This window comes from Zea mays, chromosome 4, assembly GCF_902167145.1.
Source record: "Zea mays cultivar B73 chromosome 4, Zm-B73-REFERENCE-NAM-5.0, whole genome shotgun sequence".
Lineage (NCBI taxonomy): Eukaryota > Viridiplantae > Streptophyta > Magnoliopsida > Poales > Poaceae > Zea > Zea mays.
This window is the reverse complement of record NC_050099.1, coordinates 130032659-130176837: the sequence shown is the minus strand read 5'-3', so window position 1 is coordinate 130176837 and position 144179 is coordinate 130032659.

Below are 144179 nucleotides of genomic sequence, written 5' to 3'. Positions count from 1 at the left end.
GATAAACACCTGGGGTGTTACACTGATCTGGTCTTAAGAACCCCGTTGGCGAGTTGACATATGCAAGGGTTAAGTGCTACATATGTCGTGTGATTGGAGATCCTCAGCTGAGTATTAATCGATTCGGATCGCCGTAACTTCGCGGACATGAAGACTTAGTCACTGACTCACACGTAGCATTCTAGTGAACATGAAGTGTTGATAAGAAAGTGGTTAGTATAAGTCAAGTGCTTGAACTAGGGTAGAAAGAACTCTAGAACTCAGGTAATGACTTAACCTACTAATAAAATTGAATTTTTAAGGATCCACTATTAGTAAGCATTTCTGCAAACAGAGTCTTTGATTATTGATAAGCCATACCTTGACTCCCAAAGGCCAGCATATCCTTGAGAGTCTTTTTATTTTGACAGGTAAGACTTGTGAAAGTACACTTCGTACTCAGGGCTTTATCCCATGTTGTTTTAGGTGAGGAAGCAGCAAATTTTTGTTGCTTTTGTTCCAAGGTGGTGCCAAAGGAAGAAAACCAAGACTGAAGCCTCGGGAGGAGGTGTCCTCCTTTAAGAAAAACTTTTTACTGTTTATCGGGAGGGGTTTTTGCCTCCCAAGTTATGTAATAATATTACTCCAGCACTCCTATATTTGCTCTGGTCTGTAATAGTACTACTCTTTCTATACTTTAATCTAAAATAAAGTTGTTGCAACTGCTTCCGCATTCTCGTACCTCCGATGCGTTGTAATATCTGCGTGACGGGCGAAACGCTCTTGGGCAAGTTAAAGAATTCAGATACCGAACTTGTCAAGTGATCAGGCGCACCTGCAGGGTTGTCCGAGGTCCGATGGAGAAGGACAACTGTAGGTGGGCCTAATGACTTGGGAGGTTCCGTCATAGCTGGTATCAGAGCAAAGCCCATCTCTGCAGATGTTATGAGGCATTTTCAAAAGGAATTTTCAAAGACTTACCTAAGAAAATTTCTTTCCTTCTTATCTAACTACCTTCTGAAGTACTCATTTTAAAGACCAGATAGTAGAGTGCCATGTATAGAAGGTTGTGAATCAACTAAGGTTGATTCTGTAATTATGCATGCATCATGTTAAAAACTATACTAATAAGATTTTCCCCCTTATGGAGATATGCCGCCGCGCACAAGGAAAACTGCACGCAAGTCCACCGGACCGATTAGCGTGACTCGCCATCAACTAGCTCCAAGGCATGAGGATAGTAGCAGCGGCAACAATGATCCCATCGGAGATCTGGAAGCTCAGGTGGAGCAGCTTCGAACGGAATTGCGTCATAGAAACAGTGTGTGGGTCGAGGATGGTCAGCGCATAAGTGAGTTAAGAACTGACATCCGGCATCTGCAAGACGAGCTTGCCAAACGAGATTTGGCACTCGATTGGGCCATCAACTCGCGTTTCATTGCTTGGGACCGAGAGGCCAAAGCTCGAGCCTGTGTGGAGGAACTTAGCACGACCATGGATAACTTGCAGGTGTACTGCAATACATTGCATGAAAAAGTTCATGTATTATATTCACGATTACACCCTGACGTACCTGCAGATCCTGTCGGAATGGGAGCTAGACCTTCTGGAACAGCAGGTGAAGCATTTGGCGGGGAACTGGATCTTTTCAAGCCCCCTCCTTCAATGAACTGACTGATGAATGGACTCCTAAACCCGACAACGAAGCTGCTAAGGATAATAAGTACTAGTAGTAGTATAGTTTAGAAATAATGATAATGTAAAATAGGTAATGGTGTCATGTTGTACATTGAGTTTGTAACATTACCTTTTAAGTAATGTAAAATGATGGTATGTACCAGCATGTGATATTTTTCCAAATATTTCTTTGCTTCAGATGCCATCTCGAACTCATTCACATGACGGCGCGGGAACATCCTGTGACCAAGAAGATACACCAAATCCACCGCCGGTTCCACCTACGCTGGCCGAGGCTATCGCCGCCTTGGTCACCGCGACCACTGACAACACTCGCTTTCTTCGTGAAATGGCGGGATAGCAACTTCAACAGCAAGGCGGGAGAGCTTATCCGCATGGACCCCGCGAAACTTCATATTTGGATTTCTCGGAAACACGTCCCCCACTATTCATCAAGGCTGAAGATCCCCTCGAAGCAGACGAATGGATTCGGGTTATTGAGCAAAAGTTTGGACTCCTCGGATGCACGGAGACTCAGAAGCCATTATTTGCGGCGCAGCAGTTAAGAGGCCCTGCCAGCACCTAGTGGGGAAATTATGTGGCCATTCAACTTGCCGGCCATCAAGTCACCTGGGACGAATTCAAGTTGGCATTTCAGGAGCACTACATTCCAGAAGGAGTGCTCCATATGAAGCAAGAAGAATTCATGAAGCTTAAGCAAGGTGGAGATACTATTACACAATATCTCAACAAGTTCAATCATTTGTCCCAGTACGCCATTGACTAGGTCAATACTGACCTGAAGAAGAGAAATTGTTTTATGAGAGGCCTCAATGACCGGCTACAACGGAAGATGGCCAGCTGCCTTGACCTCTCCTATAGCAGGGCTGTCAGCACAACGCTAGCAGTTGAAGCCAAATATGCAGGCCAAGGCAAGTCAAAGGGCTTTGGAGGTGACAGGTCCAACCAGGGCCTGAAAAGCGACAAAGGTTGGTGATCCGACCTTTCAATCAAAATCGTTCTTCACCTCGTCCACCCTCCTACCCCTTTAAACAACCCGTATTCATCCGCGCTGCCACTGCCCCCACTTCAACAACTCAACCGAGTGCCCCTGGTACTCGTTTCCCTGCACTCCCGAGTTCATCTACTAGCTGCTTCAATTGTGGGAAGTCTGGACACTTCATCAAAGACTGCCCATATCCGAAGCGGAACAACTCCAATAATTAGCAAAACCCGGGGAGTTCCAGCCAAGGCAAGGGAAACACGACAAAATAATGCAGTAGGCAAGAATATGAAGAAAACTGGGCGAATCTATTATACACAAGTGGCCACGACACCGGAGGGAGAACCGGTCATGATGGGTATGTTTCTCGTGGCCAATCACTCTGCAGTCATTCTCTTTGATTCTAGTGCTTCACATACATTCATAAGCAAGAAGTTTGTGGAGAAATATTGCATTCCATGCATTGAATCAAGGGAAGGGTTCATTGTTCATTCGCTTGGGGGACAAATATTCACTAAAGAAGTGGCTTTCCATGTGCCCGTAACATTGGCTGAATGGGACTTTCCCACAAATATGATTGTTCTAAAAGACCAAGATATAGATGTAATTCTGGGCATGAATTGGTTAGCCCAGCATAAAGCTATCCTCAACACTGATCTGAGAACCATCAGGTTGAGCTATGGCCAGGAAGAGGTTCTCTTGTCCATCCCTGTAACTATTCCAGCTAAACCATTGGGCAGAGTTTATGAAGCCATTATACCAGAGATCCAAGATATTCCGGTAGTATGTGAATTCCCGGACATCTTTCTGGAAGATCTGCCTGGATTGCCTCCAGAGAGAGATGTAGAATTTGTGATTGAATTGAAGCCTGGTACGACTCCTATTTCTAGAAGGTCGTACCGAATGCCTCCGAATGAATTGGCCGAACTCAAGACACAATTACAAGATCTGCTAGAAAAGGGATTCATCCGACCAAGATCGTCGCCATGGGGTTGTCCAGCCATCTTTGTCAAGAAGAAGGACCAAACGCTTCGGATGTGCGTGGATTACTGACCCCTTAATGAGGTCACAATCAAGAATAAGTACACTCTTCCCCGGATTGATATCTTGTTTGATCAGCTTACCGGAGCTCGGGTATTTTCTAAGATTGACCTCAGGTCGGGTTACCATCAGATCCGTATCCGACCCGAAGATGTACCCAAGACCGCATTCACTACGCGGTATGGATTATTTGAATATCTGGTTATGTCTTTCGGATTAACAAATGCTCCTGCCCACTTCACATATCTTATGAACTCAGTATTCATGCCCGAGTTGGATAAATTCGTGGTGGTGTTCATTGATGATATTTTGATATATTCCAAGAATGAAGAGGAGTATGCTCGACATTTACGGATCGTATTAACGCGCTTAAGGGAGCATCAATTATATGCTAAATTCAGTAAATGCGCGTTTTGGCTGGAGGAAATTCAATTTTTGGGAGACGTATTGTCTGCCAAGGGGATTGCGGTTGATCCCAGCAAAGTCAAGGATATTTTGGAATGGAAACCACCAACCACTGTACATCAAGTTCGAAGTTTCCTTGGACTGGCTGGTTATTACCGTCGATTTATTCCAGATTTTTCCAAGCTTGTGAAGCCAATCACAAGTTTATTGAAGAATGATACCAAATTTAATTGGTCTTCAAGATGCAATGAAGCCTTCGAGCAGCTGAAGGTGTTATTGACCACTGCTCCGGTATTAGCTCAACCGGACATTGAAAAGCCATTTGATGTGTATTGTGACGCATCAGACAGTGGTTTAGGTTATGTTTTGATGCAAGAAGGCCGAGTTGTAGCATACGCCTCAAGATAGTTGCGCCGGCATGAGGAGCATTATCCAACTCATGACCAGGAATTAGCTGCTGTGGTTCATGCCCTGAAAATATGGTGTCATTATCTGTTGGGGAATATCTGTCATTTCTATACAGATCATAAAAGCTTGAAGTACATCTTTACCCAGTCAGAGCTTAATATGAGGCAGAGGAGATGGCTTGAGCTGATTAAAGATTATGAATTGGAAATTCATTATCACCTAGGCAAGGCCAATGTAGTGGCAGATGCACTAAGTCGCAAGGCTTCTTGTCATTGTCTTACGATGAAGACTTCTGACATTACATTATGCCAAGAAATGGAGAAGTTGAACCTGGGAATGATTCAACATGGAACTTTCAATCACCTGAAGCTTGAGTCGGTTCTTCTGCAAAGTGTAACACCCCAGGTGTTACTCAGGGTGTCCACCCAGGGCTACCCCCTTTTAACCTATTATCACATGAGGATTGATTTGGGCAGAGTACATCAAACTTGGAATTCAAGGTCCTAAGCAAGTGCCAACCATATTGGATATCATGCCCTAGCTTGTTATGCACATCTAAGTGGGGAATTTCCCCAAAACCCTAAGGCAAACCCCTCTTGGGCAATAGGAACCCTAATTGAAGCTAGGATCAAAAGATCATGTAAATCTTGTGATCATGGCTTGGGCCAAATATAAAAGTTGTAATATACTTCATAACCTACAATTAATAGTAAGGAAGTACCCCCAAAAAGTTTTTAGAAAAGTCCTAAAAAGTTCACCTAAGGTTCAGCACAAGGAAGGATTCAGATTTTTCCTAAGTATAAAAACTAACCCTTGAATAAAGATTCCACATGTTCACCTTAATCCAAATTTCAAAACCCTTCGACCCAATTGACAAAGTGGCGCCAAATTAACCCTAGAATACCCTGGAAAGAGGTGACACCTATCCTAGGGCGCTAGACACGACTTGACACCATTTTTGTCTCGGCTTGGACCTAGCTGACACATCCAACTTCTTCCCCCTCTATCTCCCTACCCCGACCATATCTTGACTTGGAACTCACAGCAAAAAGGTAGGATATGGAGCAGGGAAGCGACCGTACACAGTGCCTTTGCCAAGATACGCACGCTATGGTGCTCAAATCCGCCGTTGAACCATGGCAGAAGCGAGCTTCCACGTGTTCGACGCGAGCTGACATCCGGGGGCGCGCTCAGAGCACGCCCGTGCGCGAACCCCCGCGCGCCCGCGGTCGCCCGTGACCACGCTCGTGCCACGGCTATAAAGCCCGCCCCAGTGCTCAGCTGCCTTCCCCGTTGCCTCCTCCGTACCTCGCCTGATCTTCCCGAGCCGGCCCTTAGCTCCGGCGGCCTCCCCGCGACCCGCCAGTGCCGCCCGAGAGCAACCACCGTGGCCAGCCCCTTTCCCGTCCTCCTCCGTTCGATCCAAGCCCTCAGATAGCTTCCTGGTGAGGCCGTGAAGCTTTCTCAAGCTTGAACCGAGGACCCGCATCACCGGAATAGCACAATCGTGCTCGCCGGAGTTCAAAAACCCGCCGGCGCACGTGGACCGGGTAAGCCTCTGCACCATTTTCCAATTCGTTGCGCGCATGGCCTCTACATCACCCCGTGGAGCTCCTCGTGCACCTTAATTGAACTATACCGTCGTGGTTTGGCCGGAACAGGAGCCGCCGACGACCCCCGCCGCCTGTGTTTGTGGCCAGGGTAGCTCCGACCACCTCCGACGCCGACCCGCACACCGACGTGACCGTCGTGACCTCCCGGACGTCACTGACCACCCCGCCGGAGCTCTTCTGCCGCCGGTAAGCCTCGCCGCCGTAATCTATGCCGCGGATACTGTTTAAGTCAGCCAGGGAGCGCGGGTTAGATTTCGGTTAGGCCCGGGGGGTTTTGTGCGATGTCAGTGACCCACGCCAATAGTAGACCGAGGACTACTTTGCGAGAGAAGAGGGGGATAAAACCCAGGGGCCTCAGCGCAAACCTGTTTTCTTTTCCATTTTCGAATTTAGTTTCTTTTAATATGGCAGATAACTTAATAAATGCATAACTTAAAGAATAATCATCCAAAATTTGTGAAACCAATTTTGCTAGACTCTGGGAAATATGAACTATCAGATAAAAATAGTAAAACCCATGGTTCTTGTATTCTTTTTTGAAGTTTTGAATTAATTAAGAAAACTGCTAAAAACTTAATATTAGAAGGAAAAATAGAAATATTGTTTGACTAGGGTTAGCAAAATTTGGAGAAGTTTATATCTACCTACTGACCTAATTAAAAATGCTAAACCTCTCTGTCCACCCCATTAAGTTAGTTTTTGCCCCTTGTTTTACAATAGACTTAAGGTTAAGAAAAATAGAAAATGTGATTTAAATAATGAACCAGAGGGTACCCCTATTTTTGTTAGGATACATATTCAATGTAGTTCACTGGAAAAATCTATCATACCCTGTTTTAGTATAAAATAAGTAAGATACCTTTTATTTTAATAAAACAAGGAAAACTTAGAAAAACCCTACAAAAATAACCCCAAGGTGAAAACACCTCAACCCTTGGGATAACTAATGTTTTGTTAATAAGAACTTAGGAAAATTATAAAATCTGCTTTTTGACATTTTTCAAATAATAATGTAGTAGAAAGTGCCTTTTTGCCATTTAACTTTAGAAAATCATAACTAAATAACCACCCCTTAGCTTTCTGTGATTTTTGACACAGCAGCCTATTATTACTGTTGGATGCCAACAAAAATAACCCTTAGGACAGACCCCACCTCTAATTAAGAGTTGTAGTACAAAGTGGCCCATTTACCCAATTTTTATTCTTTTTGTCTTAAGCATAGCCTTTATATGTTGAGCCTCAAATTCTTAAAACAGGCTAGAATAGCAAATGGCAACCCACTGAAATTTTTACAGAATTTTTGGAAAATATTAGACCCCTGTCGTAGTTCAAACCTACACTAGAAACCACAAGGAGAAATTAAAGAAAGGAAAAGAAATAATGGTAATTAGTGTCATCCTAAAACCCTTGTAATTTGTCCACTGAAATGTATAAAGACAATACAAATCCACTATGTTATCCTCAATGAAAACCTAAGCCTAAAAAGTAATAAGCATAACCCACTGAAAGCCCCGCATGACTAAGAAACCCTAAGTTACTTCTTGACTTAGTTTCTTTTAGCATAATGTCATTAAATCCTGCATAATCATGACATACATGTTCATTGCATTTCGATAGACTGTAATCTTGCTGACGGAGAGTACGTCCTCGTGCCGGAGCAAGGAGCTGCTCAGGAGGTAGCCCCGGATCCAGCCCCAGAGCCTGCACCAGAGGACCTGCCTGCCACTGCTTTGGAAGGCAAGCCCCGGTTTATGCATAACCTGTTATTTATGCTATTTTACTTCACTTAATGATTGTAGGATTGATTGTGCACCTAGGTGTAGGAGTTGTTTGAAACCCTAGTTGCATGATCTCAGGAATCCTGTTGAGATGAATACTAGTATGCTAGGTCGAGTAGCTGCTTGATTAATTAGGATCTCGGTAGAAGTCGAGTGATTTTTCTAGCACTCGCGCGAGACCAGGAAATTGGTTGTATCCACTTTCTATCATAACGGTGCTGGTTTGTGGACAACAATCCATGGGGATTGGTTGTCCACGGGATAAAAATTGGAATAAGGATTAAGGTGTGGTACCGTGAGTCAAGCCTTTGAACGTACTAAGCACATGCCGAGAAATATGGTAAATCGGTAAGCCTAGTACCTGAGTGAACCCGGCAGTGGACATATCCCCTCACGTTTCTTGAGACGAGGTGTCCCGTTCCGGTTATGGTGGGTACAAGTGCGGTCACTGCACGACGGCAGTCGGGGTCAGTGAGGCATTGTACGCCAAGGCGGTGAGCCCTGATCTGCTGACGGGGAATCGATGGGGACGGTTGATGTGTGTGGGGACGGAGTGCCCCTACATGTCGTGTGTTTAGGTTTACCTTGCAAGGATAAAAACTCGATTCGAATCGTCTGCTTCTCGCAGCTAATGAGACTGCTTGATCCATGCTGCTACATTGAGTAACAAGTGGAATTGTGTTGAGATGATACAAGATGTTGATTGCTAATAATGCTTGCTACCATGTATGAATAGATAGTCCACTTTTAGCCTTAAGAGAGTCACACTTAAATTGACAAAGTTAAAACTTGACTTAGAAACCCAGCTAGTGCTTTTGGCAACCAAACCCCACAGCCAAACAGCTGCATGTCTAGAGGTAGAGGAGTAGACTCCTCACACCGGGTAAGTCTAGCTGAGTATTAGTATACTCAGCCTTGCTTGTGGCATAATTTTTACAGGTTCTCTGGAGGACATGGTTGCTGGAGTGACTTGGCCGTCCATCTTGCCACCGGGTTGGACTGTCGAGTGGGACCCTACCTCGGCTGAGGAGGAGCATGAGGAGTGATGGGACAGGCTTCCCCATCTCTCTGTTTAATTACCGTTAGTTTATTTCCGCTGCACTTCGAACAATGAAGACTACTTTTGAAAAACTCCGATGATGATGTAATAATTTAATACTCTTTCATGCATGGTTCTATGCTTTATTGTATTTGCTCTGTGACTCACCATCGAGTGAGATTGTGGTACTTGATCCTGTCAGTGGCCGTGTCGGACTAGATCCGAGGGATTGACGGGTTATTCCCATTTAAGTGTGGTCTAGCCTCTGAGGCGGGACTTAGGCACTTAAGTTGGAATAATTCGGGCAGTTCCACCACACCTGGTATCGGAGCTTGTACCACCACAGAGGAATCAATAAAATATAAATACCATCTTTTTCCAAAGTAAAACTTGATAGAAACAATGTTGGATAGATAGTAGGACGAGCAGGATAGACCTAGGACGCGAAGCCTTAGGATGATAGAAGGGTAGCTAGGTGGCTAAGTGATTAGGCCCTACAGGCCACCTTAAGGGATGGGAGTTCTCCCCTATCCCCTTATATTGGTGAGGTCGTTCAGGACGAGCATGCATGCATTACTAAATTAAACAAATGGATATTTGAGTAAAAGACTTAAAAGCAAGATGATAACCAACTAAGTCCTCAGTATCATTTTATTTAACTAGAGAAAGGCTGAGTTTATTTTTCTTGTTCTTTTTATAATTCTTTTTCTTTTACTTACGCTTAACCGTACACAGATGACTTCCCACGGATCCTCAGAGGACGGAAATGCACTATCCCACACTGACGGGCTTGCACGAGAGGGCTTTCCCCGCATTTTGTGGGAGGTACTTCAGGGGGCCGGATACACGACACCCCCTCAGCACGCGGTGCAGCAGTTCGAGAAGCACCGAGTGCCCCGCTGTAGGGTGAGGATGACCTTGGAGCCTCATCCCCTGCAGCCAGGCTGGCGCTCTTTGGACTCCGAGTCTTTTGGATACCGAGCTGAGGATACGATCGAGGCGATCGCTCTGCATGGATTGACCACTTTCTGCGGATTCCATCCTTTGGAGCTGGCTACCCACCCCATTGGCTTGTTCCCCGCCGAAAGGGAGGACGACCCAATGTGGAAGGATCGGGTGGAGCATGCCAAGGATATCTGGGCCATCTACCCAGGGCAGACTGCGCACCTGACCGTACGGTGCATGAATGCTCTGTACCGTCTACAAGTGATGCGCGGCGAGGCGATGTCCCATCTGATGGCACTATTGGAGGCGACAAAGATTACGTTGGATAACAGAGAGGAGCTCGTGGTTGATTTGTCCACTGAAATGGTGGAAAAGGACTTGCAGGTGGAGCAGCTATCCACTGATATCCAAGAGTTGGAGGAACTAGTGGGCACCAGGGAGAACACCATTGAGGTTCTCGAGGATCAGCTCATTAACACTCAGCAGCAGCTTGCTGAGGCTAACGAGCACCTGGATATGCATCACCAAGAGATCCAGGACCTGGAGGCCAACGAGGACGTCGACATCGAGGGAGGAGATGAGCCTGCCTCCAGTGTGGACACGACGGGCTCGGGGAGACCACCTTCCCCCGAGTCGAGTGTTGCCTCGTTCGCTCACTAGGTGTTCAGGTTAGGGTTAGAAGTTGGATGGTAGGACTCCTCGCAGCTAGCTTAGTTTTTGCACCCTTGGGGTACTAGGCTAGATAGAGTTGAGTCTTCTTGGGACAAATGATGTAACCGTGATAAACTCTTTTGGGAACATGTTTGATGGATGCTGTTATCAGTTTTAAATTTGGAAGGAGAAATTTATGCCTTTTTAAATCCTTTTGTTGAAGTTGGAGTCTATTATTTTGCTTTTGGCTCTTTCCGCCGCGATTAAATCTTGAACTTGGGGATATGGTGTTAAGTATGTATGTGGTTTTTCAGATGGCCGGGAGGAAGCGTCGTGGCCAGAATGAGCGCGTTCCTCCACCGCCGCCACCACCTCCCACTCTGCAGGAGCTCATGGCTCAGCAGAATGAGATCTTGAGACAGCTGGCCCAGCGTCAGCCACCACCTCAGCATTATGGTGGTGGGGACCATCAGCATCACCCCGCGGCAGCTACCTACCTGGAGTTCCTTAGTACCCAGCCTCCATTGTTCACCAGGGCAGAGGACCCACTTGATGCAGATGTGTGGTTGCGAGTGGTGGAATCCAAATTCCCACTACTCCATGGAGCTTGCTTAGAAGTCACCAAAGTCAGGTTCGCCACCCAGCAGCTTCGCAGACCTGCAAGGACTTGGTGGGACCATTTTCTTGCCATGCAGCCAGAGGACCGAGAGGTGGAGTGGAGAGAGTTCAAGGCAGCTTTCAGGGGACACCATATACCAGCCGGGATTATGGACTGGAAGCTCAATGAGTTTCTGGCACTCACTCAGGGCAACAGGATAGTGTTGCAGTATGCCCAGGCTTTTAATGACTTGTGCCAGTATGCTGGGTATCACGCAGACACGGATGAGAAGAAGAGGGACAGGTTCAGGAGGGGGCTCAGCACTAAGCTCCGTGACCGTCTCAACACCGTCAGGGCCAACAGCTACAATGAGTTGGTCAACATGGCTATCTCCCAGGAGGACTGCATTACAGCTCAACAGGCAGAGAAGAAGAGGAAGACTCCTGTGGCAGGACCCTCAGCTCAGCCACAGCGCTTTAGGATTGTGTCCGACACTCAGAACAGGGGACCCCAGCAGCAGCAAGGAAGATGGGTGATCCGACCACAGCAGCAGCAGCAGGCACCCAACCGCACCCAGTTTCCAGCTCAGAGGAACAATCAGCAGCAGCAGTACTGCCAGGCAAATGACAACAGGTGTTTCACCTGTGGCAACACCGGGCATTATGCCAAAAATTGCCCCAGGAACCAGCAGGGGCAGAATGTCAATCAGAACCAGGGCAAGAGACAAAAGGTGCAAGTGAGGCAGGGCAGGCTAAACTTCACCACCATGGCTGATATTCCAGAGGGAGCACCCGTCATGACTGGTATCTTTACAGTTTTGAATTATCCTGCTATTATTCTTCTTGATTCTGGTGCATCGCATAGTTTTATCAGTGCCAAATTTAGTGCCAAGTGCCAATTACCTTTTCACCACACCAATGGGGGTATCACAATTTCGACACCAGGAGGCAGGGTTGCCACTTACCAAATTAACAAGAATGTGCCTATAAAGTTTGGTAGTCTGATAATTAAAACCAACCTCCTCATTTTAGGATTGGATAGTGTGGATATCATATTGGGAACTGACTGGTTGACCAGAAATCAGGCTGTGATGGATATTGCAGCTAGAGCCATTGAGGTGCACTCACCAACTTGTGGTGAAACCACACTATACCTACCTAACCAGGGATGCACCCGTTCTTGTGCCGTTGTTATGATAGAATCCCTAGTGGAAAAGATCCCAGTGGTCTGTGACTACCCAGATGTGTTTCCGGACGAATTGCCAGGAATGCCACCTGACCGAGACATTGAGTTCGCAATCGAATTGCAACCCAGGACTGCTCCTATCTCCAAGAGACCCTATAGGATGCCTCCCGCGGAATTGGCAGAATTGAAGAAGCAATTGCAAGAGTTGTTGGACAAGGGGTTTATTCGCCCAAGTACTTCACCATGGGGATGTCCTGCCTTATTCGTGAAGAAAAAGGATGAGAGTTTGAGAATGTGTGTTGACTACCGCCCTCTCAATGCGGTGACTATCAAGAACAAATACCCACTGCCCCGTATTGATGTTCTGTTTGATCAGTTGGAAGGAGCCAAGGTATTCTCCAAGATAGACCTTCGCTCAGGTTACCATCAAATCAAGATCCGTGCCAGTGATATTCCCAAGACGGCTTTCTCTACCAGATATGGGTTGTACGAGTTTTTGGTGATGTCATTCGGGCTGACCAATGCCCCGGCTTATTTCATGTACCTGATGAACTCAGTGTTTATGCCAGAGTTGGATAAGTTCGTGGTCGTTTTCATTGATGATATCCTAGTCTATTCCAAGAATGAAGACGAACATACTGAGCACCTGCACATCGTGCTTCAGCGACTGCGCGATCATCATCTTTATGCTAAGTTGTCTAAATGTGAGTTCTGGCTGAAGGAGATTAAATTCTTGGGTCACACAATTTCTCAGGATGGGATATCAGTTGATCCTGAGAAGGTGCAAGAGGTGATGAATTGGAAACCCCCGACTACAGTGAGGCAGATTCGGAGTTTTCTAGGGTTGGCAGGGTATTATCGACGATTTATTCCGGATTTCTCTAGGATTGCCAAACCAATGACTGAACTGTTGAAGAAAGGAGTCAAGTATGTTTGGAGCCAAAAGTGTGAAGATGCCTTTCATACCTTGAGGCAGCATTTGACAACAGCCCCAGTGCTGGCTCAACCTGACAACACCAAGCCATTTGAAGTTTATTGTGATGCTTCGGGTACAGGATTGGGATGTGTCTTGATGCAAGAGAACAGAGTCATTGCTTATGCTTCCCGAGCACTCAGGCCCCATGAGCAGAACTACCCTACACATGACCTGGAATTGGCAGCTGTGGTTCATGCTCTTAAAATCTGGAGACACTACTTGATGGGAGCTCACTGTAACATCTACACTGATCACAAGAGTCTCAAATACATTTTCACTCAGGCAGATCTGAACATGAGGCAGAGGAGATGGTTGGAATTAATCAAGGACTATGATTTGGAAGTGCATTACCATCCTGGCAAAGCTAATGTTGTGGCTGATGCCTTGAGCAGAAAGGCCCAGTGCAATTGTATGAGCATGGATGCAAGAGTTACCACCCTGTGTGATGAACTGTGCAAGCTGAGCATGGAAGTTATTCCTTCCGGTGAGTTAAATTATATCTCGGTGGAACCCACATTGCAAGAGCAAATAGTCAGGGCACAGGTTGAGGATAAGGGTGTTCAGGTTATTAAAGATATGATCAAGCAAAAGACAGAGAAATACAAGTGCTTCCGTCAGGATAGCAAGGGAATTTTATGGTTTGGAGATCGATTGGTTGTTCCCAAGGACCCTGAACTCAGAAAGAAGATACTGGATGAAGCTCACCTTTCCAAATTCTCCATGCACCCTGGTAGCAACAAGATGTACCATGATCTCAGAACTTTATACTGGTGGACCAGGATGAAGAGGGAAATTGCCAAGTACATATCTGAGTGTGACACTTGCCAGAGGGTAAAAGCAAGTCACTTGAAGGCAGCAGGCCCTTTGCAACCCCTTCCCATACCATCTTGGAAATGGGAGGACATTTGCATGGACTTTATAGTGGGATTGCCCAATACATTCAGGCACCATGATTCTATTTGGGTTATTGTGGACAGATTGACTAAGACTGCTCATTTCTTACCAGTGCACACCACCCACAGGACAGAGAAGTATGCAGAGATCTACATTGATCAGATAGTTCGTCTGCATGGGATACCACGGACTATAGTCTCGGACAGAGGAGCACCATTTGTGGCACGATTTTGGGAGCAATTGTAGGAATCACTTGGGACCCAGGTCATACGAAGCTCAGCCTATCATCCCCAAACGGATGGTCAAACAGAAAGGGTAAACCAGATTTTGGAAGACATGTTGCGGGCATGTGCACTACACTACGGCAAAGATTGGGACAAGTGTCTTTCCTTGGTAGAGTTTTCTTACAATAACAGCTATCAGTCCAGTCTGAAGATGACACCCTTTGAGGCATTATACGGGAGAAGGTGTAGGACCCCACTGAATTGGTCTCAAGCAGGAGAGAGGGAAATTTTTGGGCCAGATTTGGTACTTGAAGCAGAGGCAAAGGTCAGGATCATCAAGAAGAACCTAGAAGCTGCTCAGGCCAGACAAAAGAGCTATCATGATAAGAGGCGGAAGCCTCTACAGTTTGTGGTGGGAGATCATGTTTATCTTAAGGTGTCACCCACCAAGGGTGTCCAGAGATTTGGGATCAAGGGCAAGTTAGCTCCTCGTTACATTGGACCTTACGAGATCAAGGAAGCTTGTGGACCCGTAGCCTATCAACTGGAATTGCCACCCCGCATGTCAGCAGTTCACAATGTGTTCCATGTATCTCAGCTGCGGAAATGTGTTCGCCTACCCACTGAAGTACTGCCAGAACCAGACATTGAGATAGAACCAGACTTGTCCTACTATGAGTACCCCGTCAAGGTATTAGATCAAAAGGAGAGATTAACTCGGGCAAGGTCAATCAGAATGTACAAGGTTCAGTGGAGTCACCATTCAACAGAGGAAGCTACCTGGGAGACTGAGGATTTTCTACGCTCTCGCTTCCCCGACTTTCTGCCCAAAGGAGTCGGTATGTAACCCCAAAACCCCACCCCCACCTGCCCTTTGAATTCAATTATAAGAAAAACTTAGATAACAAGGATAGTCTAAGTTGTGGATTTAACTTAAGAAGGGCTTCCTTCTGAAGTTGCAAAGAGAATGACATTCGAAGAGCAGTTAATAAGAGAAACTTGAGTATAAAGAAAAGGTAGCACACCCGCACACCTTCAAGCACCCCTCCAAGGAACTCTACCTAAAATCTCGGGGCGAGATTCCTTTAAGGGGGGAGGGCTGTAACACCCCAGGTGTTACTCAGGGTGTCCACCCAGGGCTACCCCCTTTTAACCTATTATCACATGAGGATTGATTTGGGAAGAGTACATCAAACTTGGAATTCAAGGTCCAAAGCAAGTGCCAACCATATTGGATATCATGCCCTAGCTTGTTATGCACATCTAAGTGGGGAATTTCCCCAAAACCCTAAGGCAAACCCCTCTTGGGCAATAGGAACCCTAATTGAAGCTAGGATCAAAAGGTCATGTAAATCTTGTGATCATGGCTTGGGCCAAATATAAAAGTTGTAATATACTTCATAACCTACAATTAATAGTAAGGAAGTACCCCCAAAAAGTTTTCAGAAAAGTCCTAAAAACTTCACCTAAGGTTCAGCACAAGGGAGGATTCAGATTTTTCCTAAGTATAAAAACTAACCCTTGAATAAATATTCCACATGTTCACCTTAATCCAAATTTCAAAACCCTTCGACCCAATTGACAAAGTGGCGCCAAATTAACCCTAGAATACCCTAGAAAGAGGTGACACCTATCCTAGGGCGCTAGACACGACTTGACACCGTTTTTGTCTCGGCTTGGACCTCGCTGACACAGCCAACTTCTTCCCCCTCTATCTCCCTACCCCGACCATATCTTGACTTGGAACTCACAGCAAAAAGGTAGGATATGGAGCAGGCAAGCGACCGTACACAGTGACTTTGCCAAGATACGCACGCTATGGTGCTCAAATCCGCCGTTGAACCATGGCAGAAGCGAGCTTCCACGTGTTCGACGCGAGCTGACATCCGGGGGCGCGCTCAGAGCACGCCCGTGCGTGAACCCCCGCGCGCCCGGGGCCGCCCGTGACCACGCCCGCGCCACGGCTATAAAGCCCGCCCCAGTGCTCAGCTGCCTTCCCCGTTGCCTCCTCCGTACCTCGCCTGATCTTCCCGAGCCGGCCCTTAGCTCCGGCGGCCTCCCCGCGACTCGCCAGTGCCGCCCGAGAGCAACCACCGTGGCCAGCCCCTTTCCCGTCCTCCTCCGTTCGATCCAAGCCCTCAGATAGCTTCCTGGTGAGGCCGTGAAGCTTGCTCAAGCTTGAACCGAGGACCCGCATCACCGGAATAGCACAATCGTGCTCGCCGGAGTTCAAAAACCCGCCGGCGCACGTGGACCGGGTAAGCCTCTGCACCATTTTCCAATTCGTTGCGCGCATGGCCTCTACATCACCCCGTGGAGCTCCTCGTGCACCTTAATTGAACTATACCGTCGTGGTTTGGCCGGAACAGGAGCCGCCGACGACCCCCGCCGCCTGTGTTTGTGGCCAGGGTAGCTCCGACCACCTCCGACGCCGACCCGCACACCGACGTGACCGTCGTGACCTCCCGGACGTCACTGACCACCCCGCCGGAGCTCTTCTGCCGCCGGTAAGCCTCGCCGCCGTAATCTATGCCGCGGATACTGTTTAAGTCAGCCAGGGAGCGCGGGTTAGATTTCGGTTAGGCCCGGGGGGTTTTGTGCGATGTCAGTGACCCACGCCAATAGTAGACCGAGGACTACTTTGCGAGAGAAGAGGGGGATAAAACCCAGGGGCCTCAGCGCAAACCTGTTTTCTTTTCCATTTTCGAATTTAGTTTCTTTTAATATGGCAGATAACTTAATAAATGCATAACTTAAAGAATAATCATCCAAAATTTGTGAAACCAATTTTGCTAGACTCTGGGAAATATGAACTATCAGATAAAAATAGTAAAACCCATGGTTCCTGTATTCTTTTCTGAAGTTTTGAATTAATTAAGAAAACTGCTAAAAACTTAATATTAGAAGGAAAAATAGAAATATTGTTTGACTAGGGTTAGCGAAATTTGGAGAAGTTTATATCTACCTACTGACCCAATTAAAAATGCTAAACCTCTCTGTCCACCCCATTAAGTTAGTTTTTGCCCCTTGTTTTACAATAGACTTAAGGTTAAGAAAAATAGAAAATGTGATTTAAATAATGAACCAGAGGGTACCCCTATTTTTGTTAGGATACTTATTCAATATAGTTCACTGGAAAAATCTATCATACCCTGTTTTAGTATAAAATAAGTAAGATACCTTTTATTTTAATAAAACAAGGAAAACTTAGAAAAACCCTACAAAAATAACCCCAAGGTGAAAACACCTCAACCCTTGGGATAACTAATGTTTTGTTAATAAGAACTTAGGAAAATTATAAAATCTGCTTTTGACATTTTTCAAATAATAATGTAGTAGAAAGTGCCTTTTTGCCATTTAACTTTAGAAAATCATAACTAAATAACCACCCCTTAGCTTTCTGTGATTTTTGACACAGCAGCCTATTATTACTGTTGGATGCCAACAAAAATAACCCTTAGGACAAACCCCACCTCTAATTAAGAGTTGTAGTACAAAGTGGCCCATTTACCCAATTTTTATTCTTTTTGTCTTAAGCATAGCCTTTATATGTTGAGCCTCAAATTCTTAAAACAGGCTAGAATAGCAAATGGCAACCCACTGAAATTTTTACAGAATTTTTGGAAAATATTAGACCCCTGTCGTAGTTCAAACCTACACTAGAAACCACAAGGAGAAATTAAAGAAAGGAAAAGGAATAATGGTAATTAGTGTCATCCTAAAACCCTTGTAATTTGTCCACTGAAATGTATAAAGACAATACAAATCCACTATGTTATCCTCAATGAAAACCTAAGCCTAAAAAGTAATAAGCATAACCCACTGGAAGCCCCGCATGACTAAGAAACCCTAAGTTACTTCTTGACTTAGTTTCTTTTAGCATAATGTCATTAAATCCTGCATAATCATGACATACATGTTCATTGCATTTCGATAGACTGTAATCTTGCTGACGGAGAGTACGTCCTCGTGCCGGAGCAAGGAGCTGCTCAGGAGGTAGCCCCGGATCCAGCCCCAGAGCCTGCACCAGAGGACCTGCCTGCCACTGCTTTGGAAGGCAAGCCCCGGTTTATGCATAACCTGTTATTTATGCTATTTTACTTCACTTAATGATTGTAGGATTGATTGTGCACCTAGGTGTAGGAGTTGTTTGAAACCCTAGTTGCATGATCTCAGGAATCCTGTTGAGATGAATACTAGTATGCTAGGTCGAGTAGCTGCTTGATTAATTAGGATCTCGGTAGAAGTCGAGTGATTTTTCTAGCACCCGCGCGAGGCCAGGAAATTGGTTGTATCCACTTTCTATCATAACGGTGCTGGTTTGTGGACAACAATCCATGGGGATTGGTTGTCCACGGGATAAAAATTGGAATAAGGATTAAGGTGTGGTACCGTGAGTCAAGCGTTTGAACGTACTAAGCACATGCCGAGAAATATGGTAAATCGGTAAGCCTAGTACCTGAGTGAACCCGGCAGTGGACATATCCCCTCACGCGACCTGAGACGAGGTCTCCCATTCCGGTTATGGTGGGTACAAGTGCGGTCACTGCACGACGGCAGTCGGGGTCAGTGAGGCATTGTACGCCAAGGCGGTGAGCCCTAATCTGCTGACGGGGAATCGATGGGGACGGTTGATGTGTGTGGGGACGGAGTGCCCCTACATGTCGTGTGTTTAGGTTTACCTTGCAAGGATAAAAACTCGATTCGAATTGTCTGCTTCTCGCAGCTAATGAGACTGCTTGATCCATGCTGCTACATTGAGTAACAAGTGGAATTGTGTTGAGATGATACAAGATGTTGATTGCTAATAATGCTTGCTACCATGTATGAATAGATAGTCCACTTTTAGCCTTAAGAGAGTCACACTTAAATTGACAAAGTTAAAACTTGACTTAGAAACTCAGCTAGTGCTTTTGGCAACCAAACCCCACAGCCAAACAGCTGCATGTCTAGAGGTAGAGGAGTAGAATCCTCACACCGGGTAAGTCTAGCTGAGTATTAGTATACTCAGCCTTGCTTGTGGCATAATTTTTACAGGTTCTCTGGAGGACATGGTTGCTGGAGTGACTTGGCCGTCCATCTTGCCACCGGGTTGGACTGTCGAGTGGGACCCTACCTCGGCTGAGGAGGAGCATGAGGAGTGATGGGACAGGCTTCCCCATCTCTCTGTTTAATTATCGTTAGTTTATTTCCGCTGCACTTCGAACAATGAAGACTACTTTTGAAAAACTCCGATGATGATGTAATAATTTAATACTCTTTCATGCATGGTTCTATGCTTTATTGTATTTGCTCTGTGACTCACCATCGAGTGAGATTGTGGTACTTGATCCTGTCTGTGGCCGTGTCGGACTAGATCCGAGGGATTGACGGGTTATTCCCATTTAAGTGTGGTCTAGCCTCTGAGGCGGGACTTAGGCACTTAAGTTGGAATAATTCGGGCAGTTCCGCCACACAAAGGATAATTGATGTACAAAGAAATGATGAGGGTATGAAATACATTCATGAGAAAATGGAGGCCGGTAAAGCCAACTGCTTCAGAAAAGATGATCAAGGCGTTGTATGGTTTAATAACCGCATAGTTGTGCCCAAGAATGATGAGATCCGCCAACAAATTCTAGATGAAGCACATCTTAGTCGCTATTCTATTCATCCCGGAAGCACTAAGATGTATCATGATCTAAAATAGCATTATTGGTGGACGAAGATGAAGATTGAAATTGCACGCTATGTGGCGAGATGTGACACTTGCAGACGTGTCAAGGCCATACATATGAAAACTGCTGGTCCATTGCAATCGTTACCTATCCCAACTTGGAAATGGGAGGATATAAGGATGGACTTTATTGTGGGATTACCCAGGACAACAAAAGGATATGATTCTATTTGAGTTATAATTGATCGGCTTACAAAAATCGCCCATTTTCTGCCAGTCAAGACATATTACCCGGTCATCACTTATGCCCAGATGTATATTGCTCGCATCCTCAGTTTGCATGGTGTTCCGAAGACAATAGTATCGGATCGTGTACCTCAATTTGTATCTAAATTCCGGGAAGAACTTCACAAATTCTTGGGTACTAAGTTGCTCCACAGTTCGGCCTATCATCCTCAAACTAGTGGGCAAACTGAGAGAGTAAATCAGATACTTAAAGATATGTTGCGAGCATGTGTTTTGGAATTCCCACAGAAATGGGATGACTGTTTATCATTAGCGGAGTTCTCATACAATAATAGCTATCAAGAGAGCATCAAGATGACACCCTTTGAAGTTTTGTATGGACGACGGTGTCATACTCCGTTAAACTAGTCTGAACCAGGAGAAAGATGGTTTTTCAGGCCTGATATGGCAAAGGAAACGGAAGAGAAGGTTCAATGAGTAATACATAATTTGAAAGAAGCCCAAGCTCGCCAAAAGAGTTATGCAGACAAGCGACGCAAACCCTTGTACTTTCAAGTTGAAGATTATGTCTACCTGAAAGTCTCACCAATGAAGGGTGTATCACGTTTCAGGGTAAAAGGGAAGCTTGCACTCCGGTACATTGGTCCTTTTCCAGTTCTTGAACAATGTGGACCAGTAGCATACCGACTCCAGTTACCCGAAATATTGTCTACGGTGCACAATGTGTTCCACATATCTCAATTGAAGAAGTGTCTTCGAGTTCCAGATCGAACCGTTGAAGTGACAGATGTTGCCTTAGAACCAGACTTGACGTATTGAGAACATCCTGTTCGAGTCTTGGATCAAAAGAACAGGATTACTCGAAGGAGAACTCTCAAATTCTATAAGATACAATGGAACCAACATACGTAAGATGAAGCTACTTGGGAAACTCAAGACTTTTTAGAAAATAATTTCCCAGGCTTTTTAGCTTCATGTAAATTGTAAGATATGTACACTTGTTGTAATAGAGGAATGAACCCCATACCACCCCTGCCTTGTACCAAAAATAAGGAAATAAAAATATGACATGTTTCCTTTTCCATTACTTGCCCTAGGACTTTTAATCTCGGGACGAGATTCTTTTATGGGGGAAAGGATGTAACACCCCTGGTGTTACTGCCACTAAAATTTGAGCATAACATCATGAGCATTAGCATATCATGTGATTGATACATTTAGAGTGCATTCACTAGGCAAAAAGTTCAAACAAGTTGTACTAATGTGACATGTTATGGGTAAAACCCTAGAGTAGGGTACTTAACCCTAAACTGGGCCTAAAAGAGTAAATAAAGCCTAAATAAGAGAAAACTTCAAAACTTATTAGTAATGATCATAAAATGTCACCATTAATAGACTTAAGTGGCATCCAAACCCTAGAAGTACCAAAAACCCTAAATAGACCCCCGGAAAACCCTGGACTGAAACCCTAGGGGGTTATATGCAAATGTTGCCCACTTTTGGACCCAAGTGCAAAAATCATGGAAATAGGGTACCTCATGTCATATTGTTCACATGTTTGAAGATTTACATGTCAAAAGATGTGAATTGGGCTTATTTGCAAAAAGCCATTCAAGTTTAAAAACAGTTGGACAGAGTTGACTTTAGAGCTCTGTGGATCTAAAAATATTAGGAATTTACCTAGGGTCAACAATACAAAAGTCTAGATCTAATATAGGAGTACAACTTTGCTTAAGGGATTAAGCATTGTGTCATACAAAAAGATGGAGATAATTGGCCCTAAAGTTTAGCTGTCAGACAATTCAGAAACTGAACATGGACTGTCAGTGAGTTTTGCAGAACTTTAGGCTGGATTCATGCTCCAAGGAATAAGTAACTGAGTATGATCTCTGCAACAGAATTGTAGTTTGTATATAGGACTACAAGTTTGCTACAAACCAATTAGCAAGTTGTCATGCAAAAATTCAAGACAAATGCTTCTAAAGATCCTTTGTCAGGCCAACTGATGAAGCCTCGTGATGGTACAATAACCGGATTAGGACGCCAGCACACAGAAGCTCACCGCCGGTGACCGTGCGCCTGGATTCACGCTGCCGTTATGATTCATGCTCACCGGTGACCGAATAACGCTTCTGGGTAAAAGATCTTCGCCTCGGGATAACATCGGCGGCTGGCCGCCGTATCCCTTTGTTCTGCGGCCGGCTCAGATAAGTTCATAGGGATTGGCCGCCCGTCGATCGGATGCCACGTGCCTTGAGGCTTCACCACGTTGCCGTAAGCTACTCTATAGCCCTGGCTCGTCGCCGGTGAGTCCGCCACGGTGAAAGCCACTAATTGTTTGCGCCAGTGCCCCTCTTCCTCTCCGACCGCCAGCGCGCCAATCCAAAATTGGAGGCCACCACTCTTGAACACTATAAATTAAGCACACCACTAGCTCCGTTAGATAATCACGAAGCCAGAGCACCCGCTCCTGCCTCTGATTAGCCACCATAGCTCTCCAATTTAACTTTCTCCCCAAATCTGTTTTCCGCCACAATGAAAGAGCCCTCGCCGTGGCTAGCTTGTTCTAGGTCTGTTCGTGCTCCCTGCTCTCCTGTTTTAGCATCATTAGATTCTCCTGATGCTCCTTGACCAGTTCGATTGAGCTAGACTGCCCTAGATCACCGGGAACATGTTTGTTCATCTGTTGTCTGCGCTGTCTCCATGGACTGGACGATTTAGAGCTCCACTAGTGAAATTGATTGAGGGGAAACAGTTGATAGGTGTTGAATTACGTCTTAGCTAAACTAGAACACCAGTCTGTAAGTATCGTGGCCGGTATGAGCTCGTCGGAGCTCGATTCTCCACCGTGCGACATCGTGGACCTCAGGATGTGAAGGAATAGAAGCGCGGGGGTGTATTTGCAAGTGTCAGTGAGACAAACAAATAGTGTGCGGGTTCCTTACTAGATTTTCAAACTGCCGTGGTCTTCTGTGTAAAACCGCCAGCGCGGGCGCGCGCGCGCGACGCGTTTCGCCTGGGCATGGGCCAGATTGGGCCAGATTTAGCCCAAAACTGTAGCACCTTTCTCTTTTTTTTTGCCAAGACTAGAGAATTCCTAGAAAATTGTAGAAAAATGCTAAAAATGCAAGACCAATTTTGCTAGGTTCCTAATTTTCTATAGTATTTAATAAAAATAGTTTCATGATTTTTAGTTCAAAAGGGTATTATGGGGTATTTAAAATAGCCAAAACTCATACCCCTAGAATTTTAGAAATTAATTAATAATTTCAAAAATCACCAAACTTTTAAGATAAGCTTTAAATATTATTTAGAAGCCTTGGGTAAAGTTTGGCATGATTTGGACCATGTTTGGTACCTAGAACCCAAAACCCTAGTCTCCTGCCCTATGGACTTCACTATAGACTCCAAAAACCCTAGTTTCCCGGAGATCCATGAAGGAAAATTATATTCAATACCTTAGATAATATACTTTTACTATCTTTGCATTCTCATAAGCATTACATGAGCATTCATGATTATATATGGCTATATATAGAAAACGAAGAAGAGATAGAAGTTGAAGAAGCAAAGACTACACCACCACCACCTGAAGAACCTCAGGTAGGAAACTGCTTTTATTTTGACATCTGTGGAGCAGAGCCTGACTCACCTATAACACAAGGCAAGCCCCGGTGCATTTGCCACCTCCTTGTTATTTTGAAATCTTTCTCACTTGCTTGATGCATTAGGTGACAGGAGTTGTGTGCTAAACCAGTTGCTGCATTTCCTTCCTTGGATTTGATTACTTCTCCTTAATCCCCTATTTTACAAAAGGTTTTTCTTATGCTTAGCTTTGCTCTAGAAAAACAAAATGTTTTGTTTTGACAAAAGATGATGCTTCAAAGTGGATGGGATGTTTTCAAAAATAAAACTTGATGGTGGATCCATCATGGCCATGATGTGTTCAACATCGAAAAAGATGTACCTCTGTCAGGTACCAAACTTTGGGTTTAAAATGATAAAGCTGAGACCGGGCGGGTGACTTGCACGAGAAGAGAGTCTCGGTGTAGTGTCTCCGTCTGAGTCGATTAAGGACCTTATCGATGTAGGCTTGATGATTGAGGACCCTTTAACTGGTCACATGCCTCATCATGGGTAAGCTTTGCCTTGGGCAGACTAATACCAGAATAAGATAACACGCAATGGGAGTGGAGAGATGGTGAGAGTAGTGTGTACCCTCCGTGGCAAGAGGCTGGACGGTGGTGTATCTGTGCTCTCGGTTGGCGTGAACCTGATCTGGTCTTAAGAACTCCGTTGGCGAGTTGACATATGCAAGGGTTAAGTGCTACATATGTCATGTGATTGGAGATCCTCAGCTAAGTATTAGTCGATTTAGATTGCCGTAACTTCACGGACATGAAGACTTGGTCACTGACTTACACGTAGCATTCCAGTGAACATGAAGGGTTGATAAGAAAGTGGTTAGTATAAGTCAAGTGCTTGAACTAGGGTAGAAAGAACTCTAGAACTCAGGTAATGACTTAATCTGCTAATAAAATTGGATTTTTAAGGATCCACTATTAGTAAGCATTTCTGCAAACAGAGTCTTTGATTATTGATAAGCCATACCTTAACTCCCAAAGGTCATCATATCCTTGAGAGTCTTTTTATTTTGATGGGTAAGACTTGTGAAAGTACACTTCATACTCAGGGCTTTGTCCCATGTTGTTTTAGGTGAGGAAGCAACAAATTTTTGTTGCTTTTGTTCCAAGGTGGTGCCAAAGGAAGAAAACAAAGACTGAAGCCTCGAGAGGAGGTGTCCTCCTTTAAGAAAAACTTTTTACTGTTTATCGGGAGGGGTTTTTGCCTCCCAAATTATGTAATAATATTACTCCAGCACTCATATATTTGCTCTGGTCTATAATAATACTACTCTTTCTATACTTTAATCTAAAATAAAGTTGTTGTAACTGCTTCCGCATTCTCGTACCTCCGATGTGTTGTAATATCTGCGTGACGGGTGAAACGCTCTTGGGCAAGTTAAAGAATTCAGATACCGAACTTGTCAAGTGATTAGGCGCACCTGCAGGGTTGTCCGAGGTGCGATGGACAAGGACAACTGTAGGTGGGCCTAATGACTTGGGAGGTTCCGTCACAGTACCAAACTTTGGGTTTAAATAATAAAGCTGAGACCGGGCGGTTGACTTCCACGAGAAGGGAGTCTCGGTGTAGTGTCTCCGTCTAAGTCGATTAAGGACCATCTTGATGTAGGCTTGATGATTGAGGACCTTTTAACTGGCACATGCCTCATCATGGGTAAGCTTTGCCTTGGGCAGACTAATACCAGAAAGGCCAACACACAATGGGAGTGGAGAGATGGCGAGAGTAGCGTGTACCCTCCATGGCAAGAGGCTGGACGGTGGTGTATCTATGCTCTCGGTTGGCGTGAACCCGGTCTGGTCTTAAGAACCCCGGTGGCGAGTTGACATATGCAAGGGTTATGTGCTACATATGTCGTGTGATTGGAGATCCCTAGCTGGGTATTAATCGATTCGGATCGCCGTTACTTCTCGGACATGAAGACTTGGTCACTGCCCTACACGTAGCAATCTAGTGAACTGAAGGGATGATAAAAGACAGCTAGTATAGGCCAAGTGCTTAAACTAGGATAGAAAGAACTCTAGATGCAGGTAACTTTACTTAACCTGACAAGTAAAAATGGATTTTTAAGGATCCAGTCATAGTAGGCTTTTCTGCAAACAGAGTCCTTGATTCTTGATAAGCCATACCTTGAACCCTTTTAAAACCAGCATACCCTTGAGAGTCTTTTCTTTAGTCGGGTAAGTCTTGTTGAGTACTTGCGTACTTAGGGTTTTATTCCCATTGTTGCTGCAGGTTACGAGTCACTTGATTGTGATTGGTGTTAAGCGCCAGTGGGCACGACCTTCTTATAAGTCTAAGTAACTCTTATATACTTCTTATTGAGGATGGTCACTTAAGCTAGCATATATTTCAGAACTATAAATAATTTATAGCAGTTCAAAGTTATTTCTTTGAATCACTTTTGTAATCACTCCGATCATGTACAATGTAAATTTGTTGTAACTTGTAAAATTTGGTAATAAGATTTCCACTGCAAAATTGTTGGTGTGTGATTTGTGTTTACTTAATCCTGCGGTCCTGGTTGTAAGTGGTTTATCTGAGGTCCTTGGGGCACTCGGACAGATCCTGTTAAGTTATCTGGTGCACATGCATAGCCATTTGAGGTATTTGAGACAAGGGCAGGTGCATGTGGGCCCAATAACTTGGGAGGTTCTGCCACAGATACAACGCCATCATCGGTAGGCCAGGATGTGGCGGAACTGTCCGAATTATTCCAACTTAAGTACCTAAGCCCCGCCGTAGAGGCTAGACCACACTTAAATGGGAATAACCCGTCAATCCCTCGGATCTAGTCCGACACGGCCACTGACAGGATCAAGTACCACAGTCTCACTCGATGGTGAGTCACAGAGCAAATACAATAAAGCATAAAACCATGCATTAAAGAGTATTAAATTATTACATCATCATCGGAGTTTTGCAAAAGTAGTCATCATTGTTCGAAGTGCAGCGGAATAAAACTAACGGTAAATAAACAGAGAGATGGGGAAGCCTGTCCCATCACTCCTCATGCTCCTCCTCAGCCGAGGTAGGGTCCCACTCGACAGTCCAACCCGGTGGTAAGGTGGACGACCAAGTCACTCCAGCAACCATGTCCTCCAGAGAACCTGTAAAATTGTGCCACAAGCAAGGCTGAGTATACTAATACTCAGCTAGACTTACCCGGTGTGAGGAGTCTACTCCTCTACCTCTAGACATGCAGCTGTTTGGCTGTGGGGTTTGGTTGCCAAAAGCACGAGCTGAGTTTCTAAGTCAAGTTTTAACTTTGCCAATTTAAGTGTGACTCTCTTAAGGCTAAATGTGTATTATCTACTCATACATAGTAGCAAACATTTTTAGCAATCAACATCTTGTATCATCTCAACACAATTCCAATTGTTACTCAATGTAGCAGCATGGATCAAGTAGTCTCATTAGCTGCGAGAAGCAGACGATTCAAATCGAGTTTTTATCCTTGCAAGGTAAACCTAAACACACGACGTGGCGAGGCACTCCGTCCCCACACACATCAACCGTCCCCATCGATTCCCTGGCAACAGATCAGGGCTCACCGCCTTGGCGTACAATGCCTCACTGACCCCGACTGCCGTCGTGCAGTGACCGCACTTGTACCCACCATAACCGGAATGGGAGACCACGTCTCAGGTCGCGTGAGGGGATATGTCTGCGGGCAGGTTCACTCAGGTACTAGGCTTACCGATTTACGATATTTCTCGGTATGTGTTTAGTACGTTCAAACGCTTGACACACGGTACCACACCTTAATCCTTATTCCAATTTTTATCCCGTAGACAAACAATCCCCATGGATTGTTGCCCACAAACCAACATCAATATGATAAGAAAGTGGATACAGTCAATTCCTGGCCTCACGCGAGTGCTAGAAAAATCACTCGACTTCTACCGAGATCCTAATTAATAAAGCAGCTACTCGACTTAGCATACTAGTATTCATCTCGATGGGGTTCCTGAGATCATGCAACTAGGGTTTCAAACAACTCCTACACTTAAGTGCACATTCAACCCTACAATCAATAAGTGTAGTAAAATAGCATAAATAACAGGTTATGCATAAAACCGGGGCTTGCCTTCCAAAGCAGTGGCAGGCAGATTCTCTGATGCAGACTCTGGGGCTGGATCCGGGGCTACCTCCTGAGCAGCTCCTTGCTCCGGCACGAGGACGTACTCTCCGTCAGCAAGGTTACAGTCTATCGAATGCAATGAACATGTATGTCATGATTATGCAGGATTTAATAACATTATGCTAAAAAGAAACTAAGTCAAGAAGTAACTTAGGGTTTCTTGGTCATGCGGGGCTTTTAGTGGGTTATGCTTATCACTTTTAGGTTTAAGTTTTTATTTAGGATAAACATAGGGAATTGGTATTGCCTTTACACATTTCAGTGGACAAGTTAAAAAGAGTTTTAGGATGACAATAATTTCCTATTATTCATTTTTCCCTTTCTTTATCCTCTACTTATGGTTTCTAGTGTAGGTTTGAACTACGACAGTGGTTTAATAATTTCCAAGAATTTTGTAAAAATTACAGTGGGTTGCCATTTGCTATTTGAGCCTGTTTTAAGAATTTGAGGCTCAACATATAAAGGCTATGTTTTAGACAAAAATAATAAAAGTTGGGTAAATGGGCCACTTTGTACTACAACTCTTAATTAGAGGTGGGTTCTGTCCTAAAGGTTATTTTTGTTGGCATCTAACAGCAAAAATAGGCTTCTGTGCCAAAAATCAAAGAAAGCTAAGGGGTGGTTTTTTTGTTATGATTTTCTAAAGTTTAATGCCTAAAAGGCACTTTCTACTACATGATTATTTGAAAAATGTCAAACAGCAGATTTCATATTTTTCCTAAGTTCTTAATAACAAAACATTAACTATCCCAAGGATGGAGGTGTTTTCACCTTGGGGTTATTTTTGTAGGGTTTTTCTAAGTTTTCCTTGTTTTATTCAAATAAAAGATATCCCACTTATTTTATACTAAACCAGGGTATGATAGATTTTTCCACTGAACTATTTTGAATAGGTACCCTAACAAAAATAGGGGTGCCCTCTGGTTCATTATTTAAATCACATTTTCTATTTTTCTTAACCTTGAGCATATTGTAAAATAAGGGGCAAAAACTAACCTAATGGGGTGGACAGAGAGGTTTAACATTTTTAAACAGATCAGTAGGTAGATATAAACTTCTCCAAATTTTTCTAACCCTAGTCAAATAGTGCAACTAATTTTTGCCCTATTATTTAGCTTATGGCCAAAACAATAATTAAATTAGAACCCTAAAGTTTTCTGTAGTACATAGGGGTTTTTATATTTTTCTTAAGTAGTTTACATTATTTAAAGTCTGGCAAAATTGGTTTGACCAAATTTGGATGAACTACAAAGAAGTTATGAATTTTTAAAGTTTCTGTTCAATTTAAAAACAGATTTAATAAGAGTTTCCTGGAAAAACGGTTTACATCGAGGTCCCTGGGTTTAAACTAAATCAACCCGCACAAATCTACCCCTGCGCCACTATTCCCCTGGGTCGCTGACACTTCAAAAAGCCCCCTGACCTTTCCTTCTTCTTCCCCGAAGTCCTTCCCCCAATGTAAACAGTACCCGTGGGAAAGAAAAGGGTGGCGCGGCTTACCGGCGGCGAGATGGGTCCGGCGAAGGGCAGGGTTGGCTCGGGGAGGCTTTGGCGGTCACAGCGAGGTGCGGTTCGACGGCGGGGATGGCCGGAATCGCTCGGTCCACGTGCGCAGGCGGGTGTTCTCGTCAGCGGTGAGTGTACCGGCCAAACCACGGCGATCTGGTTCAATCCAAGGGCACGGTGAGCTTCACGGGGTAACGTAGAGATCGTGTGTACAAGGAATCGGAAAATGGTTGAGTGTATTACCCGGTCCACGTACTCCGGCGGGGTTGTGAACTCCGGCGACCGTGGACTGGCCTCTCCGGCGAGGCAAGCTTCGATTCCTCGCTCGGGGAGCTTCACTGAGTTGTGCACACTCGTCTCCGAGGGTTGGATGGGGCTGGGAAAAGCTGGGCTAGCCGGTCTACGGCGGCAGTGGCTCGGGTGGCCGCGGACACGCCGCGCACGGGCAAACGACGGTGAGCTGAGCTCCGGTGAGGCTTGAGTGTGCGTGGAAGAGTGCAGTCGACGCCCGAGCGGGCTTTATAGGCGCGGGCGCTGGCCATGGCGTCGGCTGGCCGTTGGCGCGACGCGGGGTGCGCGCGGGCGTGCTCTTGGCGCACACAGAGCGCGTCGAACACGTGGAGCTTTTCTTCTGCCCGTGTTCCACAGCTCACCCAAGTCACAAACGTGCGAATCTTGGCAAAAATCCGGCGCGAGTCTTTTCCTGGCACCTAGGGCTGTCTCTCATCCATGAGCTGCCATGGCAGATATGGCCTAGGTAGGGAGATATTCGGTCGCCAAATCGGGTGTGTCACACTGCCCACCTCGCGACAAAAACCATGCCAAGGCATGTCAAACGTCCAAGGTGTGCCACATATGATCACAGTCCTTAGTGCCAAGGTGTGCTCTAGCCATGGTAACACCTGAGGTGTTACAGCCCTCCCTCCTTAAAGGAATCTCGTCCCGAGATTTTAGGCAGAGTCCTCTAGAGGGGTGCTACTAAGGTACGATGGTGTGTTACTCTTCCTTATATTCCAGTTTCACTCGTTAACTGCTCTTCGAATGTCATTCTCTTTGCAACTTCAGAAGGAAGCTCTTTTTAAGTTAAAACCACAACTTAGACTATCCTTGTTATCTAAGTTTTTCTTATAATTGAGTTCAAAGGGCAGGTGGGGGTGGGGTTTTGAGGTTACGTACCGACTCCTTTTAGCAGAAAGTCGGGGAAGCGAGAGCGTAGAAAATCCTCAGTCTCCCATGTAGCTTCTTCTGCTGAATGGTGACTCCACTGAACCTTATACATTCTGACCGACCTTGCCCGAGTTGATCTCTCCTTTTGATCTAATACCCTGACGGGGTACTCCTGGTAGGACAAGTCTGGTTCTATCTCAAAGTCTGGTTCTGGCAGCACTTCAGTGGGTAGGCGAACACATTTCCGTAATTGAGATACATGGAACACATTGTGAACTGCTGACATGTGAGGTGGCAATTCCAATTGATAGGCTACGGGTCCACAAGCTTCCTTGATCTCGTAGGGTCCAATGTAGCGAGGAGCTAACTTGCCCTTGATCCCAAATCTCTGGACACCCTTGGTGGGTGACACCTTAAGATAAACATGATCTCCCACCTCAAACTGTAGAGGCTTCCGCCTCTTATCATGAGAGCTCTTTTGTCTGGCCTGAGCAGCTTCTAGGTTCTTCTTGATGATTCTGACCTTTGCCTCTGCTTCAAGTACCAAATCTGGCCCAAAAAGTTCCCTCTCTCCCGCTTGAGACCAATTCAGTGGGGTCCTACACCTTCTCCCATATAAGGCTTCAAAAGGTGCCATCTTTAGACTGGACTGATAGCTGTTATTGTAAGAGAACTCTGCCAAGGAAAGACAATTGTCCCAATCCTTTCCGTAGTGTAGTGCACATGCTCGCAACATGTCTTCCAAAATCTGATTCACCCTTTCTGTCTGGCCATCGGTTTGGGGATGATAGGCTGAGCTTCGTATGACCTGGGTCCCAAGTGATTCCTGCAATTGTTCCCAAAATCGTGCCACGAATGGCGCTCCTCTGTCCGAGACTATAGTCCTTGGTATCCCATGCAGACGAACTATCTGGTCAATGTAGATCTCTGCATACTTCTCTGTCCTGTGGGTGGTGTGCACTGGCAAGAAATGAGCAGTCTTAGTTAATCTGTCCACAATAACCCAAATAGAATCATGGTGCCTGGATGTATTGGGCAATCCCACTATAAAGTCCATGCAAATGTCCTCCCATTTCCAAGATGGTATGGGAAGGGGTTGCAAAGGACCCGCTGCCTTCAAATGACTGGCTTTGATTCTCTGGCAGGTGTCACACTCGGATATGTACTTGGCAATTTCCCTCTTCATTCTGGTCCACCAATATAAAGATCTGAGATCATGGTACATCTTGTTGCTACCAGGGTGCATGGAGAATTTTGAAAGATGAGCTTCATCCAGTATCTTCTTTCTGAGCTCAGGGTCCTTGGGAACAACCAATCGGTCTCCGAACCATAAAATTCCCTTGCTGTCCTATCGGAAACACTTTTATTTTTCTGCCTTTTGCTTGATCATGTCTTTGATAACCTGAACACCCTTATCCTCAACCCGTGCCCTGACTATTTGCTCTTGCAATGTGGGCTCCACCGAGATATAACTTAAGTCACCTGAAGAAACAACTTCCAGGTTTAGCTTGCACAACTCATCGCACAGGGTGGTAACCCTTGCATCCATGTTCATACAATTGCACTGGGCCTTTCTGCTCAAGGCATCTGCCACAACATTTGCTTTGCCCGGATGGTAGTGCACCTCCAAATCATAGTCCTTGATTAACTCCAACCATCTCCTCTGCCTCATGTTTAGATCTGCCTGAGTGAAGATGTATTTGAGGCTCTTATGATCAGTGTAGATGTTACAGTGGGCTCCCATCAAGTAGTGTCTCCATATCTTAAGAGCATGAACCACAGCTGCCAACTCCAGGTCATGTGTAGGGTAGTTCTGCTCATGGGGTCTGAGTGCTCGGGAAGCATAAGCAATGACTCTGTTATCTTGCATCAAGACACATCCCAATCCTGTACCAGAAGCATCACAATAAACTTCAAATGGCTTGGTGTTGTCAGGTTGAGCCAGCACTGGGGCTGTTGTCAAATGCTGCCTCAAAGTATGAAACGCATCTTCGCACTTTTGGCTCCAATCATACTTGACTCCCTTTTTCAATAGTTCAGTCATTGGTTTGGCAATTCTGGAGAAATCCGGAATAAATCATCGATAATACCCTGCCAATCCCAGAAAACTTCGAATCTGCCTCACTGTAGTCGGGGGTTTCCAATCCATCACCTCCTGCACCTTCTCAGGATCAACTGATATCCCATCCTAAGAAATTGTGTGACCCAAGAATTTAATCTCCTTCAGCCAGAATTCACATTTAGACAACTTGGCATACAACTGATGGTCACGCAGTCTCTGAAGTACAGTATGCAAATGTTTGGTGTGCTCGGCTTCATTCTTGGAATAGACCAGAATATCATCAATGAAAACGACCACGAACTTGTCTAACTCTGGCATAAATACTGAGTTCATCAGGTACATGAAATAAGCTGGGGCATTGGTCAGCCCAAAAGACATCACCAGAAATTCATAAAGCCCATATCTGGTTGAGAAAGCTGTCTTGGGAATATCGCTGGCACGGATCTTGATCTGATGGTAACCTGAGCGAAGGTCTATTTTGGAGAATACCTTGGCTCCCACTAGCTGATCAAACAAAACATCAATGTGGGCAATGGGTATTTGTTCTTGATAATTACCGCATTGAGAGGGCGGTAGTCAACACACATCCTCAAACTCTCATCCTTTTTCTTCACGAATAAGGCAGGACATCCCCATGGTGAAGTACTTGGGCGAATGAACCCCTTATCCAACAACTCTTGCAATTGCTTTTTCAGTTCTGCCAATTCTGCGGGAGGCATCCTATAGGGTCTCTTGGAGATAGGAGCAGTCCCGGGTTGTAACTCGATTGCAAACTCAATGTCTCGGTCAGGTGGCATCCCTGGCAATTCATCTGGAAACACATCCGGGTAGTCACAGACCACTGGGATCTTTTCCACTGGGGATTCTATCATAACGAAGGCACAAGAATGGATACATCCCCGGTCGGGCAAATATAGCGTGGTTTCACCACAAGTGGATGAGTGCACCTCAATGGCCCTAGCTGCAATATCAATCACAGCCTGATGTTTGGTCAACCAGTCAGTTCCCAATATGATATCCACACTATCCAAACCCAAAATGAGGAGGTTGGTTTTAATTATCAGACTACCAAACTTTATAGGCACATTCTTGTTGATTTGGTAGGTGGCAACCCTGCCTCCTGGTGTTGAAATTGTGATACCCCCATTGGTGTGATGGAAAGGTAATTGGCACTTGGCACTAAATTTGGCACTGATAAAGCTATGCGACGCACCAGAATCAAAAAGAATAATGGCAGGATAATTTAAAACTGTAAAGATACCAGTCATGACGGGTGCTCCCTCTGGAATATCAGCCATGGTGGTGAAGTTTAGCCTGCCTTGCCTCACTTGCACCTTCTGCTGCTTGCCTTGGTTCTGAGTAACATTCTGCCCCTGCCTCTGCTGGTTCCTGGGGCAATTCTTGGCATAATGTCCGGTGTTGATGCAAGTGAAACACATGTTATCATTTGCCTGGCGATACTGCTGCTGCTGATTGTTCCTCTGAGCTGGAAACTGGGTGCGGTTGGGTGCCTACTGCTGCTGCTGCTGGGGTCGGATCACCCATCTTCCTTGCTGCTGCTGGGGTCCCCTGTTCTGAGTGTCGGACACAATCCTGAAGCGCTGTGGCTGAGCGGAGGGTCCTGCCACAGGGGCCTTCCTCTTCTTTTCTGCCTGCCGGGCTGTGATGCAGTCCTCCTGGGAGATAGCCATGTTGGCCAACTCATTGTAGCTGTTGGCCCTGACGGTGTTGAGACGATCACGGAGCTTAGTGCTGAGCCCCCTCCTGAACCTGTCTCTCTTCTTCTCATCCGTGTCTGCGTGATATCCAGCATATTGGCACAAGTCATTAAAAGTCTGGGCATACTGCAACAGTGTCCTGTTGCCCTGAGTGAGTGCCAGAAACTCGTTGAGCTTTTGGTCCATAATCCCGGCTGGTATGTGGTGTCCCCTGAAAGCTGCCTTGAACTCCCTCCATTCCACTTCTCGATCCTCTGGCTGCATGGCAAGAAAATGGTCCCACCAAGTCCTTGCGGGTCCACGAAGCTGCTGGGTGGCGAACCTGACTTTAGTGACCTCTGAGCAAGCTCCATGGAGTAGCGGGAATTTTGATTCCACCACTCGCAACCACACATCTGCATCAAGTGGATCCTCTGCCCTTGTGAACAATGGTGGCTGGGTACTGAGGAACTCTTGGTAGGTAACTGCCGCGGGGTGACGCTGATGGTCTCCACCACCATAGTGCTGAGGTGGTGGCTGACGCTGAGCTAGCTGCCTCAAGATCTCATTCTGCTGAGCCATTAGCTCCTGCAGAGTGGGAGGCGGTGGCGGCGGTGGAGGAACGCGCACATTCTGGCCACGACGCTGCCTCCCGGCCATCTGAAAAACCACATATATATACTTAACACCATATCTTCAAGTTCAAGGTTTAATCGCGGCGAGAAGAGTCAAAAGCAAAATGATAGATTCCAACTTAAACAAAAAGGATTTAAAAAGGCATAAACTTTTCCTTCCGGATTTAAAACTGATAACAACATCCATCAAACATGCTTCCAAGAGAGTTTATCATGGTTACATCATTTGTCCCAAAAAGACTCAACTCTATCTAGCCTAGTACCCCAAGGGTGCAAAAGCTAAGCTAGCTGCGAGGAGTCCTACCATCCGACTTCTAACTCTGTCCTGAACACCTAGTGAGCGAACGAGGCAACACTCGACTCGGGGGAAGGTGGTCTCCCTGAGCCAGCAGTGTCCACACTAGAGGCAGGCTCCTCCCCTCCCTCGATGTCGACGTCCTCGTTGGCCTCCATGTCCTGGATCTCCTGGTGATGCATATCCAGGTGCTCATTAGCCTCGGCAAGTTGCTGCTGGGTGTTAATGAGCTGATCCTCGAGAACCTCGATGGTGTTCTCCCTGGTGCCCACTAGTTCCTCCAACTCTTGGATATCAGTGGATAGCTGCTCCACCTGCAAGTCCTTTTCCACCATTTCAGTGGACAAATCAACCACAAGCTCCTCCCTGTTGTCCAAAGTAATCTTTGTCGCCTCCAATAGTGCCATCAGATGGGACATCGCCTCACCACGCATCACTTGCAGACGGTACAGAGCATTCAAGCACCGTACGGTCAAGTGCGCAGTCTGTCCTGGGTAGATGGCCCAGATATCCTTGGCATGCTCCACCCTATCCTTCCACATCGGGTCGTCCTCCCTTTCAGCGGGGAACAAGCCAATGGGGTGGGTAGCCAGCTCCAAAGGATGGAATCCGCAGAAAGTGGTCAACCCATGCAGAGCGATCACCTCGATCGTGTCCTCAGCTCGGTATCCAAAAGACTCGGAGTCCAAAGAGCGCCAGCCTGGCTGCAGGGGATGAGGCTCCAAGGTCATCCTCACCCTACAGCGGGGCACTCGGTGCTTCTCGAACTGCTGCACCGCGTACTGAGGGGGTGTCGCGTATCCGGCCCCCTGAATTACTTCCCACAAAATGCGGGGAAAGCCCTCTCGTGCAAGCCCGTCAGTGTGGGACAATGCATTTCCGTCCTCTGAGGATCCGTGGGAAGTCATCTGTGTACGGTTAAGCGTAAGTAAAAGAAAAAGAATTATAAAAAGAACAAGAAAAATAAAACTCAACCTTTCTTTAGTTAATTAAAATGGTACTGGTGACTTAGTTGGTTATCATCTTGTTTTTAAGTCTTTACTCAAATATCCATGTGTTAGATTTAGAAATGCATGCATACTCGTCCTGAACGACCTCACCAATATAAGGGGATAGGGAAGAACTCCCATCCCTTAAGGTGGCCTATAGGGCCTAATTACGTAGCCACCTAGCTACCCTTCTATCACCCTAAGGCTTCACGTCCTAGGTCTATCCTGCTCGCCCTACTATCTATCCAACATTGTTCTATCAAATTTTATTTTGGAAAATGATGGTATTTACATTTTATCGATTCCTCTGTGGTGGTACAAGCTCCGATACCAGCTGTGGCGGAACTGTCCGAATTATTCCAACTTAAGTGCCTAAGCCCCGCCGTAGAGGCTAGACCACACTTAAATGGGAATAACCCGTCAATCCCTCGGATCTAGTCCGACACGACCACTGACAGGATCAAGTACCACAGTCTCACTCAATGGTGAGTCACAGAGCAAATACAGTAAAGCATAAAACCATGCATTAAAGAGTATTAAATTATTACATCATCATCGGAGTTTTGCAAAAGTAGTCATCATTGTTCGAAGTGCAGCGGAATAAAACTAACGGTAAATAAACAGAGAGATGGGGAAGCCTGTCCCATCACTCCTCATGCTCCTCCTCAGCCGAGGTAGGGTCCCACTCGACAGTCCAACCCAGTGGTAAGGTGGACGGCCAAGTCACTCCAGCAACCATGTCCTCCAGAGAACCTGTAAAATTGTGCCACAAGCAAGGCTGAGTATACTAATACTCAGCTAGACTTACCCGGTGTGAGGAGTCTACTCCTCTACCTCTAGACATGCAGCTGTTTGGCTGTGGGGTTTGGTTGCCAAAAGCACGAGCTGAGTTTCTAAGTCAAGTTTTAACTTTGCCAATTTAAGTGTGACTCTCTTAAGGCTAAATGTGTATTATCTACTCATACATAGTAGCAAACATTTTTAGCAATCAACATCTTGTATCATCTCAGCACAATTCCAATTGTTACTCAATGTAGCAGCATGGATCAAGCAGTCTCATTAGCTGCGAGAAGCAGACGATTCGAATCGAGTTTTTATCCTTGCAAGGTAAACCTAAACACACGACGTGGCGAGGCACTCCGTCCCCACACACATCAACCATCCCCATCGATTCCCTGGCAACAGATCAGGGCTCACCGCCTTGGCGTACAATGCCTCACTGACCCAGACTGTCGTCGTGCAGTGACCGCACTTGTACCCACCATAACCGGAATGGGAGACCACGTCTCAGGTCACGTTAGGGGATATGTCTGCGGGCAGGTTCACTCAGGTACTAGGCTTACCGATTTACCATATTTCTCGGTATGTGTTTAGTACGTTCAAACGCTTGACACACGGTACCACACCTTAATCCTTATTCCAATTTTTATCCTGTAGACAAACAATCCCCATGGATTGTTGCCCACAAACCAACATCAATATGATAAGAAAGTGGATACAGTCAATTCCTGGCCTCGCGCGAGTGCTAGAAAAATCACTCGACTTCTACCGAGATCCTAATTAATAAAGCAGCTACTCGACTTAGCATACTAGTATTCATCTCGTGCAACTAGGGTTTCAAACAACTCCTACACTTAAGTGCACATTCAACCCTACAATCAATAAGTGTAGTAAAATAGCATAAATAACAGGTTATGCATAAAACCGGGGCTTGCCTTCCAAAGCAGTGGCAGGCAGATCCTCTGATGCAGACTCTAGGGCTGGATCCGGGGCTACCTCCTGAGCAGCTCCTTGCTCCAGCACGAGGACGTACTCTCCGTCAGCAAGGTTACAGTCTATCGAATGCAATGAACATGTATGTCATGATTATGCAGGATTTAATAACATTATGCTAAAAAGAAACTAAGTCAAGAAGTAACTTAGGGTTTCTTGGTCATGCGGGGCTTTTAGTGGGTTATGCTTATCACTTTTAGGTTTAAGTTTTTATTTCGGATAAACATAGGGAATTGGTATTGCCTTTACACATTTCAGTGGACAAGTTAAAAAGAGTTTTAGGATGACACTAATTTCCTATTATTCATTTTTCCCTTTCTTTATCCTCTACTTATGGTTTCTAGTGTAGGTTTGAACTACGACAGTGGTTTAATAATTTCCAAGAATTTTGTAAAAATTACAGTGGGTTGCCATTTGCTATTCGAGCCTGTTTTAAGAATTTGAGGCTCAACATATAAAGGCTATGTTTTAGACAAAAATAATAAAAGTTGGGTAAATGGGCCACTTTGTACTACAACTCTTAATTAGAGGTGAGTTCTGTCCTAAAGGTTATTTTTGTTGGCATCTAACAGTAAAAATAGGCTTCTGTGCCAAAAATCACAGAAAGCTAAGGGGTGGTTATTTAGTTATGATTTTCTAAAGTTTAATGCCTAAAAGGCACTTTCTACTACATGGTTATTTGAAAAATGTCAAACAACAGATTTCATATTTTTCCTAAGTTCTTAATAACAAAACATTAACTATCCCAAGGGTGGGGGTGTTTTCACCTTGGGGTTATTTTTGTAGGGTTTTTCTAAGTTTTCCTTGTTTTATTCAAATAAAAGATATCCCACTTATTTTATACTAAACTAGGGTATGATAGATTTTTCCAGTGAACTATATTGAATAGGTACCCTAACAAAAATTAAGGTGCCCTCTGGTTCATTATCTAAATCACATTTTCTATTTTTCTTAACCTTGAGCATATTGTAAAATAAGGGGCAAAAACTAACCTAATGGGGTGAACAGAGAGGTTTAACATTTTTAAACAGATCAGTAGGTAGATATAAACTTCTCCAAATTTTTCTAACCCTAGTCAAATAGTGCAACTAATTTTTGCCCTATTATTTAGCTTATGGCCAAAACAATAATTAAATTAGAACCCTAAAGTTTCTGCAGTACATAGGGGTTTTTATATTTTTCTTAAGTAGTTTACATTATTTAAAGTCTGGCAAAATTGGTTTGACCAAATTTGGATGAACTACACAGAAGTTATGAATTTTTAAAGTTTCTGTTCAATTTAAAAACAGATTTAATAAGAGTTTCCTGGAAAAACGGTTTACATCGAGGTCCCTGGGTTTAAACTAAATCAACCCGCACAAATCTACCCCTGCGCCACTATTCCCCTGGGTCGCTGACAGTTCAAAAAGCCCCCTGACCTTTCCTTCTTCTTCCCCGAAGTCCTTCCCCCAATGTAAACAGTACCCGCGGGAAAGAAAAGGGTGGCGCAGCTTACCGGCGGCGAGATGGGTCTGGATCCGGCGAAGGGCAGGGTTGGCTCAGGGAGGCTCTGGCGGTCACAGCGAGGTGCGGTTCGACGGCGGGGATGGCCGGAATCGCTCGGTCCACGTGCGCAGGCGGGTGTTCTCGTCGGCGGTGAGTGTACCGGCCAAACCACGGCGATCTGGTTCAATCCAAGGGCACGGTGAGCTTCACGGGGTAACGTAGAGATCATGTGTACAAGGAATCGGAAAATGGTTGAGTGTATTACCCGGTCCACGTACTCCGGCGGGATTGTGAACTCCGGCGACCGTGGACTAGCCTCTCCGGCGAGGCAGGCTTCGATTCCTCGCTCGGGGAGCTTCACTGAGTTGTGCACACTCGTCTCCGAGGGTTGGATGGGGCTGGGGAAAGCTGGGCTGGCCGGTCTACGGCGGCAGTGGCTCGGGTGGCCGCGGACACGCCGCGCACGGGCAAACGACGGTGAGTTGAGCTCCGGTGAGGCTTGAGTGTGCGCGGAAGAGTGCAGTCGACGCCCGAGCGGGCTTTATAGGCGCGGGCGCTGGCCATGGCGTCGGCTGGCCGTTGGCACGACGCGGGGCGCGCGCGGGCGTGCTTAGGCGCACACAGAGCGCGTCGAACACGTGGAGCTTTTCTTCTGCCCGTGTTCCACAGCTCACCCAAGTCGCAAACGTGCGAATCTTGGCAAAAATTCGGCGTGAGTCTTTTCCTGGCACCTAGGGCTGTCTCTCATCCGTGAGCTGCCATGGCAGATATGGCCTAGGTAGGGAGATCTTCGGTCGCCAAATCGGGTGTGTCACACTGCCCACCTCGCGACAAAAACCATGCCAAGGCATGTCAAACGTCCAAGTCTCGGGCTCAGCTTTTTCTAGTGGGTGCCTTAGGTGGTATGCCACATTTTTGGTATAGAACATAGGTGGGTTTGGTGCCAGCCTCGAGGTGAACACGACTGATCTTTAGTGTAGGTGTAGTTTTTAACTTAGAGAGAAATAGAGAGCTCTAGCTCTCTCTCCACTTGGAGATTTGATTTGGGGTTTCTCCAGGGGTCTTTTTGCAATATTTCCTTCCCCTAATTGCTGGTTATAAGGTTACTTAAGGTTTGGTTAAAGATTACTCATGTTTTGCACATTTGCTCACTCTCTTTCCCCTCTTATCCATGGTAGTAAGTGTACAAAGATTTGAGTAATACTTCTTAGGTCATTAACAAACTTTGATTAACACATGATCTCCAAAGTTCTTATGTGTTTCCTTAAGTCTCTACCACATATGATCACAGTCCTTAGTGCCAAGGTGTGCTCTAGCCATGGTAACACCTGAGGTGTTACACAGGATTGGCAAATTTCATGGCCATTCCACACTATTCGTACATGATATTGAAAATGTTAGGGCCACAAGGGATCATCACCGTGCGTGCTGACTTCCAAGGCGCCACGGAATGCTTTCGAGGAGCTATCCAGGCGGCCCTCACTACTAAACCACCGATGACTTCCTCCACGCAGGCAAACACAAAGCCTGAGGGAGACCTCGCAGTACTTGCAAACGAAGCTCAAGCCGTGACCTCTATGCGGCCGACTGAGGAGACAAAGAGAATCAACCTGAGGTTCGCTGATGAACGCAAGACTGCCATCATCAGCTCCAGCCTCGACGATAAATAGGAAAGCGCGCTCGTCCGGTTCCTGCAAGATAACCAAGACGTATTTGCATGGCAACCTGCGGATATGCCGAGAGTCCTGAGAGAACTGTCCGAGCACAAATTGAAGGTCTACCCCCAAGCAAGGCCGATTCGACAGAAATTGCGTCGTTTCACGCCTTACAAAACAGAAGCTATTCGCGCCGAGTTAGCTCGCTTAGTGGCAGTAGGATTCATTAGAGAAGTACTGCATCCTGAGTGGCTAGCAAATCCTGTTCTTGTACTCAAAAATAATAAAGTGGATTGGCGCATGTGCGTCGACTATATAGATCTCAACAAACACTGTCCGAAGGATCCCTTCGGACTCCCTAGAATAGACCAAGTGGTTGATTCGACTACTGGATGCTCTATGTTGTCCTTCCTAGACTGCTATTCTAGATACCATCAGATCAGCCTAGCAAAAGAAGATGAGGAAAAAACTGCATTCATCACTCCGTTTGGAGCTTTCTGCTATGCCTCCATGTCGTTCGACCTCAAGAACGTGGGAGCGACTTACTAGAGAGATATTCAAACATGCTTAGCCGATCACTGGGGCAAGCGAGTGGAAGCTTATTCGATGACGTGGTAATCAAAACAGAAAACTCATAAAACTTCATCGAAGATTTGCAGCTGGTCTTCAACAGCCTAAGGCGATACCAGTGGAAACTCAATCCAGAGAAATGTGTTTTCGGAGTACCAGCAGGGAAATTACTCAGATTCATTGTCAGCCACCGAGGAATTGAAGCCAACCCAGAAAAAATCGAGGCCATCATGAGAATGGAAGCACCGCGATCACAGAAGAAAGTACAGAGGCTTACTGGATGCATGGCCGCCCTGAGCAGGTTCATATAAAGGCTGGGCGAGAAGGGCATGCCATTCTACAAATTGCTCAAGAAGGTGGACAAGTTTTAGTGGACCATAGAGGCACAAGAAGCTCTAGAGGCACTGAAAAAGTTCCTGACTATGCCACAGTACTCAAGCCACGACGCCGAGCCACGCTGAATTAGCCGGCAAAAGATCTGTTGTTATACATCTCCTGCACGACTCACGTGGTGAGCACCGCGTTAGTAGTCGAGCGGGTGGAAAAAGAACATACATATCCAGTACAGCATCCAGTATACTTCATCAGCGAAGTTCTCGGACCCTCTAAAATGAAGTATCCCCAAGTTCAAAAACTGTTATACGCGGTACTTCTAACCGCTCGCAAGCTTCGTCACTACTTTGACGACCACAAAGTCATAGTAGTCACTGGATTTCCAATAGGGGATATTCTTCACAACAAAAAAGCCATCAGAAGAATAGCCAAGTGGGCTTGCAAACTGAGAGCTCATGACATAGAATTACGACCTCGTACGGCGGTAAAAACTCAAGCACTAGTTGACTTCGTATCAGAATGGACTGAGCATCAGGTCCCAGACAACCCAGAGGCTACTGAAGTGTGGCGAATGTACTTCGATGGCTCGCTGAAGCTGCAGAGAGCAGGTGCAGGGATCCTCTTCATTGCTCCTGGAGGTGAACAACTCATGTATGTGCTCCAGCTATTATTTCTAGCATCAAATAATGCAGTAGAATATGAAGCACTGATCCACGGGTTGAACATCGCCGTGTCACTGGGCATTAAGAAGTTGATGGTATACGGAGATTCACTAGTGGTCATAAGCCAGATAAATAAAGATTGGGATTACTCGACTGATTCTATGGGCAAGTACTATGCAGCCGTCCGAAAATTAGAAGACAAATTTGAAGGGTTGGAATTCCACCACGTGGAAAAAGACCGCAATGCAGCAGCAGACGCGTTGTCGAAGCTAGGATCCAATCGGGCCCAGGTCCCACCCGGGATCTTCGTCCAAGAAGTGCCACGCCCAAGTATTCTCTCAAATCAGGCAGAAGAATGCAACACCTTGAATCAGCCAGAGTTGGACCCCAATGACTTGAGAGAGCCTATCATCAGGTACATAAAGAATGAAGAAGAACTGGATGATAAGGCTGCGGCAGAACGCATCGCGAGACAGTCGGCTCACTACACCCTCATAGGGGGCGCACTGTACCGAAGGGGTGCGACTGGAGTCCTCATGAAGTGCATTTCCTCAACTACTGGGAAGCAGCTATTGGATGAAATCCACGCTTGATAGTGCGGAGTACACGCAGCATCCAGAACTCTGGTTGGGAAAGTTTTCAGGTCTGGTTTCTATTGGCCAACAACGAAGAGTGATGCCGCCTAGTTAGTCCAGTGGTGTGAAGCTTGCCAATTCTTATCAAAGCAACAACATTTACCGGCACAGCTGCTGCAGACCATCCCTATAAAATGGTCATTTGCATGCTGGGGGTTGGACATCATTGGACCTTTCAAGAAAGCTCAGGGAGGCTATACTCACGTGCTAGTTGCCATTGACAAGTTCACCAAATGGATAGAGTACAAGCCCATTGCCTCTTTAACCTCAGCCAAGGCAGTGGAGTTCATACAAGATATAATATTCAGGTTTGGGATACCGAATAACATCATAACTGACCTGGGATCCAACTTCAGCAGCTCTGAATTCTTCGATTTCTGTGAACAACGGAGCATCCAGATCAAGTATGCATCAGTAGCTCATCCAAGAGCCAATGGCCAGGTGGAAAGAGCCAATGGAATGATACTGGAAGCACTCAGGAAGAAAGTGTTCGACAAAAATGAAAAACTTGCAGGAAAGTGGATCAGAGAGCTGCCATATGTGATTTGGAGCTTGAGAACTCAATCTAGTCGAGCTCTACATGGAAATACCCCGTTCTTCATGGTTTATGGTTCAGAAGCAGTGTTACCCGCCGACCTCATGTTTGGGGCACCGAGGCTAGTCTTCGAAAGCATAGCTGAAGCAGAAACTACTAGACTAGAGGATATTGATGTGCTGGAGGAAGAGCGATTGAACACAGTAATTCAGTCAGCTAGATACTAGCAGACCTTGAGGCACTATCATGATAAATTCATACGACACTGATCCTTTGCAGTGGGAGACTTGGTCCTTCGCCGAATTCTAACTGGGGAAGGACGGCACAAGTTGTCGCCACTATGGGAAGGGCCATTCATTGTATCAGAGGTCACTCGGTCGGGATCATACTGGCTTACTCAAATGGATGGCACGGAAGTAGATAACTCATGGAACATAGAGCATCTCAGAAAGTTTTACCCTTAGCAAAGGCTTCAAAAGCTATCAAAGCAACATTGTATTCTGTAGAATCCATCATCAATAAAGTTTTCGTTTTCAAAGGCATTCAAACTCTTGACTATCAGCTGACTTCGATTTGATTAGACTTGAAATCAACACACTTACTCGACTTGGGGTGACCACTATACCCTACTGACGGAGCAATCGACTTAAGTCGGCGACGACTTATGACGGTGCAACATGCTCATGCTTACTCGACTTAGGGTGACCACTATACCCTACTGATGGAGCAATCGACTTAAGTTGGCGACGACTTAAGACGGTGCAACATGCTCACGCTTACTTGACTTAGGGTGACCACTATACCCTCCTGACAGAGCAATCGGCTTAAGTCAGCGACGACTTAAGACGGTGCAACATGCTCACGCTTACTCGACTTAGGGTGACCACTATACCCTACTGACGGAGCAATCGACTTAAGTCGGCGACGACTTAAGACGGTGCAACATGCTCACGCTTACTCGGCTTAGGGTGACCAGTATACCCTACTAACAGAGCAATCGGCTTAAGTCGGCGACGACTTAAGTCGGTGCAACATGCTCGCGCTAACTCGGCTTAGGGTGACCATTGTACCCTATTAACGGAACCATCGGCTTGAGTCGGCAATGACTTAAGTCGGTATGGTATGTTCATATCCACTTATCTCAGGGCGACCACTATGCCCTACCAGCCAAGTGATCAGTTGAAATCGGAAAACGCCCTGAAATCAGCATAACACCTTTACTTTTACAACTGTTCAGGGGGGCTACTATACCCTAACAACAGAACAATTAGCATTCCAGGGAAAAAGAACATTTTTACTCGTCAGCACCAGGGGCACTTTCTAACGCCCTGTCCGCAAAATATTCAAACACAACCATCACATCCACATAGAATTCATATTACATCAAGTATTTTGCAGGACATCACTGCATCGAAACGTCTTTGCCGGCAATGTTTTTTGTAGGAGCAACCATAGAAGAAGGATGACTCGAAGCATCAGGCGCAGCCTTGACGTCGGTGACAATGTCGTCAGGCACCACTACGCCGGGCCTCCTCATCAAGATCCGTCTAGCGCGAATGGCTTTGTCTATAGCCTTGTCGCGCTGAGCCTTCAAAACGGTGCAGTTGTCTTCTAAGGCTTTGACGGCCAGTCAAGCAGTTTCTAGCTCCTGTGCGACGAGTTTCTTCGAAGCACGAAGATCTTTAATGGTTAAGTCCTTAGCTGATAACAATTGTCCAAGCCGCTGAACTTCATCTTGAGATACTTGCAGCTCGTGACGATGATGGTCCAGGTCCGACATAGTGAAGCGGTGGCTCCTTTCCAAAATAGTCAAGGAGTTGCTAGCGTCGTGATATAACCTGTCCAGATTATCACGAGAGGCGTCAAGTGCTCGTTTCTCCTCCTACGAACAAGAATCAACATTCAGCACCCAGTCAACAATAAGCATGGCAAAATCAACCAAGGGAGTTTACCTCATGTGCCATCCTTTCTGAGTCAAGATGAGCATTGAGGGAAGAGTTCAAAGAACGCGCACCATCCAAAGAAGCAGAAGCTCGAGCCAAGTCAGCTTGACCTTGAGAATACTTCTCCTCAAGGTCAGAGCACCGTTGGGTTAAGTCGGCTTGACTTCGAAGATATTTCTCCTCAATTTCAGAGTATCGTCGAGCCATATCCGACAATGCAGCTGAAAGGGGATGCATGATTAAAAACAAGTTGATCAATAGAAACAACTAAGGAAGAAGTGAGGTCACTAACCAGCGTTCGATGCCTTCAAGTCAACAATCTGTTTCTGAAGCAGCAATGGTTTCCACTGCATTAGAGACAGAGCCCCTTCTGGGATAGTGGCACCACACAACCTCAGCTGGGCAGACATTCCATCAACCAAAACCTATGATCGAAGATAGACAAGCATAAGAAAGATAATTTACCAATATGAACAATAAAAGGCAAAGTAGTTGACTCACCTGAAGATTGGAGAGGAACGATGGCAGACCCAAGGCAGGGGGAGCTATGTCATGGCTTGACGGGGGAAGATCAATAGGAACAATTTGAAGGGCATTGTCAGGAGTGATCTCAGCCCCGCCAGCAGGTAACAAACTTCTTGCATCTAGCTCGCCAACCTCTAAGGCGACTTGTTTGTTCAAAGTTGTGGAAGCATGCACCGCCGTCGCCCCATCAGACTGAGGTGGAGACGACCCAACATGGACGTCCATGGAGGTGTGGGAAGGAGATCCCACCTGAACACCCTCGGGGGCTGGGTTGCAGCTTGCGCTACACACCAAAGCTGGATCACTACCGGCAACACCCTCGGGGCTGGGGAACTGCCAGCACCACCCTCGGGGGCTGGGTCTTCTACAGTAGCCACCTCTAAGGCTGAGGGCTCCTCTGTCACCTCCATGGGAGTCAGGTGACTCGGACCAGCATCTTGGCATTGAAGACTACCCTCCAAAGTCGACGATGCACGAGACACTGCTCGGGTAACCTCCAGTCCAACGTCTGGAACCTCTGAACAAACAGCCATCACGTCATCGGCAGTCGGCTCTGACAGCATATCCTTAGGGACGACTTCTTCAAGGGCTTGATCAAAGTCTGATATGGACAGTCCCTAAAGATTGACAAGAGCCGACAGAGCTGGAGAAGGAATATCACTCCCCCCTCGCTACCTCTATAATGCCAGTTGTTCTTACGGATCAGTGGGACTTCTTCTTCTTCTTCTTCATCAAATATACAGACAACAGCTTGTGCATGATCACAACCCTTGGCATCAACCTCAGGAAGGACCTCAATTGGCACTTCATCACGAACCAGAGCAGAAGGACCTACACCTTGGTCCAAGCATGACAGTCGCAGAAGCCGCCTCTTTTTCTTCTTTTCCTCAACAGGTGCAGTCGAGCGGCTAACTCAGCGTAGACGCTTTGGGCGAGCACCTTCAGGCTTTCGAGTCTCCACCGCTTTGCCAAGTTCTTGTCCAGCTGTGATAGCCATCGGCTTGGCATGGGTCAAATCAGCTGATTCCCCAGCCAGCATACTAAGCACAACATCTATCTCTACATCGTCCGTGCTAGCTGGCATCTCAAAATGAGTCTGCCTCTCATCATCTGGAAGACTCCGAAGCAGGGCGATTAGAGCCTCAATGTCCTCAGGAGAGGGTCGCACTCTAAGACCCAAGATACCATCACTAGCAGGAGGGTTGGACACAAATTCAGAAAATGACCTATGTGGTGGTAGATTCTAGGCAGAATAGGCAACAGGAGCACCAACATTTGACACTCTGCCCCTCAGGATCATATCCAGTCGGCTCACCAGATCTTCAGTGGGGATTGTCTTGTTTGTAACCCGAGTAGAGTCATTGATGCCACTATACAGATAAGCCGGGTACGCCCTGTCCTTCAAAGGCTGGATATTCTTGAAGACGAAATTAGCAACCACAGCCTCAGCAGTCAGACCTCTGTCTTTCAACAAGCAGACCCCTACTTTTGCCTCCGTTATCTCCGAAAGGGTTGGAGATTCTACCAGCTTGGAGTGCGGACATCTGGCTCCCTCGCTGATCGAGGGGGTAGGGACTTGCAGTGGTTCTCCACAATGAACCACTCGAGGCGTCACCCCTTGATGCTATCCTTGAGGGGGATGTCGAGGTACTCTATTTTCCTCCCGCGACACAGCTCTAGACTTGTGCCGCCAACGAGCTGGTGCTGTCCCCCAGCCATCCCGGGCCAACAATGATACAAACATTTCTAGAGGCCAAAATGGGGGAGAATCCCAAGATAAGCCTCACACAGATGAATAAAAATGGAAACTTGCAAGATAGAATTAGGATTCAAGTGGGTCATGTTCAGATCGTAGAAATCAAGGAGGCCACGGAAGAAGGGAGAAACAGGAAGAGCAAGGCTGCGGATAAGAAAAGGAACATAGATGACGGATTCATGGGTGTCCTCCATCGGAACAGTGACCCCACGGCAAATCCGCCAAGAGAAGAGTTCTTTTGGAGGTAAAACCCCAACATTGACAAGGTGAAGAAGATCAGATTCTGAAATAACAGATATGTGGTTACCCACGAATGGCAACTGACTGTTGGGGTCGATGGGTGGGATGATTGCCACGGCGGAGCTCTGCCTCTTCCGTTTCGGCACCATCGCAATCTCACCGGCGGAATGAACAGGAGCAGAATCTCAGGGAAGCAGAGGAGTGGTTCAAAATGGAAATGTGAAGTTAGGGCTCAGAAATCAAAAGCGCACGTCGACGCGAGTATAAATGGAGTTTTCCTGGGTCGGGCGCTATTTCTAAAAGCGCTAAGTCATCACTCAGGAAAGCAAAACTTCTGACATGACTCGGTGGTTACCTCTAAAACACCGACAAAGTTAGGCACCACTCGGCGGTTACCTCTAAAACGCCGACAGAGTCAGGGACGACTCGGTGTTTACCTCTAAAACACCGGTGTCATCATCTATCGCTCGGCGATTACTTCTAAAATGCTGGCAAAATTGAACATGACTCGGCGGTTACCTCTAAAACGCCGACAGGGTCAGGCACCACTCGACGGTTACCTCTAAAATGCCGACAGAGTCAGGGACGACTCGACGTTTACCTCTAAAACGTCGATGTCATCAGACATTCCTCGGCGGTTATTTCTAAAAACACTGGCAGCATTAGGCGTGAAGATGAACTATCAAGCAATTACAAAGAAAGAGCAGCAAAAAAGCAAAAATTCACTCGGACCAACTGAAGTTTCTTCATTAAATAGTGGAAGGGATTTTCACAAACTCAAAGACTGAGCCATTATGAGTTAGACTTTTCTCCCTTTTTTACTACATTACATTAATACATTACACACACTACACTATACTACTAACTACTACTAAATTATTCCACTACTACTATTGCTACTACTAATTATCTATACTAATATTTAAGCCAGTGGCGCTTTGCCACTGGCCTTGCTGCTGCTGCTGCCGCTGCCGCCCTTGCCATCGTCGTCGCCCCTGCCGCCGCCGCTGCCTCCATCGCCGTCGTCATTGTCGTCGTCGCCGCCGCCACCTCCACCGCTGTTGTCGCCTTCATCGTCGCCGCCGCTCCCTTCCTCAGATGAGTCAGAAGAGTTCTCCTCGTCTGAGGAGACCTCCGACTCATCCGAACCCTTCAGCCCGACGCGCTCGACGGACCGGATGTACATCCACACCTCGGCAGCTATCCCCTGGGAGTCGTCCGAGTCGTCGGACAATGCCGGGGGGGAAGCATAGACCGGCGATCCCTCGGACTCGGAGGAAAACTCCTCCTCCGAGTACTTAGAGTCACCGAAGTCCTCCAAGGGAGGACTTGGCTCACGCTTCCGCTTGTCGCCGGAGCGACGCGGTGAACCTCGACCTTTCTTGTCCTTGTCCATGGTCAGATGGAAGAGAAGAGGGAGTTGGAAAAGAAGCAATAGATGATCGAAGGATGTGTGAAGAGAACAACGGTGCAAGCAGGCTATTTATAGGGGGGCGGAGGCAACTGTTCATCTCCTACCACGCTCACCGAACAGTCGCAAGTATTCAATAAGCAATTCAAACTGCCTGAAAGCAAGTCAGGCAGCAGACGCCGCTTCGCGTAACACGACACCATTTGGACTAAGGTCAACTGCTCGGGCGATATGATTACGCCCCGCGGTCACATCAAGTTACTACTCTAGGACAATGTGCTAAACGCTCTGCGTACCAAGACGTCCCTTGGTCACACCCATTGGGGGGGGACGGCCAAGAATTTTCAATAGATTTTCTGAACAAGTCACATCCATACAGTATACACAATGAATGTATTGAGACAGAAGGAAGATATTGATAGAGATCAAAGGAAAGCCAAATATAGCTACTGAACTGCAAGTCTAGTCAGCAGAGGCATTGAAGCACAGAGTGAAGTGAAGACTAGCCAAGAGTCATCTACCAGACGTCCAATCCGTCACTGATCAAATAAATTTCAAACCTAACAAGGCATGGGCAGACCACGTTGTTTGAATTCGCAAAAGCATGAGATGAAGATAAAATGTTGATTTCTAAAGCATGAGATGAAGATAAAATGTTGATTTCTAAAGCACAAGATGAAGATCTTTGAGTGGATTATTTTCAACAATCCACTCAAAGCTCAGGGGCTACACCCATTGGGTGCACCTCTGATGCGCCCAATAAGTCCTTAACTCCAAAAGACAGAATGCTGATCTCTAAAGCATAGGCTGATGACAAAGCACCGATTTCTGAGGCATGAGATGAAGATCTTTGAATGTACCAAAGGAGGACAACAGAAGATTGTTTTTTTACTGAGTCACTCAGAGTTCAGAAGCAACGTTCAACAGGTGCACTTTTGGAGCGCCCAATGCCAAAATGATAATCAAAATCGCAAGCTAGACCTAGAATCTTTGGGCTGATTATTTCAAAATCAACTCAAAGATTGGGGGCTTGTAGGGGACGGATATCCCCCAAGTCCACAAGAAGGCAAGAAGGCCTCGCGAAAGGTTTCGGGCCTATTGTCTCACAAGGTCGTCCCTTCGTGGGCCAGGGGTGGCAGAATGGGCCGACGCAGGGAATGAGCAGACTCGGACCCAGGCGGCTCGTTGGATTTAAGCGTTATCCATAGCTCTGATCCAATTTTCCCGCGCGACACCCTTGGACGACGGAACCAAATGAGGATAAGTCGGCAAGATTGTAGGAAGATAAGTTCAGTCGGTTCACTATTACGTAGGTATATATCGTTATCATACACGCATGTAGTGCCCCACGGTCGGATATATAAGGCCTAGGGGTACCCCCATCATTTCCAGGTCATTCACCAACCATCTACTTAGTTCATTAGCTTTCTCCATACTGGAGACTTCCCTTGTAAACCACCACAAAAAGGTCTACACCAGGAAGTAGGGTGTTACACATCTCAAAGCGGCCCGAACCTGTAGAAAATCATCTACCGTCTCTCGTGCGTCTAGCACGAACCATTGAGTTACAGTCAACAACACTGTCCTACCCAAAAGCACTTCGAGGGGTAACCCCGGGTGTGCGGTCGGGCTCCAAACACCGACAATGTCTACTTGAAATTTTCACCCATCAGAGGAACCAAAAGATTTGGAGTCAAGGGCAAGTTAGCACCTCGATATATCGGGTCGTATCAGATTCAAGCAAGACGTGAAGTGGCTTACAACTCAGCTTACTAGAGAATATGTCCACCATGCATGATGTGTTTCATGTGTCTTAGTTAAAGAAATGCTTGCGAGTACCAGAAGAGCAGTTGCCAACGAAAGACCTCAAAGTTCAAGAAGATCTAACATACATTGAGAAGCCAACTCAAATTCTGGAGACAGCAGATCGGGTCACTCGGAGGAGCACTATCCGGATGTGCAAAGTCAAGTGGGGTCACCACTCAGAAGAAGAAGCAACCTAGGAAAGAGAAGACGATCTGAGAGCCAAGTACCCTGAACTCTTTGCTAGCCAGCCCTGAATCTCGAGGGCGAGATTCTTCTAAGGGGGATAGGTCTATAACACCCTGAATTTGGGGGTAGAAAATTTCTTACTAATTACCAACCAAATTCAGGTGTTACTCTTATCTCTCTTTCTAGTTTCACTCTCTCCTTTTCTATTTTGTAGAATTAGTTTATTTAGGGAGGCATTATTTATTTTATTCTGTCCAAAACATATGAGTCATGAAATGTTGCATCATGTTGAGCTCCAAATATTCTTTGAATTGTTGCACATGTTTGATTTGGTTTGACTTTGAAACTTGATTTGAATTTGAATTGAAAACCCTAGAGAAAATAAATAGAAAAGCAATTAGAAATTCCCTAGAAAATAGAAAAGCACTTTCAGCCCAAGTCGGCCCATTAGGCCCAGCCCCGCGCTCGCCCGCGCCTGCGTGCCCTCTGTGTCTGACAGGCGGGTCCCGCCTGTCAGCGCCAACCTGCGCGCTCTCCCCCCTCTTTCCCTCTCGCTGCCCAATGGGCTAGTCCTGTCGGCGTCGTTCCTCTCGCACGCGCGCCCTCTCTCTCTCTCTCACTCTCACTCTGTCCCGCGGACCCACCCGTCAGTCAGTCCCCAACCTCCCGCCCACGTCCCTCGCTGTGGACGCGCCCACGATCGCGTGTTCTCCGGCCACGTTCTCGAGCCCGTGCTCCTTTTGAAGCCACATGCTGCTTGCCCACTTCCCCTCGCTAACTTGCGCCCTCAGCCGAACTCTCTCACCCCCTCTCTTGCCCTGTGCACGCGACCAGACAAGCTCCACCGCCGCTCATCGATGACCACCGTCCGTTCTGCGCCCGCCATCGAGCCCGCTCCCTGATCGTTGCCTCGGTGAGTTCCGCCTCGCCATCAGCTACATGGGACACCCCTCGGTTTGCCCTTTCTCTCTCTGTTTTGACCGGTCTGCGCTCACCGGAGCACTTCTTGCACAGCCGGAGCCCGTCGCCATCGACCTGAGACTTCCCTGCCTCTCTGTCGTCCTCAAGGCGCTCCTGAGTTTGTGCTTGTGGTAAGCAACCTCCCTGCGCCTCTATTTCCCCGTTCATTGCCCTAGTCATCGCGCAATTGCTCACCAGAGAGAGTTTGCACTGTCGCGGGACATATCCACCGTGTTCTGCGCCCTCTGGTGCTTCCGCGCCGGCGTGATGCCCAAGACTGTGTTCGCCGTGTCATCCTGAACGCGCCTGACCCTTTCCCTAAGCCCCTAGAGCCCCGCCGTGGTCGTACCCCTCGTCTCCGGCGAGCCCTCGCCGCGGGACCGAGCGACGCCACAACACTCAGGTCCGACCCCGGATATTGGATCTCGGGCGTCCGTCCGAGATCTGGCAATTTAGATTTAATCATAGCAGATTTGATCTCAGCCCTCCAATCCAGATCCAACCGTTCCCCACTCTCCCCCTCTCTCGTGCCACTGCCGCTGGGCCCGGCCTGTCTGTCCCATCCTAGTTCGCTGACACCCCGAGCCCACCTGGCAGCGCTCGCTGCACGCCCATGTTCGCGAGATCTAATCTTGTCCGTTGATCTGTGATCCGATGGTTGAGATCGTCTGATACCCCTTCGCGTGTATTTTTACTTAAGAGACCCTCGGGTTTTAATAAATGAAGCAGCCGTCCCTAGTTTTCGCGTGCAGGCCCTTGTATTCTTTTAAACAGCACCCTGTACTTTTAAATAATTACAAAATTAGACCTAATTTCATATTTTAAACTTCAAAACTTGTTTATTTCATATCTTTTTCATATGAACTCCAAATTTAGTGGTTCAAATTGCAAAATGTTCATAAGATTATTCTTTGTCCAAATAAATTATGTTCATCCACAATCTTTGCACTTTGATTTTATACCTAGACTATAGGTTAGTGTATGTGTGGAATTATTCACTTAATAAAATAAATAAAGAGAAACCCTAGTGGTTAATGGATATTTAATCTTGTGAGTTTAATAATGTGTAAGATAAGAATTAATCTCTGGTTTAACCTTTAGGTCTCAATAAGATGAATAGTATCATATTATGTAATCATGGACAACACTTAAAGAGTAATCAACTCCTAATTAAGATTAGTTCATTTTATAATTTGATCTCCTTCTTCTTTAATTAATACTATACCTTTTGAGATGTGTTCCAATGTTTGTACATGTTTGATGTGTTGTTCATTTGTACATTCCAAATGTATTGAATGTATGATCGCTTTATTTAGACAACGAGCGGCCCGTGGTTCCTGAGTGTGTTGTCGAAGATCTTCCTGAGCATCAACCTGATGAAGGCAAGTGTCCTCTGACCTATTATGTCCTACATACTTATAATTCACCATCCCGCATTACATTATTGAAACCTAAGTGTTGGGAACTTGTTCTCAAATGCTTTGAATTAAGAACAAGACAACATAAAATGTTAAATGTTAATGCCCTTCGTCCATCGAAGCATTATCTCCCCAAGGGTATAATGATCTTCGGACGAAGGTCATGAACAAAGATCACAAAGGTCATACCTTCGTGATTAGAGTTATGAAATAATGAAAGATAAAATATATGAAATATGAAACATGAGAGAATAATATACCAAAACACTTAAACTTATTCACATGTTTCCTCATACAAACTTAAATATTAAAATATAACATTTAATCATATTTATACCTTTGTCTTGACAGAAGGCAATACTCCGAGTATCGCGTGCAAATGATTACAAGATTCCGTGAACAGTATGGGGGTACTGTTCATCTATTTATAGGCACAGGACGCAGCCTGTGAGAAATTACATTCATGCCCTTTACAAATGCTTACAATCATAATACAAGCTATCACGGGTTGATTGGTCATTTCATCTTTAAGTCGGTTCACTCCTTCGTCTTGAGACATGCCACTATGCCGAAGCTTTACGGGTGACAGCTTCGGCACTGCTTTTGAGAGGATCTGCCGAAGGTGTTTCTTCTAACAGGATCTTCGGCGGTGAAGCATACCCCCAACAGTCCCACCTCCGGTAAACTCACTTCCATTTTTTGAGTTGATGGCTTCATTCAACAACCAAGCTGAAGCTGCTTCGGCTACGAAGCTGGTGCTCCCGATAACAGGCGGTTCATGCTCAGAGTCGGCCAACAAGAAGTAGAAGGAGGAGGCCCAGAGAAGGGTACAACATGTTGGGGTGCAGGGACCCTTCATCAAGTCAAAATGGTCTTACATCCCAATTACCTTCTCCCAAGAGGACCTTCAGCTCAAGGATTACCCTCACAATGATGCTATGGTCATATCTTGTGTCATCAAGGGATTTCTAGTCCACAATGTTCTGGTTGATACAGGCAGTGCAGCAGATATCATATTTGCTAAGGCCTTCAGACAGATGCAAGAGCCAGAGGATAAGATCCATGATGCTACACACCCTCTCTGTGGTTTCGGAGGAAGGCAGATTGTAGCACTTGGCAAGATCACAATGCTAGTGACCTTCGGATTTGTCCACAATACAAGAACTGAGCAGGTTGTGTTTGATATTGTTGACATGGAATACCCCTACAATGCAATTATTGGTCGTGGAACACTTAATGCATTCGAAGTAGTTCTTCATCCAGCATATCTATGCATGAAGATACCTTCGGATCAAGGGCCCATTGCTATTCATGGAAGTCATGAAGCTGCCAGAAAGGCTGAAGGAAATTGGACAGACTCAAAAGCAATCCACAATATAGATGGAGCCGAAGCTTGTGAACAGTATAAGTACAGAAGAGAGAAGGCTGCTTCGGCTGATCAGCCGAAGCCCATGCTTCTATGTGAAGACATAGCAGAGCAGAAGGTATTGCTGGGATCCTAATTATCTAAAGAGCAGGAGAAAACCTTGATAAGGTTTTTATTCAACAACAAAGATGTTTTTGCATGGTCAGCCAACGATCTCTGTGGTGTCAACAGGGACGTCATTGAACATTCACTCAATGTCAATCCATCCTTCCGACCCAGGAAACAAAAGCTTCAGAAAATGTCTGACAATAAAGCCGAAGGTGCTCGGAACAAAGTAAAAAGACTTCTCAGTGCTGGTGTCATCAGAGAAGTGAAATACCCAGAATGGCTAGCCAACACTGTTATGGTGAAGAAGGCCAATGGTAAATGGAGAATGTGCATTGATTTTACTGATCTGAACAAGGCTTGTCCAAAGGATGAGTTCCCATTACCAAGAATAGATTCTCTAGTAGATGCAGCAGCTTCGTCAGAGCTCATGAGTCTGCTAGATTGTTATTCCGGCTACCACCAAATCTGGATGAAGAAGGAAGATGAGCCAAAGACTAGCTTCATAACCCCCAGTGGTACATATTATTATCTTCGGATGCCTGAGGGGCTCAAGAATGCTGGAGGAAGCTTCAACAGGATGACAGCCAAGGTCCTTCACTCTCAGATAGGCAGAAATGTGCTAACATATGTTGATGACATTATAGTGAAGAGCACGAAGCAAGAAAACCACATTACTGATCTGCAGGAAACATTTGCTAATTTTAAACAAGCTGGCCTGAAATTAAATCTAGAAAAATGTGTCTTCAGAGTAAAGAAGGGCAAGTTCCTTGGCTGTCTAGTTTCAACGAAGGGGATCGAAGCCAACCCAAGCTAGATCGAAGCTATCCTTCGAATGGAGCCGCCAAGCACAAAGAAAGGGGCCCAACGGCTGACAGGAAGACTGGCATCTTTGAATCGATTTATATCTAGATCAGCAGAAAGAAATTTACCATTCTTTGAAGTACTAAAGTCAGCTGAAGTTTTTCAATGGGGCCCAACTCAACAGAAAGCTTTCGAAGAGCTGAAGCAATATCTGATCGATTTAACAACATTAACTCCACCTGTGCTAGGGGCTCCATTATTATTGTATGTGGCAGCTTCGCACTCTGCAGTGAGTGTGGCACTTGTACAAGAGAAGCTCGAAGGACAAGCTAAAAAGCATGTCCCAGTATACTTTGTCTCCGAAGTTTTGAGTTTATCAAAGAAAAACTATACAGAATTGGAGAAGGTGTTGTATGTTGTGTTAATGGCGTCTAGGAAGCTTCAGCATTATTTTCAAGCATATCACATAATTGTTCCTTCATCACAACCCCTGAAGGATATCATGAGGAATAGAGAAGCTACTGGAAGGATTGGAAAATGGGCCGCGGAGCTTAATGAATTCACTATTGACTACGTGCACAGATCTTCAATTCAATCTCAAGCGCTAGCAGATTTCATCGCTGATTGGACGCCAGGGGCTCACGAAGAGGGGACAAGCAAAGATGCCGAAGCTTGGACAGTGTTTTGCGATGGTTCTTGGGGAGCCTTCGGCACAGGAGCAGCTGCGGTCCTAGTGGCACCTTCAAAAGTCAAAACATGTTATGCAGTCAAACTGGATTTCAGTTGTACAAATAATATTGCTGAGTACGAAGCACTTCTATTGGGGCTTCGGAAACTAAGGGCAATGGGAATAAGAAGGGTCATCCTAAATACTGATTCTCAAGTTATTGCTGGCCATGTGGATAAGAGCAGCAAGGCACGAGATGTGAAGCTTGATAAATATCTGGATGCAGTTCGAAGGTTGGAAGCTTCCTTCGAAGGTTTTTCCGTCAAGAATATTCCAAGAGGTGAAAATGAGCACGCGGATTTGCTAGCCAAATCAGCGGCTCAGGGGCTCCCCTACCCTCCGAAGTATTTTTTGAAACAATAAAAGCACCTTCAGTTGAGCTCATGGAGAGAGCAGTGCTTACTATTTCTCTAGTACACAGTGAAGACTGGAGAACTGAAATAATATCTTTCCTCCAAGGCAATTGTCTTTCAAGTGACGAAGCTTATAACAAGAGAATGGAGGCAAGAACAAGACCATATGTGTTAATAGAAGGGGAATTGTATAAACATGGAGTTTGTTCACCACTCCTTAAGTGTTTATCAAGAACTGAAGGTATGGAATTAATGAAAGAGATACATGCAGGTCTGTGTGGATCTCACATTGGATCTAGACCCTTGTTGGGAAAAGTTTTTCGACAAGGATTTTATTGGCCGAAGGAAGCTTCGGATGCAACAGAATTAGTCCAAAAATGTGAAGGCTGTCAAAAATGTGCAAGAGACCAGAAGCAACCTTCATCTCTCACTCAGTTAATACAACCCACTTGGCCGTTGCAAAGGTGGGGCCTCGATTTGCTAGGCCCACTTCCACCAGCACAAGGAAATCTAAAATATGTTGTGGTGGCGATAGAGTATTTTTCCAAGTGGATTGAGGCAAAGCCTTTAGCCACAATAACTTCGGTCACCGTCCATAAATTCTTTTGGCAAAACATTGTTTGTCGCTTCGGAGTACCGAAGGCTATTACCGTAGACAATGGAACACAGTTCGATGCTGAAGCTTTCAAGGAATTATGTGAACAAATTGGCCAAAGATTCATTTTGCATCGGTCAGACATCCGGAGTCAAATGGACTTGTTGAAAGAGCCAACGACATTATAATGACGGGAATAATGAAGTTAATCTTCAATCAGCCCAGAGGAAAGTGGCCAGATGAATTGATCAAAGTAGTGTGGAGCCACAACACAACAATATCAAGGTCAACAGGTTTTACACCATTCAAACTATTGTTTGGTGATGAAGCAATAACCCCAGAAGAAGCTAAGGCAGGATCAATAAGAACAGTGGCTTCGACAGAAGACGAAGCTGATTATTCTGTGGCAAAAGATGCTATAGAAGGGATCAGGCTTCAGGCCATGGAGAATATCAATAAATACCAAGCCGAAACAATAAAATGGCGTGACAGAAAAGTTCGGCTAAAGAACATTAAACCAGGACATTTGGTACTTCGGAGAGTGGCCAACCCAGATATAGTAGGCAAGTTACAGCTCAAGTGGGAAGGACCTTTTCTGGTAGTATCTTCGTCAAGACCCGGTTCTTCCAAATTGAAGGATATGGACGGCAACGACATTCCTAGATCTTGGAATGCGGATGAGCTTCGGCGATATTATGTCTAGCTTGATGTAATCTTTTGTTTTTTCTATGGCACCCTTTTCCTTTCCAAAGGGGGAGAAAGGTTTTTAATGGGGCCATAACATGTATTTTATCTTTTTCTTATTCAGCTCTACGAGAGCAAAATCCCCCAAATATGTAAATGTAAAAACTGAGCATGCACCATCGAGTGCAGGGAAAAAAGGAAAAAACAGGGAGAAGCTCGAAAGTCGTCCCTAAGGGGATGCAGAGCATGACGAAGCTACAAAAAGTCGTTCCTAAGGGAGCGCAGCGTAAGTTTTCTACTCAAAAGTCGTTCCTAAGGGAATGCAGAGCTTAAAGCGAAAAGTCAACGCTGATACCGCCGAAATATAAGGCGAAGCGCGAAAAGTCAACGCGATACCGCCAAAATAGAAGACGAAGAAGTTCAAAAGACGTTCCTAAGGGGATGCAGAACTTACAGCGAAAAGTCAGCGCTGATACACCGAAAAATAAGCGGTGAAGCCGAAAAATAAACAGCAAAGAGACTTCGGTCATTCCCAAGGGAATGAAGGCTATGGTTGTGGCTTCGTATGCGTGTGTTTAGACATTCATTTGCACGACACATTACATCATACATTCGCATTCATAAACATTCATTTAGACATACATAGGATCATCATCATCATAACATACAGACATAGGTGGATGCTTCGGCTATAAAGATAAGGCTTCGGCAAAAAGGAAAAGAAGCAGTTTCATGCTTCGTTGTGTACGAAAAGAAGGAAGGTGTTTTTCGCCTTTGGCTCAAAAATACTAAGTTCCGTCCACATCAAAGCAGTTCATACACGGACAAAAAGGTAAAAATATATTACAAGGTATGCACAAATTTACATAATTAGTATCTGATTCTTAAATTACAAGTATTTTTACAACGATGGTACAAGATTTTCTCTAGAATTTTTTCAGCAAGGTCTTCAGTTTTGACATCATTAAGCTTCGGATCATCTGAGCTTTGGATCACCTATCAACCTTTGGCTCGTTTTTCTTCAGCATCATCATCCTGTACATATTAAAACGGTATGAGAGAAGTGCAGATTCCAAGGAGAAGGTAAAGAAACAGACATCAATTTTTTACCGGCTTAAGGTGGCTTCGAGCTTCGTCGCCAGCCATTTTTCGCCCGCCTTTTACCCAAATTTGAGTTATGAATCTGTTTCCTATACTCCAAGCTAGGCTAGGGATATCAATTAAATCTGTCAAAGATAAGCTAAAATTTGGTCTATTGACAATCTTTCCATGTTCACAGCCAGATTTCATGAAGGCAACAACTGTGCCCCGAGAAGCTAGCAGAGCGCAGAAATCGGCGTGTCCACCTATAACTTCGTCGAGTGCATCAACTTCGCCCTCAATATGTTCGAAGGCTTCTGGCAGGTTCTCAACCGAAGGACTGAATTTCTCAGCGCCGGCTCCAACTGAGTTGAAAACCTATTTTAGCCGTTGCAAGCACCGGTTGCTGAAGCCTACGCATTTTTCTTGAAGCTCTTTTAGCGATTTCCGCAGATTTGAATTTTTCTCAGCTTCAGCTTCGAGTTTGGCTTCAAAATTTTTCTTTCCCATGGAGAGTTCACTATTCAATCTAGCAATTTTGGCCTGGGCTTCCGCCAGTGAACCTTCCATGGTTTGAAGTACGAAGTTTTTCTTTTCTAGAGTAGCTTCATGGTCTGTAATCTTCTTCTCCAGGCCCTCAATTATAACTTCGTTCTTTTTGTCCTCGAGGTCTTGTTGCATCCTCAGGACTTTGCTTAGCAGTAAGCTCTGACAACATAAGCTTCATCAGAAAACAATCTTCATATCAAAACAATGAAAAGTTAAGAATTTTACCTTAAAGTTAGCATAAAATAGGCTACCGGCGATATGTTGCCGCTGGTACCTGCTGAGGTCTGCCTCAACCTTCGGGAGGCCAACACTCTTTGATATAGTGTCGATAACCTTCGCCCCAGTGTGGTCCCGAAGGCATCCTAAGCTTTCTTCGTTAACTCCCCAGAAGAGTAGTGCACCTGGTCTATATCCGCAAGATATAGCATACTCTTTTAGTTCTTCTTTTTCAGCTTTCGACAATTCTTGCCCAAGTATATATTGGAAGTTGAAGTCCTCTTCTTCCGAAATATCCTCGGCTTTCTCATTTCCTTTTCTAGCCATTGTGCCCGAGATCTCTCCAGCGGCTGCAGCAGCTTCTTCCGCGACCGCATCTAGAAGCATTGTATCAATTTTAGAGAGCGCGGCATCTAGATCCACATCTTTAGCGGTTTCAGCTTCGACACTTTCGGCTTCGGCGGTTGCAGCTTTGCCACTTTCGGCTTCGGCGGGTGCAGCTTCGGTAGCAGCAGAGCTCTCAATAGCTGGAGTCTTTGACACCGATGTTAGCGGCGGCGTCTGCTCGATAACTTCAACTACACGAATAATTATTCGTTTTTTCGGCTCATCTGGCTTCTTCGCTGTCGAAGGCTCCTTTTCCTTCTGAAAAAGCTTCATTAGATGTGGCCCTAGTGGACTTATCTTGACAGGCAAATATTCAGTCATTACCTTTAAAATTTCTTCTACATCGATAGCAGGAGGTGTTGAAGGAGCTTCATCCTCAATTTCAGTTGTTTTTCGTTTCAGAGCCGAAGCTTTCTTTTTCTTCGAAGCAGTTATCTTCGGCTCAGGGCTTAATTTTCTTTTCTTCGAAGTTTCTTCATCCTTTTTCACCAATTTAACAGCCTCTTTATCCAGGACGCTAGCAACTCTCTTTCTCTTCTGTCCTTCGGCACCTCTGTCCAGTCGTTCATAGTCAGGATACTCAAAGTTCAGAGCATCCATCACCCGGTTTAACCTTCGCTTCGGACGAGTGCCGAAGGCTGCAGTCATTAGTTGATCTTCTTTTTTAGAATAATTCCCAAGGATCTCGTTGCACATAACTTCAATCGTGTCTAACCATTCTTGGCAAGGTACTTTGAAGTGTTTCTTGAATTTATAATAATAGGGCAACTGAACAAGTTCCTTCTTTTTATTTTCCCCTTTGAGCTTCGGCATGTCCCATTCTTTCAAAGTTGGGAACACTCTAAAAGCCAAGAATTCTTGCACCAGATCCCTAGTACCAATGTGCTCTGCAATAACTCAAAATTCGCCCAGTGCAATTTAGCTTGGACTATTCGGTTTCATGTTGCACCGGGGCCTAGTCTCTCCGAAGATTAATTCTAATGGGCTTTGAACCAACTTCTCCTTCTTCTCATCAACTTTGACATAAAACCATTTAGTCTTCCAGCCAGCCGACCACTTGGTACGATAGCTGATAACTGGAGACTTCGCATCCTTGCGATAAGTAAATTTGTAGCAGCCGAAGTTTTCGTGTAGCCCATCTTCTCTAGCTTTTGTTTGATAATGAAGCTCATGCACTCGGCAGAAGCCTTCGGCAAATAGTTCTACCCCCTGGCTTTGGAGGGCCCATATGTAGACGCTAAGCCTAACGATGGCATTATGAGTTAGCTGATGAAGATAAATCCCAAACTTCTTCAAAACATCAGCAATCATCTCATTCAAAGGAAATCTTAATCCTGCTTTGAAGAAGCTTTTAAAGACTTCCACCTCATCCTTTTCTGGCTTCGGAATAATTTCCTCTCCGCCAAAGCGAATTAGCTCCTTTTTGGCCTCAATGAAATAACCTAACTTCATCAACTTAGGCATATCATCTTCGGTAATGGTGGACCTCCCAAATTCCAGGTGGCTGGGTTTAGATGGCACGACACTATAATCATCTTCAGATTCATCTTCCTCAGCACCAACCTGCTTAGCCTCAGTAGCAGGTGCACCTTCGTCAGAAACATCTTCCGACACTACTAGCCCCGATTGTTTCATCACTTCGGAAATCGGAGCAGTTTCAGCAGTTTCAGCAGTTTCGGCTTCTTCTCCGTCACATGTAACCCTAGCAGTGGAACGTACTCTTGCCATTTGGTGATGAAGTTGTTGACTTTTTTAAAAAAATTTCTGAAGCTCTTCCTTTTGTGACAAAGCAAAATCAACAGCGGTGCTTCGGTTGAGTGCGACGAATAAGCTTCGGCTATGGTCAAATTTTTGGCAGCAAAACATGGCAATAGCAATGAATGTTGTGGTAACTTCACACCTACCCGTCTGTTTATATAGTGCCACAGGTGGGGAGGTGAATCGTCAAGTCTTCCGCATCGGACGAGCAGTCGCCCGCACTCACTGAGTGGTGGGCCACAGAACCCGAGAAGGTGAATTGCTAGGACGCGTTTACCCGCTGCATGGTGGGACCATCTCGCGCTCGAAATTTTGTGATCATTTCTCGGCAACGAGCTCAGGGAAGGTGTTTTTTGGATCTTCGGCTCTTCGAAGCCTAGGAGACTTTTTCACGGACCAAGCTCGTTACGAAAAACGATCTAGCACCGCGAAGGGGCTACTGTTGGGGGTATGCTTCGCCGCCGAAGATCCTGTAAGAAGAAACACCTTCAGCAGATCCTCTCAAAAGCAGTGCCGAAGCTGTCACCCATAAAGCTTCAACATAGTGGCATGTCTCAAGACGAAGGAGTGAACCGACTTAAAGATGAAATGACCAATCAACCCGTGATAGCTTGTATTATGATTGTAAGCATTTGTAAAGGGCATGAATGTAATTTCTCATAGGCTACGTCCTGTGCCTATAAATAGATGAACAGTACCCCCGTACTGTTCACGGAATCTTGTAATCATTTGCACGCGATACTCGGATTATTGCCTTCTGTCAAGACGAAGGTATAAATATGATTAAATGTTATATTTTAATATTTAAGTTTGTATGAGGAAACATGTGAATAAGTTTAAGTGTTTTGGTATATTATTCTCTCATGTTTCATATTTCATATATTTTATCTTTCATAATTTCATAACTCTAATCACGAAGGTATGACCTTCGTGATCTTTGTTCATGACCTTCGTCCGAAGATCATTATACCCTTGGGGAGATAATGCTTTGATGGACGAAGGGCATTAACATTTAACATTTTATGTTGTCTTGTTCTTAATTCGAAGCATTTGAGAACAAGTTCCCAACACTAAGGATTGACTAGTCTGTATTAACCTTATCCTTGTTTACCTTTTGGGCTATCATGCTTAGCTTTATGTTATTGCTTTACTTTAATCAATGAACATGATGTGATTATTTATGATACGATTGATGTTATCCCGATGATGATATTGTGATACTTTAGGGGACTCAGGCTGTTTCCTGAGTACCTCTCTGTAAGGACCTGTTTGGGGAGTGACAGCTCGGGATAACAGTGCAACCATGAGGGTGGAACAAGACGCCCTTAGCTGATTAATTAGAGGAACCAGAGGAGTAGTTGGCTTCACCGTAGGGCCGTCAATGGGGTCTGGGCACAGTACTTGCTCTACCGAGGTTGGTTGCAGAGGTTCTCGATTTGGTTTTGTTAGTCATTCTTACTTTGGGGAGATGTACTGTGTTTATCAAACTGGAGAAACCTAATGGGCGACTATGACCTCTGGTGAATCTTTGTAAAGGCTATGTAGTGAGACCCTGCTAGGTCACCTTGGTAGTGATCAATGGGGAGGCTAGAACCCCGGGCAGAAAGGGAATCACGACTTGTGGGTAAAGTGTGTGACCTCTACAGAGTGTTAGAAACTGGTATATCAGTCATGCTCACGGTTATGAGCGGCCTTGGGGTCCTCTTTGATTAGAAGAACTTTGGTTACTTTTATGATGATGATTAGAAATGATGGTTATAATTTTGATCTCTGGTATTTCCTCTTGGAGGGAGTGCTTCTGGGTAATAACTAGGTTTATTACTAAAATTTGGCTCTACTTATAGTAATAAAACTTAACCTTAACTCCACATACAGCTAGTCCACTTTAGCCAAAAGGGACATTTGCTGAGTACGTTGATGTGTACTCACCCTTGCTTTACAAACCACCCCAACCCAGGTTGTCCCCACTGTACTCAGTGCTCAGGAGGAGATGCTGGCAACATGGAGGACTTCGAGGAGTTCCAGGACTACGATGAGTTCTAGTTTATCTTAGTGGCAAACCCCCAGTCAGCAGACTGTGTAGGCTTATCCTCTACGTTTCGTATTTCCGCACTTTGATATTAATGTTGAAGAACTATGGCTATGTATTAGACTCTATGGATGTCTTAGACATCTTGATGTAATTAAAGTACCTTTCTGCTATTTACTCCGAGCATTGTGTGATGATGTCCACTTATGTAATCGTTGTGTACGTGAGTTCTGATCCTGGCATGTACATGGTTCGCATTCGGTTTGCCTTCCAAAACTGGGTGTGACAACAACCCCTGGAGGCTGACAAGCGCTGACAGGGCTTGTATGGGAATGTTGCTGACCCTGTGGCTATGGTTATTCTTACGAATCAGAGGAATTTCTTCATCCTCTTCCTCATCAAGCACACCGCCAGCAGCCTGAGCATCATCACAACCTCCAGCATTGCCCTCGAGGATGGTGCCCACTGGGCCATCGCCAAGGAATAATGTGGACGGGTCAGCGTCTTGTTCCAAGCATGACAACCGCCGGAGTCGCCTTTTCTTCTTCTCATCAACAGGTGCAGCTGGATGGTTCACTCGGCGTGAACGCTTCTGACGAGCACCTTCTGGTTTTTGAATTTCCTTGTCTTCGCCAAACTCTTGCCCAATCGCAATTGCCATTGGCTCAATGAGGGCAGAGTCAGATGATTCTCCAGCCAGCAGGCTAAGAACAACATCCATCTCAGCATCATCGGTGTTGGACGACATCTCGAAGTGAGTTTGCTTCTCAGCCTCGGGAAGACTTCAGAGGGGAGCAATTAAGGCCTCAATGTCCTCTAAGGAGGGTCGCACTCTATGGCCTAGGCTACCATCTTGAGCAGGAGGATTGGAGACAAAATCAGAGAAGGGACTATGCGGAGGCAGGTTCCATGCAGAATAAGATAAGGGGACACCAACATTCGAAACACTACCCCTCAGTATCATGTCAAGTCGGCTTAGCAGGTCCTCATTGGGAATTTTCCTGTTAGTGACTCGGGTAGAATCGTTGACGCTAGTGTACAAGTAAGCAGGATAGACTCTGTCCTTCAGAGGTTGAATGTTCTTGAAGACAAAGTCAGCAACCACGGCTTCTACAGTCAGGCCTCTGTCCTTCAGCAAACAAATTTCAGCAAGTAGCACCTTGGCTTTAGCTACCTCTGAATAAGTGGGGGACTCTACCCAGCTAGGAGTGCGAACGTCGGGCTGCCTTCCTGATCGAGGGGGGAGTGATTTGTTGTGATTCTCCATGGGTGAACCACTTTAGGCGCCATCCCTTGATGTTGTGCTTGAGGGGGATGTCAAGGTATTCCACTTTCCTCCCCCGGCGAATCTCCAAACTGGCACCACCGGTGAGCTGATGCTGTCCTCCAGCCATACCGGGCCGACAGTGGTAAAGGTACCACCAGAGTCCAAAGTGAGGGAGAATTCCAAGAAAGGCCTCGCACAGGTGCATGAAAATGGCAACTTGAAGAATGAAATTGGGATTTAAATGTGTAAGATTTAAATCGTAAAAGTCAAGGAGACCGCGGAAAAAGGGAGAAACAAGTAGAGTAAGTCCGCGGATGAGGAACGACACATAGACAATGGCTTCGTGGGTGTCCTCTGTCGGAACAGTGACTCCGCACCAGATCCGCCAAGAACACAGTTCTTTCGGTGGCAAAACCCCAGTCTCCACAAGGTGCAAAAGATCTGATTTAGAAATTATGGTCATATGATTAACAGCGAATAGAAGCTGGTTGTTGGGATCGATGGGCAGAATGAACGGAATGGTGGCGCTCTGTCTCTTCCGCTTGGGAGCCATCACAATCTCTCGGGCGGAACGAGCAGGCTAAAGAATTCAGAAAACGGAGAAGCGGCAGAGGGGAAAGTAAGATTTAGGGTTCGAAACTCAAGAAGGCACGTCGGCATAAGTATAAGTTAGCTCCTTAGGTCAAGCATTACCTCTAAAGTGCCAGATCACAACTCGAAAAAATAAGGATCGCAATCATCACTCGGGCATTACCTCTAAAATGCCGACAAACTTTCAAGCACACGAATAAAAAGCAAGCAACGGTGGTTAAGTGTAGTAACTTCATCCTTCATTCGTAATGGGGGAATTAACACAAACTCGAAGCCAACTCATTATGAGTCAGCCTCTTTTGCCCCTGGTCACTACAATACATTACATTACTCTACTACTTACACTACATTACGCTACTAACTAACACTACCTTATTCTACTGCTACTTACTACTACTACTATCTATACTAATATTTAAACCAGTGGCATTATTGCCGCTGCGTCGTCGCCCTTGCCGCTGCTGCCACCATCGCTACTGCCGTCGTCACCGTCGCCACTGCCGCCGTCGCCATCGCCATCACCGTTGCCGCTACTGCTATCGTCCTTGCTGCCGTCGCCCCTGCTGCCATCGCCCCTGTCGTAACCATCACCGCTGGTACCGTCACCGTCGCCCTTGTCGTCACCGCCGCTGCCATCACCGTCGCCCTTGCTGTCGTCGCCCTTGCTGCCGTCGTCCCCGCCGTTGTCGTCGCTGCTGCTGTCGTCGCCCTCGCCGTCACCATTGCTGCCGCTCCACTCCTCGGAGGAGTCCACCTCGTCCGAGGATACCCCTGACTCATCCGACCCACCGAGCCCGGCGCGCTCGATGGAACGCCTGTACGCCCGGGCTGCGATGGACAACCCCATGGAGTCATCCGAATCCTCGGATGACACCGTGGGAGAAGCCAAAGCCAACGATCTATCATACTCGGAGGAGGCCTCCTTCGAGTATTCCAAGTCGCCGAAGTCCTCCGAGGGAGGACTTGGAGCACTCTTGCGTTTGCCGTCAGCGCGGCGAGTCCAACTCATGCCCCTCTTACCCCTACCCATGGCTGGTTGGAAAGGGATGGAACGAAGAAGAAGAAAGCAGATGATCAAAGAACGAGTGAAGAGAACAGCCAGGGCAAGCAGGCTATTTATAGAGGCCAGGGGTGACCGTCCACTTCCTACCCCGCTCGCCGAATAGTCGCAAGAATTCAATAAGCAATTCAAGCCGCCTGAAAATGAGTCAGGCAACAGGCGCCGCTTCGCGTAACATGGCACCGGTTGGACCTAAGTCAACTGCTCAGGCAAATGATTACACCTCTCAGTCACATCAAGTTACTACTCTAGGATAGCGCGATAAACACTCTGCGTACCAAGACACCCCTTGGGCACACACATTGGGTGTGTTACCCAGAATTTTCAAAGATTTTCTGAAGAAGTGATATCCACAAAATATACACAATGAATGTACCACGACAAAAGAAGGAGATCGGCTGAGATGGAAGGAAGTCCAAATGTGGCCACTGAAGCGCAAGTCTAATCTACAGAAGCTTTGAAGCACAGAGCAGGGTGATGTCCAACTGAGAACCATCTGCCTCAACTAGCCAGACGTCCAATCTGTCACCGATCAAATTGATTTCAGACCTAACAAGACATGGATATATGGCAACGTTTGAATTTCCAAAAGCATAAGATGAAGACCTCTGAATGGATTATTTCTAAAATCCACTCAAAGCTCGGGGGCTACACCCATTGGGTGCACCTTTGGTGCACCCAATAGATTTTTAGTCCCATGTAGACAAAATGTTGATTTCTAAAGAAGAAAATGAAGACCTTTGAATGGATTATTTCCAAAATCCACTCAAAGCTCGGGGGCTACACCCATTGGGTAAACATTCGGTGCACCCAATAGATTTTTAGTCCCATGAAGACAAAATGCTGATTTCTAAAGCATAAAATGAAGACCTTTGAATGGATTATTTCCAAAATCCACTCAAAGCTCGGGGGCTACACCCATTAGGTGCACCTTCGGTGCACCCAATAGATTTTTAGTCACATGAAGACAAAATGCTGATTTCTAAAGCATAAAATGAAGACCTTTGAATGGATTATTTCCAAAATCCACTCAAAGCTCGGGGGCTACACCCATCGGCAGAGCAGAAATCAGGCCATATAACAAACATGTAAGCCGGGCCAGGAATCTTTGGGTTGATTATTTCAAAATCAACTTAATTGTTGGGGCTTGTGGGAGACAGATATCCCCCGGGTCCACTAGAAGGCGAAAGGGCCTCGCACGGGGCCTTGGGCCAGTTACCCCGCAAGGCCATCCCTTCGTGGGCCGGGCAAAAGCTACTAGTGTAATGGGCCGACCTGAAAAGGCAACAGACTCAAGCCCAGGCATCCCATCAAATCATGCGCTATCCAAAGAAACCGTCCGACTTTCCCACGCATGGCGCCCTCAAATGTTGGATGGATTAGAGATGAGTCGACGTTGTTTTCAGGAGATCAGTTCAGTCAGTTCACTACTATTTAGGAAACATGTGATCATGATGTATGTATGGAGTGCATCACGGTCGTGTATATAAGGCACAGGGGATACCCCATCATTTTCATCCCCATCTACCTATCTCACTAGCTTTTCTCCATTCAGGAGACATCGCTTGTAACCCACTGCATATAGACCCACACCAGGAAGTAGGGTATTATGCCTCTCCAAGCGGCCCGAACCTACAGAAAATTGTTTGTCTCTCCCTTTCGTGCATCCAGCACGAACCATTGAATTACAATCAATAGCACCGTCCTACCCAAAAGCACCGCAAGGGTAACCCTGGGTGTGCATTCGGGCTCTAAACACCGATAGGCGCGCCATAGCACGACACACTCGCAGAGTCAGCCGCGATGTACGCGGCGATGCTGTCATCGCAGCAGCAGCAGATGGCGCGACCGAACCAGTAGGCGATTTACGACGCTCCTGTTCTCCCTAAAATCCCGACGCGCTTCGTCTACAGGCCATAGACGACGACAGATGTGATGTCGGGTTCTAGTCCGTTGTGGGAGATGGGCGAGCCGCCGCTCAAGTCGTATGCGGCGATGCTGTCGTCGCAGCAGCAGCAGATGCAGACGGCATGACCGGGCTGGCAGGCGATGCCCCGCGGCGCCCCCGTTCCTCCTCCGATGAACATGCGCGTTGTCCCAAACATGATGCCAGTGGCGGATGCCATGGACGCTGGCTCCTCGGCGCCTAGGACACCCTCGACCTCCTCGTCGGAGAGGAAACCCTCTCCGTTCCAGTGCGTGGATGTAACACCCTGAATTTGGGGGTATAAAATTTCTTTTCTGATATCCACCAAATTCAGGTGTTACCCTCTTACTCTCCTTTTCTGCTCTTTTTTTCTAAATAGTGGAGAGTCATTTTGTTTTATATATGTGTAAGCCTAGTAAAAATAGAACCCTCAAAGGGGCCCTTGATTGTTGCATAGCATGTCGAGGCATATTTTTCCTTTGTGATGGTGCATTTATTCAAACTTAGGAAGAATATTTGAATTTGAATTCAAATCTAAAACATGTTTTCAAAAAGAATAAAATAAAAGGAAGAAAAATAATAAAAAGGAGAGCCTCCCACAGGTCCGCGGCCTAGCTTCCGCACCCTCTCCTAGCCCATCTTGGCCACGTCTCCCCCTCCCTTTTCCCTGGCGGCCCATCCCACGGCCGAGGCCCACCCCAGTGCGCTCGCGCCTCGGCCCACATTGTCCCCGGGGCCCACCCGGCGTAGGCGCTACCTTACCCAAACCCTAGCCGGCGTGCCCCAGCCGCCCCAGCCGCCGGGCCTGCCTATCAGTGGCGCCCAGCCCACTGTTCTTCTTCCTCATAGGAACAACCGCCCGACCGCCCCTTTGGCGTCCACGTCGCGCACCCGCGGAGCTGCAAACCCCTCGCCCAACTCCTCTCCCTCATGCCTCCTCTCGCAGATCCACCACCTCACGCCTCCCCTCCACGCCCTCCTCTTGCCATTGGTGCCTTGTCGCGCTTATCACGCCGTCTGCCGGAGGCCGCGTCGCCCATGCTGTTTGTCTCCATCCGCCCATGGTGAGCCCCTCCCCTTCCTCTCTCCGTCCCCTCTTCCTCTCCCCTCATTTGCGCTCGGTCTAGCGACCGCTTGCCATGGCCGGGGCTTGGCCGAGCCAGCCCAGCCACCCCTCTCCCCTTTCTCCCCGGCAGCGGGTGTGGCCCAGCCACGCCAGCATGGGCGCCTCGTGTGCCCCGTGCGCCCGTAGCCTGGTCGGTCGTGGCCACCGTGGCCGAGTCACCATCGCCGAACGTCCTCCCTGTATGCGGTCGTGGTCAGGCCAATGCGGCCAAGTGAGTCCCTAGGCCTGCGTGCCCTTGCCCCACCCTCTGCGAGTTCCAGTCGGCTCAGCTATGCCGTCGCGCTCTCTGCCGGCACTCACCACGATCGGAGCAGCCAGTGGCCCTCAAGGTTGGCATCCTGCACAGCAGCAACCTCGTCCCACCCTCGGATAGCCCCTGCGCAAACCCCGACCAGCCATTGCGCGAGGTGGGCGCCATATCCTCGCTTGTCAAGACGAGCATCACACGTCTACCCCTGCGCATGGCCCCTGCATGACGCGATTTGCAAAACCGCACGTAGAGGACAACCCCAAAACCACATTCTTGTAGCGCGCACTCACGTTCGCTTGCGCGTAGCCCGTCGTCGAAGATGATGTTTATCTACCCTCGCACGTGTTTGTCTACCCCCTCCTCTACACCCTATACAATGTCATCTACACCCCCTTTTTTTGCATATGGATAGCCTCGCCATTGCGTCGTTCTCAATGTCGCGTCGTCGTCCTGAGGTAAGAACGTCTACCCCATCATCGTCTACCGCTAGACGTCTATCCCCCCATCTAAGCCGTATGAACCCCCCCTTGCTGTCACATTCGCTAACGTTGTCCGCGCGTTATTTAATTATTTCTATTATTGTCGCTCGCGCTAAGTAGTCAATTATTGTTTAGTTGTTGGTTATTTAAAATAACAATTCAATTAGAACGAGTCTGTAGTTTTAGTGCGTGCTTTTATAAATATAAAAGTTAATTAACTCGATTATTACCAGCTTAAATACTTTTAATTAATTATTTGTTTGCTGTTGTTTGCGCGCGACATCGTCCGCGCGTCATCGTGCTGTTCGCGCGTGTAGTCGCGTTGACTCACGCGTGTCGCGCGCTGTCGTGCGTGTTGTTTCGCGTATTGCAGTGCTGCTTCGTGAGCGTCGCCATGTGTCGATCGCGAGTGTCACGTGTGCCATTCGCACACGTTGTCGCACACCGTTCGCGGGTGTCGTGCGGTGTCCGCACGCGATAATAAATTATTTTCGCTTATAAACGCTCGTGTTGATAACGTTAATTCGTCAGGTCACATATTTTAGATAATTAACTTAAAGTTTGCTTGACTAATGTTTATCATATTAATATGCCAATTAGATTAAATGTGTAGTGTTGATACTTGTTTAGTGTAAACACGATAACTTCTCGACCGTAGCCCCGACCGTCGCATTTCTTTTTCCTCCCGTGACTATATTAACGCGCTCTATTTCGTTTTACATGTTTTATTATGTTTGTATTTGTATGGTATAATGTTCTTATGCATATATGTGTTTGCTTGCTTGTGTCTGTTCGTCTTCGCGTTGCGATTAGAATGCGATCCATCTCCCAGCTTCAAGGAATCAACGGTCAAGCTTCGACGACCAAGTGAACAAGCTCCTCGAGTTCTACAAGATCGAAGACCCTGAGCATCTGTTTGGTGAAGGCAAGTGTCCTCTGACCCATTATGTCCCATTTACTGTATAATTCACTATCTCGCATACTATGAACAACATAAGGATTGACTAGCTTTCTATTTACCTTGTCCTTGATTACCTTTTGGGTTACTATGGTTAGCTTCATGCTAGCGCTTTACTTTAATCAATGAACATGATGAGATACAATGATGATACTATGGTTTTATTCTGGATATGATGATATACTTATGGCATTTAAGGGGACTCGAGCGGTTTCTCGAGTGCCTCTCCGTAAGGACCTGTTCGTTGGATGACCGCCCGGGAAAACAGTGCAACCATGAGGGTGGAATGGGATGCCCTTAGCTGAATAATTAGAGGAAGTGGGGTGTAGTTCGCTTCGTCGTCATGTCGTTAATGGGGCTCAGTTTATGTGGCTCGCTCTGCCAAGGTTGGTTCGCCCCTTGGGGAGGAGTGCAGTGCATTTAGGAAACCTAACGTGCGGCTACAACCTCAAGGAATCTTTGTAAAGGCTTCTTAGTGAATCCCTGGCCATTCACCTCGGGAGTGAACAAGGGTCTTGCAAGCCCGGGCTAGAGAGGGAATCACGACTTGTGGGTAAAGTGCGCAACCTCTGCAGAGTGTTATGAAACTGATATATCAGCCGTGCTTACGGTTATGAGCGACCAAGGGAGCTCCATTGATTAGAGACATACTGATCAGAGATACTTTGTTTACAGATGATGATGAGGATAATGTTGGTTTCTATTATGATTATGATTATGGTTTCTGGTATTCTTTCCGTTTGGAAAGAGTACTTTTGGTTAACAACTTGGGTTAATGTTAAAACCTGGCTCTCTACTAGTAATAATTAGCTGATCAACTAAAAGCAATAGCTTGACCTTAACCCCACATAAAGCTAGTCCATTACAGCCAAACGGGACATTTGCTGAGTACGTTGATGTGTACTCACCCTTGCTTTCACAAAACACTAGGTTGCCTTTGGTGCAATCTATGCTCAGGTAAAGAAGGTGTCGAGGCGGATCTCCAGGAGTTCCAGTACTTCGACGAGTTCGAGGATTAGGCTAGCGACCTCCCCCAGTCAGCTGCCTATGGTGGGTTGTTTACATTGGCTATGTTTTGATTATGTGTACTTTGATTTATATTATGTAAATGGCTCTAGTCTGTAATAGTATTACTTACTCTTTATTGTAATTCGAAGCATTGTGCTATGATGAGTCATTTATGTAATCGTTGTGTACGTGAATTACTGATCCTGGCACGTACATGGTTCGCATTCGGTTTACCTTCAAAACCGGGTGTGACATAAGTGGTATCAAAGCCGTGCTGACTGTAGGACCGCTAGCCTAGAGTAGCATTGGCCGTTTTAAGGACTTATTGATTATTACTTCACCCCATCCTTGATCTGCTTCAAAATATTGGTCACCTCGACTAATTCTATGTCGTGCTCCTATATGCCCCCTTGCCAAAAAGTATTTTATTCTAGTATGGTCTATACTTCCCTCAATCTATTAGATCTCGTCTCACTCTTGTGCTTGCGACATCTTTGCAGGTGCCCCCTGACCATAACCTTCTTGTCTTCTGGGATTCTTTTATCTTTCGTCATTAAATTGCTACCATTTGACCATCTTTATTCCCTTGGTATTGGCATGCTCGTACCCCTAGATTCTTCAATACTCTTGTTTTAAATACCCACATCTGAATTTCTCGTGCCTACTTAAACACTCCAGTTTATATGTCCATGAACTTCTTGTCTTCTGATACCCCTTCTGTAACACCCCTGGCGTTTATATTCTGCTCGACAACAAGTATGTATTTAAGCACGTAATATCAGTGGATAAAACAGATGCTAAATTTTAATCATCTTTGTCTATCGCAATTTTAATATCGCATCTGTTTTTGTCTATTTAGACTCTTCCTAAGTCTTCGCGAAATTCGGAACGTAATTGTTTCGAAAATCGGTGCGTCCGGTGATTATTTAAAATTCATCGCTCGCGTGAATACGAATTCGGAAGCCCGACTCACTCGGATGATTTTATCCCGGACAAATTAATTTGAACTCGATGACTAAGCTTTCAGTGTAAAATAATTCAATTCCCTTTTTGTTATCCGTGACATTGCGTCTACAAATTTCCATTGAATTGTTCTCTAGTCGAGTGTTCGAGTAACGAACGGAATTCGTCTGAGAAAGGATGGCTTCTGCCTGCAAGAATATTTTCATTGGGAGCAATGGTGGGATCTTACTGCAAAGTTCCCTATAATGCTCTTTTCATCGTAAGGAATACAAACAATCCTAAGGATGGAAGTACTTAAATCGGGACTTGGGCTAGGAACAGGTGATGTTCTACCCAGGTTGATTAAGGATTATACTGAATGTAGGCTTGCTGATCGAGGACCTTTTAACTGGTCACATGCCTCATCATGGGTAAGCTTTGCCTCGGCAGACTAATACCAGAATAAGATAACACGCAATGGGAGTGGAGAGATGGCGAGAGTAGCGTGTACCCTCCGTGGCAAGAGGCTAGACGGTGGTGTATCTGTGCTCTCGGTTGGCGTGAACCTGATCTGGTCTTAAGAACCCCGGTGGCGAATTGACATATGCAAGGGTTAAGTGCTATATATGTCGTGTGATTGGAGATCCCCAGCTGGGTATTAATCGATTTGGATTGTCGTTACTTCTTGGACATGAAGACTTGGTCACTGCCCTGCAATCTAAGTCATGGATGGAATCTTAATGAGCAAAAATTATGTTGGATTGATTAATGTGATGGTGAAATTAGACTAGATGCAAACAAGGTCTATTAATATTTAATCTAGCATTAAAATGTTGAAAGTAAGGACTCACTTTAGTAAGCTATTTCTGCAAAAGTATCTAAGTTGATTCTTGCGAAAGCCTTTTCCTTGATTCCTATTTAACCAGCATATCCTTGAGAGTCTTTTCATTAGTCAGGTAAGTCTTGCTGAGTACTTGCGTACTTAGGGTTTTACCCATTGTTGCTGCAGGTTATGAGTCACTTTGATTGTGATTGGTGTTAAGCATCGATGGGCACGACCTTCTTATAAGTCTAAGTAACCCTTCTAAACTTCTTATTGAGGATGGTCACTTAAGCTAGCATATATTTCAAACTTATAAACAATTTATAACAGTTCAAAGTTATTTCTTTGAATCACTTTTGTAATCACTCTGATCATGTACATTGTAAAACTTGATGTAACCTGTAAAATTTGTAATCACTCCGCTGCAAAATTGTTGGTGTGTGATTTGTGTTTACTTAATCTCGTGGTTCTGGTTGTAAGTGGTTTATCCGAGGTCCTTGGGGCACTCGGACAGATCCTGTTAAGTTATCTGGTGCACATGCATAGCCGTCTGAGGTCTTTGAGACAAGGGCAGGTGCATGTGGGCCTAATAACTTGGGAGGTTCTGCCACAGCTGGTATCGGAGCAGGATTAAGTATATAAGGTCACATACGTATTTTCAAAACAAAAGTTTTGGTTTCGCAAAACCTATTTTCAACTAAACACATTGTTTGGATTTGAAAAACAGTTTTGAAAAAAAACTATAATGCTAGCGACATCCTCTGTTAAGCCCTAAACTAAGGACTATTAGGTGGCTTATTTAAAAACCACTAACCCACCACCGGGGGTATTGCATACATGTGTATTGTTATTTTTGAGGCCATTCAGTTCTGAATGGATCGACGCTCAAGGTAAGGTGAGATCTGAGAGCATGACCGAACAAACGTTGGTCTAGGGAAGTGCTTAATTGTGGCGCTTCATTATATACATGTTCTACATATGTATATACGAAAGCTGCGATGTGGAGTAATTACTTTTCCGGGAATTCAGTACCCCATGGATGTGTATGGGTATACAGACATAGGAATACTGAGAAGTGTAATGTACTTGTAACGATGTACCTACGCTCAGGTAAGAAGGTGAGTTACCATAATGAGTTGCCCTATGGTTAAAGTGTGGCAATGGCGCCTATGCGTGGCTCGGCGCTTAATGATGAGCTGGCCTCTATATAGCAATATATGGAGTATAAACTGTGATAAACTGTCATGTGTGAACTGCATCATGGGAAATTGGGCTGTGATGGAATTTTCTGCAGGTACACTAACCTCGAAAACGTATGTGTAGCTGACGACTAGCAAAATATCGAGATAGTCGTAAGTATGCCACCGATATAGAACGCTATTGCCATAGTATGTTGGCAAAATCAGTGAGGACGAATAAGATAAGCATGCATACTGATTTGTTGCATCATGTTTGTCACCTATACATCCAAAATGCTTCTCTCATCTTTATTCCAGTGACCAGTGATTGTGAATAATGTGGTGTCTTAGAGATACATGTTTAGATAGATTCCGGTTTTTCTTAATTTGATCATTAGGTATTTTATGTGTTTACTCTTGTGCCTGATGTGCCAATAGAATTGTGGATAACTTGTTTGCCTAAACCCAAAACTAGGTCATGTTCTTATGTAGTGAACCATGACCCAAAGTTGATTTTTCTGTTATCACTCCATGACCAAACACATACAAATAAATGCTTAGATAATTTCTTTGTTGGACATAAAGTGTACCCGGACTTGAAACAAGAATCTCGAGTCATGTCTCCATCCTAAACCATGTCCTTATTCAGTTGGTGCAAGCTGATGTACCTTATCTAGTTCGCCTGTTCTTAAGGATCGCCATGTTGCTTTATCAACCTAACCTAGGAAAGGCATGCCCGACCATTTTCTTGAATTTGTAGCCTTTGGTTTCCTCATATCTATCGAAGGCATACCAACTTAATCTTATGATTGTTTTCCATCTGTATCTAATAGATACTAATCCTTGACCTTGTAATCTCTGCGATGGGCATAGAAATATGCTTGGGGCTGAAATATCAGTCTCCCATCATACTCGCTCACCAACAAATTTAGGTTATGGTCGTGTTTTGTTCATTTCATCGGGCCATAATCTATTTGGCTCTCTACTTGTAACCATTCTGACAGGTAGAGTCTCCTTGTATATTGTCACCCTTGCTCAATCCAGTTGTGTGGTGTGAGATTTCTCATTGGTTACGTCTGGTAATGGTGTTATGACTAAAACCGATGGTGCCACGACGAAACTGAGGGCCTCCTGTGAATGTACACACATGGTTGCGCTACTTGGCATGCGCTGGTATCATGGTTAATAGTTGTAATCCATTATGAGACTATATCAATGTGTTATCTTGGCACAATCTATTTTTGCTACGTGAGATTCTTATTGGTGCTAGTTCGGTAATGGTGTCATGATTAAGGACTTATGGTGCCGCAGCGAAACTGAGAGCCCCTTGTGAATGTACACGCAAGGTTATGCTGCTTGGCGCATGCTGGTATCGAGGTCTCTGGTCATGATTTCATTGTGGAACTACACTGATGTGTGATCTTCCGTTGACTCCTTCCTTGAAACGATTTCTATGTTGTTTGTTAAGTGGTCAAGCAACATCTATCATCTCTGTTGGATCAAAAGGGCATACCACTTCCTATGTGTGGTCTCTTTTCCCTTGACTTTGGTAGTGACTGCACGCATACAAGTTCCCTTTATGTCCTTTGTGTAAAAGTGAAGCCTTGAAGCTTTTTGGTGTTGGAAGGCAGTTGATTAGCTCTCAAATTGGAGATTGGTTTTCCCTGCTGCTGAGATGTAGGAGTTTGTTCATTCGCTCTTTCATTTAATCCATGTATTCCCTAACCAAGTGGATAATTAATCTCGCATGAAGAAACGGATGAACAACCTGACCAAATGGATTTTTACCCAAGTGCATGATTTCCTGTTAACCAAAGTGAACTCTCGACCATTGGATTGCCAGCGGGTAATAACAGAAATTACTCAATGTCAGCAGTAGTTCAACAAGTTGGTTTTTACTAACTTACAACTGCCCAATGAACAAAGGTTGAGTTTAGAGATCGTTTTATTGATTTGCCTAAACTCATTTTGGTTCAACCCATCTTAAGGTAGTACTTTCGAGAATCAAGATTAAGTTGGCCAGTAACCACCTAATCATCGCTCTAGTCATGCCTTGATCGCCTCACGTGTGCTTTTCCGGCATGAGTGATCAGGTCGAGCCATGATTGGTGCTGGATAAAATGGACTAGTTGCAAAGTCCGCATCTACCGATCCCTCCGCTGGTGATTTTCTCGAATCTATACCATCTTTTGTCGACTTGAATTCTCGGGTTAGCCACATGTTAACCACAATAGTATTCGACATCCACACCCGCCTCATGTGCTACGGACTTACCATGACCACTTGTTGGTAAACCTCCTTTTGTGTGTTTTACCCAAGAGGTTGCATCTAGTTCTGTTTGGGTAAAGTCGCATATCTACCGCTCGCCCAACAGACTCAGATAGTACAGTGTCATCAGAAAAAGCAAATTGCACACATGGAACCTTATGTGTTCTTCTGGCAGACATCGTCTCTACTGTTGGACATCTCAAAACTAGCTTAAGGCGATACATGTTATGTCCACTATAGAGACCACACCTTGAGACACTCGCCTTTATTTGGAACTGTCTCATAATTATCGCTGATATGGACATGGGTTACATGCTTCTCTACTCTTAGAAGTCTTTCATTCTGAATCTCGGGACGAGATTCTTTTAAGGGGGAGGGTTGTAACACCCCTGGTGTTTATATTCTGCTCGACAACGAGTATGGATTTAAGCACGTAATATCAGTGGATAAAACAAATGCTAAATTTTAATCATCTTCGTCTATCGCAATTTTAATATCGCATCTGTTTTTGTCTATTTAGACTCTTCCTAAGTCTTCGCGAAATTCGGAACGTAATTGTTTCGAAAATCAGTGCGTCCGGTGATTATTTAAAATTCATCGCTCGCACGAATACGAATTTGGAAGCCCGACTCACTCGGATGATTTTATCACGGACAAATTAATTTGAACTCGACGACTAAGCTTTCAGTGTAAAATAATTCAATTCCCTTTTTGTTATCTGTGACACTGCGTCTACGAATTTCAATTGAATTGTTCTCTAGTCGAGTGTTCGAGTAACGAATGGAATTCGTCTAAAATCAACTGAATCAGACCGCAGATAAATTTATCCGATTTCGAATCAAGTTAAACTGTGCCGCAAGTACTGTCGACCCTTTAGTTATTATTGAAAATTCTCATTCCGAAATATCTACAATTTTCATTATTAAAAAGAATGAGAAGGGAAAATTAAAAACAAAAATCTGATCACGTCAATCTACTTCTCTCCCTGATTTTTCTTCTTGCGTTCCTATCCTCTACACGCGTCGCCGCCCCCTCTGCTTGGATATTTCAAGCTGCCACACCTGGATTCCTACAAATCTCGTCGTCGTTCTCCCTGGCCACCCGCGCCCCTGCTCCTCTTCTCCAGGCCGCCAGTGCCCATCTCCTCCCTCCGCTGTTCTTCTCTAGAACTCCCGCGCGTAGCTCTCTCCGGCCCCCATTTCCATGCCCGGCGTTTCTTCCTGGTTGCCCCAGCTCGCGACGCCCCTCTCCATGGCTCCTCCCTGCGCGCGCCAGAGTTCTTCTGCTGGCCATCTTCTTCCTCTGCACGACGGTCTCCCTCTGCCGGCTGAGCCCCCCTCGACATGGAGCATTTCCCTGCGCGTGGTACTTCCTCAGCTCGATAGGCCCGCGCTCCCCCTCGTTCATGGTCGTGCGCCCAGGTGCCTGCTCGCCCCAGTCCCTCTCTGCTCGGCATTTTTCTCCTGGCCGTCGAGCTCCCTCAAGCTTCCCTGTTCGCCCGGCCGTGGACGTCCATGGTCCACCTCTGCTCGTTCCCATGGCGGATCCCCTGGTGGGCGCTCCCTGATCAGCCTCCACAAATTGCGCGCTCGCCATGGCGGTTCCCTCTGCTCCCTCTCTGACGCGCTTCTGCTCCAGCTCGCAAAGCTTCTTGCTCGCCTCTGCGCAGCGTTCCATCGTCCCCCGCCGTGCCGAGTTCACCCCTGCGTGCAACCGTGGGTTTCGCTGCGCAGCGTTCCTGCTCCCCGGCCTTCATCGTGCTCGGTAGCAAGTAATTTATGTCGAAGCATCAGCTGCGATCCCTTTATCGTGCTCGCCAGATCGAGTCTCGCGTCGTCGATCCGCGCAGTTCCTGTTCGGCTATCGGTTCCGCCTACGTCGATCTCCTAAGAGCCATGGGTAGTGTATCGACGTCCCATTACAACAGCCTGTCGTAAAACTCTAGTGCTTGTTGTTGATATCCGGTCGTCTCCAATCTTTGTCTTACCGATGTCGTTCGGTCACCCCGTCTCGATGTCGGTCCCTACGTGATGCCTCTGAGTTGGGATCACGCTGACAAAAGAATCCCCAAGAGAATATGTCCAAAGATTAGATGATGGTGTGCGTGAAGTTCGGATAGTATCTGTCAAGCACTCGACAAATTACCTAAATCGGATAATCATTACCGATCTCGCAGATTCGAGTCAGCTATTGGAACGGTGAGCTGATTTACTATTTTTGCTATTTATTTTATGATCGCGAAATAAGATGCTTAGTTTGCGTATGAAGTTTAAGTTAAAAATACCAGTGATGCGAGGTGTGCTTCGAGGAGTTTAGTTGCCGAGTATATTTGAACTAGTTCTATTTTACAGAATGTAGTATTTCGGTGACGCGTAGGTAAATTTAGTGTTTTAAGCAATTATCGGTAGGTCTGTCGATGTTAATTATATTCAGTGTGTTTGCACGATGGAGTCGATGTCATGCTCTAGTAGTTAGTATAATCAGTCTATGTTTATGAGTGGTAAATGTCGTAACCAACTAATGTGTTGTATAAATTAATCTGGAAAATAGTTTAGAAGGTTAATAAAGGTTCTTCTATAATTTTATAAACATTAGGTGTCCCAGAATCATAAAGCTAAAATTGTAAGTCAATTAGTATACTCTCTAAACCAGGCATGAATGTGTGCTAGTCGATTTTGCGATTTGAATGGAAGTTGATTGCTACATCGAATATTTAGGATCAAGTAACATCGATATATTGTAACTAAGGATGATAGTGTATGATTATAATTTATTCTTGCTTGATAATAGGATTAAATATGATTAAACAAGAGAAGCGTAATTATTACGCTTAGTCGTACGTCGATAACTAGTGTTTTCGTATGAAATAGTACGACGCTTCATCACTAAGTGTTTAATTCTTATCGGTGTAGCACTATTTAGATCTGTGCTATTCCTGTCTATATGCATTCATGTGCATAATGCATTTCATTCAGGTACGTAAATTAACCACGTGATGCGAAGAACTAGAACTGAGTCGACCACAAGATGGTGCTGATGAACGGAACTGAAGATGGACAGACGAAACAAGTATCAGAACAAAAGATGGTCGTTAAGTGATCGACGTCTAACAAACACTAACCTAGTGTTTATTCCAGGCAAGCCCCGGTGCATGCAACCCCTTCCTTTGTGTTTTTAAATAATTTTTACACACTTTAAGTCTAGCGAAATGTGCATTAGGTTTATAGGAGTTGCTTGGAAACCCTTTGATGCATTGCCTACCTTGAAATCCATACCTTTATAGATACTTCTGATGAAGTATCAAAATATGATTTACAAAAATGCTTATCCCTGCTTAGATCTTGTGGATAGAGGTTGTCCTTTTGCGTTAATGCCTAGCTCAGAGGTTATCCTGAGGAAGGATGGCTTCTGCCTGTAAGAATATTTTCATTGGGAGCAATGGTGGGATCTTACTTCAAAGTTCCCTATAATGCTCTTTTCATCCTAAGGAATACAAACAATCCTAAGGATGGAAGTACTTAAATTGGGACTTGGGCTAGGAACAGGTGATGTTCTACCCAGGTTGATTAAGGATTATACTGAATGTAGGCTTGCTGATCGAGGACCTTTTAACTGGTCAGATGCCTCATCATGGGTGAGCTTTGCCTCGGGCAGACTAATACCAGAATAAGATAACACGCAATGGGAGTGGAGAGATGGTGAGAGTAGCGTGTACTCTCCGTGGCAAGAGGCTGGACGGTGGTGTATCTGTGCTCTCGGTTGGCGTGAACCTGATCTGGTCTTAAGAACCCCGGTGGCGAGTTGACATATGCAAGGGTTAAGTGCTACATATGTCGTGTGATTGGAGATCCCCAGCTGGGTATTAATCGATTCGGATCGCCTTTACTTCTCGGACATGAATACTTGGTCACTGCCCTGCAATCTAAGTCAAGGATGGAATCTTAATGTGAAAAAATTATGTTGGATTGATTAATGTGATGGTGAAATTAGACTAGATGCAAACAAGGTCTATTAATACTTAATCTAGCATTAAAATGTTGAAAGTAAGGACTCACTTTAGTAAGCTATTTCTGCAAAAGTATCTAAGTTGATTCTTGCTAAAGCCTTTTCCTTGATTCCTATTTAACCAGCATATCCTTGAGAGTTTTTCTTTAGTCGGGTAAGTCTTGCTGAGTACTTGCGTACTTAGGGTTTTACCCATTGTTGCTGCAGGTTATGAGTCACTTTGATTGTGATTGGTGTTAAGCGCTGGTGGGCACGGCCTTCTTATAAGTCTAAGTAACCCTTCTAAACTTCTTATTGAAGATGGTCACTTAAGCTAGCATATATTTCAAACTTATAAACAATTTATAACAGTTCAAAGTTATTTCTTTGAATCACTTTTGTAATCACTCCGATCATGTACATTGTAAAACTTGATGTAACATGTAAAATTTGGTAATAAGATTTCCGCTGCAAAATTGTTGGTGTGTGATTTGTGTTTACTTAATCTTGTGGTTCTGGTTGTAAGTGGTTTATCCGAGGTCCTTGGGGCACTCGGACAAATCCTGTTAAGTTATTTGGTGCACGTGGATAGCCGTCTGAGGTCTTTAAGACAAGGGCAGGTGCATGTGGGCCCAATAACTTGGGAGGTTCTGCCACACCTTCCTATTCCGTCGTTAAGTCGTTATCCTTTGGCCTTTTAAATTCCCTTGTCTTGGCATGCCTGTAACCTTGGAATCTTGCATACTCTTATATCCTTATGTATTCTTATTTTCATGCCCCAAGGACTGTTCAAGACATTTCAGTTAACATGTTCTTGACCACCCTTGTTTCTTAATGATCCATGAGTGATCATTTTATCTTGCACACCTGTGGTAATCTCGTTGTTTCCTTGTAACTTTCTTCGGTAATGAATTTTTACTTCAACTCTTCTGTCGGGACCTCACTTATCTTATCCTTGATTGTTTTCTCCACCTTGCCATTTCGTGAGTCTTGCCTCGACTCTGTCCATGGATTATACTTTTCATCATTACCACCTTTATCCTTATCACCTTTATATCTTACCTTGAGGTTTATCTTATACTAGCCTTTAAAATATCCTCTTTTCCATCTCAATCTGAGCATTGTACTGTACCTACTTTTCCCTTGGTCGTATCCTCTTCTTTGTCACTTGCGAGTTTTAACTCTATCCTTTGTTGTGTTTTGTTTGTTGTCTCCTTTACCCTTCTCATCACTCTATCCTACCTTGTGATTACATTATGTCTGTTATCTAAAATCTCCAATCTCTTATCCTAATTTGAGAGCGGTGTTTTACTTATCTCACCCTTGGCAATATCCTCTTCTTCACCGCGTGTAAGCCTTGACATAACTCCATTCTTTGTTGTACTTATACCACTAGCTCTTCAATGCCTTCATCTTTTCCCTCATACCCTTGTTTGTTATCGCCTCTGACCCTTGTGATGTTTATGTCTTCTACCTAAATTCTTACCTAGAACTTATCCTTTAAAAGCCTCCCCTTTCTTTCAACCCAGTTTTGAGAGTTGCGAGTTACTTATCTCTCCCTTGATTTAATTTTAGTTCTTGTCGCCTTACAAGTCTTGTCTTAATTCCATCCTTAGCTGTGTGTTTTATTTGCTATCACCATTACCTTGTCATCCATCGGTCTTGCCTTGACACTTATCTTTATTCTTGCTCTTTAAAAAATCTCTTCTCTTCCACCTCAATTTGAGAGTGGCAGTTTACCTATCTGGCCCATGGACGTACCCTCTCCTTTCCATTGCAGGTCTTGTCTTAACTCCATCCTTTGTGGTATTTATATTCTTGGTTCTTATGCACATTTACCTCCTCTCCTGCATCCTTGTCTATTATCACCTTTAAACCCTCGTGATACCTATGCCCTTGCCACATGCCTACTTTGAACCTACCCTTTAAAGCCTCCTCTTTTTCATCGCTGTTTGAGGATAATGCCTCACCTACTTCACCATTGATTGCTTCCCCTTCTTTGATGCCTCACAAGTTTTGTCTAAAATACATCCTTGGTTGTGTTTGTTTGTTATCACCTTAACCCTTGTCATCCCTTGATCTTTACCATGATGCTTATCTTGCACCCACATTTTAAAGCATCCTCTCCCATTTCATTTCAAGAGTGATGTCTTACCCATCCCACTCTTGTTCGTTCCCTTTTCCCCTGTTGCGTTGCAAGTCTTGTCCTAACTCTATCTTTTGGTGTGCTTTTGCCTTTCATCTCCATTACCTTAGTAATCTCTAGATCATTCCATGATAATTATCTTATGCCTACCTTTTGAAATATCATCCTTCCCATCTCGATTTGATAATGGTGTTTTACCTATCCTGACCTCCCTGTCAGTTTTAATCCTTGCTTTAGCTTCATCCTTTATTATGCTCATGCCCCTATCGTGCATGCCTTATCATTCCCCTTGCCTTTCGATGGCCTTAGAGTAGTTTCCCCCATTGTAAGAAAAGACCACCATTTAATTAAAAGGAACGTATAGCAATGAGATGTTTGTTACTGTGTGCTCATGATGTTTGTCCTTCTGCTATGACTAATTTGCTTCTTTGGAATGAGTGTTGATGTGTTGTGGCCCTTGGTCTGCAATGGCATCTGTTCACTAGCTGTGTGCCATAGAGTTAGGTAGTTGGGTGCTCTCCCTTTTCTCTCTTTAATCCATCTATGCTTTCCTTTTCTATCTATAATCTTTCCTCTTGCACCTGTCAGATTGGCATTCTCCAACCTCTCCTAATCAGTCAAGATCAGAATCGGCAGCATCTTTACCAAGTGCATATCAACGCTCCTGTTAAGGGGGTTAGCCACTAACCCCAATGAAGACAATGCGATTAACATCAACCAACAAGATCAGAGTGGCGCACCGAAAGCGTGTGTAGGTCCTAATCCACAAGTCCAGGAAATCCTCAAGAATTGCATTGATCGGTCTCAAGCATCTGATGGTCAAAGCAACACGTCCACAAGATAAAGTTGCTAGAGTCGAAGTTGAGTCATAAGAAGCTATGAAAGACCGATGAACCAATCTCAATTTCTTGCTAGCCTCTTCTTGAATCTCGGGGGCGAGATTCCTGTTAAGGGGGTTAGATTTGTAACACCCTGAATTTGGGGGTATAAAATTTCTTTTCTGATATCCACCAAATTCAGGTGTTACCCTCTTACTCTCCTTCTTTTCTACTCTTTTTTCTAAATAGTGGAGAGTCATTTTGTTTTATACATGTGTAAGCCTAGTAAAAATAGAACCCTCAAAGGGGTCCTTGATTGTTGCATAGCATGTCGAGGCATATTTTTCCTTTGTGATGGTGCATTTATTCAAACTTAGGAAGAATATTTGAATTTGAATTCAAATCTAAAACATGTTTTCAAAAAGAATAAAAGAAAAGGAAGAAAAATAATAAAAAGGAGAGCCTCCCTCAGCTCCGCGGCCCAGCTTCCGCACCCTCTCCTAGCCCATCTCGGCCACGTCTCCCCCTCTCTTTCCCCTGGCGGCCCATCCCATAGCTGAGGCCCACCCCGGTGCGCTCGCGCCTCGGCCCACCTCATCCCCGTGGCCTGCTCCTCGCGGCCCAACCGGTGCAGGCGCTACCTCCCCCAAACCGTAGCCGACGTGCCCCAGCCGCCCCAGCTGCCGGGCCCACCTGTCAGTGGCGCCCAACCCACTGTTCTTCTTCCTCATAGGAACAACCGCCCAACCGCCCCTTTGGTGTCCACGTCGCGCACCCGCGGAGCTGCAAACCCCTCGCCCAACTCCTCTCCCTCATGCCTCCTCTCATAGAGCCACCACCTGGCGCCCTCCTCTTGCCCTTGGCACCTTGTCGCGCTTAGCACGCCGTCCGCCGGAGGCCGCATCGCCCATGCCGTTCGTCTCCATCCGCCCATGGTGAGCCCCTCCCCTTCCTCTCTTCATCCCCTCTTCCTCTCCCCTCATTTGTGCTCGGTGTGGTGACCGCTTGCCATGGCTGGGGCTTGGCCGAGTCGGCCCAGCCACCCCTCTCCCCTTTCTCCCTGGTCGCGGGTGTGGCCCAGCCACGCCAACACGGCCGCCCCGTGTGCCCTGTGCGCATGTAGCCCGGTCGGTCGTGGCCACTGTGGCTGAGTCACCGCCACCGAACGTCCTCTCTGTATGCGGTCACGGTCAGGCCAGCTTGGCCGAGCCGGTCCCTAGGCCCGCGTGCCCTTGCCCCGCCCTCTGTGAGTTCCAGTCATCTCAGCCATGTCGTCGCGCTTGCTGCCGACACTCACCACGATCGGAGCAGCCAGTGGCCCTCACGGTCGGCATCCCGCACAGCAGCAACCTCGTCCCACCCTCGGATAGCCCCTGCACAAACCCCGACCAGCCACTGCGCGAGGTTGGCGCCATGTCCTCGCTTGTCAAGACGGACATCACGCGTCTACCCCTGTGCATGGCCCCCACACGACACGATTCATAGAACCGCACATGGACGACAACCCCAAAACCACATTCTTGTAGCGCGCACTCGCGTTCTCTTGCGTGTAGCCCGTCGTCGAAGACAATGTTTGTCTACCCTCGCACGTGTTTGTGTACCCCCACCTCTACACCCTATACAATGTCATCTACACCCCCTTTTGTGAATGGATAGCCTCGCCATTGCGTCGTTCTCAATGTCATGTCATTGTCCTGAGGTAAGAACGTCTACCCCATCATCGTCTACCCATATACGTCTACCTCCCATCTAAGCTATATGAAACCCCCCCTTGCTGTCACATTTGCTCACGTTGTCCGCACGTTATTTAATTATTTTCGTTATTGTCGCTCGTGCTAAGTAGTCAATTATTGTTTAGTTGTTGGTTATTTAAAATAGCAATTCAATTAGAACGAGTCTATAGTTTTAGCGCGTGCTTTTATAAATATAAAAGTTAATTAACTCGATTAATACCAGCTTAAATGCTTTTAATTAATTATTTGTTTGCTGTTGTTTGCACGCGCATCGTCCACGCGTCATCGTGTTGTTCGCGCGTGTAGTCGCGTTGACTCACGCGTGTCGTGCGTGTTGTTTCGCGTATCGCAGTGCTGCTTCACGAGCGTCGCCATGTGTCGATCGCGAGTGTCACGTGTGTCGTTCGCACACGTTGTTGCACACCGTTCGCGGGTGTCGTACGGTGTCCGCACGCGATAATAAATTGTTTTCGCTTATAAACGCTCGTGTTGATAACGTTAATTCGTCAGGTCACATATTTTAGATAATTAACTTAAAGTTTGCTTGACTAATTTTTATCAGATTAATATGCCAATTAGATTAAATGTGTAGTGTTTATCTTGCACTTTATAATAAACATTAACATGGCTAATATTAACTTAATTGTTTTTTGTTTATTTAATACTTGTTTAGTAAAAACGTGTCACCTATTTAGTTTTCTCGCCTGTCGTGCGTGTCCGCGCGTCGGTTGCACACCGTCGTGCTGTTTCACGCGTCATAAATTCGTCTCGCTTAGACTCTCTCATTTTAATTAAATTACATTTTTAACTGACATTGGTTAGAGTAGCAGATTAATCGAGCTAAATGATAGATATAATTTATATTTGATAATGTTGAAGTAAATGCTATAATTAATACTTGTTTAGTGTAAACACGATAACTTCTCGACTGTAGCCCCGACCGTCGCGTTTCTTTTTCCTCGCGTGACCATATTAACGCGCTCTGTTTTGTTTTACATGTTTTATTATGTTTGTATTTGTATGGTGTAATGTTCTTATGCATATATGTGTTTGCTTGCTTGTGTCTGTTCGTCTTCGCGTTGTGATTAGAATGCGATCCATCTCCATGCTTCAAGGAATCGACGATCAAGCTTCGACGACCAAGTGAACAAGCTCCTCGAGTTCTACAAGATCGAAGACCCTGAGCATCTATTTGGTAAAGGCAAGTGTCCTCTGACTCATTATGTCCCATTTACTGTATAATTCATTGTCCCGCATACTATGAACAACATAAGGATTGACTAGCTTTCTATTTACCTTGTCCTTGATTACCTTTTGGGTTACTATGGTTAAATTCATGCTAGCGCTTTACTTTAATCAATGAACATGACGAGATACAATGATGATACTATGGTTTTATTCTGGATATGATATATACTTATGGCATTTAAGGGGACTCAAGCGGTTTCTCGAGTGCCTCTCCGTAAGGACCTGTTCGTTGGATGACCGCCCGGGAAAACAGTGCAACCATGAGGGTGGATTGGGACGCCTTTAGCTGAATAATTAGAGGAACTGGGGTGCAGTTCGCTTCGCCGTCGTGTCATTAATGGGGCTCGGTGTATGCGGCTCACTCTGCCAAGCTTGGTTCGCCCCTTGGGGAGGAGTGCGATGCATTTAGGAAACCTAACAGGCGGCTACAGCCTTAGGGAATCTTTGTAAAGGCTTCGTAGTGAATCCCTGGCCATTCACCTCGGGAGTGAACAAGGGTCTTGCAAGCCTGGGCTAGAGAGGGAATCACGACTTGTGGGTAAAGTGCGCAACCTCTCCAGAGTGTTATGAAACTGATATATTAGCCGTGCTCGCGGTTATGAGCGGCCAAGGGAGCTCCATTGATTAGAGACACACTGATCAGAGATACTTTGTTTATAGATGATGATGAGGATAATGTTGGTTTCTATTATGATTATGATTATGGTTTCTGGTATTCTTTCCATTTGGAAAGAGTACTTTTGGTTAACAACTTGGGTTAATGTTAAAATCGGGCTCTCTACTAGTAATAATTACCTGATCAACTAAAAGCAACAACTTGACCTTAACCCCACATAAAGCTAGTCCACTACAGCCAACAGAACATTTGCTGAGTACGTTGATGTGTACTCATCCTTGCTTTCACAAAACACCAGGTTGCCTTTGGTGCAATCTATGCTCAGGTAAAGAAGGTGTCGAGGCGGATCTCCAGGAGTTCCAGTACTTCGACGAGTTCGAGGATTAGGCTAGCGACCTCCCCCAATCAGCTGCATGTGGTGGGTTGTTTACGTTGGCTACGTTTTGATTTTGTGTACTTTGATTTATATTATGTAAAGGGCTCTAGTATGTAATAGTATTACTTACTCTTTATTGTAATTCGAAGCATTGTGCTATGATGAGTCATTTATGTAATCGCTGTGTACGTGAATTACTGATCCTGGCACATACATGGTTTACATTCGGTTTACCTTCAAAACCGGGTATGACAATGGAGGTGCGCCAGGTGTGGGCGCACAACTTCGACAGTGAGGCCAAGCTAATCGAGTCGCTCCTGCCCATGTTCTGGTACATGGCGGTGGACACGGAGTTCCTGAGGATGGTGTACTGGCCAGCGGGGCTAGCATACAAGTTGGAGCCCGCGGAGCGGTACAGGCTGCTGAGGTGCAACGTGGACACGCTGCACCCGGTCCGGTTGGGCCTCATGCTGTTCGACGCGAGGTGCGTGCTCCCGGGTGGCCACGACGGCGCCACGCGGTACGTGTGGCAGTTCAACTTCCACGATTTCGATGTCCGGCAGCACCGTCATGTGGCAGAGTCCGTCGTGGCGCTGCATGCGGAGCAGAGGCGTGGATCTCGACCAGACGCGGTAGTACGGCATCGCCGCGGCGGCAACGTTTGGCCCGCGCCTGCGTAAGTGGACGCGCGCCAGCCTCGGCCGCACCGGCGTCGTCATGTCCCGTGGCGGCTACGACCTCACGTACCTGGTGAAGATGATGTTCGGAACCGGGTTCGGGATGCCCGGGTCAGCGACGGAGTTCGATGCTGTCGTCAAGGCGGTCCTCCACCGCTGGAGGGTGTTCGGCGTTGGGGAGATGGCGAGGCTCTGTCCGCGCGAACACCTCCGCCGTGGGCTGGACAGCGTCGCTGGACAGCTCAACGAGGCACGGTTCGCCGCCAACGCGGCACGCCAGGCCAGCTATGACAGCCTGTGGACTTGCTACACGTTCATGAAACTGAGAGAAATATACTTCGACGACGATGGCAAGCTGGCGGGCGTCGACGGGATCCTGGCCGAGGTAACGACATTCTAGCCTGAAACATTGTTCATTGATTTATCGTAACCTTTTGCTTTACTTTTGAGTTCAGGAAGAATGGAATAATCAATCAAACAAAACAAGCCAGGGGATTCAAGTTTTAGATGACATCGATAAACTTTAGTTTCTGTGTACCTACTATTTATTTCAACAACTTATGCGAAATTTTATATGTGTTATCCTTATTTTCCACTTCGTTAATAACAGATAATAAAGAACAGTGAACTTTAGGAATTGCGTGAACTGGGTTCTAGAACTTTAGTACTGTTTACCATGGAAAGTGGAGAGGCTCTGATGTTGCTATAAAGAGAATCAATGAGCAATGTTTTGCTAGGAAGGTATCTGAGCAAGAGCGTATGGTATAAAATGTTTTGTTTTAAATCGAATCCATAATGTTCTAACTTTCCTTTTGTCTGTAGAGGACCTAGAATGAGGCAGACAAGCTTGCATCTTTGCACTTTCCAAACGTAGTAGCATTCTATGGTGTTGTTCTAGATGGACCCGGTGGATCTGTTGCAATGGTAACGGAGTACATGGACAATGGCTCACTCCGACAAGCATTGCAAAGACATGAAAAGTATGCTACTCTTTTTCAATGCTAAATATAATGCTTTGCACATGACGCCAACTCTTAGTTCATCTTATTCTGTAAGCAAGATCTTTGATCGGCGTAGGCGTGTATTAATTGCAATGGATGTTGTAACACCCCTGGTGTTACTGTCACTAAAACTTGAGCATAACATCATGAGCATTGGCACATCATGTGTTTGTTACACTTAGAGTGCATTCACTAGGAAAAAAATTCAAACAAGTTGTATTGATATGACTTGGTATGTGAGTAACCCTAGGATAGAGTACTTAACCCTAAACTAGGCTTATGAGTGAAAATGAAGCCTAAATAAGTTAAAATCTCAAAACTCAATAGAAATGATCATAAGATATCACCATTAATGGACTTGGGTAGCACCAAAACCCTAAAGTGTTGAAAACTCTGAAAAGACCCCTGAAGAACCCTAAATTGAAACCCTAGGGGGTTATGTGTACATTTTGTACACTTTTGGACCCAAGTGCAAAAACCAAGGTATTAGGGCACCTCAAATCATATGGTTCACACATTTGAGGATTTGCAAATCAAACCATGAGATTTGGGCTTATTTGCAAAAAAGCCACTCTATACCTCTCATATGCCTAAGTCCAAAACCAGTGAACAGGGCTAACTTTGGAGCTCTGTATTTCTAAAAATACAAGGAATTTGCCTAGGATCAACACATCAAACTTATAGAGCTAGGAAAGGAGAACAACTTTGCTTAAGTACTTAAGCCTTGGTATTGTACAAAATTAGGAATTAAGTTGGTTTGAAGTCTGGCTGTCAGACCACCCTAAGACTGAATACTGACTGCCAGTGAGTTCTGAGGAACTTTGGGCTCGATTCTTGCTCAAGGGAATAAGCAAATGAGCAAGGTCCCTATAGCAGAATTGCAGCTGGTGTATGGAGCTACAAGTTTGTTACAGATGGATTGGCAAGTTCTCACACAAAACTCCTAGATCTAGGCATTTCAATTCTGTCTATCAGACGCTCTGAATCAAGATTTCGATGGTACAGTGTTCGAATCAGATCGTCAGGTTCAGTTCATCTCAACGTCGGCAACCACACCCTCGGATTCGCGCCAGACTCTACGATTCGTGCTTTAGGGAGTACTGATAGTTGCTCGGGGTAGTAAATATCACCGTATGGATGAACTTGAGCCACTGTTTCACTCCGGTCGCCGTGTCTACCTGACTCACGGCCGATTCGGATGAACTCGCTGGAATTAGCCACCTATCGACCATGCGCCATGTGCCTTGGTGTCTTACCACGTCGCAGTAGCTCGTATTACACATGTTCGGTGATCGCCAGTGAGCTCGCCACGGTGAAAGCCACCAATCTCTTGCGACAGTTCTCTCTTCTCTCTCCGACCGCCACCTCGTCATCTCAAATTCACGGGCCACCACTCGGGGATCCTATAAATTGAGCATGTCGTTGGTTCCTCAAGGTAGTCAAGTAACCAATACACCAACTCATGCCTCAAATCATCCACTAGAGCTCGCCAATTTGAAATGTCCCCCAAATCGGTCCAGAGCACCGCGCGAAGTGACCTCGCCATGGCCAACGTGCTACAGGTACGTTCATGTCCTCTAGTTCCTCATTTCAGTATCCTTAGGTGCTCTTGATACTCCCTGACCCATCGAATTAAGCTAGGACCCATAAGATCGCCGGGAACACTTCTTGTTATCCGTTGATCGCACTGTCACCGTGGGCAGAGCGATTGAGGCCTTGAATCTAGAAATTAGTTGAGGGGAAATGGTGGTTAGGAGTTAAATTAAGTGTTCGCCAAGCTAGACCTCTAGTCGTTGCCCTTTCCGGCCAGTACGAGCTCGCCGGAGCTCGGTCCATGGCCGTTCACCGTCGGTGTCACACCCAGTTTTGGAAGGTAAACCGAATGCGAACCATGTACATGCCAGGATCAGAACTCACGTACACAGCAATTACATAGTTGGACATCATCACACAATGCTTGAATTAAATAGCGGAAAGTTACTTAGTTACATCAAGATGTCTGAGACATCCACCAATTCTATTACATAATCATAGTGTTTAACAATAACATCAAAGTGCGGAGTAACGAAACGTAGAATGTAAGGCTACACAGGCAGCTGACTGGGGGTTTGCCTCTAAGATAAACTAAAAGTCGTTGTATTCCTGGAACTCCTCGAAGTCATCCATGTTGCCAACTTCACCTCCTAAGCACTGAGAACAGTGGGGACAACCTGGGGTGGGGTGGTTTGTAAAGCAAGGGTGAGTACACATCAATGTACTCAGCAAATTTCCCATTTGGCTAAAGTGGACTAGCTGTATGTGGAGTTAAGGTTAAGCAGTTGCTTTTAGTTGGTCAAGTTTTATTATTATAAGTATAGCCAAATTTTAGTAATAACCCAGTTATTACCCAGAGGCACTCCCTCTAAGAGGAAATACCAGAGATCAGGATTATAATCACCTTTATTAATCATCATCATAAAAGTAACCATTGTTCTTCTAATCGAAGAGGATCCCAAGGCTGCTCATAACCGTGAGCACGGCTGATATACCATTTCCTAACACTCTGCAGAGGTCGCACACTTTACCCACAAGTCGTGATTCACATTTTGCCTGGGGTTCTAGCCTCCCCATTGATCACTACCAAGGTGACCTAGCAGGGTTTCACTGTGTAGCCTTTACAAAGTTTTCCCAGAGGACATAGCCGCCCGTTAGGTTTCTCCAGTTTGATAAACACAGTACATCTCCCCAAAGGAAGGGTGACTAACAAAACCAAATCAAAGAACCTCTGCAACCAACTTCGGTAGAGCAAGTAATGTGCCTGGACCCATTGACGTCCCTACGGCGAAGCCAACTATTCCTCTGGTTCCTCTAATTAATCAGCTAAGGGCGTCCCATTACACCCTTATGGTTGCACTGTTATCCCAGGTTGTCACTCCCCAAATAGGTCCTTACGGAGAGGCACTCAGGAAAGAGCCTGAGCCCCCTAAAGTAATCACAAGGACCCCATTGGGATAACATCATCATATCATAAAAGATCACATCATGTTCATTGATTCAGTTAAAGCAATAGCATAAGCTAACCATGATAAACCCAAAAAGGTAAACAAGGGTAAGGTAAATACAAACTAGTCAATCCTTAAGTTTTAGTAATGTAATGCGGGACAGTGAATTATAAAGTATAGTAGGACATAGTAGGTCTGAGGACACTTGCCTTCACCAGGTTGTTGCTTAGGGAGGTCTCCAACAACACACTCAGGAATCTCGAACTGCTCGTTGTCTAAATAAAGTGAGCATGCATTCAATACATTTGAAAAGTACAAATGAATATCACACCAAACATGTACAAACATTAGAACACATCTTAAAAGGACACAATACTACATAGAGGATAATGGATTCAATGTATAACATGAACTACAACATAACCTAACTTCCTTTTGGAAATTGATTATTATTTCTCTAGGTGTTACTTACATAAACATAACATAGTTCAATTTATTTTATTGTGACCTAAAATTTAGGACAGAGATGAACTTATGTAATACATATTATTAATCTTCCAAGTTTAAACAAGTTTAAATCTGTAAGGTTCTCCTTTTATTTATTTTATTAAATGAATAAAACTACATCTACATGAGTTCATATTTAATCAAAGAAATTAGAATGTGCAGACAGCAAATGAAACCATTTTATTTAGACAGAGAATAATTTTATGAACATTTTGCAATTTGGATCACTAAATTTGGAGTTCATATGCATAAGTTATGAAATAAACAAGTTTGGGAATTCAAAGTGTGAAATTAGGTTTAATTCTATGAATAATTAAAAGGCCAGGGCAAAATCTGCAAGATTACAGGGGCCTGCGCACAAAAACTAGGGACAGCGGGTTGATTTCCTAAAACCAGGGGGTTTCTTAAGCAAAACAGCCACACGAAGGGGTATCGGATGAATCTAACCGTTGGATCAGAAACCGGCAGCCGAGATTAGATCTGCGGCCGAGGGCGCGCGCGGGCGGGCGAGCGCTGACAGGCGGGACAGGGGGTGTTAGTTGCAGAGGGGGAAAGCGCACTGACCGAGCGGGCCCAGTGCCAGAGGGGAAACAGATGGCTACAGGGGTCCGAGGCAGATGCACCTTATGGACTAACACCGGGGAACTAGACCGGGCTAAATCGGCCAGCCACCGCGCGAGCACGACGAACCGTCGCGGTCGAGCACCGGCGAAGGCGAAATTGGACGAGCACAGGGCGCAATAAGGGAAATTGGGCATGGGGACGGGTGTCTCACCTCAGGGCGGAGCTCGGAGAGGTTTGACGCGGTCTCCGGTGAGCTGGATGATCGGGAACGCGGGCTCGGGTCTTCGGTGGCGTCTGGCGGCGAGGGTAGAGCGCGAGAGAGGGTGAAGCTGAGCGAAATGAGGCGAGGGGTGTGCATGGGGCACTGGCGGAGCTCTAAAAAGGGAGCTGGGCGCGTGGGCGGGCATCGTGGCCGAGAAACCCGGCAATGTGTGCGAGTGCGCATGCGCCGGTCCACGGCGGGCGCGGGGAAGGCGGAACTGACAAGGCAGGCCCACGGCACAGAGAGAAAAGGGGACGCGCGGGGCAACGACTCGGCACTGGCGAACCGGGCCCGCGAGACAGAGAGAGAGAGAGCGAACGGGCGAAGGAAATTGGTGCCGACAGGTCGGGTCCACTGGGCAGCGAGCGAGAGAGGGAGGGCGCGAGAGAGAGAGAACCACCGCTGACAGGCGGGGTCCACCAGTCAGGCGGCGCGGGCGCGCGGGCGCGCGGCCTGGCTGGGCTTAGCTGGGCCGGCTGGGCTGCTTTCCTTTTTTCCTTTTCTCTGGATTTTCTAATTCCTTTCTATTTCTTTTTCTATAGGGTTTTCAAATCCAAATTCAAACTAGGTTTCAATTTCAAATAAATTCAAACTTGTGCAACACTTCAAAGAATATTCTAAACTCAGCATGATGCAACATGTCATGACTCATAAGGTTTTCGCAAAAAAATAACATAAATAATTCCTCACTAATACAACTAACTCTAATTATAGAAGAAAGAGAGAGAGAAAACTAGAGAGAGAAGGAAACTAGAGTGAGATAGAGAAGAGTAACACATGAATTTGGGTGATCATTAGAAAGAAATTTTATACCCCCAAATTCAGGGTGTTACAGACCTACCCCCCTTAAAAGAATCTCGCCCTCGAGATTCAAGGCTGGCTAGCAAAGAGTTCAGGGTACTTGGCTCTCAGATCATCTTCTCTTTCCAGGTTGCTTCTTCTTCCGAGTGGTGACCCCACTTGACTTTGCACATCCTGATGGTACTTCTCCGAGTGACCCGATCTGCTGTCTCTAGAATCTGCGTTGGCTTCTCAACATATGTCAGATCCTCTTGAACTTCAAGGTCTTCCATTGGCAACTGCTCCTCTGGTACTCGCAAGCATTTCTTCAACTAAGACACATGGAACACATCATGCACTGCGGACAGGTTCTCTAGCAAACTAAGTTGATAAGCCACTTCTCCACGTCAGGCTTGAATCTGATACGGGCCAATATAGCGAGGTGCTAACTTGCCTTTGACTCCAAACCTTTTGGTTCCTCTGATGGGTGACACCTTTAAGTAGACATAGTCTCCTACTTCAAAACTGAGTTCACTTCTTCTGGTGTCAGCATAGCTTCGTTGTCTGGACTGCGCTGCCTTTAGATTCTCTCGGACCATTCTGATGTTCTCTTCGGCTTCAAGAAAAATATCTGGTCCGAACACCTGTCTTTCACCAGGTTGGTCCCAATGCAATGGAGTTCTGCAATTCCTCCCATAAAGCGCTTCAAATGGTGACATCTACAGACTGGCTTGGTAGTTGTTGTAAGAGAATTCTGCATATGGTAGCCTCTTGTCCCAACCTATTTTGTCTTGCAAAGCACAAGCCCTCAACATGTCCTCTAGAATCTGATTTGTTCTATTTGTTTGTCCATCTGTCTGCGAGTGATAAGCTGAGCTGAACTTCAAGTGTGTGCCCAAAGCTTCATGCAACTGCTGCCAAAAATGAGAGGTGAATTAGGTACCTCTGTCTGATACTATCTTCTTCGGAACTCCATGCAAGCACACAATCCGAGCCATGTATAGTTCGGCTAACACCACACTGTTGTAGGTGGTCTTGACTGGTATGAAATGGGCCGTCTTTGTCAAACGGTCCACTACTACCCAGATGGAGTCATAACCTGCTCGAGTGCGGGGCAGACCAACTATAAAGTCCATTCCAATCTCATCCCATTTCCACTGAGGAATCTACAATGACTGCAACAAACCTGCAGGTCTCTGATGCTCTACCTTGATCCTCTCACAACTGTCGCATCTGGCCACATACTCTGTTATCTCTCTTTTCATACCATACCACCAGAATCTCTTCCTCAAGTCTTGGTACATTTTCTCACTACCAGGGTGTATAGAATACGCTGTCTCATGAGCTTCCTTGAGAATCAGTTCCCGAATCGAGGTGATGTTGGGAACACACAGCCTATCTTTGAACCATACCACTCCTTCTGCATCTTCACGAAAATCCTTGCCTTTTCCATCTGTGATCAGCTGATGGATCTCGTTGATCTTCTCATCATTCTTCTGACCTTTCCTGATGTCTTGCTCCAGAGTGGGCTCTAGCTCAATTGCCACTCCTTGGGTGTTGTTCAGAAACCTGAGACTCAACCTATCGAATTCCTTTGCTAGCTCGAACGGCATCGAGTGAGCGGCCAACATGTTGACTTGACTCTTCCTGCTAAGAGCATCTGCAACCACATTTGCTTTGTCTGGGTGATAATGAATCTCCAGCTCATAGTTTTTGATCAATTCTAGCCATCTTCGCTACCTCATGTTTAACTCTGACTAAGTGAATATGTATTTGAGACTCTTATGGTCCGTGTAGATATCACACTTCTGCCCATAAAGATAGTGCCTCCAGGTCTTCAATGCATGAACCACTGCTGCTAGCTCCAGATCATGAGTAGGATAATTCTTCTCATGAACTTTCAATTGTCGGGACGAGTATGCCACTACTTTCCCTTCCTACATTAACATGCATCCCAGTCCGGTGTACGAAGCATTGCAATACACTGAGAATGGCTTGTGAACATCTGGCAGAACCAACACTGGCGCTATTGTTAACTTCTGCTTCAACATCTCAAATGATTCTTGGCACGCTGGGGTCCACTTGAACTCAACCTTCTTTGTTAGCAAGGCTGTCATTGGCCTGGCGATCTTGGAGAAACCTTCAATAAAACGCCGATAGTAACCGGCCATTCCAATGAAACTCTTGATTCCTCGGACTCTTTTGGTGCTTTCCAGTCCAGAATCGCTGCTACCTTCTTTGGATCCACAGCTAATCCATCTCAGTTTATAATATGACCCAAGAATAGAACTTCGCTGATCCAGAACTTACACTTGCTAAGCTTGGCATACAACTGGCAATCTCGTAGCCTCTGAAGTACTTTCCTCAAATGTTCCTCATGCTCTTGCTCATTTTGGGAATATATAAGAATATCATCAATGAACACCACTACAAACTTGTTGAGGTAGTCCATGAACACACTGTTCATCAGGTACATGAAGTAAGCTAGCGCATTCATCAATCCGAATGACATAACCATGAACTCATATAGTCCATACTTAGTGATGAATGTTGTCTTTGGTATATCTGCAGGTCGGATTCTAAGCTGATGGTAACCTGACCTCAGATCTATCTTTGAGAACACACTGGCTCCTCTCAATTGATCAAATAAGTCTTCAATTCTGGGCAGGGGGTACATATTCTTGATAGTGACATGACTTCATTTAGGGCTCTGTAATCAATGCACATCCTCTTCGTGCCATCCTTCTTCTCCACAAATAGCACTGGGGCTGCCCAAGGTGAGGTACTTGGTCTGATGTAGCCTTTCTCTAATAGCTCATCAATTTGCTTCTTGAGTTCCACCAACTCTGGTCCGGACACTCGATAAGCTCTCTTAGAAATAGGGGCGGTGCCTGGGATAAGCTCTATGGCAAATTCAACTTTCCTTTCAGGTGGCATGCCTGGTAACTCCTCAGGGAATACATCAGGGAATTCTGACACAATCCTAATTATTTCAATCGGATTGGACTCCTTATCATCTACTGATAAATGGTGACAAGCTCCTTCTTCTAGTTCAGGTAAGTACAGCTTGGTTACTACCTCCTTTCCGGATGGGGACACCAACTTAACTGTTCTCTTGTCACAACTAACAGTGGCTTGATTTCTGTGTAGCCAATTCATCCCTAGGATGACATCTAACCCTTGAGTTCCCATGACTACTAGGCTAGCGGAGAAGGCTATCCCCCTTATTTCAATCCTTAGATTCGGACAAATCCTATCGGACTGAACTTTTCCCCCAACTGAATTAACTCTCAAAGGTGGGATCATTGGTTCTATGCGGATGTTATGTGATTCTACCCAAGATGCAGAAACAAAAGAATGTGTGGCACCAGTATCAAATAGTACTTTTGCTGGGTAGGATTCGACTAGAAACATACCTACTGCCATGTCCTGAGCATCCTAGATTGCTTCGGCCTCCAGGTGGTTCACCCTTCCACAGTTGTAGGCCTAACCACGGACTCCTGGTGCTTGTTGTGGTGCTCCTTGTCTTGCTGGGGCATTGACTGCTGGCGGTTGCTGGGCTGCTTTCTTTGGACAATTCTTCGCCCAGTGATTTTGTTCTCCACAGTAGAAGCATGCACGACCTCCTACTTGTGCTAGGGCTGCTTGGCCATTTTGGTTGGTTGCTGGGGCAGGAAGACGGGCTGCCTGGTTGTTCTGACGTTGGTACTGATTTCCTCCCGGCTGAGTGTTCTGACGGTACTACTGCTGCTGTTGCTGAGGAAACTGCCTCTGGTACTGGTGTTGCTGGTTCTGACGCTGATGCTGGTGCTGGTGACCTTGCTTGAATTGCTGAGGTGGGTTGCCTGAGTAGCGAGGACAACTGCTACTCCCGGTCTGAGGTCCACCGATCTTGCGCTTCCTATCCTCCATCTCCCGACGCTTCCTTTCTATCATGATTGCTCTGTCTATCAGATGCTAGAAGGTAGGGAAGGTGTGGTTCATCAACTTATAATGGAGGGGATCAACCAATCCTCTCAAGAAGTGGTACTATCTCTTGGCATCCGTGTTGACATCCTCTGAGGCATAACGCGACAGCTGCAGAAACTTGTCCCTATACTCACTAACGGACAAGGGACCTTGCTTCAGGGCGAGAAACTCCTCCTTCCTCACTATCATCAGTCCCTCGGGCACATGGTAGCAACGAAAGTTGTCCCTGAACTTCTCCCAGGTAATGGCTTCAGGGTTGGCATGAGTGGCGAGATAAGACTCCCACCAAGATTGTGCTGCTCCCCTCAGCTGTCGGGGACCATACAACAACTTCTCACGATCGTTGCACTGGGCAGTGTCCAACTCACGCTCCATAGTACACAGCCAATCTTTCGTGTCCATGGGATCAGCAGAGTGGGCAAAGACAGGGGAATGGCCCCTCATGAATTCTGCCCGCTTGTCTTTAGGCACTTGAGGCATCTGGACTTGCACTGGAGGCTGAGGAAGTGGTGGCTATTGCATAGCTACTAAGGTCTAACAATTGCCTGGACTGCTTGGGTCTGCATCAAGAACATCTGCTCTATGGTCATCAGAAGTGGTGGTGGCAACTGCTGCTGCGGGGCTGCTTCCTCTTGGGGTGCCTGCTGTTCAGGCTGAGCACGCCTCGCACTTCTGCACCTATTCTCAGACATCTGTAGAAACCACACACATATCAGATCTGACTCTGCAGTCTTCCAGCATAAGAAAAGATATACTGAAATCTTCACAGCACTGAACAATTAATCATCTTCACTGACAACTTCTCAGATAAAGAGGAAAGTGGAAATAAATGGATTACCCAACTAATAACTGACTTTATTATTAACTACACCAACTTGCAGAAGATACCCACTCCTTAGTGACAATCATTACAAAGATCCAACTTCATTACATGTTCATCATGACAAGCATCCAACAAAAGATAACCAGACTAACTCTAGCTAAGGTTGACTAGACTAAGACACTGAATTAAGCATTATTACAGACTCCGACTCCATTGATCTATGGATCTAAATCTATGCGGGTCCTGCAGTCTGGGGTACCATAGTCGAAGCGACCATGGGGCGGTGAACGGTAAGGGTGCTAAATCCCGACAGGGGCGGGTGAACCACCATCAATATAGTGGCGTGCCGCGCATTCATCATGCAATTCCACAACCTCCGCCCGAACCTTGCCCAACTCGTCAAGGGCGTGGTCCAACTCTGTGTTGAGCACGGCGACCAAGTTGACCATGCTGCTCAGCCTGGGATTACCCTCACCAACTGGCGAGACAATCACACCTCCAGCACTGTCAGTCGAACGGCGAGGGTAATACTTTAGGTCAAGGCCATCTGCTACCGTGCTGAACAACGAGCAATACTGAGAAAGTGCACGTCATGCTGCATCTTGCATGGCTGCCTCGGCAGTATCCCTCTCAGTGATAGAGTAGTGCTCTGAGAAGGCCTCTACACCCCAGAGATCATCGTCCAGGCGGCACACCAAGCAAGTAGCCTCCCACTGGTCCGGGTATAGCCCACGACGATGCTGGTAGACTACACAACGGTACTCGATGGACCATGTGTGCCGGTCGAAGGCCCGACACAGCAGGGTATCGAGAGCGTCGTGGAAGTGACACCCGCGAGCGGCGTCACGAGTGATGGATCTAGCGATCCATCCATCCGGCTCCGGCTCCTCCAAAAGCTCCGTGTCGTGGCTTGAACTGCCACCGACGTCGTCATCGTCTCCGTCTCAGTCAGGGTCTCCTCCAGTAGCTGGGATGCCCTGAGGTGGTGCAGGGGGCATCTCTGGCTGAGGTGCAGGGGAAGGAGGCCTCTCAGACTCCACCTCCCGCTGAGGCGAGGGGGAAGAGTCCTGCTGCTCCTGCTCCTGGTGTCGGCGCTCCTGCTCCTCGTGCAGGCAACGATGCAGTCTCTCCAGGTGGCTGGACTGACGTGACACCGTGAGACACGAGGGACGCTCTGCCAGTCGAGAAGGAAAAAAGGGGATCACATACTTACGTGAAGTGCACCTGATACGAGCCATCTACAGAAGACATCGTAAGTACAAGAGTAAGAGTAGAACTATTAGACCATAAAGTAAACAGAAAGAAGAGTGAGACAAAACTTTTGAGGTAAGTAAATAACATAGAGTTGGTCAAGTTGACCAACTTTTGAAAAGACACTAAGGTCAAGGTAAGAGTAGGGGTCTATAGTCCTTAGGTCGACCATTCTAGTCTAAGTTAGCGGTCCTCTAGTCAACAAGGCTTTGATACCACTTATGTCACACCGGGTTTTGGGAGGTAAACCGAATGCGAACCATGTACGTGTCAGGATCAAAACTCACGTACACAGCGATTACATAGTTGGACATCATCACACAATGCTTGAATTAAATAGCGGAAAGGTACTTAGTTACTTCAAGATGTCTTAGACATCCACCAAGTCTATTACATAATCATAGTGTTTAACAATAACATCAAAGTGCGGAGTAATGAAACGTAGAATGTAAGCCTACACAGGCAGCTGACTGGGGGTTTGCCACTAAGATAAACTAAAACTCGTCGTATTCCTGGAACTCCTCGAAGTCATCCATGTTGCCAACTTCACCTCCTGAGCACTGAGAATAGTGGGGACAACCTGGGGTGGGGTGGTTTGTAAAGCAAGGGTGAGTACACATCAACGTACTCAGCAAATGTCCCGTTTGGATAAAGTGGACTAGTTGTATGTGGAATTAAGGTTAAGCAGTTGCTTTTAGTTGGTCAAGTTTTATTATTATAAGTATAGCCAAATTTTAGTAATAACCCAGTTATTACCCAGAGGCACTCCCTCCAAGAGGAAATACCAGATATCAGGATTATAATCACCATTGTTAATCATCATCATAAAAGTAACCATTGTTCTTCTAATCGAAGAGGATCCCAAGGCTGCTCATAACCGCGAGCACGGCTGATATACCATTTTCTAACACTCTGCAGAGGTTGCACACTTTACCCACAAGCCGTGATTCCCATTCTACCCGGGGTTATAGCCTCCCCATTGATCACTACCAAGGTGACCTAGCAGGGTCTCACTGCGTAGCCTTTACAAAGATTTCCCAGAGGATATAGCCGCCCGTTAGGTTTCTCCAGTTTGAAAAACACAGTACATCTCCCCAAAGGAAGGGTGACTAACAAAACCAAATCAAAGAACCTCTGCAACCAACCTCGGCAGAGCAAGTACTAAGCCCGGACCCCATTGATGGCCCTACGGCGAAGCCAACTACTCCTCTAGTTCCTCTAATTAATCAGCTAAGGGCGTCCCATTCCACCCTCATGGTTGCACTGTTATTCTGGGTTGTCACTCCCCAAACAGGTCCTTACGGAGAGGCACTCAGGAAAGAGCCTGAGCCCCCTAAAGTAATCACAAGTACCCCATTTGGATAACATCATCGTATCATAAAAGATCACATCATGTTCATTGATTCAGTTAAAGCAATAGCATAAGCTAACCATGATTAACCCAAAAAGGTAAACAAGGGTAAGGTAAATACAAACTAGTCAATCCTTAAGTTTCAGTAATGAAATGCGGGACAGTGAATTATAAAGTATAGTAGGACATAGTAGGTCTGAGGACACTTGCCTTCACCAGGTTGTTGCTCAGGGAGGTCTCCAACAACACACTTAGGAATCTCGAACTGCTCGTTGTCTAAATAAAACGAGCATGCATTCAATACATTTGAAAAGTACAAATGAACATCACACCAAACATGTACAAACATTGGAACACATCTTAAAAGGACACAATACTACATAGAGGATAATGGATTCAATGTATAACATGAACTACAACATAACCTAACTTCCTTTTGGAAATTGATTATTATTTCTCTAGGTGTTACTTACATAAACATAACATAGTTCAATTTATTTTATTGTGACCTAAAATTTAGGATAGAGATGAACTTATGTAATACATATTATTAATCTTCCAAGTTTAAATCTCTAAGGTTCTCCTTTTATTTATTTTATTAAATGAATAAAACTACATCTACATGAGTTAATATTTAATCAAAGAAATTAGAATGTGCAGACAGTAAATCAAACCATTTTATTTAGACAAAGAATAAATTTATGAACATTTTGCAATTTGGATCACTAAATTTGGAGTTCATATGCATAAGTTATGAAATAAACAAGTTTGGGAATTCAAAGTGTGAAATTAGGCCTAATTCTGTGAATAATTAAAAGGCAAGGGCTAAATATGCAAGATTACAGGGGCCTGCGCACGAAAACCAGGGAAAACGGGTTGATTTCTTAAAACCAGGGGGTTTCTTAAGCAAAACAGCCACGCGAAGGGGTATCGGATGAATCTAACCGTTGGATCAGAAACCGACAGCCGAGATTAGATATGTGGCCAAGGGCGCGCGCGCGGGCGGGCGAGCGCTGACAGGCGGGACAGGGGGTGTCAGTGACAGAGGGGGAGAGCGCACTGACCGAGCGGGCCCAGTGCCAGAGGGGAAACGGATGGCTACAGGGGTCCGAGGGGGTCCGAGCCGTTCGATCAAGATCGGACGGGGAGAATCAGACCGGGAAGGATAAGCGGCTGCGGCTGACGCTGACAGGTGGGCCAGGGCATCAGGCGCGCGGGCACGAAGCGATATCCCGCGGTCCGGGCCGTTCGATCTGAATCGGACGGAGGGGATCATACCGGGGAAACAGACGGCTGCGGACGGTGCCGCTCCTCTCCGTGGCGGTGAGGTCGCCGGAGTTGAGGTGGGCATGAGCTAGGGTGGCTCCAGGGTCACCAGAGTTGGGTAGAGGGGAAGAGGGTGCCACGGCGAACTCAATGGCGGGGAAGAGGCCACAAATCCACAGACAGAGAGGGGAGAACGACGGTGAGAAGGTCTCGGGCGGGCCGGAGTAACTCTGGTGAACGATTCCGGCCACTAGGAGGGGACTTAAGGCGCGCTAAGGCCTGGGCTAGCTTCAGCAAAGGCAGATGCACCTTAGGGACTAACATCGGGAACTAGACCGGGCTAAATCGGCCGGCCACCGCGCGAGCATGGCGGACCGCCACGGTCGAGCACCGACGAAGGCGTAATTGGACGAGCACAGGGCGCAATAAGGGAAATTGGGCATGGGGACATGTGTCTCACCACGGGGCAGAGCTCGGGGAGGCTTGGCGCGGTCTCTGGTGAGATGGATGGTCAGGAACGTGGGCTCGGGTCTCTGGCGCCGTCTGGCGGCGAGGGCAGAGCGCGAGAGAGGGTGAAGCTGAGCGAAATGTGGTGAGGGGTGTGCACGGGGCACTGGCGGGGCTCAAAAAAGGGAGCTGGGCGCGTGGGCGGGCGTCGTGGCCGAGAAACCCGGCGACGTGCACGAGTGCGCACGCGCCGGTCCACGGCGGGCGCGGGGAAGGCAAAACTGACAAGGCAGGCCCAGAGCGCAGAGAGAGAAAAAGGGACGCGCGGGGGCAACGGCTCGGCACTGGCAAACCGGGCCCGCGAGACACAGAGAGAGAGAGAGAGCGAACGGGCGAAGGAAACTGGCGCCGATAGGTCGGGTCCACTGGGCAGCAAGCGAGAGAGGTAGGGCGCGCGCAAGAGAGAACCGCCGTTGAAAGGTGGGGTCCGCCTGTCAGGCGGCGTGGGCGTGCAGGCGCGCGGCCTGGCTAGGCTTAGCTGGGCCGGCTGGGCTGCTTTCCTTTTTCCTTTTCTCTGGATTTTCTAATTCCTTTTCTATTTCTTTTTCTATAGTATTTTCAAATCCAAATTCAAACTAGGTTTCGATTTCAAATAAATTCAAACTTATGCAACACTTCAAAGAATATTTTAAACTCAGCATGATGCAACATGTCATGACTCATAAAGTTTTGGCAAAAAAATAACATAAATAATTCCTCACTAATACAACTAACTCTAATTAAATAAGAAAGAAAGAGAGAAAACTAGAGAGAGAAGGAAACTAGAGTGAGATAGAGAAGAGTAACACATGAATTTGGGTGATCATTAGAAAGAAATTTTATACTCCCAAATTCAGGGTGTTACAGTCAGGGATCGCGCGATGTGAAGAATTAGAAAGTAGAGGGCCTATCTGCATTTGTGAGTGACTAAAACAAATAGTGAGCAGGGTTCTTCGCTAGTTATTCAAACCGCTGAGGGCCTCGGTGCAAAACCATCACGCGGGCGTGTGCACGCGGGCGCGCTCTGCCTATGCTGGGCTGGCTTGGCCCAGATTAAGCCCAACATTGTTGATCTTTTTCCTTTTTCTTTTTCTACTAGAATTAGAAAATCCATGGAAAATTCTAGGAAAATACTAAAAATGTGAGACCAATTTTGTCAGACTCCTAAATTTCTATAGTATTTAATAAAAATAATTTTAGGATTTTTAGTCCAAACAAGGAATTATGGAGTATTTAAAATAGCCAAAACCTATACTCCTGGAATTTTAAAAATTAATTAGTATCTCAAAAATCACCAAACTTTTTGGATAAGCTTTAAATGATATTTAGAAACCTTAGGTGAAGTTAGACATGATTTGGACAATGTTTGATACCTAAACCTCAAAACCCTAATATTCTAAGTAGTGCCTGCCCTATGAACTAAAATACTGACTTCAAAAACCCTAGTTTCCTGTTGTACCGTGAAGGAAAATTGTATTCAAGACCTAATATGATGTACCTTTATTCTTGTTGCATTTTCATAAGCATTACATGAGCATTCATGGTTATTTATGATATATATAGAGAACGAAGAAGAAGTAGTGGTTGAAGAAGAAGAAGTTGCACCACCACCACCTGAAGACCCACCTGCCGGGAACTGCTTTTATTTTGATATTTGTGGAGCAGAACCCGACTCTCCTATAACACAAGGCAAGCCCGGTGCATTTGCCACCTCCTTGCTATTTTAAAATCTTTCTCACTTGCTTGATGCATTAGGTGATAGGAGTTGTGTGCTAAACAATTGCTGCATTTCCTTCCTTGGAAGATTGATTACCTTTCCTTGATCACCTGTTTTATAAAAAGGCTTTTCTGATGCTTAGTCTTGCTCTAGAAAAACAAAATGTTTTGTTTTGACAAAAGATGATGGTTCAAGTGGGATGGGATGTTTTCAAAAATAAAACTTGATGGTGGATCCATCATGGCCATGATGGGTTCAACATCGGAAAAGATATACCTCTGTCAGGTACCAAACTTTGGGTTAAAATGATAAAGCTGAGACCGGGCGGGTGACTTGCACGAGAAGAGAGTCTTGGTGTAGTGTCTTCGTCTGAGTCGATTAAGGACCTTGTCGATGTAGGCTTGCTGATCGAGGACCTTTTAACTGGTCACATGCCTCATCATGGGTAAGCTTTGCCTCAAGCAGACTAATACCAGAATAAGATAACACGCAATGGGAGTGGAGAGATGGCGAGAGTAGCGTGTACCCTCCGTGGCAAGAGGCTGGACGGTGGTGTATCTGTGCTCTCGGTTGGCATGAACCTAATCTAGTCTTAAGAACCCCGGTGGCGAGTTGACATATGCAAGGGTTAAGTGCTACATATGTCGCGTGATTGGAGATCCCCAGCTGGGTATTAATCGATTCGGATCGCCATTACTTCTCGGACATGAAGACTTGGTAACTGCCCTACATGTAGCATTCCAGTGAACAAGAAGGGTTGATAAAAAGATGGCTAGTATAGGCCAAGTGCTTGAACTAGGGTAGAAAGAACTCTAGATTCAGGTAATGACTTAACTTGCTAATAAAACTGGCTTTTTAAGGATCCACTATTAGTAAGCATTTTTGCAAACAGAGTCTTGATTCTTGATTAAGCCTTACCTTGACTCCTTCCAGCCAGCATATCCTTGAGAGTCTTTTATTTTGACGGGTAAGACTTGCGAAAGTACACTTCGTACTCAGGATTTTCGAACCCATGTTGTTGTAGGTGAGGAAGCAGCAAACTTTTGTTGCTTTTGCTCTATGGTGGTGCCAAAGGAAGAAGCTCAAGATTGAAGCCTCGGGAGGATGTTGTCCTCCTTTTAAAAACACTTTACTGTTAAGCGGGAGAGGTTTTGGCCTCCCAGGGTTTGTAATAATATTACTTCTGCACTCCTATATGACTGTTCTCTAATAACAACACTCTTCCTATATTTTAATGTAAATTAAGTTACTGTAATTGCTTCCGCTTATTCGTTCCTCCAATGTGTTGTAATATCTGCGTGACGGGTTAAACGCTCTTGGGAAAGGTAAGGAATTCAGATACCGAACTTGTCAAGTGATCAGGTGCATCTACGGGGTTGTCTGAGGTCCGTTGGACAAGGACAACTATAGGTGGGCCTAATGACATGGGAGGTTCCGTCACAGCTGGTATCGGAGCGAAGCCCATCTCTTCAAAAAGAATTTTCAAAGACTTATCTAAAGAAATTTCTTTCATTCTTATCTTACTAGTTTCTGAAGTACTTATCTTATAAGACCAGGTAGTAGAGTGCAATGTATAGAAGGTTGTGAATCAACGAAGGTTGATTCTGTAATTATGCATGCATCATGTTTAAAAACTATACTAATAAAGTTTTCCCCCTTATGGAGATATGCCGTCGCGTACGAGGAAAACTGCGCGTAAGTCCACTGGACCTATTGGCGTACCTCGGCATCAGCTGGCTCCAAGGCATGAAGAGAGCAGCAGCGGCAGTAACGACCCCATCGGAGACCTAGAAGCCCAAGTGGAGCAGTTGCGGACAGAGCTACGCCACAGAAACAGGGTGTGGGTAGAAGATGGTCAACGTATAAATGAGTTAAGGGCTGACGTCTGACATCTGCAAGACGAGCTTGCTGAACGGGATTTGGCAATCGATTGGGCTGTCAACTCACGTTCAATTGCTTGGGACCGGGAAGCCAAAGCTCGTGCTCGCGTGGACGAGCTTAGTGCGGTCGTTGACAACTTGCAGGTGTATTGCAATACATTACATGAGGAAGTCCATGTACTGTATTCGCGACTGCACCCAGACGTACCTGCCGACCCTGTAGGAATGGGAGCCGGACCTTCTGGAACAGCAAGTGAAGCACTTGTTGGGCAATTGGACATTTTCAAGCCCCTCCTTCTATGAACCTGGCTGACGAACGGTCCCCTACAACAGACAGTGAAGCAACCAAAGACGATAAATACTAGAGTAGTATAGTTTAGCTATAATACTAATGTAAAATAGGTAATGAAGTCATGTTGTACATTTGAGTCTGTAACATTACATCTTAGTAATGTAAAATGATGGTGTGTATCAGCATGATATATTTTTCCCAAATATTTCTTTGCCTCAGATGCCATCCAGAACTCGTGCACATGACAGCGCGGGAACATCCCGTGGTCAGGAAGACACGCCCAATCCCCCGCTAGTACCGCCAACGTTGGCTGAGGCTATCGCTGCCTTGGTCAATGCAACCGCTGACAACACCCGCTTTCTACGTGAAATGGCAGGAAATCAATTTCAACAACAGGGCGGAAGGGCTTATCCGCAGGGACCACGAGAGACTTCATACCTGGACTTCTCTGAGACCTACCCTTCGCTATTCGTTAAAGCCAAAGATCCTCTGGAAGCCGATGAATGGGTACGGGTTATAGGGCAGAAATTTCGACTTATCCGCTGCACTGAAACCCAGAAGTCGTTCTTCGCGGCTCAACAGCTAAGAGGCCCTGCCAGTATGTGGTGGGGAAGTTATGTGGGCATTCAACCTGCCGGGCATCAGGTCACATTGGATGAATTTAAATTAGCGTTTCGTGAGCACTATATTTCAGAAGGAGTGCTGCACATGAAATAGGAGGAATTCATGCGACTCAAGCAAGGAGGAGATACTGTTATACAGTATCTCAACAAATTCAATCATTTGTCCTAGTATGCAATTAATCAGGTAAATACTGACCTGAAAAAGAAGAATTGCTTTATGAGAGGCCTCAACGACCGGCTTCAAAGAAAAATGGCCACCTGCCTAGATCTCTCCTACAGCAGGGCTGTCAGCACAGCGCTGGCAGTAGAAGCTAAGCATACAGGCCCAGGAAAAGCGAAGGGATTCGGAGGTGACAGGTCCAACTAGGGGCCTAAAAAGTGACCAAGGTTGGTAATCCGACCTTTCAATCAAAACCGTTCTTCACCTCGTCCGTCCTCCTACCCATTTAAACAGCTTGTCTTCATCTTCCCTGTCATTGCCCCCACTTCAATAAATCAGCCGAGTGCCACTGGTGCTTGTTTCCCCGCCCTCCCTAGCTCGTCAACTGGCTGCTTCAATTGTGGGAAGTCTGGACATTTTATCAAAGACTGTCCATATCCGAGGCAGAACAAATCCAACAATCAGCGGAGCTCAGGGAGCTCAAATCAAGGCAAGGGAAACACGACAAATAATGCAGCGGACAAGAATATAAAGAAGACTGGGCGAATATACTGCACACAAGTGGCCACTACACCGGAGGGAGAGCCGGTTATGATGGGTATGTTTCTTGTGGCCAATCACCCAGCAGTCATTCTCTTTGATTCTGGTGCTTCGCATACATTCATAAGCAAGAAATTTGTGGAGAAATATTGCATTCCTTGCACTGAATCAAGGGAAGGGTTTATTATTCATTCGCCTGGGGGACAAATATTCACTAAAGAAGTGGCTTTCCATGTGCCCGTAACATTGGCTGAACGGGACTTGCCCACTAACATGATTGTTCTGAAAGGCCAAGATATAGATGTAATTCTAGGCATGAATTGGTTAGCCCAGCACAAAGCTATCCTCAACACTGATTTAAGAACCATCAGGTTGAGCTATGGCCAAGAAGAGGTTCTCTTGTCCATCCCTGTAGCTATTCCAGCTAAACCATTTGGCAGAGTCTATGAAGCCATCATACTAGAAATCCAAGATATTCCGGTAGTATGCGAGTTCCCGGACGTCTTTCTGGAAGATCTACCTGGATTACCTCCAGAAAGAGATGTGGAGTTTTTGATTGAACTAAAGCCCAGTACGGCTCCTATTTCTAGAAGGTCGTATAGAATGCCTCCAAATGAGTTGGTAGAGCTCGAAACTCAATTACAAGATCTACTGGAGAAGGGATTCATCCGACCCAGTTCGTCACCTTGGGGTTGTCCCGCAATCTTTGTCAAGAAGAAGGATCAAACGCTTCGAATGTGCGTGGACTATAGACCCCTTAATGAGGTCACAATCAAGAATAAGTACCCTCTTCCCCGGATTGATATTTTATTTGATCAGCTTACCGGAGCTCGGGTATTTTCCAAAATTGACCTTAGGTCGGGCTATCATCAGATCCGTATTCGACCCGAAGATATACCCAAGACCGCATTTACTACGCGTTATGGATTATTCGAATATTTGGTTATGTCTTTTGGATTAATCAATGCTCCTGCCCACTTCACATATCTGTTGAACTCGGTATTCATGCCCGAGTTGGATAAATTTGTGGTGGTCTTCATTGATGATATATTGATCTATTCCAAGAATGAAGAGGAGCATGCTCAACATCTATGGATCTTATTAACGTGTTTAAGGGAGCATCAATTATATGCTAAATTCAGCAAGTGCGCGTTTTGGCTGGAGGAAATCCAATTTCTGGGACACGTATTGTCTGCAAAGGGGATTGCAGTTGATCCCAGCAAAGTCAAGGATATTTTAGAGTGAAAACCGCCAACCACTGTGCATCAGGTTTGAAGTTTCCTTGGATTGGCTGGTTATTACCACCGATTTATCCCGGATTTCTCTAAGCTTGTGAAGCCAATCACAAGTTTATTAAAGAATGATACAAAATTTAACTGGTCCTCAAGATGCAACGAAGCCTTCGAGCAGCTGAAGGTATTATTGACCACTGCTCCGGTATTGGCTCAACCGGACATTGAAAAGCCTTTTGATGTGTATTGTGATGCATTAGGTAGTGGCCTTGGATGTGTCTTGATGCAAGAGGGCCGAGTTATAGCATATGCTTCAAGACAGTTGTGCGGCATGAGGAACATTATCCAACTCATGACTTAGAGTTAGCTGTCGTGGTTCATGCCCTTAAAATATGGCGTCATTATCTGCTAGGAAATATCTGCCATATATATATGGATCATAAAAGCTTAAAGTACATATTTACCCAGTCAGAACTAAATATGAGGCAAAGGAGATGGCTTGAGCTGATTAAGGATTATGAATTAGAAATTCATTATCACCCAAGCAAGGCCAACGTGGTGGCAGATGAACTAAGTCACAAGGCTTCCTACCATTGTCTTACAGTGAAAACCTCTAACATCACATTATGCCAAGAAATGGAGAAGTTAAACCTGGGAATGATTCAACATGGAACATTAAATCAATTGAAGCTTGAGTCCATTCTTCTACAAAAGATTATGGATGCACAAAGAAGTGATGAGAGCATGAAACACATTCATGAGAAAATGAAAGCCCATAAAGCAAATTGTTTCAGAAAGGATGATTAGTATGGTTTAATAACCGCATAGTTGTGCCTAAGAATGATGATGTCTGCCAACAAATTTTAGATGAAGCACATCTTATTTGATATGCCATTCACCCCAGAAGCACTAAGATGTATCATGATCTAAAGCAACATTATTGGTGGACAAAAATGAAGATCGAAATTGCATGCTATGTGGCGAGATGCGACACTTGTAGACGTGTCAAAGCCATACACATGAAGACTGCTGGTCCACTGCAATCTTTGCCTATCCCGACTTGGAAATGGGAGGACATTAGCATGGACTTCATTGTGGGATTACCCAGGATAGCAAAAGGGTTTGATTCTATCTGGGTTATCATTGATCGACTTACAAAGATCTCCCACTTTCTCCTAGTCAAGGTAAAGTATACAGTGGCCACATATGCGGAACTATATATTGCTCGTATTCTCAGTCTGCACGGGATCCCAAAAACAATTGTGTCAGACCGTGGATCGCAAATCGTATCCAAATTCTGGGAGGTACTCCACAAAGCTCTGGGTACTAAATTGCTCCATTGTCCGGCCTATCATCCTCAAACCAGTGGGCAGACTAAAATAGTAAATCAAATACTCGAGGACATGTTACGAGCATGTGTTCTAGAATTCCCACAGAAATGGGATGATTGTTTACCATTGGCAGAGTTTTCATTTAACAACAGTTATCAAGAAAGTATCAAGATGGCACCCTTTGAAGCTTTATATGGACGATGGTGCCGTACTCCATTAAATTGGTCTAAACCAGGGGAAAGGTGGTTCTTCAGGCCTGATATGGTTAAAGAAACGGAAGAAAAAGTTCAACGAATTATACATAATTTGAAAGAAGCGCAAGATCGACAAAAGAGTTATGCAGACAAACGACGCCAACCCTTGTAGTTTCAATTCGGAGATCATGTGTATCTAAAAGTATCACCAATGAAGGGGGTATCTCGTTTCGGGGTAAAAGGTAAACTTGCACCTCGATACATTGGTCCATTCCTCATTCTTGAACAATGTGGACTAGTGGCGTACCGACTCCAACTACCCAAAACATTGTCTGCAGTGCATAATGTGTTCCATGTGTCCCAATTGAAGAAGTGTCTTCAGGTTCTAGATCGAACCATTGAGGTGATGGATGTTACCTTGGAACTAGAATTAACATACTCGGAACATCCTATTTGAGTCCTGGATCAAAAGGACAGGGTTACCCGAAGAACTCTCAAATTTTATAAGATACAATGGAACCAACACACTGAAGATGAAACTACATGGGAAACCCAAGACTTTTTAGAAAAGAATTTCCTAGGCTTTTTAGCTTCATGTAATTTGTGAGATATGTACAATTGTTGTAAAAGAGGAGTAGACCCCATACCACCCCCTGCCTTGTACAAGAAATAAGGAAATAAAAATATGACGTGTTTCCTTTTCCACTACTTGCCCTAGGACTTCAAATCTCGGGACGAGATTCTTTTATGGGGGGAAGGATGTAACATCCCTGGTGTTACTGTCACTAAAACTTGAGCATAACATCATGAGCAATAGCATATCATGTGTTTGTTACACTTAGAGTTCATTCACTAGGCAAAAATTTCAAACAAGTTGTAATGATATGACTTGGTATGTGAGTAACCCTAGGATAGAGTACTTAAGCCTAAACTGGGCTTATGAGTGAAAATGAAGCCTAAATAAGTTAAAATCTCAAAACTAATTAGAAATGATCATAAGATATCACCATTAATTGACTTGGGTAGCACCAAAACCCTAAAGTGTTGAAAACTCTAAAAAGACCCCCGAAGAACCCTGAATTGAAACCCTAGGGGGTTATGTGTAAATTTTGTACACTTTTGGACCCAAGTGCAAAAACCAAGGTATTAGGTCACCTCAAATCATATAGTTCACACATTTGAGGATTTGCAAATCAAACCATGAGATTTGGTCTTATTTGCAAAAAAAACCACTCTATACCTCTCATATGCCTAAGTCCAAAACCAGTGAACAGGGCTGACTTTGGAGCTCTGTATTTCTAAAAATACAAGGAATTTGCCTAGGTTCAACACATCAAACTTATAGAGCTAGGAAAGGAGAACAACTTTGCTTAAGTACTTAAGCCTTGATATTGTACAAAATTAGGAATTAAGTTGGTTTGAAGTCTGGCTGTCAGACCACCATGAGATTGAATACTGACTCCAGTGAGTTCTGAGGAACTTTGGGCTCGATTCTTGCTCAAGGGAATAAGCAAATGAGAAAGGTCCCTATAGCAGAATTGCAGCTGGTGTATAGAGCTACAAGTTTGTTATAGTTGAATTGGCAAGTTCTCACACAAAAATCTGAGATCTAGGCATTTCAATTCTGTCTGTCAGACGCTCTGAATCAACATTTCGATGGTACAGTGTTCGGATCAGATCGTCAGGTTCAGTTCATCTCACCGCTGGCGACCACGCGCTCGGATTCGCGCCAGACGCTACGATTCGTGCTCTAGGGAGTACTGATAGTTGCTCGGGGTAGTAAATATCATCGTATCGATGAGCTTGAACCACTATTTCACTACGGCCACCGTGTCCTCCTGACTCACGGTCGATTCGGATGAACTCGCTGGAATTAGCCACCTATCGACCATGCGCCACGTGCCTTGGTGTCTTACCACGTCACAGTAGCTCGTATTACACATGTCCGGTGATCGCCGGTGAGCTCACCACGGTGAAAGCCACCAATCTCTTGCGACAGTGCTCTCCTCTCTCTCCCACCGCCACCGCGTCATCTCAAATTCACGGGCCACCGCTCTGGGATCCTATAAATTGAGCATGCCATCGGTTCCGCAAGGTAGTCAAGTAACCAATACACCAACTCGTGCCTAAATCATCCACCAGAGCTCGCCAATTGGAAACTTCCCCCAAATCGGTCCAGAGCACTGCGTGAAGTGACCTCGCTGTGGCCAACGTGCTACAGGTCCGTTCATGTCCTCTGGTTCCTCGTTTCAGTATCCTTAGGTGCTCTTGATACTCCCTGACCCATCCAATTAAGCTAGGACCCATAAGATCGCCGGGAACACTTCTTGTTATCCGTTGATCGCACTGTCACCGTGGGCAGAGCGATTGAGGTCTTGAATCTTGAAATTAGTTGAGGGGAAATGGTGGTTAGGAGTTAAATTAAGTGTCCGCCGAGCTAGAGCCCTAGTTGTTGCCCTTTCCGGCCAATACGAGCTCGTCGGAGCTCGGTCCATGGCCGTTCACCGTCGGGGATCGCGCGATGTGAAGAATTAGAAAGTAGAGGGCCTATCTGCATTTGTGAGTGACTCAAAAAAATAGTGCACAGGGTTCTTCGCTAGTTATTCAAACAGCTGAGGGCCTCGGTGCAAAACCATCTCGCGGGCGTGCGCACGCGGGCGCGGTCTACCTAAGCTGGGCTGGCTTGGTCCAGATTAAGCCCAACACTGTTGATCTTTTTCCTTTTCTTTTTCTACTAGAATTAGAAAATCCATGGAAAATTCCAGGAAAATACTAAAAATGTGAGACCAATTTTGTCAGACTCCTAAATTTCTATAGTATTTAATAAAAATAATTTTAGGATTTTTAGTCCAAACAAGGAATTATGGAGTATTTAAAATAGCCAAAACCTATACTCCTGGAATTTTAAAAATTAATTAGTATCTCAAAAATCACCAAACTTTTTGGATAAGCTTTAAATGATATTTAGAAACCTTAGGTGAAGTTAGACATGATTTGGACAATGTTTGATACCTAAACCTCAAAACCCTAATATTCTAAGTAGTGCCTGCCCTATGAACTAAAATACTGACTTCAAAAACCCTAGTTTCCTGTTGTACCGTGAAGGAAAATTGTATTCAAGACCTAATATGATGTACCTTTATTCTTGTTGCATTTTCATAAGCATTACATGAGCATTCATGGTTATATATGATATATATAGAGAACGAAGAAGAAGTAGTGGTTGAAGAAGAAGAAGTTGCACCACCACCACCTGAAGACCCACCTGCCGGGAACTGCTTTTATTTTGATATTTGTAGAGCAGAACCCGACTCTCCTATAACACAAGGCAAGCCCGGTGCATTTGCCACCTCCTTGCTATTTTAAAATCTTTCTCACTTGCTTGATGCATTAGGTGATAGGAGTTGTGTGCTAAACAATTGCTGCATTTCCTTCCTTGGAAGATTGATTACCTTTCCTTGATCACCTGTTTTATAAAAAGGCTTTTCTGATGCTTAGTCTTGCTCTAGAAAAACAAAATGTTTTGTTTTGACAAAAGACGATGGTTCAAGTGGGATGGGATTTTTTCAAAAATAAAACTTGATGGTGGATCCATCATGGCCATGATGGGTTCAACATCGGAAAAGATGTACCTCTGTCAGGTACCAAACTTTGGGTTAAAATGATAAAGCTGAGACCGGGTGGGTGACTTGCACGAGAAGAGAGTCTTGGTGTAGTGTCTTCGTCTGAGTCGATTAAGGACCTTGTCGATGTAGGCTTGCTGATCGAGGACCTTTTAACTGGTCACATGCCTCATCATGGGTAAGCTTTGCCTCGGGCAGACTAATACCAGAATAAGATAACACGCAATGGGAGTGGAGAGATGGCGAGAGTAGCGTGTACCATCCTTGGCAAGAGGCTGGATGGTGGTGTATCTGTGCTCTCGGTTAGCGTGAACCTGATCTGGTCTTAAGAACCTCGGTGGCGAGTTGACATATGCAAGGGTTAAGTGCTACATATGTCGTGTGATTGGAAATCCCCAGCTGGGTATTAATCGATTCGGATCGCCGTTACTTCTCGGACATGAAGACTTGGTCACTGCCCTACACGTAGCATTCCAGTGAACAAGAAGGGTTGATAAAAAGATGGCTAGTATAGGCCAAGTGTTTGAACTAGGGTAGAAAGAACTCTAGATTCAGGTAATGACTTAACTTGCTAATAAAACTGGATTTTTAAGGATTCACTATTAGTAAGCATTTTTGCAAACAGAGTCTTGATTCTTGATTCTTGATTAAGCCTTACCTTGACTCCCTCCAGCCAGCATATCCTTGAGAGTCTTTTATTTTGATGGGTAAGACTTGCGAAAGTACACTTCGTACTCAGGGTTTTCGAACCCATGTTGTTGTAGGTGAGGAAGCAGCAAACTTTTGTTGCTTTTGCTCTAAGGTGGTGCCAAAGGAAGAAGCTCAAGATTGAAGCCTCGAGAGGATGTTGTCCTCCTTTTAAAAACACTTTACTGTTAAGCGGGAGGGGTTTTTGCCTCCCAGGGTTTGTAATAATATTATTTCTGCACTCCTATATGTAGTTTGTATGAACTTGCTAAAATTTGTTTGCCACTCATTTGTCGTGAAGTGCATGCGCATCCAACTCCTATTATTCTGAGACATGGCTTTCTAGTCAAAGATTCAAATCACCAGTCGAGCCCTGTAACAAAACAAATCAAAGTTAAATAGATTTTTAGTCATAATCATTATTGGTCTTTAAAGTTTAATGATAAGTTACTAATTCGTGCAATATGCTTGCCTCTTTTGTGCGGCTTTCTTAGCCATACTAATAAAACTGGAATGTGCACAACCATTTGTTTGAAGTAACATGTGCTGAATTGCATTGAGAGAAAAGAATTAAGTGTGTTGTGCATAGGAATTTGTTTGAAGCAATGTGCACATCTCAACGATTCTTGCTGTCAGTCACACTTGAAAACATTTTGGTGCCGACATGCCTAAAATCATTTTGGTGCTGATGCTAATAACAATTTCAGAATTTGCCCTTTGCATCGCAGTTTCAGAATCACAGTTTCACATCCATTTTTTTAAAAAGGATAGTTAATACTAATATCTTTGTGCAGTGGAGTTCATCACTTCCAAAAGCAGTTTGCACATCTTGAGGAGCATCATAGTGAGAAGGAGAAAGAGGTTCTACACTGCAAAGAGAGCATGCTTCTTTACCAAGGTACATGATTCATGAGTGCAATGTACCATTGATGTGTGGTATTGTGAATTCCTATCCGGAACATTGAACAAAACATCGAAGTGCAGAAATTACTATCGAATGCTAACATAACACTACAGAAAACTTAATAGAAGACTTCATGAATAGATTTTCAGAATACAAAAAATATGGGGGTCACATCTAAGACACATGTTGAACTATTTTAGGGGAAAGGAAAATGGTACTCCATGTCCATGAATATGATTTTGGTATGTCTCGGTAGCAACAATATTGATAAAAAGGCAAAAGCATGTTTAGCTAATTCTCTTTCTAAAGCAAATCAGACATGCTCACATGCATATGTCAGTTCATATTTTAGACTTGTTAAATAAACACACTCATTGGCATTTTCAAGATAGCACAACAAAAAATAGCAGCAGCTAAAACATTGAAAACTATGTACGCAAACTTAGTAAGCTTATATGGTGGGATACATGATTTTTCTTTTTTTCTCTTGTTTGGCATGCAAACTCTATACGCGTCAAGGAGCAGCACTGAGTGGCCGCTGGAGTTTGCGTACACATCATTAGAAATGTGTAATCTCATTGGCCATGATCAAACTACTCCATCATTAGCTACATTGCGTACACATCATTAGCACTAAGTGGCCGCTGGAGTTTGATCCCTACTTGTTTTTTTCTAATTTTTTTGAGTTTGTGTACACATCATTAGAAATGTGTAATCTCATTGGCCATGATCAAACTACTCCAATATTAGCTACATTGCGTACACATCATTAACACTGAGTGGCCGCTGGAGTTTGATCCCTACTTGTTTTTTTCTAATTTTTTCTATATTATTTACTTTTGGGTATTCTATACTGTAGTGTGTTTGAATAAGGATCACCTGAACGCGTGCAGTCCCTGGCCCTGGCTGTTGAGTGTCCTGGCGGGCAGCAAGGTGTGCTTGAATAAGGATCACTTGAAGGCGTGGAGTACCGGCTGTTGTGTCCCTGGCGGGCGGCAATTTGAGTTCCCTGTAGGAAGTGGCGTCTGTAATATGCACTAGTATAGGCATGCAGCCAACAATTGGAAATTGTATGATTCTTGTGACCATTTTCCTTGTATTCAACAATTAGAAATTGTATGATTTTTGTGATCATTTTCCTTGTATTCTTTTCTATTGTTGGTTATATATCAGATTTTATAAGATTATTGTGATCCCTTTCCATGTATTCTTTTCTATTGTTGGTTATATATCAGAATTTAGAAGATTCTTGTGATCCTTTTCCTTGTATTTTATTCACCTGCTTGTTTTATTGATATGACAGAAACTTCTAGATTGTTCCTTGTATTTTTCTTGTAACGTATCAGTATATTATATGTGTGTAACTTCTAAATTGAATAAATTGAATATTCCTTGTAACATATTTTTCTTGTATTTTTCTAGATTGTTCCTTTTTCTTGTATCGGATGGTGACTAGGTCAGATCAAACTACTCTGTTTTATAAATAATTAGAAATGTGTATAGGTTTATATATCCATACTCATCATATAAATGAAGCAAATTTGACAAACACTACTAGTGTCGATATATGATACCTCAGCATCTAAATTTGAGATCTAAAGTCTTCAAACAAGTAGGGATCTAAAGCTATATCTAAACTTTAGGTAATAACTATACATAATGCAACTTTTGCAACGAAAGTCAGGATTATCGCAACACACAAAAAAGTGGCAAAAAAGGTGCATATACTGCAACCACCTTTAAAGGTTGTGGCAATAACTAACACATAATGCTACCACTTTACTGATGTTGTAATATCCAGTGAGCCACTAGAGACATTTTACAACAACTGTTCTAGTGATAGCAATAACATCTTTCTCTTGCAACGAAAGTCATGATTATTGCAACGCACAAATAAAGTGGCAAAAAGAAACATATATTGCAACCACTTTTAAAGGTTGTGGCAATAACTAACACGTAATGCTACAACTTTACTGATGTTGTAATATCTGGTGAGCCACTAGGGACATTTTGCAACAACTATTCTAGTGGTAGCAATAACATCTTTCTCTTGCTACGAAAGTCATGATTATTGCAACGCACAAGTAAAGTGGCAAAAAAGGTGCATAAATTGCAACCACTTTTAAAGGCTGTGGCAATAACTAACACCTAATGCTACAACTTTATTGTTGTTGCAATATCCGGTGTGACACTAGAGTAATTTTGCAACAAATGTTCTAGTGGTCGCAATAACACCTTTCTCTTGCAACAAAAGTCATGGTTATCGCAATGCACAAAAAAAGTGGCAAAATGGTCCATATATTGCAACCACTTTTAAAGGTCGTGGCAATAAATAACATCTAATGCAACAAAAATATTGTTGTTGCAATATCTGTCGTGGCATTAGGGTGATTTTGCAACAACTGTTCTAGTGGTCGCAATAACACCGTTCTCTTGCAACGAAAGTCATGGTTATCGCAATGCACAAAAAAGTGGCAAAATGGTCCATATATTGCAACCACTTTTAAAGGTCGTGGCAATAAATAACATCTAATGTAACAAAAATATTGTTGTTGCAATATCTGTAGTGGCATTAGGGTGATTTTTTAGTAGTGCACTGTGCAGTCATGGTGGCTCTAGGCGCTTCCTGCCTCCATGTCTCCCTGACCGACGAGTGTGCCAAGCTGTTGCGCCGCCTCACCAGCGTGTGGCCACATTGGCTCTAGGCGCCTCCTGTCTACCCTCCCCTGGGCCCACTATGCTTCCACTATCAAGGCGTGCCTTGGCCGAGATAGCCTCTTCCTCCCTCGTCCTGCTCGTGTGAATCCACAAGCGAGGCCATCCTCGGTGCCCATGCCTCTCCCTCCCTCCTCCCGCTGCTACCCCTCCCGTGATCGTGCGCCGCCACTCCACCACCACGACCCCCATGAATGCATGCTGCCACTCCACTGTCGTCCCTCAGAGATTCCTCCCTCCCCGAGATTGCCCTCGCACTCCACCTCGCGTGCCTCGTGCCTCAGGCCCGACACGCTCAATCGCGGCCCAAGTTTCGCTTCGACACCACCCCGAATGATTGTGGACATGGCCATCGATCTCATAATAGTATAACACACATTTATACATAAGTTATCACTATATTATATGTTTTCGTTGCAACGCACGGGCACTCACCTAGTTATAAAACTAATTACATAGTTAAAGACTAAATGACGGGATAAATTTTTTAAACCTAATTAACATGTGATTGCAAAAAAATATTGTAGAATCATGGACTAATTAGACTAAATAGATTTGTCTTATCGTTTAGTCCATATTTGTATAATTATTTTTATAATTAGACTATATTTAATACATCCAACTAGTATTTAAACTTCTAATGTGACGTGGCTAAAATTTGGCCCCTCTAACCAAATGGGGTAATAACTAGAATATTTTTAGATGGAATTCGGATATTAGTATTTAGCATATTTAATTTAAATGTGAATATTATCGGAAACGAATACAAAACTATGCTTTTGAAGATGAGTTAAAAAGACACGATGGAGCCATAGGGTACCAGTTCGAAGCTACAATGGATGAAGCAAAAAAATAGAAAACCAATTGAGAAAATATTAGACGAAGTTGTATTTAACATTTGCGATGATATACTGATGATGTTATGAATGAAAGCCTGTGGCGGAACTGCCCGAATTATTCCAACTTAAGTGCCTAAGTCCCGCCTTAGAGGCTAGACCACACTTAAATGGGAATAACCCGTCAATCCCTCGGATCTAGTCCGACGAGGCCACTGACAGGATCAAGTACCACAGTCTCACTCGATGGTGAGTCATAGAGCAAATACAATAAAGCATAAAACCATACATTAAGGAGTATTAAACTTATTACATCATCATCGAAGTTTTAGCAAAAGTAGTCATCATTGTTCGAAGTGCAGCGGAATAAAACTAACGGTAAATAAACAGAGAGATGGGGAAGCCTGTCCCATCACTCCTCATGCTCCTCCTCGGCCGAGGCAGGGTCCCACTCGACAGTCCAACCCGGTGGCAAGATGGACGGCCAAGTCACACCAGCAACCATGTCCTCCAGAGAACCTGTAAAATTATGCCACAAGCAAGGCTGAGTATACTAATACTCAGCTAGACTTACCCGGTGTGAGGAGTCTACTCCTCTACCTCTAGACATGCAGCTGTTTGGTTGTGGGGTTTGGTTGCCAAAAGCACTAGCTGAGTTTATAAATCAAGTTTTAGCTTTGTCAAGTTTTAGTGTGACTCTCTTAAGACTAGATGTGTACTATCTACTCATTCATGGTAGAAAGCAAATTTAGCAATCAACATCTTTTGTCACATCATCACATTTCCACTTGTTACTCAATGTAGCAGCATGGATCAAGCAGTCTCATTAGCTGCGAGAAGCAGACGATTCGAATCGAGTTTTTATCTTTGCAAGGTAAACCTAAACACACGACATGGCGAGGCACTCTGTCCCCACACACATCAACCGTCCCCATCGATTCCCTGGCAACAGATCAGGGCTCACCGCCTTGGCGTACAATGCCTCACTGACCCCGACTGCCGTCGTGCAGTGATCGCACTTGTACCCACCATAACCGGAATGGGAGACCACGTCTCAGGCCGCGTGAGGGGATAAGTCTGCGGGCAGGTTCACTCAGGTACTAGGCTTACCGATTTACCATATTTCTCGGCATGTGTTTAGTACATTCAAACGCTTGACACACGGTACCACACCTTAATCCTTATTCCAATTTCCGTTTCGTAGACAACACATCCCCATGGACCGTTGTCCACAGACCACCATCATTATGATATCAAAATGGATACAACCAATTCCTGACCTTGCACGAGTGCTAGAAAAATCACTCGACTTCTACCGAGATCCCTATTTAGCAAAGCAGCTACTCGACCTAGCATACTAGTATCCATCTCAACAAGGATTCCTGAGTTCATGCAACTAGGGTTTCAATCAACTCCTACACTTAAGTGCACAATACAAACCTACAAACATTAAGTGTAGTAAAATATCATATAGAACAGGTTATGCATAAAACCGGGGCTTGCCTTCCAAAGCTGGGGCAGGCAGATCCTCTGGTGCAGGCTCTGGTGCTGGATCCAGGGCTACCTCCTGAGCAACTCCTTGCTCCGGCACGAGGACGTACTCTCCGTCAGCGAGGTTGCAATCTATCGAATGTAATGAATAAGAATATGTATGCTATGATTTTGCAGGATTTAGTAATCATTATGCTAAGTGAAGAAAAACTAAGTTAGTTAGTGACTTAGGGTTTCCTGGTTATACGTGGCTCTTAGTGGTTTATGCTTATCAACTTTAGTTTTGGGTTTTGCCTAGGGATAAGCATAGTGGATTGAAACTTGGATTTCCCTTAGATGTTTTTGTAGGTATTTAAGGGGTTTTGCTGGTTGGGTTAGGGTGCCATTGATCTCCACTATCAATTTCTCTTTTTTCCATTTTCTATTTATGAATTCTAGTGCGGGTTTGAACTACAACAGTGGTTTAACTTTTTCCAAAAATTCTATAAAAATTACAGTGGGTTACTATTTGTCACTGCAGGTTGTCCTATAAATTTGAGGTGGATACTAATTCAGAAACTACTTGTGAAAAATTAACAAAAATAAGTTTTAAAAGGGCATTTTACACTATAGCTGTGATTTAATTGAGGTTTCTGTACCAAATTGTATTTTTGTCCAAATACATAGGTGATATTAGGCCTCTGTGTTAAAAATCACAGAAAAAGGCCTACTGGATATTTAGTTGTGAATTTCTAAAGTTTTATGCCAAAAAGGTGCTTATAACTAACTTGTTAATTGAAAAATATCAAACAACAGATTTCATACTTTTCCTATGTTTACAATAACAAAATATTAGTTATCTTAAGGTTTGGGGTGTTTTCTCCTTGGGGTTATTTTTCTAGGGTTTTTTCTAAGTTCTCTTTGTTTTCCTAAAATAAAAGATATCTCATTTATTTTATACTAAACAAGGGTATAATAAATTTTTCTAGTGGACTATACTGAATAAGTAAATTAACAAAAATGTGGGTGCTCTCTGATTCTTTACTTAAACTACCTTTAATATTTTCTCTAACTTTAAGCAAAAAGTGTTTTTAATGGCAAAATCTATCTTAATGGGGTGTACAGAAGGGTTTATTATTTTTAAACAGGTTAGGAAATGATTAAGTACCTCTCTAAATTTTCTTAACCCCAGTCAAATAGTGTAACTATTTTTCCTTATTTCTTTTAGCTTTTGACCAGTTAATCATTTAAATCAAAACTTTAAAGTTTTCTGTAACACTTAGGGATTTTATATTTTTCCTAAGTAGTTTAAATTATTTAGGACCTGACAAAATTGGTTTGACTTGATTTGGGTAAACCAAACTGAAGTTATGAATTTTTCAAGTTCTATTTGGATTTAAATCAGAATATTTTAAAAGGTTTCCTGGAAAACTATTTTGCACCGAAGACCCTGGGTTCTTTCTAAATCAATCCATTCATTTCTACCCATGCGCTACTATTCCCCTGAGTCACTGACAGCGCACAAAACCCCCTGGCCTTTCCTTCTTCCCCGAGGTCCCTCCCCGTATGTAAACAGTAACCGCGGAAAAGAAAAAGGCGGCGCGGCTTACCGGCGGTGAGAGAGGTCCGGCGAGGGGCGGGGTTGGCTTTAGGAGGTCCTGGCGGTCACAGCGAGGTACGGCTCGACGGCGGTGGTGGCCGGAATCGGCCGGTCCACGCGCGGAGACGGGTGAACTCGTCGGCGGCGGGTGCTCCGGCTTAACCACGGCGATCTAGTTCAATTAAATGGCACGATGAGCTCCACGGGATGACGTAGAGGCTATGTGCACAAGGAATCAAAAAATGGTGCAAAGATTTACCTGGTCTACGTTCACCGGCGATCGGGTGAAGTCCGGCGACCGTGGACTGGCTTCTCCGGCGAGGCAAAGTCCGATTCCTTGCTCGGGGAGCTTCACCGAGGCATGCACGGTCTCTTCCGAGGGTCGGGCGTGGCTGGGAAGGGCTCTGCAGGCCGGTCTACGGTGGTAGGGATCGGGTGGCCGTGGGCACGCCGTTTGCAGGGCAAACGCCGGTGGTCTCTAGCTCTGGTGAGGTCGAGCGTGCGCGGAGGAGTACGGTCGACGTTTAAGAAGGCTTTATAGGCGCGGGCGCGAGCAGGAGACACGGGCACGGCTCGGCGCGGCGCGGGGCACGCGGGGTTGAGCGTTGGGCGTGCTCTGGCGCGCTCAGAGCGCGTCGAACACGTGGAAGTGTTCTTCTGCCCTTGTTCAACAGCTCGCCGAGATCGCAAGCGTGCGAATCTTGGCAAAAATCCGGCGCAGGCCTCCTCCTAGCACCTAGGGCTGTCTCTTGTATGTGAGTCCCCATGGCAAATATGCCCTAGGTAGGGAGATTTGCGATGCCAAATCTGGCTTGTCCCTCTGCCCACTTCGCGACAAAAGCCATACCAAATCTTGTCAAACGTCTTGGGCTCGATTTCAAACTTTTCCAGTGGGTGCCTTAGGTGGTGTGACACATTTTTGGTATACAACTCAAGTGGTTTTGGTGCCATTTACTAAGTGAACACGGTGGATTTTTAGATTAGGTTCAAAACTTGACTTAGAAGAATTTGAGAGCTCTAGTTCTCTCTCTCCACTTAAGGAATGGATTTGGGGTTTTGAAGGGGTCTTTTTGTAATGTTTCCTCTCTGCATTTTGTAGATTATATTGTTACTTACTTTGGCTAAGGGTTAACTCATGATTTGCACATTTGCTTATCCTTCCCCCCCTTTAAACCAGGGTTTTGGGAGTTAAGGGCTCAAGAGGGGTCTAGGGTTTAATCTTCTCTTGCCCAAGGTGATAATTGCATAAATGCTTGGGTAATGCTTTTGGTCATTAAGATTCTTGGTTAATACATGGTCCCCAAGGTTTTATGCTCTTCTCCTCAAGTTTCTTCCACATGTGATCACAGTCATTAGTGCATAGATGTGCCATGGCCATGGTAACACCTGGGGTGTTACAGCCCTCCCCCCTTAAAGGAATCTCATCCCGAGATTTTTTAGGTAGAGTCCTTTGGAGGGGTGCCATGAAGGCGTGTTGGTGCGTTGTTCCTTCTTTTATCCAAATTACTCTAGTTAACTGCTCTTCGAATGTCATTCTTTTTGCGACTTCAGAAGGAAGTCCTTTTTGAGTCATTTCCAAAACTTACACTACCCTTCACATCTAAGTTTTTCTTATATTTGAATTTAAAGGGCAGGTGGGGGTGGTGTTTTGGGTTACGTACCGACTCCTTTGGGCAGAAAATCGGGGAAGCGAGAACGTAGAAAATCCTCAGTCTCCCATGTAGCCTCTTCTACTGAATGGTGACTCCACTGAACCTTATACATTCTGATCGACCTTGCCCGCGTTGATCTCTCCTTCTGATCCAATACCTTGACGGGGTGCTCTTGATAAGACAAGTCTGGTTCTACCTCAATTTCTGGTTCAGGTAGCACTTCAGTGGGTAAGCGGACACATTTCCATAGCTGAGATACATGGAACACATCATGAACAGCTGACATGTGGGGTGACAACTTCAATTGGTATGCTACAGGTCCACAAGTTTCCTTGATCTCGTAGGGTCCAATGTAGCGAGGAGCTAACTTGCCCTTGATTCCAAATCTCTGGACACCTTTGGTGGGTGACACCTTAAGATAAACATGATCTCCCATTTCAAACTGTAGAGGCTTCCTTCTCTTGTCATGATAGCTCTTTTGCCTAGCCTGAGCAGCTTCTAGGTTCTTCTTAATAACTCTGACCTTTTCCTCTGCTTCAAGTACCAAGTCTGGTCCAAATATTTCTCTCTCTCCAGCTTGTGACCAATTTAGTGGTGTTCTACACCTTCTCCCATACAAGGCTTCAAAAGGTGCCATCTTCAAACTGGACTGGTAGCTGTTATTATAGGAGAATTCTGCCAAAGAAAGACACTTGTCCCAATCCTTTCCATAGTGTAGCACACATGCCCTCAACATGTCTTCCAAAATCTGATTTACCCTTTCTGTCTGGCCATCTGTTTGAGGATGGTATGCTGAGCTTCTTATTACATGGGTCCCAAGTGATTCCTGTAATTGCTCCCAAAATCGTGCCACGAATGGTGCTCCTCTGTCCGACACTATAGTCCTTGGTATTCCATGCAAGCGAACTGTCTGGTCAATGTAGATTTCTGCATACTTCTGTGTCCTGTGGGTGGTGTGTACCGGCAAGAAATGAGCTATCTTGGTCAACCTGTCCACAATGACCCAAATGGAATCATGGTGCCGGGAGGTATTGGGCAATCCCACGATAAAATCCATGCAAATGTCCTCCCATTTCCAAGATGGTATGGGAAGGGGTTGCAAAGGGCCTGCTACCTTCAAATGACTGGCCTTGATTCTCTGGCAGGTGTCACATTCAGAGATGTACTTAGCAATTTCCCTTTTCATTCTGGTCCACCAGTATAAAGGTCTGAGATCATGATACATCTTGTTACTGCCGGGGTGCATGGAGAATTTTGAAAGGTGAGCTTCATCCAGTATCTTCTTTCTGAGCTCAGAGTTCTTGGGAACAACCAATCGGTCTCCAAACCATAGGATTCCTTTGCTGTCCTGACGGAAACATTTGTATTTTTCAGCTTTCTGCTTGATCATTTCCTTGATAACCTGAACACCCTTGTCTTCAATCTGTGCCCTGACTATTTGCTCTTGTAATGTGGGCTCCACTGAGATATAGTTTAAAGCACCCGAGGAAACCACTTCTAGGTTTAGTTTGCACAACTCATCACATAGGGTGGTGACTCTTGCATCCATGTTCATACAATTGCACTGGGCCTTCCTGCTTAAGGCATCTGCCACAACATTGGCCTTGCCAGGATGGTAATGCACCTCCAAATCATAGTACTTGATTAGCTCTAACCATCTCCTCTGCCTCATGTTAAGATCCGCTTGAGTGAAAATGTATTTGAGGCTCTTATGGTTAGTGTAAATGTTACAGTGAGCTCCCATCAGGTAATGTCTCCATATCTTGAGAGCATGAACCACATCTGCTAATTCCAGATCATGTATGGGGTAGTTCTGCTCATGGGTCTAAGTGCTCGGGACGCGTAAGCAATTACTCTGTTGTCTTGCATTAAGACACATCCCAATCCCGTACCGGAAGCATCGCAATACACTTCAAAGGGCTTGGTGTTATCAGGTTGAGCTAGCACTGGTGCTGTTGTCAAATGTTGCCTTAGTGTATGAAAGGCATCCTCACACTTCTGGCTCCAATCATATTTGACTCCTTTCTTCAACAGTTCAGTCATTGGCTTAGCAATTCTGGAGAAATCCGGAATAAATCGTCGATAATACCCTGCCAATCCCAGAAAACTTCGAATATGTCTCACGGTGGTAGGAGGTTTCCAATCCATTACTTCTTGTACCTTCTTAGGATCAACTGATATCCCATCCTAAGAAATTGTGTGACCCAAAAATTTAATTTCCCTCAGCCAGAAATCACATTTGGACAATTTGGCATACAACTGATGGTCACGCAGTCTCTGAAGTATAGTATGCAAATGTTTAGTGTGATCGGCTTCATTCTTGGAATAGACCAGAATATCATCAATGAAAACCACCACGAATTTGTCCAGCTCTGGCATGAATACTGAGTTCATCAGGTACATGAAATAAGTCGAGGCATTGGTCAGCCCAAAAGACATCACTTGAAACTCATAGAGCCCATATCTGGTAGAGAAAGTCGTCTTCGGAATATCACTGGCACGGATCTTGATCTGATGGTAGCCCGAGCGAAGGTCTATCTTGGAGAACACTTTGGCTCCCACCAATTGATCAAACAAAACATCAATGCGGGGCAGTGGGTATTTGTTCTTGATGGTCACCGCATTGAGAGGGCGGTAATCAACACACATTCTCAAACTCTCGTCCTTTTTCTTCACAAATAAGGTCGAACATCCCCATGGTGAAGTGCTTGGGCGAATGAACCCTTTGTCCAACAACTCTTGCAGTTGCTTTTTCAATTCAGCCAATTCCGCTGGAGGCATCCTATAAGGCCTCTTGGATATGGGAGCAGTCCCAGGCTGTAATTCAATCGCGAACTCTATATCTCTATCAGGTGGCATCCCTGGCAATTCATCTGGAAAAACATATGGGTAGTCACAGACCACTGGGATCCTCTCAACTGGGGACTCTATCATAACGAAGGCACAAGAACGGGTACAACCCTGGTCGGGCAAATATAATGTGGTTTCACCACAAGTCGGTGAGTGCACCTCAATGGCCCTTGCCGCAATATCCATCATGGCCCGATGTTTGGCTAACCAGTCAGTTCCCAATATGATATCCACACCATCCAAACCCAAAATGAGGAGGTTGGTTTTGATTATCAAACTACCAAACTTTATAGGCACATTCTTGTTGATTTGGTAGGTGGCAACCCTGTCTCCTGGTGTTGAAATTGTAATTCCCCCGTTGGTGTGGTGAAAAGGTAATTGGCACTTGGCACTAAATTTGGCACTGATAAAACTATATGATGCACCAGAATCAAAAAGAATAATAGCAGGATAATTCAAAACTGAAAAGATACCAGTCATGACGGGTGCTCCCTCTGGAATGTCAGCCATGGTGGTGAAGTTCAGCCTGCCTTGCCTCACTTGCACCTTCTGCCTCTTGCCTTGGTTCTGGTTGGCATTCTGTCCCTACCTCTGCTAGTTTCTAGGGCAATTCTTGGCATAATGTCCGGTGTTACCACAAGTGAAACACCTGTTGTCATTGGCCTGACGGTATTGCTGTTGCTGTTGATTGTTCCTCTACACCGGAAACTGGGTGCGGTTGGGTGTCTGCTGCTGCTGCTGTGGTCGGATCACCCAACGTCCTTGCTGCTGCTGGGGTCCCCTGTTCTGAGTGTCAGATACGATCCTGAAGCGCTGTGGCGGAGATGAAGGTCCTGCCACAGGGGTCTTTTTCTTCTTCTCTGCCTGACGAGCTGTGATACAATCCTCCTAAGAAATGGCCATGTTGACTAACTCATTATAGCTGTTGGCCCTGACTGTGTTGAGACGGTCACGGAGCTTAGTCCTGAGCCCCCTCCTGAACCTGTCCCTCTTTTTCTCATCGGTGTCTGCATGATATCTGGCATACTGGCACAGGTCATTGAAGGCCTGGGCATACTGGAACATTGTCCGGTTCCCTTGAGTGAGTGCCATAAACTCGTTGAGCTTGCGGTCCATAATGCCTGCTGGAATATGGTGCCCCCTGAAAGCTGCCTTGAACTCTCTCCATTCCACCTCATGGTCAGCTGGCTGCATAGCAAGATAGTGGTCCCACCATGTCCGCGCGGGTCCGCGAAGCTGCTGGGTGGCAAACCTGACCTTAGTCACCTCTGAACAAACTCCATGGAGTAGCGGGAATTTGGATTCCACTACTCTCAGCCAAACATCAGCATCAAGGGGGTCCTCTGCCCTGGTGAACAACGGTGGCTGGGTACTGAGGAACTCTTGATAAGTGGCTGCTGCGGGGTGACGCTGATGATCACCACCGCCATAGTGCTGAGGTGGTGGCTGACGCTGAGCTAGCTGTCTCAAGATCTCGTTCTACTGAGCCATCAGCTCCTGCAGACTAGGAGGCGGTGGCGGTGGTGGAGGAACGCGCTCATTCTGACCACGACACGCTCTTCCTATCATCTGTAAATCATGTATATTCTCAACACAACATTTATGAGGTTCAAGGTTCAATCGTGGTGAAAGAGTCAAAAGGGTAAAACCAATATATATTTTGCATAATTATAAAAGATTCCACATGGCCTAAACTTTTTCTTCTTAAATTAAGACTGGCAGCATTCATCAACCATGCTTCCAAAAGAGTTTATCACGATTACATCAATAACTCAAAAGACTCAACTCTATCTAGCCTAGTACCCCAAGGGTGCAAAAGCTAAGCTAGCTTTGAGGAGTTCTACCGTCACAGACTTCTAACTCTATCCTTGCGATCTAGTGAGCAAACGAGGCAACGCTCGACTCGGGGGAAGGTGGCCTCCCTGAGCCAGCAGTGTCCAAGCTGGAGGCAGGCTCCTCTCCTCCCTCGATATCGACATCCTCGTTGGCCTCCATGTCCTGGATCTCCTGGTGATGCATATCCAGGTGCTAGTTAGCCTCTGCAAGCTGCTGCTGGGTGTTGATCAACTGATCCTCGAGAACCTCGATGGTGTTCTCCCTGGTTCCCACTAACTCCTCAAGATCTTGGATCTCATTGGACAATTGTTCCACTTGTAGGTCTTTTTCCACCATTTTAGTGGACAAGTCTATCACAAGTTCCTCTCTATTATCCAAAGTGATCTTGGTTGCCTCCAACAATGCCATTAGATGGGACATTGCCTCTCCACGCATCACTTGTAGACGATACAGGGCATTCATGCACCGCACCGTTAAGTGAGCACTCTGACCTGGGTAGATAGCCCAGATATCCTTGGCATGTTCAACTCGGTCCTTCCACATTGGGTCGTCCTCCTTCTCCACGCGGAACAAACCAATGGGGTGAGTGGACAGCTCCAAGGGGTGGAATCCGCAGAAGGTGGTCAGTCCGTGAAGAGCAATTGCCTCCATAGTGTCCTCAGCCCGGTATCCAAAAGACTCAGAGTCCAGCGAACGCCAGCCTGGCTGTAGGGGATGAGGCTCCAGGGTCATCCTCACCCTACAGCGGGGCACTCGGTGCTTCTCGAACAGCTGCACCGCGTACTGGGGAGGCGTCATGTAGGGAATAGGGAGGAACTCCCATCCCTTACAGTATCCTGTAGGGCTTTACTCAATCAGCCACCTAGCTACCCCTCTATCATCCTAAGGCTTCACGTCCTAAGTCTATCCTGATCGTCTTACGATCTATCCAACACTTGTTTCTACCAAGTTTTACTTTGGAAAAGAATGGTATTTATAGTTTATTGATTCCTCTGTGGTGGTACGAGCTCTGATACCAGCTGTGGCGGAACTGCCCGAATTATTTCAATTTAAGTGCCTAAGTCCCGCCTTAGAGGCTAGACCACACTTAAATGGGAATAACCCGTCAATCCCTCGGATCTAGTCTGACGAGGCCACTGACAGGATCATGTACCACAGTCTCACTCGATGGTGAGTCACAAAGCAAATACAATAAAGCATAAAACCATACATTAAGGAGTATTAGACTTATTACATCATCTTCGGAGTTTTAGCAAAAGTAGTCATCATTGTTCGAAGTGCAGCGGAATAAAACTAACGGTAAATAAATAGAGAGATGGGGAAGCCTGTCCCATCACTCCTCATGCTCCTCCTCGGCCGAGGCAGGGTCCCACTCGACAGTCCAACCCGGTGGCAAGATGGACGGCCAAGTCACTCCAGCAACCATGTCCTCCAGCGAACCTATAAAATTATGCCACAAGCAAGGCTGAGTATACTAATACTCAGCTAGACTTACCCGGTGTGAGGAGTCTACTCCTCTACCTCTAGACATGCAGCTGTTTCGCTGTGGGGTTTGGTTGCCAAAAGCACTAGCTGAGTTTATAAATCAAGTTTTAGCTTTGTCAAGTTTTAGTGTGACTCTCTTAAGACTAGATGTGTACTATCTACTCATTCATGGTAGCAAGCAAATTTAGCAATAAACATCTTTTGTCACATCATCACATTTCCACTTGTTACTCAATGTAGCAGCATGGATCAAGCAGTCTCATTAGCTGCGAGAAGCAGACGATTCGAATTGAGTTTTTATCCTTGCAAGGTAAACCTAAACACACGACGTGGCGAGGCACTCCGTCCCCACACACATCAATCATCCCCATCGATTCCCTGGCAACTGATCAGGGCTCACCGCCTTGGCGTACAATGCCTCACTGACCCTGACTGCCGTCGTGCAGTGACCGCACTTGTACCCACTATAACCGGAATGGGAGACCATGTCTCAGGCCGCGTGAGGGGATATGTCTGCGGGCAGGTTCACTCAGGTACTAGGCTTACCGATTTACCATATTTCTCGGCATGTGTTTAGTACGTTCAAACGATTGACACACGGTACCACACCTTAATCCTTATTCCAATTTCCGTCTCGTAGACAACGCATCCCCATGGACCGTTGTCCACAGACCACCATCATTATGATATCAAAATGGATACAACCAATTCCTGACCTTGCACGAGTGCTAGAAAAATCACTCGACTTCTACCGAGATCCCTATTTAGCAAAGCAGCTACTCGACCTAGCATACTAGTATCCATCTCAACAAGGATTCCTGAGTTCATGCAACTAGGGTTTCAATCAACTCCTACACTTAAGTGCACAATACAAACCTACAAACATTAAGTGTAGTCAAATATCATATAGAACAGGTTATGCATAAAACCGGGGCTTGCCTTCCAAAGCTGGGGCAGGCAGATCCTCTGGTGCAGGCTCTGGTGCTGGATCCGGGGCTACCTCCTGAGCAACTCCTTGCTCCGGCACGAGGACGTACTCTCCGTCAGCGAGGTTGCAATATATCGAATGTAATGAATAAGAATATGTATGCTATGATTATGCAGGATTTAGTAATCATTATGCTAAGTGAAGAAAAACTAAGTTAGTTAGTGACTTAGGGTTTCCTGGTTATACGTGGCTCTTAGTGGTTTATGCTTATCAACTTTAGGTTTGGGTTTTGCCTAGGGATAAGCATAGTGGATTGAAACTTGGATTTCCCTTAGATGTTTTTGTAGGTATTTAAGGGGTTTTGCTGGTTGGGTTAGGGTGGCATTGATCTCCACTATCAATTTCTCTTTTTTTCCATTTCCTATTTATGAATTCTAGTGTGGGTTTGAACTACAACAGTGGTTTAACTTTTTCCAAAAATTCTATAAAAATTACAGTGGGTTACTATTTGTCACTGCAGGCTGTCCTATAAATTTGACGTGGATACTGATTCAGATACTACCTGTGCAAAATTAACAAAAATAAGTTTTAAAAGGGCATTTTACACTATAGTTGTGATTTAATTGAGGTTTCTGTACCAAATTGTATTTTTGTCCAGATACATAGGTGATATTAGGCCTCTGTGTTAAAAATCACAGAAAAAGGCCTACTAGATATTTAGTTGTGAATTTCTAAAGTTTTATGCCAAAGAGGTGCTTATAACTAACTTGTTATTTGAAAAATATCAAACAACAGATTTCATACTTTTCCTATGTTCACAATAACAAAACATTAGTTATCCCAAGGTTTGGGGTGTTTTCTCCTTGGTGTTATTTTTCTAGGGTTTTTTCTAAGTTCTCTTTGTTTTCCTAAAATAAAAGGTATCTCATTTATTTTGTACTAAACAAGGGTATAATAAATTTTTCTAGGGAACTATACTTAATAAGTAAACTAACAAAAATGTGGGTGCTCTCTAATTCTTTACTTAAACTACCTTTAATATTTTCTCTAACTTTAAGCAAAAAGTGTTTTAAATGGCAAAATCTATCTTAATGGGGTGTACAAAAGGGTTTATTATTTTTAAACAGGTTAGGAAATGATTAAGTATCTCTCTAAATTTTCTTAACCCCAGTCAAATAGTGTAACTATTTTTCCTTATTTCTTTTAGCTTTTGACCAGTTAATCATTTAAATCAAAACTTTAAAGTTTTCTATAACACTTAGGGATTTTATATTTTTTCCTAAGTAGTTTACATTATTTAGGATCTGACAAAATTGGTTTGACTCAATTTGGGTAAACCAAACTGAAGTTATGAATTTTTCAAGTTCTGTTTGGATTTAAATCAGAATATTTTAAAAGGTTTCCTGGAAAACTATTTTGCACCGAAGACCCTGGGTTCTTTCTAAATCAATCCATTCATTTCTACCACTGCGATACTATTCCCCTGAGTCACTGACAGCGCACAAAACCCCCTGGCCTTTCCTTCTTCTTCCCCGAGGTCCCTCCCCATATGTAAACAGTAACCGCGGAAAAGAAAAGGGCGGCGCGGCTTACCGGCGGTGAGAGAGGTCCGGCGAGGGGCGGGGTTGGCTTCGGGAGGTCCTGGCGGTCACAGCGAGGTACGGCTCGACGGCAGTGGTGGCCGGAATCGGCCGGTCCACGCACGCAGGCGGGTGAACTCGTTGGCGGCGGGTGCTCCGGCTTAACCACGGCGATCTAGTTCAATTAAACGGCACGATGAGCTCCACGGGATGACGTAGAGGCTATGTGCGCAAGGAATCAAAAAATGGTGCAGAGATTTACCCGGTCTACGTTCACCGGCGATCGGGTGAAGTCCGGCGACCGTGGACTGGCTTCTCCTGCGAGGCAAAGTCCGATTCCTTGCTCGGGGAGCTTCACCGAGGCATGCACGGTCTTTTCCGAGGGTCGGGCGTGGCTGGGAAGGGCTCTGCAGGCCGGTCTACGGTGGCGGGGATCGGGTGGCCGCGGGCACGCCGTTTGCAGGGCAAACGCCGGTGGTCTCTGGCTCCGGTGAGGTTGAGCGTGCGCGGAGGAGTACGGTCGACGTTTAAGAAGGCTTTATAGGCGTGGGCGCGAGCAGGAGACACGGGCATAGCTCGGCGCGGCACGGGGAGCGTGGGGTCGGGCGCTGGCGTGCTCTAGCGCGCTCAGAGCGCGTCGAACACGTGGAAGTGTTCTTCTGCCCTTGTTCAACAGCTCGCCGAGATCGCAAGCGTGCGAATCTTGGCAAAAATCCGGCGCAGGCCTCCTCCTAGCACCTAGGGTTGTCTCTTGTATGTGAGTCCCCATGGCAGATATGCCCTAGGTAGGGAGATTTGCGGATGCCAAATCTGGCTTATCCCTCTGCCCACCTCGCGACAAAAGCCATGCCAAATCTTGTCAAATGTCTTGGGCTTGGTTTCAAACTTTTCCAGTGGGTGCCTTAGGTGGTATGACACATTTTTGGTATACAACTCAAGTGGTTTTGGTGCCATTTACTAAGTGAACACGGTGGATCTTTAGATTAGGTTCAAAACTTGACTTAGAAGAATTTGAGAGCTCTAGTTCTCTCTCTCCACTTAAGGAATGGATTTGGGGTTTTGAAGGGGTCTTTTTGTAATGTTTCCTCTCTGCATTTTGTAGATTATATTGTTACTTACTTTGGCTAAGGGTTAACTCATGATTTGCACATTTGCTTAACCTTCCCCCCCTTTAAACCAGGGTTTTGGGAGTTAAGGGCTCAAGAGGGGTCTAGGGTTTAATCTTCTCTTGCCCAAGGTGATAATTGCATAAATGCTTGGGTAATGCTTTTGGTCATTAAGATTCTTGGTTAATACATGGTCCCCAAGGTTTTATGCTCTTCTCCTCAAGTTTCTTCCACATGTGATCACAGTCATTAGTGCATAGATGTGCCATGGCCATGGTAACACCTGGGGTGTTACAAAGCCCTCGGTAGTCTTGACATTATAAATGTAATATATTTTTGCATTATTGGCTTGCTGATGCTCATTGATTTTCACTTTGTGATGTGTGAAACCATGACAAGTTTGATAGTCATCTAGAGGAGGTGAATAGGTGACTCCTAAAAATTCACAACTTAAGAAAAATTTGAATCCCTAATTAAATTATTAATTCAAAATCTATAATAAATAGAGCAAGGGAAGAGGGAAATTCTTGCACTTCTCTTCTTGTTTGCAGAATTAATGCAAGAGCAATATCACAAGTGAATATTATAGCAAGAACTTTTAGTGAGAGAGAGAAAGAATAAATTGCAGAAAGTAAAGAACACAAAACACTTCAATTTTGTTTCCCGAGGTTTGGCTTCGAATAATCTACGTCCCCGTTGAGGAGTCCCACAGGACTTGGTATCTCTCGACCTTCTCAAGTGATCCAATGATCAAGTTGAGTCCTTAGTTCTTTTTCTTAGGTTGTCCTTCGCATAAGGTATTCCACATAGATTGGAGACTCTTGCTAGCTGTACACAATGAATAGGAGCTAGAACTCTAATGGAAGCAAGAGGGAGGAAGAAACGCACATAAGAGCACAATCACAATACCAAAGAATCAAGAACACAAGTGCAAAACTGTAGCACAACTCTCACTCTCTATCTAACTACTCTCACGAATATCTGCTTGGATATCTTTGGTGTGCTTCTCTAATACATAGGAATGAAAGCACTAGCTCTTGAGTGACTTGGTTACTCTAGGAGGTTGGTTAAGGGGGTTTATTTATAGCCCCAAACCCCAAAGACGCATTGAGAGGAAGTTGCCTAGATTTGCTCTCGGCTAGTCTTGTAGCCTAATCCCTAGGATTCTGATTGGCGCATCCCTTCTATGGTGGCACGGACCGTGTGCCACGTCAGCTAGCTGTTGTGCCGCCCATTGGAGCCTAAGGTAGTCGTTGGCACTATGCGGTCCAGTGCACCACCGAACTGAGCTGGTCTGCCCGAGTATTCTCGTCCATTTGTAACCCTTTCAGGAAAAGTGGTCCGGTGCACCACCGGACTGGTCCGATGCGCTAGACCACTAAAGCCCTTCTGCAGGGCTCTCTAGAAAAGTGGTTCGTTGCATGCAGCGAACTAGTTCGGTACGCCTTAATTTCTTTCTTCGTGCTGCTGCTCTTAATTTCTTTCTTCGATCTTCTCTAAATTAATTCTACCTTGTCCAAGAGTGTTCCCATGGCTTTGGTAAATATTTCTAGTGACAATCCAACTAATCTAACTCATGTAACTTCAACTTATTTTAATTCTCCAACTTAATTTCTATTCATCTGACTTTAATTCCTACATACACACATTTAGCAAATATGTTAGTCCAAATTATTGTGTTGGTCATTCATTACCAAAATGTTTATAGAAATGGCTCAAGGCCCATTTCTCTTTCAATCTTCCTATTTTTGTTGATTGATACCAACACAAACAAAGCAAATAAAATATGACTAACTTAAAATAGTTTGCTATTCTAGATAGTGTCGTTAATATGTAGAATTAAGTTGGGTTTTGAAAGTTTAATAATTTTAACATGTCTGGACCATATGAGACACCACTTGTTTTGATTTTCCAAATCAAACTCATTTTCAATTCCCCCCCCCCCTTTAACAAAGAGTCTTTGGTCTTGAAATTATACCCCTTTGGCAAATTCAAAACTTTCTCCCCTTTTTGGCACATGTAAAAACTAGTTTGGTAAATTGTCCTCCTTTTTCAAATATGTTTGCTTTGGCAAAAATAAGAGGTCCTTCTCTTAGCTGACAAGAGGGTTTTCACAAACAAATTGATAGAATTTGCAAACTAGTTGATATAATTCTCAAAAATAATACTGATTGATATAGTATTAAAAAATTGAAAGACTTTTTGAAAAAAACTCAAGTGGTGAGTTGGTCCCTTTGCTTTGGCCTATAATTTCTCCCCATATGGCATTAAGAATCAAGAACCAAGAAATTCAAGAGGCCTTTAAACATTACTCTAAAAGAAATGACAATGATAAGGATGAGTAATCCAAATCGTGTGAATTTGAGCCCTTTGATAGCAAATGATAGTGGAAGCGTCTTTCTATCTCAAATTCGCCATTTCCCTTTCATCACTTGAGACTACACACATGATTAACATGAAAGTAGTGTTAGTCTCGAAAAGGTCAACTTGTAGCCTATCCTCCCCCTAAATGTGTGCATCAATACACTTGGATTTGTGAGGTCTGGGGATGATTTCTACAACTTGAACCGTAGCACATGCATAAATATGAACAATTAAGGAGTAATACTAAATAAATATCATGACTAAAGGTATGCCAAAATATGTAATGTGTGCAATACTTCAATCCATGTTTCGATAAATCTAACACGTTTAGCTCACTTCTAAGCTCACAAAATTGTTTTTCATCAAGAGGCTTGGTGAAGATATTGGCTAACTGTCTATGGGTGCTGAAAGTTCCCTTTGCCTGGGAACATAGATCTGGATGTCACCTAGAGGGGGTGAATAGGCGAATAAAAATTATCACTGAAAACTTAGAACTTCTTACTCTACTTGAAGTCCGGATCGTAGCGGAATGAAGTTGACTCGAGTAGATCGCAGCGGAATACAAGTCTTTGTCCCAATAAGGATCCTGCACTTCAAGAACAGCTTATACTAAAGATAAGTATGGAAGTGCAAATCGAATCAAACCAAAGACAAAGAACAAAACAAAGCAGAGCAGAGACAACTGACATAGGGATTTATCCCATGGTTCAGTCAAGCCTGAAATGTATGCCTACATCCATGTTGGAGTTAGCTAACCTGGCTTGGAGTCTATTTCAAATCCTTCCTCTATTTGCTTAGATCTGTCACTAGATGGCAGATCGAGTCTTCCACTATGTCTATGATGGTTACAATGGAGTCATAGCTGTTTACAGTCTTCTTGACATCACTTCGGCAAAGTAACACTCACTTGCTTAAGATCTTGCTCGCTCTTACTTGTAGCAGCACTCCTCTCTCTCTCTCTCTCTTTTGGCTTATAACTATGCCAACACTAAATCTAGAGAAAAATACACAAGGGAGGGGTAGATAAATGATTCACAATGAGTCTATACTTGCTTGCTGCAGAGTTATCGGTTGTGGAGGGGTCCTTTTATAGCCCCCATGGCCCTTGTAGCCGTTGCTCATAAAATGGGGAAACTGGTCTACACTGGGGGCCCTGGACCCATCTAGTGCGCCATCGGACCAGGTCCATCTGCCTCTAGTCCAGGATTCTGATTGGGCGCCTTCCTCTTCTGGTAGTCATCGGACCGGTCTGATGCACCACCTGACCGAGCCACATCAGCTAGCCATTGGGCTGAGCCAACGCGCCCGTGAAGTGACCATTAGCTGAGATAAAAGCATGGTAGATAGATATACCACTTGCAAAGATACAAATTGACTAATTCATAGATAGAATCAATTACACACATAGTCATGGGCAATAGTAAGTATGATTCTCCAAACGATAGATTGTCAAAATAAACTAGATACAACATGAGTAATCAATAATTTGCAAAATCACTCGAAAGATAGACAAAGAAAAATATCACATATTCAAGTGCATCGAAAATTCCTATTTGTGACTACTCAAATCCTATAGGATATACATGTTTGAAATGCACTAGAGGTTATAGAGTTACTGTCCTTTGGAAGATTTGCACATTGTAGGTTCTTTTCTTGATTCTCCATTGAGTGCTTTATTCCTACAACTCATTTTAACTCGAGATGAACATGAAGTTAATGATATAAAAATAATTTCAACCTTCGGGTCAATGAAAACAATGAATTTGGCAGCTTAAGTAAGAATCTAAATTAACCTTCTTAAGCTCTCCCATTGTCTTCTAGTTCATCTTGGGGGCACCTTCATGATCTAGGGGCAAATTTTTTATACCCATCTTGGAATGGGTCCCTAGAGGCCAGCTAAAAGGGCCTTTGGTACCCAAATAGCATTTGTGCTAGATCTAGGTGAACTAATCATTGTTCTAGCACAATTGTAATAGTTGGGTCTCCTAAGCGAATGTGAATGAAATGAATTTGTTAGCTTAGGAATCTTAACCACATTACAAACCTTCTTAAGATAACCTTGCTTACCACATCTGTAGCAAAAGTGTCGCTTAATCTGACATGATGCTTGTTGTTAGTTCTTCTTTTTGGTAATGGTCATCATGGGAGATGTATGTTCTTGATCCTTCATGAGAGGACATGAAGTAATCATGTGAACCTTCTCGTTGCATGTGAAGTGTCTCCTCACTTAATCCTTAGTGTCCATGTCTAGACCACGGTTTACAAAACCGGTGGAGGGGTAAAAATCGCCCCCACCGGTAACGGTTTACCACCGGTAAACCGTTAAAACAGACCGGTTTGACCAAACCAAATCAGTTTGAATTCAAATTGGTTTACCGGCGAAAAACCGACGCAAAACCGGCGAAAAACCGGTAGAAACCGGCGGTTAACCGTGAAATAAACTAGTTTTTACTGTTTTTAGCAGAAAAAAATGAAAATTTTGGCAGGATTTATTTGTAGTTTGCTCAATTCACATTGTACAATAAATATTAATTGATCCACACAACATGAGTTCATCAAAATAACATACAACGTACATATGCAACCACAAACTCCAGTTCTCATGCAATAAACATCCAGCGAACTTCGCAATACTCAAATACAAGTTCTTTTACACCTCTCCAATGAGGCAACGACACATAGGTCGACTTATTTCACAATACTCACATGTTCAGCTCGAGTCATAGTGATAGTACTCAGGCATGTTGGAAGGGTCGTGATATTGATCCAATCCGTCATACTGATAGTGAAAGGTCTATACAAAAGATATGAGATACATTAGTGAGAAAACAAGAACGACAAATAAATACTTATCCACAAAGCAAAAGAACATACCGGTGCAGCGGGAACTTGTCCATACCCATATTGTGGTCCTGGTGGATACATATTTGATAAATTTGAATATGGTGGTGGAGGAGGTCCATAGTTTCCATACCGATACATGATCGATGGTGGTGCTTCGCCTAATGGTGGAGGGGGTCCATAGGTTCGCTGACTCGGTTGCCATTGCCATGCATAAGGGTTATAGACTAGGTCTTGTCCAGTCGGATAGTTAGAAGAACCGGAGCTACTTGAGCTACGGATTCCATCTTGGACAGGAAATGAAACCGAACGACGCCGACCACTTATTGTCTCCCGCTGTGAATAAAGTGCATCATGGTAAGAATCTTGTGTGGAATGGGTGAACCGACTTCCTCCAGTGGACCTCCAATCTCCTGCACCACTCCCTCCCGTACCACTCCCTCCTGCACCACTCCCTCCTACACCATATAATCCAGCATCACCATGGCTGCCATCATCACCAGCACTAGGGTCAGTTGTGTTATCATCACTGTCTTCATCCTCTTCTTCCTCTTCGATTTGATCGGTGATTCTGACTAAATTCGTGCTCCACACGTGACTGATGCAGAGCCGCTTTAAGTTCATCCTCATACTCATCGTCCCCAAAATGGGTTCGTGCTGCCTCATCTGCCCTCAGCTGCTGCCTGAACCTAGAACTCTTGTTTTCCTTTGTCTTATCTATGTCAAGTTGGAAGTATGCCTTTATGTCTGGAGGAACAGAGGGACATTTCTTGACATTTTTCCCTCTATGCACGAGATGCTCCTTCAATCGGGTACCACCCCCTCCGCTCTTTGTTTCTCTACAATACTTGCATTTGAAACCTGCGCCAACCTTCTCTCCGTGCAACCAAACTTTATCTCTATCTCTTTCTCTATCTCTATCTTCATCTGACATGTCTCCTACAGATGTGGCAAAAATATCATATAACTTGAAACAATAACTAAACCATAACTAATACATAAACCATAAGCCATCACATCTATAATAACAATACCAAATCATATTTACAGTAGTAGTAAATAATATTATGAGTTACATATACTATAACTAAAATAGAGCTAGGCACTAAATATTAAAAATCCATGAACGGAATCTAACAATAACTATGTATTAATTTATTAACACAAGCATGAATGAAATCTGAAAACCTAAACATTAAAAATCCAAATCTAGGCACTAAATATCTAAAACAGAGCTAAATCTTGGTACCATAACCGGTTTATCGGTGGTAAAACATGATTGACCTCTCCCCGTGGGCGGTTTACCACCGGTTTTGCGATGGAAACCGTCGGCGAGGGGATCTGCGACGACGACAGGGGGCAGCGGCGAAGCGGGTGGTAAACCGACGGTAAACCGCTCCTGGCCGGCGGTTAACCGCGCTTAGCCACCGGTAAAAGGCGCATAGGCGGTGATTTTTGCGTGTGCAGTGGCGACGAGTCTGTGGCTGAGAGCGTAAGCGAATGGGGAAAGTGAGGGGAGCTGGGGAGGACGCGGAGGAGAGGCGTGTTTAGATTTTTTTTGTTAACGGGTTAACGGGTCCATAATAGGTCCATACATGTTTCTATTTTTTTTGTTCGCTAAACTGATTTGAATTTAAATATCTTCTATACCAAATTACTCCAAAAAACATGTAGTTTTTTATCATATATTTTTTATAATTTTTTCAAATTTTTAAAATTTGGACTGAATTCAAAAAAACGCTGGTAAACTGTTACCGCCCCTTGGCGGTTTCGGTTTACCGAGCGGTTTACCGCCGGTTTTCGGCGGTTTTGGAATCCTTGGTCTAGACATGAGGCAATAAAGTGATCTAGCTCCTTGCATTTGAAACATCTCCTTTTTCGATCCTCTTTTTCTTCAAGACATCAGATTGCAACACCACACCCTTTGGGATTTCAATGTCACTGCAGGATAATATGTCTGTGGTAGGATCATCAGATACCTTGTTCAAGATGACATCCTGTGACACCTAAAGGATT